The sequence below is a fragment of the Perca flavescens genome, chromosome 16, assembly GCF_004354835.1.
Source record: "Perca flavescens isolate YP-PL-M2 chromosome 16, PFLA_1.0, whole genome shotgun sequence".
NCBI classification, from domain to species: Eukaryota; Metazoa; Chordata; class Actinopteri; order Perciformes; family Percidae; genus Perca; species Perca flavescens.
Window position 1 is genome coordinate 9943274 of NC_041346.1, and position 135355 is coordinate 10078628.

The window sequence follows — 135355 nt, forward strand, 5'->3', positions numbered from 1 at the left end:
ACCTATTTGATTAGTGCCTTGCAGTGGAAGGTGGTAAAATATGTGGACAATTTATTAAAGGGAAAAATCCCACATATTTGAAAGTACATTTGAGAAGCGTGCACAACGAGGCTAACCTAGCTTACCTTAGCAAAGGCCCCTTCCCCCGAAACAGAAGCTAACCCCGGTACAGGGCGTGGATGTATGGGTACAGGGCCAGGCAGCATGACGGAGACAACAGCAGGACAGAGAACACTCCAGGAGGGCTTTCACCTGCGCTTTCAAGTTTTCATAGTTTCTGGTTAGTAAATACACAAGAACACCACAAGCGGGAGGAACCATGGGTTAATACCGGTATGTGTATTGATACTGGGATGTCTACACAACTGTGTGAGTCAACTGACTTCAAAAAGTTCACCACTTTACTGGAACCAAAGTTCAAAACACCTGTTTGTGTATGTCTTCTTTAGTCTATTGGCTATTTAGGTTTTTTCCTGGCACACGACACATTTTGCACTTACTGCGGAGTCTTGTGTAGACTGTTTACATATTTGTAAACTTGTACTTGCAGCATTGTCGGGTGGTTTGCCCGTTCGAAGCATTCTCGAGAATCACTCATCCAATGGTAAATGGTAATCATACTGCATTTATATAGCGCCTCTTTACAATTTGGCTCTCATTCACCCATTCACATACAGTACACCGATGGTAGTGGAGCTGCCATGCTAGGCGTCGGCCCACTACATGACGCGCCTGTAGGCTTGCTGCTGCTCCTCTGTCAGAAGTGACGGAGAGAGAGAGAAAGAGCTCCTGCTCGCCGAACAATACTGCCGTCTCTCTTCTACAGAAAGTCGCTAGATTTGTTGCTAGTCACTTCAAAGTAGCTGCTGGGGTATGAAAAGTCGCTATATCTTTATCTATATCTTAATTCCTTGATTTGTAGTTGGATTAATTATTCAAACTAAAGATATAAAAGCTAACTAAACATGCTTGTCCCTTTGGCCAGAAAACTAAAAACTAGAGGCCCATTAGCGGAAAGATTAAACTGTGTTTATGTTGGATTAATAAGAGCGCTTAGCCAGAGGCCTGTTGTATTTGGATGCATTTAGATTCCCACAGCATGCCTTCACCATCCCTTAGAGACATGTAATTTTGTATGATACGAGTTTTAGGGTGCCATGTTTTATCCCTTCCTATCATGAACATTTAGCCCTGACATTACACAACACATTAAAAGTGGCATCTATTTCTGCAATACTGAGATGCAAATAATACGTCATCAAATAGAGAGACAGTTTCATGAAATAAATGATAGATTCCAACCCTGATCCCTACCTGTCCAATAGAAATCTTTTGACGAGCAGCCTTTTGATTAAAAGGTCAGGGCCGTTTCAGATACGAGGGTGGGTAATTGTAACGCTCTCCTCCTCTTTTAACAACTACCACAAACACCACTGAATGAGGCAGTATTCACTCTGAGCCTGGTCCCTTGTCATTTCACAGCAAATGCACGATTGTGATTAAATGCAGATGCCTTGTGTACAACAACAAAAATCTGGAGTGAAAGGATCACATGAATGGGATGAGTAAATACAGGTTGAATCGGAAAAAAATTGACATTTTTGAATACAGATTAGATGTAATGCACTTTGATTTACACTGAGCCACATATATGTGTCTCCATCAGCCAGATCCCAAATATATTTCATGCAATCCGCCTTGATTTTTCAGGGATACATGCGAACTAGGGTTGGTGGTAATGCACCTGAAACTGTTTGGTTATTACCGAAACTGCATAAAGAATAACATCTGCACTTTAGCAGTTGAGCTAGTGTTGGCAGCTATTTATAGACCAACGTATGAATGAAACCTATTTATAAACTACGTGTGAAACAAAAGATTGATCAGTTTAACCCTTAACTTAAACCAAAGTTTATGATTCCCATAAGCTCAACCCCAACGTAAAAGCAAAATAACGTTTTAGCCTACTTTTGTTTTTACATAACATACAGGGAGGTGGTATGCCAAACTCCTTACCTAATTTTTCTCTTTGGGACAATTTTATGAGTCTGTAGCAAGACTCATACAGCCAGCAAAGCATCCGCAACTATTGCTGAATGACTCCCAAAAAGTTCTCAACATGTTGAAGTGAACAGGAAAGTTTACTTCAAAATGTTGAAGTCACAAAATCTAAACATCTGACACTAAAGAACTAAAAAGGTTGCATGGTTAAAAGTAACTAGCTTTGGCTGACAGGTACAGAACACAGTGGAAGGTACCAACCTTACATTTCAAAATATCATTATGAATAATTATTACAGCTGCAGTAAACATAATGGTATTTGACTTTAGTCAAGTATTAAGTTCACCACAGGTCAATTCACAATTAATTGAACACACAACGCGTGGACAAAATTTTTTACTTTCTAACTTAATAAAAAGTATTTCATTTTAAATGTTGCCCATTCACCCACACTTTATCCATATGTTTTACTTTATCTACAGCCAGCTTTAACAATGCCATTAAAAAGCTATCCGTGTACAGAATGTTCCAATCACCAACAATCAAAATTCATTAATGAAGACACTGAATATAAAATATATAAGCTACACCAGCATTGCATTGTGAATAAACAATGACCTGTTTGAAAGGCTTAAAGGTCCAATATGTAATATTTGTACTGTAATAAATCCAAAAATGACACCAATGCCTCATCAGATATTAAGGAAACATGTTAAACTGAAATACTAGATTTTCTGACAACAATGCTAATGTCAGTATTTTTTTTTTTTTAAATTTACATTCCGTGACGGAATTTCTGTTTATGTTTTGATCTGTGTGTTGTTATCAACGGCCCAGTTTGACAGGCAGGCCGGGTTGCAGATATACCTGTAAAAACATAAACCCAGCGCGCTACAGCTGTAACGGTAGTACAGCCATGAAAGCAGCAGACAAACGAACAGCATCAACGGAGATAGATTCTACATGACATAAAAAAAAGAAAACAGCATTTTTCTAACAGTTGCGTGACCAGAGACGTAACAACTCCCTGGTAAATATTGGAGATGTATTTGAAAGATGGAGACAGCTTAGATCCCAAAAGGACGCAGAGTTGGCTTATTTTCTCCTGAACAGGTAAGCATTAGCTTCAGGCTAATTTATCACAGCTACTAGGGACGGGCATTTTTTGTCATTTCAACATTTGTGTACTCACATTGAATTATATAGCTAGAGTACCCGAGTTGGTTACTCGCAAAAACAATTGAGACAGCCAGTAAAGTGATCCCGACTGGTCCTGGCTAACGCCGCCATGCTAACCCTGCTAACGTTACCGGGAGGACCAGGCATGCAGCCCATGGCTGTTTACAACGTGTAGTTCAGCAGCTGGAGCCGACAACGGTGAGTTATTTTAAGCCACGAGAGGGGGGCTGTAAATCGGAAAGAGAGGACTGTGAGTTTGCAGTGTGTTTAGCGATTGTTGCTTTAATTCTAAGCCAATGAAGTGTGTTCCGTCGGCAAGGTAGTGGTATTTTTAGCGTTTCGTATTGTAATTCTAAGCCGAGGAAGTGTGCCTGACTGGCGTGTGGAGAGGACAGTGAGGTTGTTGTGTTTTTAGCGGTTCATACTGTAATTTTAAGTTGAAAAAGTGTGTCTGTCAGTTGGTTACAGAGCTCCACGTGAGCACGGGCTTTTATGACTGTCAATATAGCCAGCATCTACCGTTAGCTACTCCGCTGTGCTATGGAGTAATGTCTGGTTATGTGAGAAAAGCGTCTAGCAACATTGTTGTGAATTCTGCGGTCTCAGCCTGGCAACCCTCGTGAACTTCGAGTCTGAGCAGGAGGGGGCGGGGGAAACGACGCTCCAGTATTTTGAATTGGTAGTGCAGTAACTATTTTAACTGCTAGCTGCCAGTATTACATACAATATTACATATTGCACCTTTAATTTGAGTTGACTGATTTCCATTTTAGTTTTAATAAAATTGTACCAATATTTGTCCAAACTGAATATTGTTAATCACCTAAAAGCTTTTGATCATGATCATAACAATGGGTCCATACATCTTTTGTTGTACTGATGCTAAAAATGCCCTCCTGTAACCAGTGGTCAAAATACTGTCCATTAGAAATAATGGAATAGTGAAAAATGATTCTATTATACTTATTCATATTCAAATGCATTGTATCACATTAGGTGAGGCCTGAACAGGATTTAATTAAGTGCAGATTTTGATTCCATACAAAGATATTTACGGAGTCAGTGTCAAAAGGAAAGATGCAAATTCCCAAATAAGTGAAATTTCCTCACATCATCATCAACTATTTTGTACCATGGATCACAAACTGAGAAGACTTGCTGCTGCACATTTTGACACTATTCTATATGAAGTCGTGAACTAACAGTGTGCCATTGGTAATAATGAGTTATTAATGCTTATGAAATGTTGAATCATTGATTTTCTGTGGCAACATAAATAATACACATGCACTCTAATGTAGAGTGACTTTTACTTTCCCCGATTAGCTTTTGGGGTTATTTCATACAGCAAGTCATTATGGTCTGTCAAAGACTTATCAGTCCAATGTAAAAATAAAAGTCATTAGAAAATAAAGTTCAGTTTTGTGGCACCTTTGCAGCTAGGAGTAATCACAGTATATTGATGCCTTATTACCTGTTCAGATATAACACATTCTTCCCAAATACAATGGAGATGGCCTTGAGTATGGACTGATTCATGTTTAACAAAACAAGCATAGAAAGCTGGTTTTGAAGCTGAGTGCTAGTTACGGAGAAGAACTCCAGAACGTTGACACGACCAAAAGCAGAACCCTTGTGTTGCTCAGTTTCCAACCAGGCCCCAGAAGACTTGGGTAAAGAAAGATATTTGAATTTCAACATTGACACAGTCTTATATTAGCACAGTGTGCATGGTAGGGTTGGGCAATATGATGATATATGCCAAGAGAAATTTGTCAACTGCCAGAGATTTTTCTAAAACAAAAAAAAATAATTTTTGTAGCCCTAGTCATGTCAAATCCATAGTTCAGTGCCTAAAAAATGTCCTTTTCAAGATAACTGCACATTTTAGAGTAAATTTAAGTGGACACCAGCCCAAGGCACACCTGTGTAATATTCACCATCCTGAAATACTGTAGCACACGTGTGAGATGGAAGGAGAATTTCTCACTAACACAGATTTAAACTAAATTATTAACAAAACTTGAGAAAAATTCAACTATTCAACGGTTTATTTGTCACATACACAAACAATATGTGTAGTGAAGTGCAATGTGGCATACTCTTAAATTCAATTCTACTGTAATTACTTTATATATCCCCTGGGGGCGATATAAAGAACGAGGAGTAGTTCTGACGACTAAATCTGGGGTAGGCAGGTTATTTTTGGCGTCGAGAGAGAGTCTATCTCACGTTTCTATTGGCAGTTCCACAAATGCAGGTACAATTGCAACTCTTGATTCAGTGGTGGAAGAATCCTGCAGAAAAAAATGCAGCATTGGCAACTACACTGCAACACAACCTCAAAAGGAAAGACGGACTTCTCAAAAAGAGAGTCTAAAAGAGAGTCTGACAACACATCCAATAAAACCTTTGTCAATATCAGCAAAACGTTTCAGAGGTATAGAGAAAAGTAGTTTAGCTTTCGGCTCTTTGTAGTCTTGAGCTTTAGCCGCAGTCGCGAGCCCTTGGATGCGGCTAGCAGAAGGCCTAACTATTGGCAACGTTTACTCTCCATTTGGAGACAAAATGGGAGTTCTTTCGGATCCACTAATTCTCTCAGCTGCATTGCCTTGCCTTTCTCGCCAAGATGTTTGTGTATGTGGAGCATGTCAGATTCTTAGTGATGTAAACTCCAATGTACCTGAAGGTGTCCACCCTCTCTACAGATTTTTCCCCAAAATCCACAACTAGCTCCTTGGTAGATGCCGTTTAGGAAGAGGTTGTTGGCCTTTCATCATAGTCCCACACAGGTCCCCCACCTCTTCCAGGTAGAACTTCAGATCATTGTTAATGCCCATCCTGATACTATAGTGTCATCAGCAAACGTGACGATGATGATGAGTTGAACCTGTTCCTGGCCACATATCTTTTTTTTTTTAAGTTTCTGCACGGCATGACTTTGATCCAAAAAGGTAGAGAACGAACAGAAAAGTTTTTAACTTCAAACGTATCTGCCAACACATTTAAATTAAACTGATAAGCAATACAAGGGCCATTGCTCATCTTAACCAAGTAACTTATTTGCATGTCCTTCAAACCTGCAGGAGAGCTATAGGGGAACAGCAAAGGAAAACGCTGAGGCTGACATGTCTTAATAATTAAGAGATGGGGAGAGTTCATAAGTTCGAGTGAGAGAGAGAGAGAAAGTCTGAGCGGGAGAGCTAAAGCGTGTGTCCTTGTGTGTAATAATGGAAGAGAGTTGGAGAACGAGGTAAAAGTTGGAAAGACACTCTTTAACATCCTGTTGTCCGTTACGCAACACTGTTCTGTATTCTTGTCTTGAATTCATGATTTCAGAGCAGATAATTACTGAAGCTTTGTGTGATGAAACCTTTTTCAAAAGTCGTTCAAGACTTTTAAAAAAAAAAAAACTGTAATCCCAGCACAGTGATGTAGTTGGCAAGCTGATATCAGCCCTTTCATGTTTAGCTAGGCTACATGTTGCCTAGCAACACAAGCAGCAGGAATTCTAAAGCACAGCAACTATTGTATTTGTGATATTTATAACAAAAGAGTTAGATAGTTAGCCAACCAACAACAACAAAAATATTATTATTTCAGGAACTGTGTATATGGTATTAGAGGGACAACACATATGATGGATGACACTGTGGCCGCGTCTTCCATTAAACCTGCAGAATGTACCGCTATGGGTTTGATGCCTTAGATGATACATGTATCCTAACAAGGGTAAGAAATGATTTCTTGCTTTATTTTTTTATGTGTTTTCTGAATTTATTGTGCACCACATGCTACATATACAGAGAGAGACTTGAAGGGGCTGCTCCTAATGCGGTCAGCCATCACCTTCATAAATCATAACGCTCAGGCACAGATAAACATGCATGTGCACGCACTTACATAAATATCCGCACACTGAGACCTCTCGGCAGGCATGTGCTCAGTTTGCTCCCAGCCACAACTCACTGGGTCAGATTTCCTCAGGGAGATCTTTGAGCTCTACCTTTACACTACGGTTTGCATCTCTTGCTTAATGCGTACACACACAAAATCACTCTCTGTTAAACTTCCAATGATCCTCTTTTAGAACAGCTTACTCTCGCTAGCCCACTTACATATGGGTCACTACAGCGGGGCTTCTAATGAAATACAGTGTGTGTTGTTCGACACAGGGATAGTGTAGAGGGTGAACACACATAAGCTGAGTTAAGCTTGTTTTTGAGCTTGTTTCTTTTCTTTCAGATACAGTAGTTACTCAACACATAATAGAGACTCAGGCATAATAGCATTATACATTTGAGTTACACAAAAATTACTCATTTTTGAAACAGCCTTTGCTAGAAGTCCATCATGGCTGGTACAACTGTAGATGTTCTTAATTTGAATTAGGTGATGAGGTCATTAAAATAAGGTGTTTAGCTTCCGTTATCTGTACAGCCAGTGATTACATGCAGGTTGTAGTAATGCGTTTGTGCTATTATATCCATACAGTTTGCTTACCATATGTTTTCCTTTATTGGTATCATGTAAATGTCTGAATGCTGTCATTGCAAAGTTTGCATTTTCAGTCTAATAAAAATAAAGTATGGCTGGAGGCAAAATATTGCACTTGCTGACAAGATTTATATATTCATACAATGATGCTCTTAGCAACAATATTAAATCGTGGTACATGTTATTTATGTATTCAAAAATAGATGGGGATGTATTTCAAAATGAGGTACACATATTTTGTGCCCTCTATTAAAGGCAGGATTTGTAACTATTTCCAATATACACTTTTTTTTAAATATATTGTTTGAAATGGTCTTTCCACCCCAACAGCAATAAATAAATTATGGGCTCTGAAAAAGCGAAAATGATCCGTCATCTGTAGCTGCTGTAATTCTGTAAAAACGCCCACCAATCACTGCCTAGCGGTTCGCTTTGAAAAAAAAACAATGAAATGCCTCCTTGGCTTGCTGTGGGTACTCAAGGAATACTTGGAATTGATTGGTGGTGATAAATATTCATGAAAAAGGACAAGTTTGTGAAGGGGCAACACAGATTTTGATAAACACGTTACACACCGGACCTTTAAACATTCGGTATGATAATATTGGGTGTTTGCTTACCGGTGAATGAGACATGGCGTAAAATGCTCTGAAACAGCGACGCAGCGGTGCTTGTGCACATCTGTGTGTGGGTCGGAGCCCCGAGGAGATGCTTCTTTCAAATCTTGCCAGCTTTTCAACATTACCAACCTTTAATGTGCCGTGTTAATAGTCCGGCCCGAATGCTGTGACCCTGATGAGAACACAATTAGAATTGTGTCAAACCATTAACAGGAAATCCATTCATTTACCTTTAATTTCCACTGAACTCTGTCTTGTTATCAAAGAGAGCATCCCAATTACTCCCAACCAACTTCTCCAGACATCTTTGTTCACGGTGGTCCATCTAACAACCAGCAACAACGTACCCATACTGCAACTTCTTCAGACAGAAATATCTTTATCTTGGTTAAATCAGAGGACTGAATATGTGTTTGTGTGTCTGAGAGAGCGAGAGCTTAAGAAAAAGTGTAAGGATCTGTGTTGCTGAGATCAAGAGCTTATACAGGCATCAGCTCCCCAGGAAGAGCATCCTTATCAATTGTTTTTCTCTAAGCAGGAATAAGCTTGGTTGTGATGCTTCGATTCGCCGTCCTTTGTCTGTATCGTATGTGGAGATTACAGCTCATCCATATCTGCCATGATCTCATTTGACAGGAGTGCGTGAATCTAAAACAGACGTGACAAATACCCACAACACATATGCACATACAGTACATGATTACAAATGAGCAGCTTTGTTCATGCATACATGCATAGATACTGGAAATGTTCTCCAGACCAAAGTTGCAGTGCGCACGTATTTCAATTGTCCCATTAACTTTTCACAAAGAATTGATGCATTCGGTCCATATTTCATTGCCTGCCTCTCTCTTTATGGTCTTTATGGAAAAAGAAGGGAGCATGAAACATCACTCAAGCGCACAGGCAACGGGGTGGGGAGATAGAACAGGGTAATTGGAGCCCTGAGTGGGGTAAGAGGCGTGTGATCCCTTTGAGAGTGGCTGGCATATGTCTGTTTCATCCAGATGTCCTAACTGAGAGCGAACTAATTACATCATGTTTTTTAGCCTGCTAATTAGCATCCTAATTAAAAACACATAAAGGCGTCAGAGGGGGTGGAAGAATGTAGGGACAGCTCTAAACATGTAACCTGCGTTCTTGAAAAGACAAGAAGTGGTCCGTTTCCCCTCTGGAATGCCTAGATAGGCAGAGGGAAACAACATTTGTGATTGTGCTCTTTTTAATGATGTTATGTTTGTTGTACATGCTATCATTTCAAAGCAATGTGGACAGACCAACACGACTCAGTTATATGTGTAAGACTCATTATTTTCACAGATATAAATTTTTTGGAGAAGCAGCAACATATAAATGTCCCTGACTATGACTGTACGTATAGTTTTACTGCATATAACTGTACAGGGAAAGTCAGCTCAAAGGATATTGTAACACACTGAAAATGTCCCCATTTAAATAAAATAAACATTTTCATTCAGAGCTTGCTGAGTTTGCTGACATTTTCAATAGAGTCCTCCCCAGAATGTTCCCTGACTATGACCATTTCAAATTTGAAGTTATTTTACTGTACAGGTTGTTTTTTAATTAAAAGGGAAAGTCACCTAAAAATATGTGTAACACATATACAATGTCCTCACATTGAAACTCTCCTAAAATCATTTCAGAGGTTTGCTGACATTTTAATGTTATCCTGTTTAAGGTGACCCTGAGTAAGACAATAGTAATTTCATATCTCACTCCAAACTATAGTGAAAGGTTGGAAGCCTTGCAAAACACAACTGTCCTTCTGAAACTCTCTAAAGTGAAAGAGTAAAATGCTGTAAAGCTCATTAAACAACCTACACCGTTTCTTTATTCTTTCACTTTGCTTTATCTAGTTTTGACATCTTTTGTGTAGTGGCAAAATTAAATCTTGTATTAAATTCACTTCTGTCAGCGGTAGGCACAATTATGGTGTGTTCTTTTTGTCTTTTAATCGCGTCAAGTAGCTTGAGTGTGACGTCACATCCATGTCGGAAAACGAATAACCACGGGTTGTTGCGTTCTTTTTGTCAAAATACTACGAGTCGGAGAAAAGATGGATTCTTGTAACATTTTTAGTAACATTTAAGATTCTATTCACCCAGTTATTGACATATTACACAAATATATTTCACAGTTTGATACATGGAAATTAAGTTTTGATTAACGTTAGGTGCTCTGCTTTCTGCTCAAGACTCGGCTTAAAGCCATGGTTGTCATATAGCAACCGAGCGTCTCTAGCCTGTCAGTCTCAGCTGCACAAGCTACAAAATAACTAATAAGGCGTTATTTAACTCCTAATAAGACTGTAGCGACATGCCTATAGGTAGCAGTATACAGTGCAGTACAGTAAAATTGTAGAAAACCACAATGTTTACTACGTGTGATGCACGACGTAGCCATCTTTGAAAGTGAACTCGGCGTCCAACTTGCTGTTCCAACTTTCCGACCTTGTTACATTACTTATTCGTTACAAACTTTACATTACTTTTTACAGTCAAAAAAACATTTTGCCCCGCAGCTACCGCTGACCCAAAAAAAACTCCTTCTCTAGCAAAACAAAAGGCACCTGCGCCATAGCTCGAACATAGAACTAGAGTAAATTAGATCTGTAACAACGCTCATAGTTGAATACAATGTACGTCAACATCAAATAACTATAATAATATAGAAACTTAAACATTAGTAAATACAAAAACTCAAAATGACCATTAGTTAGCTTTGGCTCTTACATTTTGATTCGAAACATCCTCCAAAGTATATCGAATATTCACACAAACAGAACTTCTAGTTAGGATCCCCAATATGAGTCAGTTTTCGGTTTTTGCGTATGTGTTTTTACAGAACTCTCCCTCACTGCTTTAATGTGTGGGAGAGCCTGGCTAAGATTAGTGGGAGTTTTTACCAATAATATCATCCAAGATGTTCATAGGATGTAAGAGGGCCATATATGTACATTAAAGGTCCCATGACATGGTGCTCTTTGGATGCTTTTCTATAGACCTTAGTGGTCCCCTAATACTATATCTGAAGTCTCTTTCCCGAAATTCAGCCTTGGTGCAGAATTACAGCCACTAGAGCCAGTCCCACAATGAGCTTTCCTCAGAAAGTGCCATTTCTGTGTCTGTAGCTATTGAGGAGGAGAGGGGGGGGGGCAAGGTGGAGGGTGGGAGTGTGGCCTTAACCAACTGCCATTTGAAAGCCATGATGCCTCTCTCTCATGGGTTGGCCAAATTCTCTGGGCGGGCAAAGCAGAGAAAGGGGAGGTAACCTTGCTCCTTATGACCTCATAAGGAGAAGATTCCAGAACGGCCCATCTGAGCTTTCATTTTCTCAAAGACAGAGCAGGATACCCAGGGCTCGGTTTACCCCTATCACCATTTCTAGCCAATTGGGGACCATAGGCAGGCTGGGGGAACTCATATTAATGTTAAAAAACATCATAAAGTGAAATTTTCATGCTATGGGACCTTTAATTAAATCCTTTTATGTGTTTCCATATCAATGCACACTACTCCGGGGGACGGTTCTAGAAACACAGTCCAGTCCCTCCAACACATGGATTTCACGCCCCAGGTTGGACGCTGTGCGTACTGTTTATCCCTTGTGACAATGTCTTCGGGGACTGACCAGCATGGTGGCTAGATCAGCCAAGTAATCTTTGCCTAACAAGGGGAAGTTGTCCCGTCTGAAACCGCTGGAATCCCTGCCAGCTTCTCCTGTCTTGCTTTTCCAACAACTAGAAGCTCATGCGGGGGAAGAAAGGCCTAAAGGTTTTTTTTTGTTGTTGTAGTGTATGTGCAAACACAATACTCCCCAGGGTAGATTGTTAAGGGGTGGCCCGAGAGCCACAAAGGACAGTGGGTGTTTGTCCGTGAGGCAAATAAATGCTCTGTCTCTCTCCAAAGTCAGACTCAAATTTTCAGGATGCATCTTGTCAGCTATATTGGCTTGTTTCTGGAAATCACATGAGGCCCGGCGTTTCATATGCCTGAAATGTCCTCTGAGGCAGTTGAGATGTCTTACGTCCCAGTGCCAGGTTCTGTGAGATCAAGCCAACAGCTACTGCACGCAGTGGTGTCTAGTTTTTTTTAGTAAGTATACTGTGATCTTTCCCTCCCAGCTTCATAATCGCCATTCCCAGAGTGACGCGTCCCAGAACGACAGCCCCATATGTATTTTATAATGTTGTCGCATATAGCATCAGCCTTATCTGGCTCATTTTCTGTAGTTTCTGTAACATTAACGTCTGCTGCAGTGTCACTCGAAGCAGCAGTATAGCTTAATGGGCAGGCTTACCCAAATACCGTGTTGTTTAAAATCACATTCGTTTCAAGTGATTCACATTAATTAATTTCAGATTTGCACAGAGAATGACTGCCAAGCAAATGTGTTGTTGTTCCTACGTGACTCGCAACACAGGCGGGGTGAATTTATGAACGTAAGTGTGAAAGTTCTGTCACAAAAAACAATCGTTATGTATCGTTATCCTTGCGCTTTTGTAAGTGGGTATATGCAAATCCTTGACATTTTCCTAGTGGGTATATGGCGTATACCTGCGTATCACATAGACACCAATGACTGTACGCTTCTAACACGCGCTGCCGTGCTGCTCTCGGGTGCACGCCCCTTTAAAAACAAAAGTTGTCAAAAAATGTTTGCATTTCAGAACCTTAGGAATTGGACAGCGGCCAACACGAACACACACGCCTATTAACTTGATAATAAAGCCGTAAAGGGACAGCGCCACTTCTCACAAATACAGATAGGATTGGAGATAGGATTGGAGATGATAAGTTTAACTGACACGTAACTGCAATCATCTTCGTGGACTGACATCGAGATAACCAATCACACTATGACAGACGCTCCACCTAGCACCAACTGCAAGGTTTAATTTTAAATGAATGTAGCCTACTGGCAGTGTGGCACACGTGGATGCTCAGTAAAATACTGAGGTATTGGCGCCTATTGTGGGAAGGAAGGACCCACCCATGACCATAGTGTTTGCCAAGTTGGGCCCTTGCCAGCTCGTCGTAGCTCCCACTTTGGCTTGAACCAAGGAAGCTACCTTGGCCTTGCTTTTAGAGATGAAGAAACTCCCATAATTTTATGTTGTGTTCATGAGAGTAGAAGCAGCATTTTCAAAGGCTGCCACACACACGTGGAGGAAGACAATGCTCAATCAGATACATTAAGAATGTAGCTCTGTTGTGAAAGGTCACTGATTAAATGTGAAAAAGACCAAGGATATGTGTATGGACTTTAGATGTCATCACTCCAACCCTGTGAAGAAATTGTTGAATCATACAAGTACTTAGGCACTATAATTGATAATAAGCTGAGCTTTGAATGTAACACCAATACATTGCGTAGTAAAAAAGCCAGCAGCGCCTTCTCTGTCTGAGGAATTTAACAGATCCCTGATGACTTTGTTTTATAGATCTTTTATTGAGTCGATTTTTACTTTTTCTTTTATCTGTTGGAATCCCGCTTCACTTATTCTAAAACAGAAAATGCATTAAAGGGGAACTACTGTTTTTTTCAACCTGGACCCTACTTTCCTATGTTTTTGTGTGTAAGTAACTGATAGGAACAACAATCTTTGAAATAGGTCCAGTATTAAGCGTGACCGCTGTAACTGGCTGCAATATAATCCTATGGGGCAAATGTTGAGCGTCAGTTTGGTCCAATGAAACACACACATACACACACAATTAGGCATTCGACAGCTATTGTGTCACTAATTACCGTAAGTCTATATCGACACTATGTCGTTTCCGGGATTGTTCTGGTGCCGCCGGGGCTTAGCGAAGCCCAAGACAATTGTGATTGGTTTATAGAAATGCCAATACACTAGAGCACGTTTTTCTCCCATCCCGGAATGCTTTGTAGACTAGCAAGACCCTCCTCCGCAGCGCTGTGGAGAAAGGTCTGGCAATGCAAGACTACCGTAAGTCTAATCGTCTCGTCACATGATCAAATAGAGACTTGACATTGGACAACATAACCATACATATTACCCAGCAATCATCACTGCATATCTTTACATATCAGATATACTGTACCAAAGGAATGATTCATTTCAAGGGTGCAAAATTGTCACCTTTCAGTGAAAATCCCTTTTGAATCCAAAATTGGTTGTTTGTGTGATTTGTGTCGATCCAATGAGTTTATTTTTTTAAGTGCTCTAAACCGATGTCCCCCCTTACACTAACATTATAATTATAATAATATAATAATAATTAGGCCAACATTAATTCTAGGGTTAGCTTACCCCTTTCTTCATGCTCAATTTGAGTCCATACAAAGCCTTTACAGATTGCTACTGACTACTTAACTAAAAAGAATTAAAACTATGACAGCGCTGAGTTGCCTTTTCGAGGGCATGTACTGTATAGCAAACTGCACCTTTTTAATTTAATGTGAGTTCTTTGAACACAGGTGTATTTTCAGAGGTAGCAATCTGAATCGCTCGCAAGTCACTCTCACTCTGCCCAGCGCATTCATTTACATGCAGTTTAAAAAATTATTATATTCGGGTTAAGGCAATATCCCGCTTTCTAAAACGCCATGTAAACACCTCACCCTTGTTAAAATCGGATCTCTCATAACCCCGGTTAACAGACCTAGAGAACTCCTTCAGTAACCAGGGGATTCCTCCATGTACAGTACGTACACCTTAAACAGGGTATGATCGGGTTAAGTTAAGTTCAACTGCCGTTCCCCACTCCCCTGGAGTGGTTTTTTAACCATAAATAATCCGTCTGCGCTGTGCGTACAACAAAACAGCTATGCATGAATAAGCGGGCCATCTGCAGCAAAGAGCCTACGGTCCATCTGTTTTACTCCCCGCCAAGGCAGAAGCGGACACCGTGATTTGGCTAAACAGATTGTCTATCTCCACCTGACACGTTACTGATATAATGAGCCCAAAGGTTGTGTTTTTTCATTTTTCATTTCATTTTTATTTATATAGCACTAGTAAACACAACAAAAGTTGACCACTGTGCTTCACATAACAAGAGTCAGATAAGAAAATAGAATAAAACATCCTTCAGACAACAAGAAGACATAGATAAAAAATCAAAATGTAAAGAAATGCACGCTCCAAGAGATAAAACTTTAGTTTGAGCTTAAACTCATATAAAGAGGACAGCAATCTCAAGCAGACGGGGAGGCTATTCCACAGCTTAGGACCAACAACAGCGAAAGCACGGTCCCGTCTTGACTTTAGTGGCGAGCGTGGCTGGGACAGATCATAGTTGCTCGTGGACCGTAGACACCTACCAGGTACATTCAGATCTAACAGTTCAGATAAATAAGCTGGTGCAAGACCATTTAAAGATTTAAAGACAAACAGCATTATTTTCATATCAACTCTGTAGCGCACCGGCAGCCATTTAAGAGACACTAAAATGGGAGTGATACAGTATGTTCATGTTTGCGAACCCCAGTCAGGAATCTGGCGGCTGCATTTTGGACCATTTGAAGCCTTGTAATAGAGAACTGGGGCAGTCCTGCATATAAAGAATTACAATAATCCAGACGGGATAGAACGAAAGCGTGGATCACTTTTTCAAGCTCTATTGGTGATAGAAAATGCTTAACTCTGGATAACAGCCTCAAATGATAAAAACTTGATTTTACCACTGTGTTTATGTGTTTATCTAGCTTTAAAGTGGAATCCAAAACCACTCCCAGACTCCTGACAGTAGGTTTAATGTCATAGTACAGGTCTGCAGTATTAAAAGTATTTTTTCCATCTCCCAGAACAGGGCCAAACACAATAGCTTCGGTTTTACTCTCGTTTAAATGTAAAAAATTCAAGGACATCCAGGATTTTACGTTGTTTAAACACGCGGATAGGGTTTCAAGGCCCTTTGTGTCAGTGCGCTTAAAAGGCAGATTGATTTGTGTCATCTGCGCATAAGTGAAAAGACACTACGTGTTTCCTAAAGATTGATCCTAACAGTAGCATATATAAAGAAAACAGAGTAGGAGCCAAAATGGAACCCTGTGGAACGCCATATGTAAGTGGAGCAATCGAAGTGTTTAAAGTGGTGTGAGAGACAGAGTGAATTACAATACTCCTCATTAACTAAGCTCTCGAAGAAAATCATGTCAAAGGAGCACAATGAGTTTTCGCAAATAACCACTCAGCTGCATCCGTGACACAAAACATTTTAGCTTTGCTGAATACAGAAATAAAGCTACAGAAAAAAGAAGAGACAAGGAACTTTTTGCTCTTGTTGTGAAAATGGTGGGCTTTTGCTATCAGATAATGCATATAGAGCCACATAACAGTTGGCGCTGTGACAACTATCTTACAAGAAATGCACTCCTGCACTCTGTCAACAAGGTGAGTGAGGAACATCTCCTGAATTCCGATGTAAGGGATGCCGCTGCAATTACTTTGAAATTGCTGCCATGTCACTGCATTTGGCCGCACCCTGGATTGATTCCGTTTCTACCAAGCACCGCACGAAAATTCTTTGTAACAGGCAGAATGTTGGCTAACATGTAACGTGTCAAGGGATTGTGACCAAATGCTAAAACCGACTATATAAATACATATAAACAGTATATATTGTGATTTGTGCTACTTACATAATCACGGAGTTACTGTATCTTCTCTAAATTCCAGTTATACCAGATAAACAAGGCTGTCAATTCCAGCGCATGCTCCATTACAGTTGCAATGAGGCAAAACTTATATTAAATACTGTGTAATGATAGCATTTAAATGGGTAGATAATCAACTAATTTGATCATTTAGCTAGTCTTTTTCCATCCCCTGATAGGGTGATGTGCTTCTGTGTGTGTGCGTGTGCATGCGTTTGCGTGTGGGGGCGGGCCTGTTCAGAGGGGTGCGTGCGCCTCAGCTTTTGTGTGTGTGTTGCTTGCTTCAGAGTTCACGTTAATGCACATGTGTTCACAGCAGCAGCAGCCTGAGCTTCTGCTGCGAGTTGTTTCTGTTTGTGTTCTCTGGTGAAATTGTCTAAGGGATGACAATTTGTGCAGCTGTCTTCCTTTCACTCATATCCACCTGAGAGGTTGATAAAGAGTTGAGTGAAGGCTTATCAGTCCGTTTGATAACGTTTAAATAAGAGTTGTGCTCAGGGCATTCTCGTCTGAGCCCTGTGTTACAGAGATCTGCTTCACACCGACAACAATCTCAGCTTGAGCAGGAAAAAGTTGAGGCGGGATAATTTTGCGAGCAGATTCTCAAAGCTTTAGAAATTGCTTAGCCTGGCAAAACAGTTGTGTTCTTAAGGCAACCTGGATATACCTGTATTGCAAAAAAGGCTACTTTAAAGGTTAAGTTGTAAAGTGGAGGGGTTTTTTTTAGAGCACAGATGCTCAGTGGCAAACTTAGACATGTGGGCACTGTGTGTGTGTGTGTGTGTGTGTGTGTGTGTGTGTGTGTGTGTGTGTGCGCCTCTGCCTCTTTCAGTGTGAAGATCAATTCAAAGCTTGAGGCTCTTAAATGAGAGTAAAATGTAAAAATCTCACGAATTTCAACATCTCAACAAGCTTGAGTTGGGAGAGCATTGACATTTAAAGGTCCCGAATTATTCACTTGTCAGGATTTAAATTGACCATTTCTAGTGACACAAATATGTTATGTGATAGGAACGGGCCTGTTTATTACAAGTGAACGTATGCTGACTGTAGAGATGTGACCACACGTTGTATTGGGAATACGAGGACATGTTCAGGCAATCTATTTTTGCATTATTGAAAACGTATGAAAACATAACTGTTTTGTTTATCGCTTCACAGTATATACATATGGCCGCATTGTCAGTCAATATAGGGGTTGCTCCCATGGTTTTTTGCATCCTAGCGTGTGAATTAAATACCATTGTTGTAATCACAGAGTATCCTACTATATGTAGATTACCTTTTCTTTTATATATATGTAAACACATTATGTAGAACTTGTATTCATTTTCTAAAGATAACAACTAGGGCTGCTACTATAAATTATTTTCATTGTCAATTAATCTGTCGAATATTTTCTGAATTAATCGATTGATTTGGTCTATAAACTGTCAGAAAAGGGTGAAACATGTCGATCAGTGTTTCCCAAAGACGATGTCCTCAAATGTCTTGTTTTGTTGTCCACAGATCAAAGATATTCAGTTTACTGTCATAACGGGAGGGAAGAAACTAGAAAATATTCACATTTAAGAAGCTGGAATCAGAGAACTTTGACTTCTTTTCTTTTTTTAATTACTCAAGCTAATTTAATACTTAACAGCAAATTGATTAAACAATTAGTCTTTGCAGCTTTAATAACAATACATCGGAAAACCAAATTCTGACAAAAATAGTACCCTCTGTTGCTGGCCCGTGTCATGTTATTAACTTCCATACACGGTTGTGTATAGTTAAATTCCAGCTATTGTTGTGATGTCAATCAATGCTTGACTAGAGGCTAATTGGAATATCTATTGTTGCACACTGACTGGCACAAAGTGACAAAATGTTTAGGTGGGCAGCTTCAATTGAACCGCTATTTCAAATTGAATTACTTCCACTTAAACTGAAATTTCCAACATGAACACTTGTGCGAGTTCTCTGTGTTGAGCTTTCATTTTATCTCCGAAAGACATTAGGGAAGTCGCTCCACCTCAGCCTTCCTCAGCTATCTAAGTACACGGGATTTCATCATCTGCTTAATTGCTTACCCTAATTTGCTTTGCTGGCACTGTCACAGCCCCATTGTACTGTTATCAAATCACTGGACACTGTAATTAACTTTACATTGTAACCACCACCTCTGTAACTGGCACAGACCAGCTGTTAAATGCTTTTTCACTTTATTGTCTTTTTTTTTTTTTTTTCTTCTTCTTCTTCTTTTTCCTTCCCTTGCAGAACGAGTACAGGTGCCCACGCCCCCTACCCGGTGCCTGGCTGGGAGATGTGCCTACCATCCATTAACCCCTAAAAGGAACTGCTTTGGATGGTGCAGCAAACCACGAGCGTACAGGAGAGACAGAGAGAGAGAGAGAGAGATACAGTATACAGTGAATCCATCAAAATCCTACTCCCACATGTCACATTCTAGGATACATTTAAAATGGTCCTCCACGCTAACAAGGGCAACCACTGACCACGACAAAGAGGAGATAATGTTTTTTTTTTCTTCTTCAGATTTTACAATCTCTTATTTTTTTGGCCTGTGGTCTTTGGTCATCGGCTTTGCTGCATTCCGTCATGCTTCATCACGACACGTTCATCATCCAGACACAGATGGTTGTGGAATTGCAGTCCCATGTTGAATAGCAGAGCCTTGGAAGTGCACCAGTGGATGGTTAACACCAACATGGGAGCTTATTGTATAGACTATAATAGCTTATTGTCTCCATGAGGACAGCGTGGCATTGTTTTAAACACAGGGCGCGAGACTGTACACATTCAAGAGGGTTTAAAAAAAAAAAGTGTAAACTGAGCAATGAATCACTGATAATGAAAATGCACTCAACAGGTGGCTCTGGCCGCTCTGCTAACACAGCTGTGTATAATTTAAAGTGGGTTTCCATGTTTTGATGCCATGTGAAGCATCATGTTATCACATTTCAATACTTTTTAAGAAAGACTAATCAAAGGCTAGTATGGTGTTAATGTGCCTCACTGGAGCAGAAACATTCCGAAAGGGGTTTGTGTGCACCTGTCAGTAAGGAATCATCTGCTCTGTCAGGTGGAAATCAAGGCAGCAGCTGGAACATTGTTTGAACGCCGTGAAAAGCAAACTCCGCCAGCCAATGACCTTTGGTGATGTTTTTTTGTTTGTTTGCTTATTAATTTTTTATTTTTTTTTAAGAACACTTTTTCTAAGTTGTTTCTAATTGCAATCAAATCTCGACTCTCTAGTTTGATTTGAAGGACCGTAAGGGCAATCGGAAGCCAAAAGAGGGAAAAAAAGAAAAAGCTCCTATAAGGGGGGAAAATGTAATTTTCTGAAATTATAATGTTGTTAATGTTGTACTTTATGGATATGTGTTTCTGCCATTTTCAACACCAAATACCAAAGAGCCAAATGGAGCATTTTTGGCTCGCCCAACCAGGGGTTGTAACAGATCCAGGATTTGCTCCCCAAAAAAGAAATCCGCGAAAAATCAAAAGAAGCCTCAACTTCCCTCACATCCAGCAGTGCTGCGTTGCCCAATTGGCTTCTTCTTTTTATTATTATTATTATTTTTTTTATTTTATTTTTTTTATGTGTGTAATGTGTACGTCTTTGTGAACAAATGATCTTGCAACGACAGTCTTCATTGGTAAGATCTTGTCTGAAAGACAACTTCGAGCACTGCTCACATGTTAGGACTTCTGTTGAATACGTGCTTCACATTCTCCCCTTGAAGAGACTGCAGATGTTGCTGTGTGCACTCCGCGTGTGCTTGTGTTTCATACGTTATGAGTTCTGAATTATATTTGAGATGCACTGAGTTGTGAATTGTTTGTTTCAACCTTCAGACATAATCTTTCTACACCGGAAAATGATAATTTTCTATTGTAAATTTCTGTCCCCCCTCTCCCACCCCTTGAATTTGTTGATATTTAGTATAAGCAGCTGTATTCTTTATTCACTTTCAACAGTATGTTTTTTAATGAAAATAATGACTTTATTGGTGAGCAATATGGATTCGTCAAATTAAAATATTCATTAATCATTTTTTTGGTGTTCAAGCTCTGTGTGTGTATGAAGCATTTTCTTATTGTGTGTGTGCACACTGTGATTTAAAAGACTTGTACGCTGTTCCATGTCTCCATTCACGCCTGTTGGAAGCTGTCCTATTCTATACAGTTCTCTGGTGACGGGCTGACGACGAGGCTGTCACATCAATATTAGCCTCATTAAAAAAAAAAGGCGGCTTGGTGCAGGGTTATTCTGGATCGGTGACGACTTCGTTGACTGCATAATCGGATGTCCCTTCTTGGAAAACTTGTTCGTTTCGGTAAACGACAACAAACTTCGAGCTAGCACGCTACATGCTGAAAATGGCAAGTTTTGAAGAAAATTTGGATCGTGCCACAAGACAGGCCTGCTTGATTCATTCAGGGAATTATTGTAAAGATTAACAAAGAATATGTTTGACGTTAGGGCATTTACTATCTAACTGAGACGTTTCGGGACCGATTGTGGTAGGATTGCTGTGGACAAAGTGACGGTATACATGGCGATACACTGGTGAGAGCAAATTGCATTTAACCATGTATCCAGCTAATTTAAATAGTTCACGTTTTCTTTTATTGGGGTGCAAATGTTCCACCTTAACAAGTTCCTTCCCGAAACCAGTTTGCAGAGCCAGCGTCGCTGCGTCCGGAGCTTAGCGCCAACCGAGACAATTGTGATTGGTTTTTTTAATGAAAATAATGACTTTTTTTTTGTTCCAGCTATGTGTTAATGAACCATTTTCTCATATTGTGTGTGTGCACGCTCGCTGCCCGCTGTAATTTCCTAGGCTTGTACACTGTTCCATGTCTCCATTCACGCCTGTTGGAATCTGTCCTATTCCCCACAGATCTCCGGTGACGAGGCTGTCACTTCAACATTAGCCTCATTAATTTAGAGAGCAGAGCATTGATCTCTGTTCGACCGTTCTGTTCATGGTGACGCTCACTGCGGGCCCCACCAGCCCTCTAATTACGCTTCTCGTGTAATGTGTTGTATATCTCAAGAGGGGGCCGTGCTTAGTGAATTTGCTCTATGTTCGCTGCACTTGGAACAGTTCAAGCTGTCAGCTCAGAGGCCCAGATGGCCAATCTGCCTGGCACTCCCTGTGGTATTTTCACATCTCTACCTATCTCCCCCCTGCTACCACACTACTCCCTCTCCCATCTTGTCTTCCTCTCTGTCGGGTGCCCCCATCTCCCTCGCTTTTCGATTTCTTCATTGACATTTTTGGTTAGTTTTCTCTGCATCTCTGTCGTTTTTTTTCCTCCTGTTTTTCTGCTTCCTTCTTCTGTCTTAAAGAGTCAGTTCACCCAAATTACAGAAATACATTCGTCCTCATCCCTGGTCTTATATAGCCATGCAGATTGTTTCAGTTTCACAATAGACAGTTGGAACAAAAACTGAACATTGTACCCTTCGTGAAGATGCTGCTTCCAGCCCAATAAAATTGGGGCTGAATAGAATTTAGTTTGTGTTGCTCAAAGCATTTAGTTCCAACGGGAGTGTTGAGAGTGAAGTCTGTGGGTTATCCAGAGTAACTGTGACATTGTTTCTGTAAAAAAATACGTTGCTGTAGAATTTGTCAACTGGGATTTTTCAAAGCACATTTTTAAACTCTTTGTTTTGCCTGACCAACAGTCCAAAAACCCAAAGATATTCCATTTAAAATGATATAAAACAAAGAAAAGCAGAACATATTCATATTTGAGAGGCAGAAGTAATTTATCAAGCAACAATTCCAAGTATTTTCTTGTAAACTGAATGTCTTTGGGTTTTGGACTGTGGTTTGGGAAAGAAAAATACATTTGAGGACTTCACATTGGACTCTGGGTAATTGTGGGAGTCCATTCTATAAAATAAACTAACTTTTTTTTAATTTATTTTTTAATAGTGACAAATCAATCCATAATGGCAACAATCATTAGTTGCAGTGGTGCATGAGAAACGTTTTTGTTTTTAGTTTTAAATTTGAGTGAACTGAGCTTTACCTATCTCTTTCCTTTCACATATGTTGTACATCTCTGTGCTTGGTAGTATCTTCTGTATTTCTCTGTCCCCCCCCCCTTTGTGTGTCTGTCTTATCCACTGCTGCTCTCTATGATCTCTGTTACACAGTCTCCGTCTCTAGCGCTGCATGTGCTGTGGCAGCACAGACAGGGCTGTATGCCTGAGAGCAGACACCATGCATTATTCATGTGGCTTGGGCTCCCTGTTGACCCGAGTCCAAACAGTTGGCTGTCTATAACACTTCCACAGAAAGGCCCCAGGATGAAGATGTTAAACTATAAGCTGATACACTGATATAGCAAGCCACTGCCATGACATTGCAGACATTGTCTCTATCCACCATCTCAGATTAGATGATAGTTTAAAGTGTATGAAACCCTTTGAAGCAAAGACATGCACAAAAAGGTCAAGCAACGCAATGGATTACAATATAGAGACTTGAGAAAAGTTTAAATCCAGACAAAGACTTGAAAAGAAAGATCAGATTATCTAACTTGGTTAGAGTTTATGGAACACTATATTGAAGATCACAACAAATGCAACATAAAAAAAAATATATATCAAACCTGTATCAAAATTGAGACATTTTATAAAATGGCCAGCTTCTGGTTGAAAGGCTATCCAAAAACTAGCAAAGATTTCAACAACCCTTGTGAGCCTTGATTTTTTTTGGATTGGCAAAGGGCGTGTAAGAAAACAGAAAAACAACCCCTTTGTTTCCCATGTTCCTCCACCTCCTCCTCTTCTTCCTTCTCCTCTTCCCGGTCTTCGCTTTAAACAAATGTGCCACTAATATCTTTGCCTAACCTCACGACGGCTGAGTCACTCACCAACAAATCAGTTTTTTTCATGTGAGTCATGATCATTTAATTCAACACTTCATTGGGTTTCATTCAGGAGCAGTTTTTTTTAACAGCAATACACATGCCTCTCTAGGAATGCTTCCCAATCACTCATAACCTCTTATAATCTCCAACTTGGAGTGCAGCTCGCTGGGTGGCTTTCACTTGACTGTAATTATGACTGCCGGTGCAATTAGTCAGCGACTGCATGAGAAAAATGGGTTAGAAACTAAAATGCCAAACTCCATCATCGAACCGATGGCAACCTTTATATAAGCACCAGTTAGTTATTTAAAAAAAAAAAAACAGTCACATCACTGCTTTCGCAACCCACACCACCAGGAGTGGCGTTCAACAAATCATGTTCTTCAGCCATCTGCTCCTGACTGGGGGACTGCAGGGTTCTCATTGAGATCATCTCTGATACCATCATCAGCCAACTGCTGGTCTGCTGCTTTCTCCTGTTTCTGCCTTCTTCCTTCAATCAGGATGAGAAAAACAGTGTCATGGAAACCATGGAAATGTTTGCTTTTTGCCCACATATCATTGATTCTGTGAATGCAGCCTGTAAAAGCACGTCCCAAATTCTCAGCATTTATTAAAGAACACTCACGCAACCTCTCCCAGGGCCCGACAACTGTCAGCCTTCTGAGTTTACCTCTTTCCACAAATGTTTTTGAGAGCTATTCCAAAATCAATATACTAGGAATCTGTGAGGAAAATAATAAAGGCAGTCAAAAAGAGCAGTTTTTCAATCAGCTACCTCATAAGGACTGGATTTATTTAAAGCTGCTGTAGGTAAGATTGTGAAGAGCCAGGACTTTGCCAACAAATTTGAACATCAACAACTTCTCAGTCCCTCCCCCCTTTCTGCTGCAGCCCAAACCGTCTCCTAAGCCCCTCCCACACAAGGGAGTTTGACAGAACTGCCGGCATGTCAGACAATATTTTCAATAACTAAACACCAACACAATGTTAACTTTACTCACCAACAGTAAAACGTTGCTAACTAGCAGGCTAGCGTTAGCCATTTCAGCATCATATCTGACGGACCACTGTGCAAACGTTACTATTTTCCTCACCAACGTAGCTTTGTGGACTTTTGACTACTAATAACCAAGTGAACGATAAATCATTCATGGTAATTATGTTACCTGTCGAGAAGAAATGCGGCTACATCTACATTGTTCTTCAGATCGTAAAACTCCCGGAGCTCACGCCACCTCTGAAAAGCCACTTCACCACCATAGTTTTGGGAAACTTTTCTGCAGCTCGTGCGCAGGTAAGTGGGAGGGGAGAACGCTATATATGCGTGTGTGTGCCTGAGCAGTGATTGACAGGCAGACAGACACCCCCTGTGGCCCTGATTGGAGAAAATCAACCGGGAGTGGTGGAATTTTGCCAATCGCACTACAGGCTGTAGGAGGTGCCAGAGGAGCTGGATTTGTTTTATATTACATAATTAATGTAGTACTACTGGATCATAGGGTCAGTTTCAGCAAATATGATAGAAAGTTACTTTTATAAAACTTACCTACTGCATCTTTAAGTGAGTGTTATATGAAACAATCCGATCATGATTGTTTTGTGGTTTGTGTCCTATCATCTACCGGCTGGACCTCTGTGAGTTGATTCTAAAAGCAGTTACGAGATCTCAGAGAACAAAGTGACGCGAAGCAGGGTTCAGTTTACAACGTTTTAAAGGTTTAATGAGTCGCACAAGGAGATACACATTTTCTATGACATAGAGTAGATAGATAAGAAAGAAGCTCCAGAAGAAAAGGAGCGTTGGTTCAGGGTTAGTCTGGATCAATGATAGTTAATTTACCGGATAATCAGATGTCTCTCACCTTGCAACATTTCAACAAACTTTGAGCTGTCAAGCTAACCACTGAAAATGCCACGTTTTGAAGAAAATTTGGATCGTGCAATCAGGCAGGCCTCGCTTGGTTCTTTCGAGGAATGATTGTAAAGATTTACAAAAAATATGTTTAACGATAACAGCATTTACTATCTAACTGAGACGCTTTGGGACCAATTGTGGCAGGATTGCTGTGGACGAAGTAACGTTACACATAGCAAATTACTTTTAACCATTTATTCAGCTAATTTGAACGTTACTGTATTGTGTAAACAATTAACTTCATTTTATATTGTATGTGGCGTTCCCTTTTGCGGGGTGCAAATGTTCTACCAAAACAAGTTCCTTCCCGAGACCATTTTGCAGAACCAGTGTTGCTGCATCCGGAGTTTAGCACCGCCCAAGACAATTGTGATTGGTTTAAAGAAATGCGAATTAACTAGTTCAAGCTAGGTTCAACCTGATAAATCTTTAGAAAAGAGATACGGTAAGTGTTTTATGATATCAATTAAAACAGATGAGAGAGGCTTTGTTCAGAGTTTTTACAGAATGTAATGGAACATATTCACAACAGTGGGTGTACAGAGATTCATTTTTGGTGACTTTGAGCGTGTCACTCCCTGCAAAAAACACACCAAACTCAGTGCAGCAGCGTGACATAACATACAGCTATATAAAGCTATGCTATGGAATCTACTATCTGTTGGACAGCAGCACCTTTTGCCAAGTGGCCATTTCCCAACAAAGCATCTCCAGCCATTGAAGGGAATATCTACACCATCATGATAATAATCCACTTGATATGCAGCAGCAGGCAAAGACATGTCAGCGACCAGATGATTATCAATTTGAGGATATTAAAATCATAAATTCAAGCCATTCAGCAGATTGGTACGAACCTAAGATAGGCCTGAATGCAGCTGAGTAGTAAACCATCAAATCGAAGTTGAAATATGTTTCCAATGTACGGCTGAATATAAAGTGTGAGAAGAAAATGTGAATGTGTGTATACGTCTCTGATATGAGACAGCTGGATTTTCCCATTGAGCCAATAATCGGAAATAATTGTGTAAATGGGCTGTGAGCAAGACTGCTGTCATGTTACACAGCCAATGTACATGTTCTCTATATGGATCAGAGTTTGCATTGAGCCAATAGAAAACAACAAGCGGCCCATAACACTCAAACACGAGTACTTAAAAATGTAAACCAGCATACATATGAGCTCAGTCTTAACAAGGAATGAGCTCACAATCAATACCAATACAAAAGCAGCATCTGAGATTACAGAGAGGTAACCCCCCATCCAGTGGACCAACATGGGACATATTTCAGAAAAAAATATGTACAGTAGTTAACAAGAGACAAATAGTTATTTGAATGAGCCACGAATTAGACATATGATGTTTGTCAATTAAAAAGATAATGTCACAGCCCTTTCTGTGACCTCTAGACTTCCCCAGTGTTTCCTATCTGTCTTTCCCTATGTCTCTGCCTCTTTGTGTGTGTGTGTGTGTGTGTGTGTGTGTGTGTGTGTGTGTGTGTGTGTGCTTCTGGCATGGTTCAGCAGTCACAACCTGGCACACCTGTTTCTTATCAATCATCAAAACCTGTATAAGAACCCCGGCTCTCCTCTCGCTCGTTTCTAGATTGTTCTGCGCTCTACGTGGTAACTCTCCAGACCCTCGTGCTCTAGTGAATGAAACTTGAATTGATCTCTTGTTGTTACTTTGCTGGAAAAATTCTCACATATGTCTCTTCCACCTCCAGAGTGTTTGCCAGAACCTGAGTTGAATTGGCATCTGCTGATCACTTGCCATTACCTGCCGCCATACGCAGCCTGCAAGTGCTTTGCAAGTACCAAGTTCGGCTTTTGCCTACTGTACACTAGAAGTACACACTATACTTCCTGTTTGGTGCTGATGGGAAGGCATCCATTGGTTGTTGACAATGTTCACATGATTTAACTTAACTACAAAGACTTATCAATATCAAACGTGTTTGATTTTGTCGGAACGTCAAGACGGGAAAAATACAGACTCAGACTCAGGTTTATGACAACCTTACACCAAACGATTGAGACTACGGGAGCATGCCCCAACCCTAACAAGACTCTCATGACTTCATTCCGATATTGGAAATTAGTCTGCGACAGTGGAATCACTTGAAAAGTCGTTTGGTGTCGGCATTAGGCCAAATAAAGAACTTTCAATACTTAATCCTGTGTATAGCTGCCCTGGGGTCTAAACAAAGCTCAAACCAAATCGTAACAGATCATTTTGAAAGTCAAGACATTCTCAGTTGTCACAGTCTCATCGCTGCTTTTTGCAGATGATGTAGTGCTGATGACTCACTGGATCAGTTTGCGGCTGGGATAAGGATTAGCACCTCTAAATCTGAGGCCATTGTTCTCAGCAGGAAATCAAGTGTTTATTCTGGGTAGGGAATAAGTCCTTACCCCAAGTGAAGGTGTTGAAGTACCTTGTTCGCGAGTGAGGGGACAATGGAGCGGGAGATTGGCTGGAGAATCAGAGCAGCCGGGGGCGGCACTGCATTCACTTTACCGCAACGTTGTGGGGAAAAGAGAGCTGAGCCTGAAGGCAAAGCTCTCCATCTACCGGTCAATTTTTGATCCTTCCCTCACCTGTGTTCATGAAGGCAGGCTCATGACCGAAAGAACTAGATCCCGAGTAGAGCCGCTGCTTCTTTTGCGTTAAAAGGAGCCAGTTGAGATGGTCCGGGCATCTGGTAAGGACGCCCCCTGGGGGAAACCCCCTAGGGAGATGTTCCAGGCACGTCCAGCTGGAAGGAGGCCTCGGGGAAGACCCAGCACTAAGGTGGAGAGATTATATCTCCATCCTGGCCTGGGAACACCTTGGGATCACCCAGTCAGAGGTGATCCCAAGAGCATGAGAGTTGGCAGCCCTGCTGTTCTCTAACACCATCACATTAGTTTTTTTGTATCGGGTATAATACCCCGTTTACACATACATGGCTATTTTGAAAAAAGGAGACATTTCCCTTCGTTTGTGCCCTTCGTTTACACGCAAACGGAAAATTTGCCTCTGAAAATGATTCTTTTTAAAACCTCCGGCCAGAGTGGAGATTTTGGAAAACTTCGTTTGCACGTTTGCATGTAAACTGAGACAAACGGAGGTTTAGGCAGCCGAGAGAGAAAAAGAGGAAGTGATCCGTTGCTGTTGTTACTATTTTTGGGATTCTGATTGGCTAATGTGGGCTTGAGATTCTCGTTTCACTGCCACCTACAGGTTTGGCGTGCTCTTGACGGCATTGACGGCACATATACACGGGTACAACACTTTTCTGAAAACTGACAGCTGTGCACGATGATATTTTTGAAAACGGAGAGGTTGAAATGTCCGTTTACTTTGTAAAGATTTTGTCCAAGTGTATGTTTTTGCATATCGATCTATCGCCTTACAGTTTAAGTGAATCATTAAAGGCAAAATTAATTCAAGCTAGTTCAAAGAAATAATGAAATTCATTATTTTCATCTTAATTAATTGTTGAAATACTGAATATACTTAAATCATTTTACTGAGACATAGAGTAACATCACCTCATGACCTTGACCTTGGCATGATTTTTAATGGCAATATTCTGTTATAAGCAGATGCCTGGAATGTTTGCTGAGTTACCTTGTACATGTGCTCTTGAGATTAGCATGCACAATGGAAGTACATGTTGTTAATCTGTGTGTGTGTGTGTGTGTGTGTGTGTGTGTGTGTGTGTGTGTGTGTGTGTGTGTCTTGTGACATTCTTACTGCTCTCCAGAGTAATGGCTGTCTTGAGGATTTTTTTCCATAACAAAGTGATTTAAATGTTGACTCAATTAACCTCAGGACTGAATCTTTAGGGAGACTGGGATGTTTGAAATGGGGCTAGAATTATTAAAATATGCATGAAAAACACACAGAAACTTTTCATAAAAAAACACATAGATGAAAACAAAAGAATAGCTCTGGTAGCTAAGTTCAAATGAAGTCAAGTTAACCAAGGTTGAAAACAACCATGGGCAATCAAAATCCTGTAAAAACAATAAACCAATTACAAATGATTCTCCAGAGTTGCAATACAATGGATCACACATGCACAACACAAACATTAATAAGTTCACAGCCATGCCAACTTGAATAAGAATACTTAAGAATTAAATTGGGTTTCTGCAAATTTAATTCAAAGAGGGCTCTTCCACAGTCTAGGGCTTGAGACCTCAAAAGCCTGAGCTCTACGCGGAATTACTTTGAGATTTATATGGACTAATGTAAAAAGGTCTAGGCCATCTAGCACATTTAAAGCCTTCAAAACAAGTGGCAGAAACCCTTCAGTCAACACGGGGTCTAACTGGGAGCCAGTGAGAGGAATAAAGTACCATGAGGAGGTCATGTCATCTCCCTGAGTAGCAAGAGCTGAGAAACACTGTTCTATGGTAGCTGTAGGCAAGACACAGACAGGAACCAATAATGTTGAACGGGTTAGTTACTTAAAAGATGGGAGAAGATTTAGGTGTTGTCACTGTTATCCAGATTATGAATAAGAAAAATATAGCGAGTAAAATAATGTCCAACCCTAAGTATTTCACTTTTCCATCACTCTTGACATTTATGAAAGACAATTTTATTTAAGACACAAAGATTACCTTGTGGCTAACTTGCAGCAGGCTGTACTGTTTTCCTCATGTGATTTGACTATACGTCACACATTTGTCCTAGCTCGTCTTCAAGGTTTTACAATTTGCCATGTAAACACGTTTGCCCCCCAAAATGGTCTTTATCTCAAAAATACAAAATTCAAAACTGCATCAATATAATGCTGAAATTAGAGACACTGAGTGAAGCAATGACTGAACACCCAGAACAAACTGTGGCTCATTTCTATAACAGGGTGGAAACAACATGCACAAAATATACCACTGCCTACAAGGTACAATCTCTGCAGAATAAATTACCATTGTTAAATTCTGTAATTATGCAATTACTAAAACAGAAGATACTCTCTCAAAAAAATATAAATCCTCAAAAACATTGAAGAGTAAAACTAATTTCATAGAAATCAGAAAAAAATGTACTCATGAACTACACAAAGCAAAGGCTGTCTATTTACACAATTAAATTATTTTAGCTGCTTCTAAACCTAAAATATTATGGCAGACACAATTCATCACTGGTCTTTATGAGAAAACAATATTCAAATTTCTTTACAAGACAAGCCCATAAACATTTCAAGCACTTTAAATGATGATGTTGTTACATCTGTAACTTGCATCTATATATACCTCATGATCCCCACCTGTTTTCTCTTCTACATCCCACCAGTTATCTTGCTCTGAGATCAGACAGAATGAACAGCAAGTTATTTTGAAATTCTCATGCTTGTGATAAGTACGGTTTACATTTTTTTATGTCTCATACTGACAGCCGTATGCCTCTTCTCCACTATCTGACCAATCTCTGTATCAGGCTTTCCATTTCCCACCGGCTGGAAAACTGCTCAAATCACCCTCATTTTTTCAATCTGAGGATCCAACTCCTAATTCTGACTACAGGCCAATATCCATATTTCTTTGCAAAAAATCCTTTCTAACCAATTAAACATTCATCTTTAAAGCAATAACCCTTTGTGACTTTAAATGTATGCATTATTATTATTATCATTTACTGAACAAATAAGTACCTCACTAAACAAAGGTCATGTAACTGGAGCAATTTATATTGATTTTTGCAAAGCTTTTGATCCGATTCTGCTGAACAAACCTATTTTAATTTTCCTCTTCTGTGATAATGAGGTTCTCCTCATATCTATCAAACAGGTCTCAGGTGATTAAAATTGGTCATATAACATCTACCCCTATACCTTATGGGACTTCTACAAGGCAGCATTTAGGATCCTTTATTATTTCTCCTGTATATCAATGGCCTTCCCAATGTGTGTAAATACTCACATTGTCTACTATATGCTGATGACACTGCAATGTTTCTCTCTGACTCAAAACCTGATGTAATAAATTCAAAACTCTCCTCTGATCACAGTATTTACATGACTGGTTGAAATCTAATTATCTACTGAATGTATGTATTTTCAATCACCTAATTAATGTGTATCATGTCTGAATCATCAAACAAATCATCAACTAACAATTGCAGACCCCTCTGGAGTGTCCATCTTGGAGTGTCCCTGGATTCACATCTCACTTATGGAAACCACATTCATACAAGGTCAAACCATAGCTCACCCATACTGTCTCAGACACATACAGTACCTACATGCAATCACTATTTAAACAATACCCTACTGTCTTCCAATTTGGTCCCTCGCCACAAAGAAAACCACTGAACCAATAGCAGAGCTCTACAATAGAGCTTACAGGATCCATGGCAACCTTCCCCTTTGGACTTAAAGCATAACTCTCCCCAAAATGCAACCTGGGTCTTTTAGTGAATGTACCTGGGTCAAGCTTTCGTTTAAAAGCATAATTAGGATGGAAGTGCCACTTTTAAGATTGATATTTTCATTTTCGGTCAAATGGCCTTTTGAATGGGAGTGCTAAAGTGAGTTGTTAAAAACCTTTCTTTTTAGTAAACTCTGTGTACACAAACAATGTTCTCAATGCTCAATTTCATGTGTAGAGCCCCTGGTGATACTTCAAGCAAAGTTTCATGTTGTGTCGAGCCTTCTTAGTGTTTAAAATAGTAGCTTTAGCCTTAAAATAGTGATTTTGATGCTATCATAGTAGTGCCCCTAGCACTGCCATTCAAAAGGCCATTTGACCGAAAACGAAAATACGGTCAATCTTAAAAGTGGCGCTTCCGTCCTAGTTATGCTTTTAAATGAAAGTTTAACTCGGGTACATTCACAAAAATACCCTAGGTTGCATTTTGGCGAAAGCTACGCTTTAACACTGAACTGCACTTTCACCCAACGCCCTGACTTTCAGAACTACACAAATAATCTAGCCATTACATTTTAATTTCAGATCCAGAACAATAACTCCTCTGCAACACTTACTGACCTACTTCAACAACACAAGACAGGAACATTTCACTATTTTGCATGTGCTCATTACAGAAACAATTATGGTCAGGGATTTTTTCACATATTAGAGACAAAAGTTCTATTACACATTCAAACAGACATATAAACACTATTTCATGGAGGGACATACCTGCATCCAGTGATTAATATCTCATATACCATCTTGCTCAGTCCACCTAAATCCACTAATCTGTAATTTCTGTGTGTACATTAAATGAAATGTAAATACCTACATGACACCGGTCATATTCCACAGTGAAAATCTATTTTATCTGACCATTACTGCATGATATATTGTGCCATCCATTGTGTAATGTTAACCAGGGGATTTTATACAATTGATTATTTGCTAAAATATGAAAGTTTTAAGGAGACAGAGCTAGGCATTTTACACATGGCAATGATAACTTACCAAACACATTGAAATCGATGGATTGTGTCTCCTAAAGGAGTTATATTACAGATAAATTAGACCTAGAATTGAATGATTATAGCCTGTAATAGTCCTATTGTAATCATATATAAAGCTGAGAGTCTGATGTGTGTGACACAAATGTTATGACAGTTTACAAATAGTTGTATTTAGCTATTAAGGACCCTATAGGCAAACAAATGAATGAACACTGGAAGTAGACAACATCAGCTGTCTGTGACCACCAGACCAAAAAAGGCCACAGCATCGACTGGAAAAGGGGTCAAAGTCATCGACCAAGCATCAACGGACGGCCGGAGAAAGGTCAAGGCATTCCATCCAATAACAAAGAACATTCCTGACAGGGGTTACAATCTCCATTTCATCCCTATATATAACCACTTATCTTGTAACTGAAGTTTCTTTCTTAGGTCACAAGAACCAACTCCATTTCCTGATGAAGATTGTTTGACGTGGTTGACAGCTCTGACAAAGCTAAGTGGACCTTAAAGTTGAGATTATTTTGACAATCATAGTGTTGAACTTCAAAGCTCAAAAGTACAAAGGGTTTTCAGGAATTAGATCTAATTGTAGGTTACATATAAGCTTCAATATGGCTTTTTTTTAGTGGGAATTAACTGTGTTTTAAACACTTTAGTTTGGCAAAATAACTTTTAAATTGCACTGATTTGAAAAAAAAAACCACTAAATGCATTAAATATTTTAAACATAATTATCTTGATTCACTCTTGTCATCTCCAGGACAGGTTGTGCATTTTAGAAAAAATAAGATTAAATGTTTAACTTTTTCTCTCTGCCTCTCTCTTGGGCTCATATTCTTTGCAATTCTGCTTTAAAAATCCATATTTTCGATCCAAATGACCTTAGTTGTTATTGAAGCAGTTTTTACTGTTGCCTTAAAATATTATGTATATTATAAATGTTAAAATGAGTTATACTGAAAATAAATAGATAAATAAATGAACTGGTTTGGTTATTGCATTCTGTTTTTTTCCCTCCAGCATTTTTTCATTATAAAAAAGTTGATAAATAATGGTTAATGTGGCTCGGGAGAGGGAAGTTTGGGGTTCCCTGCTGGAGCTGGAGGACAGTCATACTGGTTTTGAGTGACCGCCGATGCCAATGACACATTGACAGAGCAGCTTGAGGTCATCTCCCCGCTGAGCTTCCAGCACCTCCTATAGCATATACAGATGGGTGACAATTTAGTTCACTTTCATGCTCATCAAACCATTCAATGACTCCTTGCTTTATTAACCCTTTTTCAAAATCACTCATGTTTTTGGAGTTACACCAGAACCTGCTCAGTGCTGTATGTCACAGATGGGATGTTAGTTGTGTCATGCAACTGAAGCATTTGTTATGTTTCTCCAGTAATATAAATATCCTACAGCTGTACAGACTGTACCGTAGAGCTAAAAAAATCCTATGGTTTTCATTTTTGAGACTTAGGTTTTGAAAGAATGTCAAGGCCATTTGAGGCTGCCAATTTCTTTGTGTTTTTTCAAGAAAAATAATCCCTTTTTGTGTCCTTCAGGTTGTTTTATAAGTTTGCACTTGTGATCACTGCTCCTTTGTGCCAATTTTCTTTTTTTATGATCAATTTTTTATTGTTTTTATATTTTTTAACATACAGAACAAACACAATTGAACAAGAACAATTGACACAACGATTGTGTCATAACCAAGTGACTTACTGTCGCATAGTAGAGGAATTACCGTATAGTACAGGAGAAGCTTGCAGGCAGTTTCGACTTACATGAGCTGTTTAGGTTTAATTACTAATGTTAACTAGCATGTTAGTTAGCAATAATTAGCCTGTGCCCATGTTATCTCCTTACATCCACCTACACTCTCCGTATCTGTAAGATTGGGAATGATTGAGATTTCTCTTGGCACAGCTACCAGAAGACTTCCAACTTTCAGACACGTTGCTCACGTCACATTCTCTCAGTTGGAGGCTGCGCAGTAAAGCTGGCCATCACCGGAAAAGTGCTTCTAATAGCCTTCACGGGTCTCCGTCCAGAGCAAGGGGGTAAGCTTCGCTTCAGAACTCGAGCCATCATGGCGCCATTTTGTTGCTAACTGGCCATCACCTCCTGTTAGCATTCCGCTGACCGCCATTTTTTTTTTACGTCACTTGACTGTGAATAACTTTACATCTGAAGCGTTTAAAGACTCTATTTGTCCGTTGTTTAGTTCCAAAGAAACACGACAATGTATAAAAGGCTCCATTACCTTGTACCTCACGTTATGGCTCCGTAGCAGACGCTTTTGTAAAAATAGGCTAACGATTGTGTCATAACCAAGTGACTTACTGTCGCATAGTAGAGGAATTACCGTATAGTACAGGAGAAGCTCGCAGGCAGTTTCGACTTACATGAGATGTTTAGGTTTAATTACTAATGTTAACTAGCATGTTAGTGATCAATAATTAGCCTGTGCCCATGTTATCTCCTTACATCCACCTACACTCTCCGTATCTGTAAGATTGGGAATGATTGAGATTTCTCTTGGCACAGCTACCAGAAGACTTCCAACTTTCAGACACGTTGCTCACGTCACATTCTCTCAGTTGGAGGCTGCGCAGTAAAGCTGGCCATCACCGGAAAAGTGCTTCTAATAGCCTTCACTGGTCTCCGTCCAGACCAACGGGGTCTATTGGTCCATTATATACTGTCTATGAGAGCATCCTGTTTGTGCAGCTGGTCGGGGGCGGGACTCCAAAGCGGAACGTGACCGTCTGATTTTTTTTGTCCAGGTGATCATTAATGTGACAGGAAGTGTATAACGCGCCTAAATTAAGCGTTTATGTACTGTCTATGAAATTAAGGTTGCTAGCTGGGCAGCGTTGAAAGAAAACCACTTTGCTAAGTGGTTTTCTTCCCAGAGTATTCACCAGCTAAAAGGCCAGACGGGACGGTTGGGACGCAGGCTAGTGCAAAACGTGACTATTTTTGCGATAACTGCTACACAAAAGTTCCAGCGGGGCTAAACACCTCAGCGGCTAACATTACAGTAGCGGTGGACAGGTGCAGCTCATTAACTCTCCTCCTCCACTTCCCCCGGTAGCTTTTACCTCGACTGTTGTCACCGCTTCATTTAGGATTTACAAGGGCAGGGGATTCTTAAGCCTACTACATTAAAACTTTTCTTGACTGCCACATGAGAAAACTAGTTTTCCATTCTCGCTGAACACCATGGAGCCATGTTTACCTCACGGAAGGCCCAGTTAGTGCAGCTGGCCTTCGAGAGAGAAAGAGAGAGCGAGAGAGAACTTCAAGAAGAGCACTAATGACTGGAAAAATGTTATCTCAGCGCAGAGTCTCGCCGCCTTCAGCTATTTTAAAGGTGAGTGAAGCTTATTTTTAACCCTCGGCTTCACTTTGCTTTTGTTCTGCTGTAGATTAATCTGTACTAAGCTCACGTCTGCGTCTGTCTTCTGTAACTTAGTAAACTTGTCGCTGTCCTTGGTTCTGAATCGCGGATGTTATAAAATAGGTGTGTGTTGTAAATGCACAGGCAGTGTTTTTTTTTTTTTTTCTTTCTGTGGCGTGTGGGTGTTTTGTATTCATGAACGTTAGTTCTGGTTTGGTTCTGAATGCCATTGAACGCCTGGAGGCTTGGTCATTTCTTCTTGTTCAACAGCCTCTGAGACGATCTATCTGTACATCTTGTTGCTCATGCAGTTGTTTTATGCGTGCCCCCCCCACAGACACACACACACACCCACCACCCCACCCCAATGTGGAAATCTGAATGGAAATCAGATTTGTTCTGGTGCCGACACTGCACTGTATACACAGAGATGTTGAGTTGTTGGCTTTGATTCAGCCTGGACTGGCTTAAATGAAACCAGGGAGAACAGGCAGTTGATCTAGTGCAAGCTAGTGATAACAGAGACAAATAGTAAGCCATGGCGCCACACTACTGTTCAATGATCAGTGGGTGTTGGAGATGCTCTCTAGGAGAGAAATGCGGGCTGACAAAAATCCTTTCAATCAACTGTGCAATCAAGTGATAACGATTAAATCACTTTTTCTTGGGTGTTTTATTGTGTGAGTGGTTCATGCAGTTATCAGGCTACAATCCAGACTACTTTATCTTGTTGTTCCCCTGTGAGTTGTCTTAATGTCCTCTTCAAAACAATATGATCTAAAAAAAATGAATTGAAATGAATTTGAAAAACCCCAGGATATGTAGAATGAGTCCAACAATGTTATAAGGGTACAATGCTAAATTAAACTTTTACTTTTTTTGCCTCACTAGATAAAGAACACTGTTGAATGTTCCGTCATTGAAAACTGTTTGGAAAAGGGCGGGCACTTTCAAAAAATACTTGTCAGGTGATTGGATGAATTATCTGTAGGCCTGTAACTAGGGTTGGGCATCGAGAACTGATTACTACTTGGAATCGTTTCAAAAATTACGATTCCGTCAGAATTGTATCTTTATTGGGATCGTTTGGAATCGTTTGGAGGATTTGGATTCAAATCCGATCACGGGTTCCAAATTTAACATGCGCAAGTTTTGGTTTCCATAGCGGCCAGGCGCTTGTTGTGTGGCAGCCATGGAGCACAGTAAGCGGTGCTCTAGTGTGGCTTTATTTTACATTGAAAAAGCCCCGTCAAACTGCAACCCCCCTTTGAATCAAAATAAAACTTTCCTCTTATTTGTGAAATAAGCATGTGACACGTTTCAACTCCACCCCTCAAAGAATCAAAATCGAGAATCGATAAGAACCGGAAACAAAAGGAAGAATCGGAATTGGAATCAGAATCGTTAATATCCAAACGATGCCCGACCCTACCTGTAACTTAAATTATAATTCTATAATTATAATATATGTATATAGGGCTGTCAAAATTGCTCAAAAATGACGTTTGAATATTCCCTCTAAAATAACAAAGAATATTCGAACTATTCGAACATCTGGTTGCGCATGCATCCAAGGTGGCGCGCGACATCGTGACATCAAAATGATGCAATATCCGGCCGAGCCGAGGTCGCGCACGGCTCTTTTTCTTCAGCGCCGCACAACAAAGCGGAAACAGGAGGCCTGAATGAGTTCAATAGTTCAATAGTCACGGCGATCTCATGATGTCACATTTGTATGCGCCAGCTGGGCTGCATCCAGTATGTAACGGCTTGCAGGCGCGCTAGCAAAGCAGACAGCCAGACAGCCTCTGCTACCGCAAGTTTTTTTTTTTTTTTTTTATTCGAATATTAATTTTCACCTTCGAAATTCGTTTTTTTTAAACTATTCAAATATATATTCGAATTTAGAATATTCGTTGACAGCCCCAGTATATATGTAATTATAATATAATTGTCTAGTTGCAATTTTATTTTTTCACATTATTGCAGTTTCTCTTTTAAACCGCAATTAATTGCTAACATTACCTAAGGTCCGGAAATCAACACAGTACTAGTGCCAATGTTATGTTAACTTAAAGTGCCCATATTATGAAAAAAATCACCTTTTCTGGGATTTGGGGTGTTATTTGGTGTCTCTGGTGCTTCCACAGGCAAACAAACTTTGAATTTGTTTGCAAAATTAATCCATAAAATAAAACTTTTAATTTGTTTGCAAAAGTAATCCATAAATAAATATTTTTAAACTTGACTGAAAGAGACAATTACATTGTTAATTGCAATTATTTTTGAGACACCTAATTGTACGGTAAAATTTGGAATTGTTACAGCTCTAACCATCTGCGATTCTTGCGTGATCTTGTGATATGGCGAGAATAGCTGCCGTGCAAGGTAAGCAAAATCATGCAGTATGGACATGATTAAACAACTATTTTCCTTTTTTTAAACCGTCAAGTAAGTATGAGCTGCAAATGCTGCTGCACAAATGACTCATTAAGTCATTAAAACGGCTTTAAAAATCATGATGTATACAGGAACACTGCTTTGGCCAAGAGGAGCAGAGACCATAAGTAAACCATTGCCAACATTAACTGAAAGGCACTTGAGCAGAGATTTGCATAAAAATGCTACAAAAAGCAATCTAAACACAATTGCCAGAATTGAATCATCCCCCTGCTGTAACATCTTTGTTGGCAGTCGCACATGCGCAGTAGCTAGGTAAGGATCTTATCAGCTAGATAGCTGTTTAAACAACTTCGGTCAGTTACAAGGCAGGATTAGCCGGGAGACTTCTTCTAAACGAGGGCGCACTTCCAACTTTTCCAGGTGTGGAATGCCTGCAGAACAGGGACATGTAAGTAGTTCTTTTGTAGATTATGGTGAACTAGTGTGTGTTGTAGCAGTGTTTTGCCATTGAGAATGAGCTAGCATGCTAGCGGTAGCATGCTACGGTTAGCCCCTTCATTTCGGCTAGTTACGTAGAAAGCCCTGCAGATTTTGAGCAGCTCACCCGGAGACTGAAGGCAGGTTACATTCAGAAACCCGTATCTCACTCAAAACGGCACAAATGGGTTTTTTTCTCCAAGTTTGTATGCGTGTGGAAGCACCAGAGACTCAAAATAACTCCCCAAATCCCAGAAAAAGTGATTTTTTTATTTATATATATTTTTTTCATAATATGGGCACTTCAAACACATAGGAGGTTTGCACTACCAATCAAGATCAAGATGCCCTGGATTTATTTCCGTTACCCGGCTTCACCAAACCTTAATTCTAGTCGATTTTTTTGCTGTGTTAATTTCATCAGGTGGAAAGCACTAATTGCTAATGGGGGTGTTTTCAGAGCACCCCTGTTTCACAGGTAACAGTCTGTCTTCAGAACCAACCCACTGGAGACAGATTGAAGAAAGTACTAGAAGGCCGTGGTTTGCTGAATATTTATTTAATTTTGAGCTTTTAATTTACAGTCAGTCATCCTCTACCATGTCGAAGACATCGGCAGTGTGGCAGCATTTTACAAAAATAGATAACGGGAAAAAAGTTTAATGCAAAGTTTGCAAGCAACAGTTTGCCTATCACAGCTCGACTACAAACATGGCATATCACTTAAAAATGGTAAGCTAACTTGTCTGTGTTAGGTTGCCACGTCTGTTTTGAGCAGGCTATATGAACACATCAGAATTGGCATATTTCAATGTTTTAGTCTAATAATCGTTATATAACTGCAGGCGCACCCGCCCGCAATGACGGTAGCATTCCCCAGACACACCCAGACCACGCTGGATCTTAAGCCTCCTCTATCATCCAAACGCAAAAATAATATCACGGAAGGAATTGTCGACTTTATTGCTCAGGATATGAGGCCCATTGCTGTTGTGGAGGGCCAAGGTTTAAAGAACTTGTTGAAAGTTTTGGAACCTGGATATACAGTGCCAGCACGCCACAAAATCATGCATGCACTAACCGCAAAATTTGAGGGACTCAAAGAAAAAGTTTCAGAGTTGATACAACACAGCGAGGCACTGAGCTTGACCACAGATATGTGGACATCTCTTAGAATGGAGTCCTATATGACCGTGACTGCCCATTTCATTGATGGAGACTGGAAAGCACAGAGTCTTGTGCTTGAGATGAAACAAATAGACTATATGAAGTTGCTGATACCTTTGGAATTCCAGAAGCAAAGAGAGTTTCTGTTGTATGTGACAACGCGGCTAATATGACGCTCTGTGTGGAAACACTAAAGGAATCCCATGAATGGCCAGAGATGCAGGGCGTCAGGTGCGCCGGGCACACTTTGCAGCTCTGCATTAACGCTGCACTCAAGAGCCAATATGTCGTGCCGTGGCTGCATCACGTAGAGTAGTTCAAAAAGGGGCACAAAGCAAAAACTGGGCTAAAACAGAAGCAGCAAAATGTCCCTCAGCATGAACTAATTCAGGATGTGTCTACACGTTTGAACTCTACATTTTTAATGTTGGAGTGACTGCTGGAGCAACGCTGGCCCATTACCGCAATGCTGTCTGACCCAAACTTTACGAAGAAGAGCGACCGCAGAACACTGGACCTTACCACAGCACACTGGAATGCGGTAGAGGACATTAAAAATGTGCTGAAACCGATGACAACCCTGACCGAGCTGCTGTCTGAAGAGGACAACACGTCCCTGTCTGCAACAGTACAGACCGACTAAGTGCACTCAGCGCAGCCAAAGGCACAGGTGAACCTGGAGGTGAGGGGCAACATGTGTCAAAAAAAACAGAAAACCGACAAAGAGAATGAAATTGCTATGATTTTGTGCGGAGATGAGGAAGATCTGGTTTCTACAAAATAAGGTGGGAGAAGCACAGAAGGAATGAAAAACTATCTTCAGGACAGATCCAAAATTGACTCTGAACCGTTGGGGTGGTGGAAATAAAACCAAGACAGATACCCGAGCCTGGCCCGAGTTGCAAAGCGACTGCTCTGTATCCCTGCAACATCCACGCCTTCTGAACACATTTTCTCCAAGGCAGGATTTATTGTCAATAAAGCAAGAAGCTGTCTCCTTCCAAAGAACGTGGATATGCTGGTGTTTCTCGCACACAACACAAAAAAAGTGTGGATGGTTTGTGGACAGTGGACACTGATTGTACTCTCTGTGAGTGAGTAGCCATTTGTTTATTTCATTGTTTTTACATGATTTCGTTTTGGACATTAATAACATTTTATAATTTTGCACATTTAATAGTGAAATACTTGTGGATTTGAGCATTTGATTTATTTATTTTTGTATTTGTTCTGAGTGAGCCTACCTTGTTGTTTTTATGCACTTTCGGTTTAAAATTTGTGCACATTTATTTCTAGTAATAGTTATTGGATTTGGGCGCATTATTATTATTTATTATTATTATTATTATTATTATTATTATTATTATTATTTTTGGAGCCTGATGCGCAATTGCGCTGTGCCCACTGTTTGTATTTGTTTTGAGCCTATGCTTTATTTTTCAGTTATGCACTTAATTTCGCTTCTGTTCTCGTCTCGTTTGTTTAATAAATATTCTACCACGGCGATTTAACCCGGTAACAAGTGATCCACCGTCGTGATACACAAAACTCTGGTTTGAACCTGAAGTTGCCGCGTTAACGCCAAATCTTGCTTCGTAGTTCAGGCCCATGGGTCTGGTTCTAACTGAGGAAAGAGTTGTTTGTGGCTACAAAAATTGATTGCACTGCACTGCAATGTATGAATTTTTAAAGTAGATGCTATTGCCCGAAGGCAAACACTAAGGCAATTGCTTGACAGGTGTTTACAGAGGCTACAGTAATTACAGCAACATTACTTATGTAAGACACATGCACACAAAAACACACAGTCCACTATGCATGGTAGATGGTTGTTTTTAATTTATGTATTTCAGGCTTTAAAAATATCAGGGGCTGAAATTCATGATCGCATTTCACCCTTATCTTGAGAGCATCAAAATGTCGAGCATACTGTCTTCCTTCCTGATTTGTTATGAAACACAACATTCCCTCTGTGATGTCTGTGCTCTTGATTTGCTTTTTTGTTTTTACAATAAAATTGGTGAGCTTTGAAAGTTAAAATTAAACATGGTAAACATTCAGACTTCTTCAGGTTGTGTGTGTGTGTGTGTGTGTGTGTATAGCACATTTTTCTATTAAAACATACAACCGATTAGGACACACACATAAAAATAGTAGCTTCTTATTGCATAAGTGGTGCAGGGGTGGAGAAGATGAATTGAAAGTTGTTTGGAGCTCGTGTTTCACTCAAGCAGTCAGCAGCTGGCATGCACCCTCGGTGACGAAAAGCGGAGCACACAGAGCAAAAGTCTGTCCTGCTGCGCGGGCCCTCGACTACTTTTACTTCTGTGCTCCTGTATCGGGCGGTGGCACACAACTTGCATCTTACTTTGCATCATCTTTTACTATTTCAGAGTGCACCCACACTTAAGATTTTCTTTTCCCAGACATTTTCAGTTAAATATTTAAATCCCTGCCGCCAAGATGCTCCTCCATCGGTCACAGATCAGGGTTAGACTAGACTCTAGACTCAGCCTGTATTGGCTTAAATGAAACTGGGGAGAACAGGCAGTATATCCAGTGCAACAAAGCCAAATAACAAGCCATGGCGCCAATGGAGTCACAGACTACCATCCAATGATCAGTGGGCGTTTGAGATACTCCAGGAGAGACATGGGGACTGACAAAAATCCTTTCAATCGATTGTGCAATCAAGTGATAGCGATTAAATCACTTTCTGTGGGACGTTGTCATTGTGTGACTGGTTCATCCATCTTATGCTCATTCGAATGTCTGTTGGTGGTTTTGTGGGTGCACAAACGCATGTGTGGCTGTGCTCCAAGCCTCTCAGGCAGGTTTTATGGCTCTCTGGGAAACAATGTAAGGCATGCTGTATGAAAGCTCCATTTTCTCACTGCAAAGTGGTTTCAACATGGTTGCTGTGAAGCCCTAAGCTTAAAAGCACATCCTAAATTTTATGGACACAATTGTCAATGTTGAAAAGGCAAATGACATGAGGTGCAAATATCTCTAGTGGATTTCTGTAGATATTGCTACAGAAAAGAATTATTATAATCTTTTATGAGCAAATGATAAAAGAAAAATGAAAGTGAGGGTCTCTAATAAAAATAATTGTTTTAAAACGAAAAATAAATGTTGATGTAATGTAAATCAACAACTCATAATGTAAATTATGTTATACCCCAATAAAATTGTACCGTAAGAAACAACATGGCAGAGAACATGCCTCAAAATGCTTAAAGAGAACTTTGTCATTTATCTGCACACTCTAAGTCAATATAGAGTAATTTTGATATAACCTATTGACCAATGCCACAATTTACCAATAGTATAATATGATTTAATATGATACAATATAGGCCTAATGAAAATAGTGTAATTGACTTTAACTTTCAAACTTTGCTGTGAAATATGCAGTATGTGAAAACCAAAACAAAAAAGGTCCGGTATCAGTAGGCAGAACGTTGTTTTTTTGGTGCCCTAGCAAAACCTTTCTGTCTAAATCAAAACCAAAACGGGTGAATTGCACACCTGTTTTCCAGGTCTGTTACAGTAGGAAAATATTGTGTCTGGTTGTTTAAAATACCTTCGTCAAGTAAGTTTTGACCTTTAGCAATGCATTTTGATTCTGAGCCAGCAAGAGAGCTGCACCTATTGCCAGTGTTGCTATGACCATAGTCTTTTTTGTGAACTGGTACACAAGTTTGGATGATGCTGTTTGCTTGGCAGCACCCATGATAGTTTGACTGTGCTGCATTGCTTCCTGCTCCTCCTGGGTCAGGGCCATGGGGCAGAGTTCAGCCAGTACTTCCAGAGCTGCTCGCTGACCAGCTTGTACAGCACCACTCATGTACCCACACCACAGGGTGGCTGTCTCTGTGCCTGCCCAGTGGATCCTGTAAATCAAAGAAAATCTGTTAGCTATATACTAAACACTAAGCCTTATGTTGCTGTTTGAAAATATATTCATTTTATCCTCTTATTGGAGTAATTACATCCCTTTTAGCACATGTATATAGTGTCTTAAGCCAATAACACTCAGTTATCAGTTTACACATGTGAAGCTGTTGACTGATAGGATTTCTATTTTGACAAACTGATACAGTTTTGCCCTCTGTTGGCTTTGACGCTCCATGTCTCTGTTGACTGAAATTTGCAAATACATACTCAGCAAATGAGGTTGAGCCTGCTCAACCCTTTAGGGGTTGCTTTCTAGAAAAGCACAATAACGATGCTACTTCTGCTCCATGTAATAAACACAACGTCAAGGATTTCTTATAAACCTGTTACATTTCTGCCCATGGTGCCCACGTTTGTTGTCAACATCAGTCTATATCATGTGCCTTGGAGTTGGAACATACAGTTAAACTTGACTTGGCTTTGTTATTGGCAAGATAGTCTGGGATTGATTGTGTAACAGACCTTCTCTAGTGCGACATGAAAAATAAGATGGATTGGAGTCGACATTTGGGAGGCGAAATGTGGCAGTGGATGCTGCTGCTGCCAACTGCCAGCACCCCAAGAGGTCGAAGAAAATGGCTGCTGGACTGAAGATGATGCATTACAGTATCTTTTTACCTGTGGCACTGTGAAAACATATATTTGTAACCAATATGCATTTACAGTGAAAATGCAATATTTAATAAATTTTAATCCTTCAACATAATACACAGTAAAAGAGTCAGATAGCATTGTGGGCAGGACATAAAGTCAGACTATGTGGTGAGTGAATCCGAAGCGGAGGGACAGACGCAGAGCTGTAACAGAGTCAAAGTAGCGTACTTTTTAATTAATTAATTGTATCGGTTATCAGGCAAATAAAACGGCGATACAGATAATCTGCAAACTGCAAAAAAAACGGCCCGATAATTGGCCAGCGTCAATAATCGGTCAACTACCCACCCAACCCCAGAGGGGAGCTTAGCTACTTTTCTCAGACCTCCAGTCCATTGGTCATGAAGCCAAGAGTAAGGGGAGTGGTAAAGAGATCATTCCTTGGTCCGAGAAACCACTTCACAGCACTATAAACAATGTGGTGAAGAAAGGAGAAAACTCTATTGCTAGTTCAGCGAAAAGTAAAGGCTTCTGTTCTGGGATACAGATGGAGAGGCTGGTCTTTTGGCTAGTTTCTATGGCCCCACTGATTGGTGAGGTGGGGCCGAGCCAAAGCCCAACATGAATAATGCGCCCTTTTAATTTTAGTCCTCCATGGGCCACTCTTCCTGTTGAGGACAGAGAAGCAGCGGTCAGAAATCAGGTCAACAAAAGTAGAATATGAATGATTCCTAGCTTCTGTCCACATCTGGCTACCCTGGAGCCTCCAATAGATATGATCAAATGTGATGGCATGTTCTGAAGGAGTGGATGGACACTTTGGGTGATGTTAACTGTACAGACAGTACCAATTTCTTCAAGTCAGTTATTCAGTAACTAGTGCTATTGTATTCTGGGACCAACAAAAACAGAACAGTAGAATGATCTGTGCTCTTTGAATGCTTCTGATTCTGTTTGCCTTAAGGCAGGAGCATGCTAACAATGTGGAGAGCATATGGAGAGAGAGAGAGAGAGAGAGAAAAAAAGAGGTGTGTAGGGGACTATAAAGTTAGCAGCAACGTTATAGCTGTGAACGTGCCTAAGCACTCTGAAAGCTCTAAGACACAAGATGTTACACTAATTCACCCTTCGAAGGATAGTGTTCACTTATAGCAGATTTCTGCTCTTTTATTTACCAGCCCATCATACTTTCTTCAAGGCTCTTCTACTGTACCAGCCCCAAACCCTGTACATCAATCAGAGGAATGGAGAAGGGCTCCCTTTTATCACCTTTAATCTGGCCAGCATCCTTGATGATTAATTTAGGTTATCTGAACAGCAGAGTTAGGCCCCGATCAGATAGAGCGTGTTTTATCAGCCTGGGGTGGCTTTTTGTAATTATTTTCAATGAGAATGAAGCATTTTGCTCGCTGCTTTTGAGTTGCTGATCTTTTGCCTTGCTAAGCTTTTGCAGGAGCGCCCTAAACGCCTCAAGTTGAAAAAACTTCAGAGTGGAAAACCAGCTGATATTATTGACTTGACTGAGGACGGGTGATTCGGTGGTTGCCTAGCAAGAAGTATGCTTCTCGTTTAGAAATCTGCACTCCGTCTGCGGGGCATTGGAGGCCTCAGCAGCAAACGAGCTTCGTCTGGACTCAATATACCCTCTTCTCTGATGCTGTAAAGCTCGCCATGACAATGGACTTCACAAAGGGATGTTACTATTCAGTACGTGTGCTAACAAGAAATTGGGTAAGAGTCAGGAGTGAAGAGAGGATCAGCGTGTGCCAAAGCTGCAGTGAGAAATGTTCAGGAACATTTTGAGTGTTCAGTCCAGCCTAATAGATGCTACTTTAGACTTTCATCAGCAGAATATCCAGAAAGAAGCCCTCAGACTAAAAGGCCTTTTGGCAACATGTCAACAAGCTTGGAGTTGGTAATGCACACCACCTGCCACTGAGAGGTCATGGGGTCTGCTGGGTCTCCTCAAACTGATCCTGAAAAATGTAGTTTGTTGAAGTTGCCTGACGTCACCCCAAGTGTAAGACCTTATACACTTTTGTTTGAGGGGCTTTCTAATATAGTCGAACAGCAGTGACTCAACTAGGAGTGCGACAAAGCCAATGATCACTGAGATAAACAATATACAAATGATAATGAAAAAGGAAAGCAATGTATTCACCAAGTATGGTAATAAAAAAAATAAAACAGGGTTGTAGGGAGAAATCAATCAACACAACCATTACAGCGACATGCATAGCAGGTGGCAGTAAACGGTATAATGATCAGCAGCATTATACTGAGAAGAGCTTGTCAGATTTAAAATGGCTCCTTTGTGGTCTTGATTGAACTCGATTGTTGTCTTGTTTAAATAGGTGGTTATAAGATGAGTTAAAGCTTTAGTGCATAGTTTTTGTCTCCCCCATGAGGAATTTTAAGTAATGACAACAACACTGTCAGCGCGTCCACATGATACAAGCTTTCCGTGATCGCGCACGCGCACCCACCCCTCCTCCACGCACTTGCTAGTAGTCAAGGAGGACACGGAGGATTAAACAAACATGGACTCTTCAGAAGAGGTAATTATCTAAACTCAAATTTCTGCGCGGGAAAGTCACCGGGTGACAAAATCTTCTGAACTAAGCCATACTGAGAAATACAGAGAGAGTTACGCACTAAAGCTTTAAAGGCACCCATGAAATTTATGCAATGCTTTTGTTTTTATAAAATTGTCGAGAAAGGTAAAACGTGAACGTGGGGGACTACCATTTAAAGTCTCAAACATGGTGGATTTTCTGAAATGCACATGTGTAGGATTAATCCCATCTATAAAACTGGGAATAAAGATAAAAGAATCCCTCTGAGCTAGTGGGATATCATTTTGACCTCCACTGTATACAAACTGTTCTGCTGTGTTTAATTTAATCACATTTCCCAGTGGGCTGAGTCAGATACTATAACAGCAGATGAACAAAATGGATTTAGAAAGGAGCCGGTCCACATTGTCACCTTAAGCACAAATACAGACTGTAGGAAGATTAAAGCTTTCTTTCTATTCTGTCATGTACCTTTCTCGAGCATTTGATGAAATAAACTGGTATTACTTGTTCTTATATATAATGATATGCCTGCCCTGTATATAGAAATATGAAGCAGTGTTTCCTTTTAGGATTTTTTTTTTAGCAGTGGGGGCAGGTCCCATGAAACGGAACTGAGACTTTGCTGCAACACAAACTAATATATTTATTCACCTCTATTCACACACACAATTAGGCATATTTTCAGTTGTGATTGAACTGTATTTTTTGAATTACTATATAGGCCAACTTTGATCTTGACATATAGGCTAAGCATTCTGTATCAAATAACCGTAAACCCACTATTAATTACATTATCTTAATGCAGTTTAACTACTTCAGCATGTAAATAATACACCTAAAATACAAACGTGGGCGAGGGTGTTCAGCTATTGAATCAACAGCCATGTGCAATTTAGCTCGCAGGTGAAGAACACAAACAACGAAAATCACCAGTTAATTTAATTTAAATTTGCAAGACCAGGCTTAAATGAACTGACAACAGAAGTTATACGACTTACAGTTCTCAAGGACGTACACACGCAATCTCAGCTGGCTAGTTATCCTTGTGTGTCCGCGCTATTCTCCAACATGCACTCTAACAATGCAGCCCCTATTTCTGATACCGTGGGGGGCAGAAATGTTGCCGTGGGGGGCCGCCATGGTCAAATCAACATAGAGGAAACACTGTGAAGTGTTGCATATACTGTTTGACAGACTAAGGGCTGTCCTCGACTAAAGAAATTCTTAGTCGACTAACACTTATACGATTTTGTTGACTAATCGATTAGTTGATTTAATTGACAGAGCTGTGCACTTTGAGAGGTGGTTAAGACTAAAAAAGCACAATATAAATGTAGTTAATTAACCATCTGTAAAACTGAGTTTCTCCACAATTAATCCTGCAAAAGCACCACTTTAAATCTTGTGTTTACCATAATTGTGCCCAGAAGTTTCTTGGAAATAAGCATGAATAAGCATAAAAAAATGACTAATCGTCTAAAGAAATCTTAGTCGACTAAGACCAAAACGACCGATTAGTCGACTAATCGACTAAGAGGTGGCAGCCCTACTAAATTGTAGTTGATACTTGACACAAGGCTTCATTTTAGCCCTCTCACTTCTATGTTTTTACATTCAGTAATGAACTGTGTCTGTAATTAATGCCCAAAAAACTAAAGGTGTGTATAGCCGTCCTTATGGTGACCTAATCGACAAAAACGGTCGTGCAGGTGGTGCAGCCTGTTTTTTGCCAACAGAATGCACCTCTGTGTTTTGATTACATAGCCTTTTAAACACACATTTAACAAATGTTTGGAATTGTGATGTTCAATGTGAAGATATTCTAGTTACTGAAGAAACTAGAATGTATTCACGTTTTTAAAAAGCTGGTATCAGAAAAATGTTTACTTTTTCTTTTTATAAAAAATGACTCAAACCCATTAATAGATTATCTACTTTGGCTAATTATCTATTAGTTGACAACTAAGCAATTTAATCAATAATTCTTTGCAGCTCTAGACGTGCGATACCATTGTTCAATATTGACGTGTGCATATTAGCTATACATTTCCTATATCAGCCTGGTTGTCTTTAAAGCTATAGTGCTTAGTTTCTGTCTCCCCCATGAGGAATTCTAAGTAATAACAACACTGTTGGCGCGTCCACATGATTCAAGCCTTACGTGATCGCGCATGCGCCCCCACCCCTCCTCAATGCAGTTGCTAGCAGCCAAGGAGGACACGGAGGGATAAAAAAAAAAAAAATTGACTGTTCAGAAGAGGTTCATTATCTTCACTCGTGTTTCTGGATGGGAAAGTTACCAGACAAAACAATCTTCTAAACATAGCGATAATGAGAAATACAGAGCGAGCTGTTTGGAGCTGATAGTCTTAATTAGCTTTGTATCAACTCATTTGGCAATGGCTTGAATGCAACGGACGTTTGTTAATATCAAAAAGTTACCCACTAAAGCTTTAAATTCCGAACCCGATTAGTAGTTAAATATAACCTAAATAATTAAATATAACTCTATAACATGAAGGTCATTCATCCTGTCCTCTTTTCCTCTCCCTCTGCTCAGATCTGATGATGTCTCATCTCTTTTATTGGGAAGGAGAGAAATAAACCTATGGGTGACGTCACCGAGATTACTCCATATTTTATACAGTCTACGTGAGGAGCCTTGCCTGCCGCATAGCTCCTCACGCTCCATTTATAAAATTAGCCTTTTAAATGCTACATTGTCAGCAACTGGTCTTATAGTAACTTTAGAGTCACCGCTGCCTTTTGTTCTCAAATAAATCTTTCATGCAGTTAACGCACCAGACATAATTTGGTTTGAATGAAAACTCAACTCTTGGCATTTGCTTCTGGTGCTGTTCGCCACTGTTTTTGGAAGAAGGAAATTATGGGAGTGACAGGCGAACCAGCTTTAAAAGTGATTGAAGTGAAGTTTTTTTTTTTAATAGGTGCTGTGAGGTGGATCTAATTTATTCCGATGTGAAGAGTGGTTTACAAGGATTTTGAAAAGTGTTAAATTTAAGAATGGTATTTAGTGTGGTATTTTCTTTTTTACCTTGTAGGGCTATATAAAAAAAAAGGGAAATTAGTTTGTTTTTTCTTTTAGTAACTTGCAAAATAGTATATCTAAATACCGTGATAAGATCGTGATGCTGCATGGAAAAAAGTAATATATATATATATATATATATATATATATATATATCATGTTTTTAGTAAGGAGTATTGTGATGTTATGCTTAGCATACTGTATGTATTTGTGACGATCATTTCTTGTTGAGCTGTTGTATGTTAGTTTACAATCAGGCTTTCGATGTACAGTACATATGGGGGTGTAAACATCAGACATTGCCCTTTTTTAAAAGATGTGAAAAAGAATATGAACATATTGTGCTGACATTTTTTTTTTATTATCACAAGTGGGGCTCCCTGGGGAATCATTCTGGTGTTTCAGGATGAGGAGCAGAGTTGCTGCTGCCCAGCGAAGGACTAATCCTGAAATAGCTGAATGGATGCAAACTTCACTGTGTGGACACACCGAGATGAACTGCTAAGCCTGTAGACCTCTGATGGAGAGCTCCACTTGTAATTATCAGAGTTAGGTGCCATAACTAGACTTATGGCACATCATTTTTATTCTCTACGCGGAATTCTGAAATAGTAAAGAAACCTGATACTGTTACACAAAACAAAGTTCCCTTCATATAAAACTAACACCCCAGTTTTAAAACCTTGTAAATGTATTCTGTTTCACTCTGTATCATGGGTTGGATTAACTAATCCTTCTCTGTTGGTAGTAATAATCTAAACAATGTGAGGAGCGCAACACACAAAAGTTTCAGTATCCTACAAAGCAACTCTTGAGTCATTGCAGTTTATTCAGCATGCATTTGGGAGCTGTTAACTTAGTAAAGCATGAACCCACTGGGGTCAATATATTTAGAATTCTTGGCAGCTTTTCTTTCTTCTTACTCATTCTTGTCTCTACTCTGTTATCACACCAGTAGTCAATGGCCTCCTATAAAAAAAAAAAAAAAAAATACTGAGCACTCAGGCATAGTACATCCACTAGACCTGGGATGATATGCTTTTGTCCCGATTCGATTCTTTCACGATACATGGGTGCCGATTCACGTTGTATTGCGATTTTCATTTATTGCTTATCTAGAAGTATTGCAAATCGATAGTATTGAGTATTGCAATTTTCTTTTCCTTATTTAACAAAAACAAAAGTTGAATAATACCCTTCTAAAGACAATACATCATGAGACATTTCTAATAACTAATTGTTTTCTAAAAAAGAATGCACATCACAGGCAGTCTGATATTTATTTCATTTGTATAGAAGTACATAACATGGATTTTCTGCTTTCGGTCTGTTTTAGCTGGAAACGGATTTTATGTAGTCGATGGTACCGTATAAACTGTAAATATTTAGGTGAATCATTGGTAAAAAAATAAATAAGTAATATCTATTCTGGGAAAGGAATCGATGTTAAACGTCGCAAAAGAATGGGCTTGTCTTCATTACACGTGCTGGATTTGTGTCACGGTCACAACATGTCCTTGAGGATCCATTTTCTATATGGGGTAGGAATGCAGATGAGGGCTACCGCCCCATGCCGCTGTTTGAGTCATGTTATGTAATGAGCTTTCTCCGCTCCCCACGGACTTAATGTCATTATGAAAATGCATTACCTGCATCCTCCTCCCCCCCTCCCGCTCACATTCGTTCAGCTGTGTTCATCCCCGAACAGGCCATAAGAAATGGATTATAGGACGTTTTCCTATGAGAACACCACTGCTGCTGACCTCCTGCAATTTCTTTAGAACTGGACTAATGCGTATCAGCGAAGGGATAATCACTCCTACGACTCATGTCAATGATCAGTGGGCATTGGTTGCTAGTGAGTAATACCTGGTTGGTGAAGTGAAGTGCAGACATTTTTTTTCTATGGTATAAAAATAGCAGGATCATCCAGCAACCTCAGTCAATATATCTCATACTGTCATCTAGTGTACAATGATACAATTTACTGAACTAAAAACTCAAAACTTTAGCTCTTAAAAAGATTTATATCAAAGATTTAGGAACTGTCCCACCGGTTGGCTGAACTACATTCCTTTAAGCCACCATTTGTTCTGGTGAGAACCCGGAGGAAAGGTGACTCCTCTAAGTCTAGGGAGAAGGAAAGGTGTGACACTGTGGTGTATTTGTCATCAGTGGGGTGATTACCTGCCACAGGGCTTCCTCAGGCTGGGGTGGTAATATGTTAGCAGACCTGGTGCCATGACATTAACAGGGCAGCCTCCGCTGTAGTCCTCCTTTGCCCAGTCCTGTAAAGCAGAAAAGTTAAATGACATCAACATTGTAGTATTTCATGGCATAGGCCAAAAGCATGGCAAACAAAAGCTAATATTATCACATACTATACCCATTATAAATTGTATGTATCTATCACATGGCTTTATTCTAAAATGTACGTAAAAGTAAATGCAAGTAAAAGTTGACTCGCCAACATTTCTCCTAAAATGGAGATGCAGATGAGTGGAATGAAACCCTTTTAGCTCGTCATGTGGAAAGAACAATAATAGGATCACACAACAGAAATGAAAATGATTATTTGGAACTTACTCCAAATTAATTGGTAATTGGTTCATTAATATTTCCTGTTTTATAAAAAACAAGTACAGAAATAATTAGTATAACATATCAAGGAACTTACTGATACCCATTTGCCTACCATAATGAGGCCTAATGTGTCCCTCAGCACTTTACCATCAATTTATCAGCTTTTTTGTCTTCATTCAGCTCTGAGTTGTTGTTATTGTATGCTATAAAATTATGTTTCTATTGAGTCTCAACAAAGTGAAATCGTAATGTCTCCCTTAACAGCCCTACCTCCAGTTTCTTCGGGGCAATTTTTCTTTTTAATCTTGCCTTTCACCAGTGAAGTGAGTAGTCCGGGGACTCTCTGCATGACTAATGTGCTGTTTCACAGTCGTCCTGTCTATGCTGTGCATCATTTAATGGAGCTAAGTAGCTATTTTGTATATGTGTGACGCATTAGGCATGTAAATGGTAAATAGACTGCATTTATTTTATTTTTTTTACCTTACTGGACTTTACAATTTGCCTCTCATATACAGTAGATATGTTTACATGGTGGCTCTTTTTTTGGTATGGATCATGTTATAAACATGTGGTCCACATAGCACGGTTAATGTGGATTAACAATTTCTATTGCTGGAATACAAATTTGAGGTAATAAAAATGTAATAATCGCAACCCATGTTGGGCCCCCCGTTGGTATTATTTAGTTTTTTTTAAAGATGATTTGTTGGGCATTTTAGGCCTTTATTGATAGGACAGCTGAAGACATGAAAGGGGTGAGAGACGGGGGCAATGACATGCAGCAAAGGGCCACTGGTTGGAGTCAAACCCGCAGCCGCTGCGTCGAGGAGTAAACCTCTGTATATGGGTACGCGCTCTATCAGGTGACCTACCAAGGCACCTCCCCCCGTTTGTATTGTTTTGTGTTGTAATGTTAGACTAGTAAGGCTGTAAGTAACTATTATCGAGCTAAAGCTAACTAGCAAGTGCTTTAGCACCTGGTTCACTACACTGAGACTGTTCTCGCCCAAAAAACCCTGCATAGGTCATTTGTACATGCAGCCTATTGCGGCCTACACTTAACGTTAATCGAAAGGCAGCGACCTCTAGTGGCCGTATTAATTACAACGGGAGCAAAAGAGAAAGTCAGGTGACATAGTATAAAGAGCAGAAAAGTCCCCAAAAGGAGGATGTCTGGGTGGATGGATGGGTCGAACAAACACAGAACTTTGACACAGGAGACCGCTGTTAGTGTCCCGTGTGAGACCAAAAGTCAACGTTGGCTTCTTTGAACGTATGTCATTTAACTTATAAGTTAATTATATAACGGAAGTTACGTAACAAACTTATTTTACTTATTTTAACCCAAACCATGATCTTTTCCTACACCTAACAAAGTGGTTTTGTTGCGTAAAACCTAACCAAACTGCGGTTGTTTCATAATGTTAATCATGTATTTAAACCTTTAATTTAGGTATGATGACGTGTTAATCTCCTGCCACTAGTAAGGGACACTCACTTAGGAAATGCTCCTGTGGGTTGTATTAGAGGGTAGGAACAAATGACCTATGTGATTGTATGGGTTGGAAGACTTGTTGCCTACACTATAACTATGAATAAATCAATTGGGTTCCATTTTACTGACCGATATGAAAGCTTTTGCAACACAAAATCGCTTTCCTCTCTGGAATCCAGGGTAAAAAGGAGACCATGAATTTTGGCACTAAAGATTCTGCCCTGAAACCAAATTATTGTTTTATTACATTAGACATCTGCCACTGAGCTACTTACTTTCTCTTCATAGTGGAGGAAAGATGCAGCTTCAGGACCTAGGTATTTGACCAGACTGGAAAACACAGCATTTCTTCTCTCCTCACCCTGCAAACAAAAGAAAAGGCTTGTGCCAACATGGTACTTTACACTCGCTCATCACTCAAAAATATAACAGCAGGCTGCAAAAATATGAATGCGTATTCAGGAAAGCAATCCAAGCTGGACAAAGGAAGCAGCAGTCAATTTGAATAACTCGAGCGTGGTCAGCACATGCTCCTGCTTGGATTAGTTCACATGGTGAGTTATGTACAGAGCAAGCTAGGCCTAAGGACCAAAAGGACAGATCATCATAAAACATGCTGACAGATGTTGCAAAACTGTCTAAGATTCCTTATGTGCATGTCACTTTACCTTTGCTCTTGTGCAATAATTTGAACCTGAAACTCAGTCATTTAATACACTCTTACAGAATAACAAAGTGTGAATTAAAGCATGGTGCCAGATTGCTTTCAATGAGGAATTTGTAAAAACAAAACAAAAACCTGTTAATTTGCTACAGGACTGTTAATAGCTGGAGATTCTATGAAATAATGAATGGAAAATAATCCCACCGGTGCAAACCAAAACAATCAACAAGCCAAAAGTCGAACTCAGTAAATCCAACCAAGTACACTATATAAGAGCCAAATATAAAAATTAAAACATTCCTAAGATTATTTAAGATTATTTTTTGGGGCACATTGGGCCTTCATTTTTAACAGGACAGCTGAAGACATGAAAGGGGAGAGAGAGGGGGAATGACATGCAGCAAAGGGTCGCCGGTCGTAGTCAACTCGGCCCGCTGCGTTGTGGAGTAAATCTCTGTATATAGGCGCCCGCCCCAGCAACTGAGCTATCTGGGTGCCCTAAAACATTCCAAAAGTCTTAGGCAGGTGTGAAAAAATGCTGTAATCTAAGAATGCTTTCAAAAATATAAATAATGATTGTTTATTTTTATCAATTTACAAAATGCAAAGTGAGCGAACAAAAGAACAATATAAATCACATCAATATTTGGTGTTACTACGCTTTGCCTTCAAACCAGCATCAATTCTTATAGGTACACTTGCAAAAAGTCAGGGATTTTGTAGGATGTCAGGTGTATGATCAACCAGTTATACCAAACAGGTGCTAATGCTCATCATGTAGGTTGAAACATTAACTGAAACAGAAACGGCTTATAACTGGATGAGGAACAGCCAAACTCTGCTACCAAGGTGAGGTTGTGGAAGACGGTTTCATGTCACAGGTCATACACTATGGCAAGACTGAGCACAGCAACCTCTCCCAGACAAATATTTCAAAGCAGCTCGGTGTTTCAAGATGTGCTGTTCAAGCTCAAAAGAAAGAGGCAACATTGAGGATTGTAGACGCAGCGGTCGGCCAAGGAAACTTGGTGCAGCAGATGAAAATCACATAAATTTATTTCCCTTCGAAATCGGAAAAGATGTCCAGCAGCGCCATCAGCTCAGAACTAGCAGAAACCAGTGGGACCCAGGTACACCCATCTACTGTCCAGAGAAATCTGGCCAGAAGTGGTTTTCATGGAAGAGTTGCAGCAAAAAAAAAGCCATACCTCCGACATAGAAACAAGACCAAGCGTCTCAACTATGCACAAAAACATAGGAACTGGGGTGCAGAAAAATGGCAGCAGGTGCTCTGGACTGATGAGTCAAAATTTGAAATATTTGGCTGTAGCAGAAGGCATTTTGTTCACCAAAGGGCTGGAGAGCGGTACAATAATGAATGAAGCTTGGTTGAGGTTCCTTGCAAGTTTGGGGCTGCATTTTCCTCAATGCTGAGAAATACAGGCAGCAGGGCTCCAGACTAACTTTTTGCCTTGGTTGCACTGGTGCGACTAACTTTTTTTATTTAGGTGCACCAGCACAAAATTTAGGTGCACACAAATCTTTCCTATATAATATAATATACGATATATAGCTCTGTATTTTTTTACAAAGTGGGCTAAATGTTCAGTTTTAAGTCAAAGCCACTTTTCACAAGCTCTTTTATTAAAACAGATTGTGATTAAAATAAAATGCAAAGACAGGGTTTCCTTTACCAGTTTGAAAATATACAGCTGCAACACATGTAAATGAAAGTTATCTGAAATAAATAGCCTAGGATATATTAAAAAAATATATATTTCTGAGAAAGCTCCTTCACTTGTTTTCAACATCAATAACAGACTGATTAAAAGAGAGAGGATGCCCGGATAGCTCAGTTGGTATATATAGAGGTTCGACTCTGATCTGCGGCCCTTTCCTGCATGTCATTCCCCCCGCTCTCCCATTTCATGTCTTCACCTTTCCTATCAAAATAAAGGCCGAAATCTTAAAAAAAAAAAAATAGACAGAAAGACATAGGGAGAGATGAGGGAGTGCGATGGACTGAAGCGTATGCTACTCACAGAGTGACTGCTGACTCATTATGAATGGGTCCAGCGCGGGTCGAATGTGCTTTGGCGGGTCAGAGGCGTTACACACGTCTTATGTAGGCTATTAAATGTCTGTATCGTCACTGTGCTGCATTTTTATGAACCATGATATTCTGGCCATCTCTCGCCCAGGTCCAGCAGGCTCCGTCTTACACACTATTACTCAACGAACAGAAGTTAGTTGCATTTAATAACTTCTAGGGCCCTATTTTAACGATCTGAAACGCAAGTATGAAACGCAAAACGCAGGTAGCTTTGTGGGCGGATCTCGGCCGCTGTTGCTATTATACCGGCGGGATAAATGAGTCTTGCGCCCGACGCAAATCTAAAATGGGTTGGTCTGAAGTAGCTAGGTGTGGTTTGGGCGTAACATGAAAATAACCAATTAGAGCGTCATCTCCCATTCCCTTTAAGAGCAGGCACGCTTGTTCCATGGCGGATTGCTATTATAACGGAGGATTTGCCTGGCGCACGCCAGCGGGAGTTGTCCGGGATGTGGCAATAAAGTAATAAATGCCCGTCTTGACCGGGTGGCGATGTTGCTGCGGCTTCTCGGGCGCATCTCCTCAAGTCTGGAGAGGATTGCTGCAGCCATGGAGCGTGGGCCTCCAAACGCACCACCTGCACCTGTTGTGCCCCTTCCTCCTCCCCTCCCCCCACTCCATCTCCGTCCACCCGCTCCACCAGGAGCGCATCGCGCATTACTCCCGGACCAGATCCAGCCGGAGTGTCCAATCCCGCTGTAGTTCAACATCACGTCTCCTTAAGTCCTCTAATATTTCCTCATTTATGTCATCAACACATTCATGATTCATGGAAATGTTGTGTAAAACACAACAAGCCACAAAGAATGCTGGGACTTTTTGAGGACTGTAGCCTACTGTAAAGTGCCTCCTGATCTATCCAAACACCTGAAGCGCATTTTCAGTAATATTTGTCCTTGCAATTATGTATGGTTTGCAAAAATGGGAACTGCGGCGTCCGTTTAGATGAGAGAAGCAAAGTGTATGCGCGTTGTGCACACGCTACATTATGGCCAAGCATGCACCCCTAAAATAGCATCTGAATAACGCGCTACTGACTTTAGACTAGCGCCACTGACTTTTTCCTGGTGTGGCGGAATTGTTTTCGCAGATACTTATGATTGGCCCCAATTTTATTATGCAGCAGGACAACGAACCCAAACATACAGCCAAGGTCATTAAGAACTATCTTCAGTGTAAAGAAGAACAAGAAGTCCTGGAGGTGATGGCATGGCCCCCACAGAGCAGAGATGGGGACTCGAGTTTGAGACTCGGACTCGAGTGTGACTTAAGTCGCACACACAGTGACTTCAGACTCGACTTGAGACTCGTCCTCGAAAGACTTCAGACTCGACTCGGACTCGAGCTGCGGGACTCGTGAACAATGTTTATTTTTAGGAAACGTCTGATCGGCTCGCTAGACCCCTCCCTCCGTTACCTATAACCTGCCTACAACACACAGCCTACTACGTATTGCTGGCTGCGAGAGCGCGGCCACACATGAGAGGACAACAAACAAACATGTCAAATGCACCGGCCGCGGTTGTGCCATTCATCGTAAGTTTGGGTTCAAAAACTTCAAACAAGAAAGCCCAAACAAAAGAAGCGCTCAATGCCAAATATGCGGTATCACGATAAAAGATTCTGGCTCAACCACATCTAATTTTATCAGGCATCTGAAAACGCACCCTGATAGGTGAGTAAACATGTTTAGCTCAGCATTGACCATCTACCGTTAGCTTGCTTCTTGCTTTAGCTACGACCTAACGTTACGGGAGGTTAACTACGACTGTCTTCCTTATCAAATATAAATGAGCGTTTGTTTAATTGCCAAACTTCGATTAACGTTACGTTAATCATTTAACGTTAATCTGGCTGCCATCACGTTAATTATTAATGTTGTCTGCAAACAGGTTACAGGATTATTGTTGATCATATAAGGTTACAGTTTCATTTTGTTATAACGTTACACTGGTTTGAGAGTCTGGGATGTGTTGACTTACAGTAGTTTATAAGGTATAAGAGCCAAGGCCTTTCATTATAATTCATCGACAGACAAGGGAGTCCTTTTTCTTCCGAACTATGCAGTGTTCTAAGCAGCCTGGATGGGTCGCTGTACGTGATGCAACACTTATTATAACCACAAGAGACTTGAGACTTGACTTGGACTCTAGCTTAGAGACTTGAGACTTGACTTGGACTCTAGCTCAGAGACTTGAGACTTGACTTGGACTCTAGCTCAGAGACTTGTGAGCATCTCTGCCACAGAGCCCTGATCTCAGCATCATCGAGTCTGTCTGGGATAACATGCAGAGACAGAAGGATTTGAGGAAGCCTACATCCACAGAAGATCTGTGGTTAGTTCTCCAAGATGTTTGGAACAACCTACCAGCCGAGTTCCTTCAAAAATATTGTGCAAGTGTACCTAGAAGAATTGATGCTGTCTTGAAGGCAAAGGGTGGTCACACCAAATATTGATTTGATTTAGATTCCTCTTCTGTTCATTCACTGCATTTTGTTAATTGATGAAAATAAACCATAACACTTCCATTTTTGAAAGCATTCTTAGTTTACATAATTTTCATACCTGCCTAAAACTTTTGCACAGTAGTGTGTGTATATGTGTGTGTACACACCGCCAAATTGTACTTACACAGCACAAAAGAGTGTTTAATTGTAACCTTGATGTAACTTGCCTCACACACAGCAACACTATTTTCCTCTCTTAAGCAGTGAAGTAGCAAGTGGAGGTTAATTATTTAGCATCTATCTTTGTGCGGCATTGTACAGCAGGGAGACAGTTACGCTTGAGCTCTGTAGAAAGTCAGGCTAATGACTAACATGCCAAAACAACACTAGACACCAGGCTGAATTTTATTTATTTTTTCAGGTAAAGGGAAAGCACTGGAACTAAATAAAAATGATGCAAAGAGGATGTAGGCTTAGTGTGCGGAGAGTGTTTGGGAGAGTAAGAGGATCATAGCTGTCATTGGCAACATTCAGTTACTGAAGTGTTAGTCACGTTTTGCCTGACCTTCCTCCTCAGCGGACAATCTGGCTACTCCACAATAGGGCTTTGACTTTTGCCCAAAAAATCATATTCAAAGTTTGTTTGTTTATTAATGTTAATATTCGAATATATTCGAATATATTCAAATATTTATTAATAATATTTTGACCATTAAATGCCTTCAGTAAGACCTAGATGTTCTGTCCACAAGAGGGATTGTATCAGTCAATGGCAGGGAATGATGTTTTCAGAAGAAAAACGACAGTTTTTAAAAAAATTAAAAGTCAGACCCTGGATTAAACACAAACCGTATGCTTTTGACAGGAAGTTCGGAGCTTTCACCGTAGCCTACGTAAGTGGTCTAATGTTTATACTTGTGCGCTGGTGTCTGCGTCGAGCCTGTGTGTGTAGTGTGAGAGAGTGACCGTAATTACCGGTAGCTTCAAAGTGAGTAGCGACTCTAGAGTCATAGTGAGAGGACTAAAGTGTTTCCCCTGTTCTTTCTGACCACGGTGAGACATCTGTAGCAGGAAAAGTTAACCCTCTCCTTGATTTCATGTTGTTTATGGAGAAGGAGAACCAGGAAATGAGTCGGGGGGGCGGGGGGGGTGAATACAAGCCACGGCCGAGCGAGGTGCGTCGCAGCGACGTGTAGTAACATTTTGAAATGCGTGAAAAAGCCTCGGAATCTGAATTGAAAACATTTACAAGCAAACACGTTTACAAAAAATAATGCCCATAACAGGTTTAAATATTAAGGGCTGCCTAATATTTTTTCAAATATCATTATTTTTTAAAATATTCAAATTATATTTGAATAACGAAGTTCGGAGTCAAAGCCCTACTCCACACAGCATTCCGGGATAAGAGAAAAACATACACTGGTTTATTGACATTTCTTTAAACCAATCACCATTGTCATGGGCGGCACTAAGCTCCACACAGAGCTGCTGCAATATAGCCTTAAGAAGGAACTTGTTTTGGTCGAGTGTGTACGTTCAAAAGTGGTTTTAGTCATGCGAGAGAAAACTCAGATTAGACAGATAGTCTAGCTAGCTGTCTCAATTTTTACGATGCAGAGATCTGAGGAGCAGTTAACCATAGCCCTCATAAATCCACGGGGGTTTAAAATTCCAACACAAAGAAAGTGGAAGGAAACGGTCATCGGTGAAAAGACTTGCATCCGGCGGGATCTCCTTCAATCCCGGAAGTGGAACATCGTGGATATAGACTGTGTGTAGAAATGTAATCTCATTCAATTGGCAACCTGGGCATTAAGGGATATTAGGCCTGCATGAATCCCTTACCAAATAAGTTACACACTTGATATTGTATTATACGATAATACAATAACTCAGTCAATTTGAGTACCTCAGTGCTTCAGCAAATGGTACCGCAAAAAATAAAATTGAAAGACCGCAGCATTGAGTTGATTTTTTATTAACCAAAGTAATAGTTATTAAAATCTGGCAGGAGCACCCCACTGTTCTCCTCAGTCTATATGCTGTGCTGTTCTCGCATACAACATTGATTAGGGCTGTGCTCGATTGAAGAAATATTTAGTCGACTAACACTCATTCAATTGTATCGAATAATCGATTAGTTGATTTAATCGATAGATCTGTAAATCTGAGTTTCTCCACAAATGGTCATGCAAAAGCACCACTTTAATTCTTGTGTTTACCAGAGATGTGCTCGTACGTTTCTTGGAAATAAGTCATTCAGCATGAAAAAAGCATAAAACATGACTAATCGACTAAAGAAATCTAAGTTGACTAAGACCAAAACGACAGATTAGTCGACTAAAGCCCTAATATTGATCATGCTGCCACTGAGCATTTTTTGACACAATAACATAATTTTGGCAATGCACGCTATGTTGCATTTATGTCTACACAAATTGTTAAGCAGATGTAACCCTAAACATGCATGATAAAGGGTTAAAGTTAAAATCCAGTACAGTAGTACTGTATACCCAGGAGGAGGCATAGTTTAATGTACACGTACTGCATATTGGAATTTGAACAGATAACAAGACCTGTGTCTAATGAAATTACCAGACTTCAGAGTTAAGCTATTGAAAACCATGACATCTCACTTGATAATAGAATATTTCATACCCGTCCACAATTTGGCATATATCCTAGCTGAATCCATTATTAACATCTATCTATCTATCTATCTATCTATCTATCTATCTCATACTGATGATTGAAAAAATATGCATTAATTACACTTTTAGACATTGCTGTGTTACAAGCATAGATTATAACATGTTTAAATAATAGATAAATTCTTTCATTGTACTGTATTTACATTGATAAACCATTACCTCCTCGGAGCTCCATCGAGAAGCCTGCTGGGCGGCAATGAAGCCTACCAAAGCAGCATTACCGCTGGGGCTGGTGGCATCAAATGTAACGCAGAATGGACACTCACTGGAGGATCCTGCCACTATTTCTCCAGAGAAGCCCTTCTCCTTCCAAAAAGCCTGTAGACAAAAGAGACAGTTCACAGCTTCAGAGAGTGCAAGCAAGCACACTCCCAAGTATTGCTTTAAAAACAACATTCTTGCAGAGATTTAGGACTGTTTGCTATGATGACGCACCATCCTGTTTTTATTTTATTCAAATATTTTCTTCCAGGCCAGACCCATCTATTTTATGTACATGACATCTGTTCTAAGATAACTGAGGCTAATTTGAGTAATCAACAAGTATTATGGCACTTAGGGGCCACTCTCATAAGAAGAGGCACTTCCTGGCAATACACAAGACAAGGTTGTAGTTCTGCAAACACAGTGTTCTAGTCTCAACTGTCCCAGCTGGTCATAATTTGGATATTGTTTGTCATAAATGGATCTTTTTACCTCATGCCAGGACACCTGCTGCTGTCTTTAACCTGACCTGTCACCCCATAAAAAAGTCCACTCGTGAGTTTGGACGCCATGCACAAATGGGCTCCTTCAGGCTTTAGGATTTGCTGATTTTCACTCTTTTACATCCAGTCTTCAGACTTACTTCCAGATTCAGCTGCTGTAGACGTGCCCTGACAAATTACACAGCATTGGGGATCGTTTCCAGAGGTAAGCGAAGGGACAGATGTGATGCCCAGCCTGAGGCTGCCTCTTAGGACTTGGATCATGAGAGGGACAAGCTGGTGCTTCTAGGATTGTTCCCCCAATGTGGAGAAGATAATCCAAGGCAGCAGACTCAACTATTTATGCTGAAAATGTAGAGTCCATGGTCTTGCACAAGTGATGTGACAGGAGTGTTGCAGTGAACTGCTCAGTCAGCTCAGTATTCTCTTTCATTATATATTCTACTAGAGAGGTGTCTGCTGCCATCTGCTATCAAAGTGATTTTCATCAGTGTCCAGTAATAAACTCACTTTTGCTCTCCCTGCATTTGGCATTACTGTCAGTTCTTGATGTACTTTAAATAAAGCTGTGCTATGCACTGCCGTTTTTATTCTATACAGGAATAATTTCCATTCATCTAAACTAAGTGGGCCTGAGTGATGTTACACTCAGAGCTTTATTGCACAGTTACCTTTTACATGATGTCAGTTGTTTTTATAGATGTCCTTTAAATCTAGATTGACCCAATTCAGTGGCATTTTAAAACACCACGTAACCCAGAATATTGTTATGAAAAGTACTTTTGAAAAGTGATGCAAAGATCTGTCCTATAAGGGTAACGGGATATTATTTCTGCGAAAAGTAGATTCTAGAATCTTAGATCTTATAGCCCTAGATGGCCACTGGATGTTGTTTTGTTAGAGGACATCTCACGTCACCTTGTGTAATTCATACCAGAGTGATGGTTGAACAAATTTGTTCAACCATTCACACTAGATCAGCAACTGCATTATTAAACAAGGGAAAGCAGTTTAACAGGGGCAGTGATGTCACCCTGCCAACTCTCAGATTGTGACTCTAACTCAGCTGTCTTCATAAAGTGGCTTAGACTCGGATGCATCTTCATCTCAAAGCTTTTGCAGGTGCAAAAAAAATTACCAAATTTCTCTCCGAACATAACATTGGGAAATATGGAGTATTTTGATATGAGGTAAAAGACCCTGAGTGAATAGTTTTTTAAATAAATAAAATTATTACTTAAAGCAGCACATCACAATAATTTAACATTCAATGCCATTGTGATAAAACATTATTGCCCCTTAGGCTCAATAAATGTCAATAAGTACAACGGGATGTTTCCTGTCGAAACTGATCAGTCTCTCACCACATTGGAGGTATTTGGCCCACTCTTTTCATGCGAGACCTGCTTCCAGTCAATTACATTTGTGGGTTTTCAAGCATGAACAGCTTTTCTCAAGTCCTGATAGTACACACAAGGGACCTTGACCCTGGTGAAGAGCCTCCAGATCAGTGGACTTTGTTCTGCTCAATAACCTTTTTACAAGTTGCTTTTGACCATGGCCAATGTGCTTCTTCACCCAGTTGCTGACACTTGACACTTTTCAAGGCAATTGCCGAGGTTTGTGAGATATGTTAGGAAGGACTGGCTGTAATCAGATCTGATTGTTAGTCAATGTATTGAAACAGCCCTAAACAGCCTTTATCTTTAACTTGTAGGGGTGCAATATAAGTATATAAGTATGATAGCAGTCAGTCAAGTGTGAGTCTACAACTTTGGAAAAGTCCAGATATTTGAATTCAGCCTAAGTCAATGTTGAACACTTAAGCGTATAGCGTATCCCTGCCATAGACACTACATCTTTTCTTTAATTGTGGAAATCTTTGAGGAAAATATATTGCATACATTTACACATTCAGAATTTGGACACTAAAATAAAATGGTGGAAAGTAAATGTAACTCATATTATATAGTAAATATGGAGTGATTTCAGACAGTCTGTGTGACTTTGCCTTCTGTCTCTTTCCCGTGTGCATAATTACATCTGATAGTCTGTACCTGTTTGGATTAGTATTTCAGCTCTTTGTTGTCAGTCTTGGCTCAGGCTTAATTTCACTTCACCTTTATCAGTGTTTAGTGTCGGGATCCACCGATCTTATACTGATATTGAATATTGGGCCAATACTGACTCAAATAGCTGGATCTGGTATCGGTGACAATTAGGCCTGCAACAATTACTCTATAATTGCATATCCACAATTATTTTACATAATCACGGTTATTCTGTATAACCACAATTAAAGCATTAGAGCATTTTTTTTATGAGATTGATCACACTTCTTTGGATCCATTAAACACGTTTATAATACCGGCGAAGCATCACCCAACAGTAACGTTAGCTAGCCTATGATACTATGGATTCCTACCAGAGGATGCCCCACATGCAGTTGCAAGTCCAGTCGGCTTTCAAATGTTAAAAATCCACTGAAATAATAATATAATGTAGTTAGTCTGTCTGTGGTGTTTAATCTACTGTGGCGCTTTGTTTATTTAGTAACGTTAGCGTAAAATACGACGCTGTAGCAGGAAATGGTCGTGATTCATAAGCGTTAACATTATGCTAACGTAGCTAGTTCCACTAGTTTCATGCTTTTATTTTTATTTTTCTGAAACTTGTTTACTAACTTTTGCTAAGGTCCTAAGGGGTATGACTGTTGATGACAATTGTTGATTTTGCTTAGATGTTCCAAATTGTAAATATATAAATGATTATTGGTTGGACGGTTTAGCTAATGCTATGCTAGCAGCAGCTGTAGCTTGTTGCCATAGCAACTCCAAACATCTTGGGCTGTAGCCGTCTTTTTTTTGGTATATACCATATACCTGTGAGTAGCATACGCTTCAGTCCATCGCACTCCCCCGTCTCTCCCTATGTCTGTCTGTCTGTTTTTTAAATTTTTTTTTTTTTTTTTTTTTTTTTTGGCCTTTATTTTGATAGGAAAGCTGAAGACATGAAAGGGGAGAGAGGGGGGAATGACATGCAGGAAAGGGCTGCAGGTTGGAGTTGAACCCATAGACAGTATATAATGGACCAATAGACCCTGTTGCTCTGGACGGAGACCAGTGAAGGCTATTAGAAGCACTTTTCCGGTGATGGCCAGCTTTACTGCGCAGCCTCCAACTGAGAGAATGTGACGTGAGCAACGTGTCTGAAAGTTGGAAGTCTTCTGGTAGCTGTGCCAAGAGAAATCTCAATCATTCCCAATCTTACAGATACGGAGACTGTAGGTGTATGTAAGGAGATAACATGGGCACAGGCTAATTATTGATCACTAACATGCTAGTTAACATTAGTAATTAAACCTAAACAGCTAATGTAAGTCGAAACTGCCTGCGAGCTTCTCCTGTACTATACGGTAATTCCTCTACTATGCGACAGTAAGTCACTTGGTTATGACACAATCGTTAGCCTATTTTTACAAAAACGTCTGCTACGGAGCCATAACGTGAGGTACAAGGTAATGGAGCCTTTTATACATTGTCGTGTTTCTTTGGAACTTAACAACGGACAAATAGAGTCTTTAAACGCTTCAGATGTAAAGTTATTCGCAGTCAAGTGACGTAAAAAAAAAATGGCGGTCAGCGGAATGCTAACAGGAGGTGATGGCCAGTTAGCAACAAAATGGCGCCATGATGGCTCGAGTTCTGAAGCGAAGCTTACCCCCTTGGTTGAACCTCTATATATATATACCAACTGAGCTATCCGGGCGTCCTCTTTCTTTTAATCAGTCTGTTATTGTTGTTGAAAACAAATGAAGGAGCTTTCTCAGAGATATATATATATATATTTTAATATATCCTAGGCTATTTATTTCAGATATCTTTCATTTACATGTCTTGCAGCTGTATATTTTCAAACTGGTAAAGGAAACCCTGTCTTTGCATTTTATTTTAATCACAATCTGTTTTAATAAAAGAGCATGCGAAAAGTGGCTTTGACTTAAAACTGAAAATTTAGCCCACTTTGTAAAACAATACAGAGCTATATATCGTGTATCGCCATTCAGTGTTAATGGCGACGTGAGGAAAAATTTGTGTGCACCTAAATTTTGTGCTGGTGCACCTAAATAAAAAAGTTAGGCACATGCATAGCCCTGCATAGAGCTTATTAATTCAGGTATGGGATCGGAGTTCGGTACCAGCTGATACACAAAGCCCAGGCATCAAAAGTAGGCTTGGTGAATCCCTACTTTAGTGCACTGGTCTGTAGTATCTTTGTGTTGTGTTGTGTTGTGACCCTGCTCTTCTCAGAAAAGTCTGCTTTATCTATATTTTCTGTTTTTCTTTCCATCCTTGCCTCCCATATGACAGGGGAATGTTTACACTCATCCACACTGCTAAACTTCCTCCCCTAAAATGTTAACTTTGCTATTTTAATGTGAAGGTACTGCATGTTTCAGTCACGTAAGCCCCACTTCCTGTTACACTTTGCATAAACATGTCATATTCATAACTCTAAGTAAGCTTTCAAATCATGTAAAATACTGAGAAATGGAGTATCAAATAAACCATATGATAGATCAGTGACCAATATTTTTCTTATTTATCAGAATCCAAATGCATTTTGGCAAGACACCAAGGCATAGACCCAAGCACTAATGACTTTATGTTCATTACAGTAGACACATTTAATCTACTAACAAGGTGCACAAGCATTTTGTTAATTAATTGTGTGGGCGTAAAGTGCAAAATGGAAGATATTAAACAAATCAAATTTCATGTGCTAGGGGCTTTTTCACACAAAGTGTTGAGATCTATAAAGACCTTGTTCCACATGAGTTGACTGCTGTCTTCTGCGGGCTTTCTTTTTTTATAGGTAAACAAATACCTATTTGAAAACCATTTTTCCTCACTCCTCCTGATGCCACTGCTGGGACGCAGTCTTGCATTTTACATAAAAAAAACGGTTGCACGCAGACAATATGATTTTTAAATGTATTTTGGGTCCTAAATGGCTGAAAACTAAAACTTGATAGTGTGGTAGTGCAGTTGCAATCCATGCATGAGCATACAATAACCCTGTAGGACTTAGAAATGTAACTGCAATTTGCATGCAACAATCAATGTTGTCAATCAATGCAATGTGACGCAGCAGCCATTGCGTGTAAGCCATGCTCTGAATGTGCTTTTGTAAAGTGAGTGGTGCCCCAATGCTGCAACTGTAAAATATCAAATCTGACAAGCATTTAGTGTAATTAATTGTATTTAGTTTGCAATTCAGCCCCTTACAAATGCTGTTTACCATCTCCCATGAATTGAAATAACTTCACATAACACCCCTTTGTAAGTATGGCTAATTTAATAATCCACTATAGTCAACCTTCTTCATAAACTAAATCACTTCTATACTTTATGGAGTTGACATCTACAAAATGATTTAGAGATAAACCCTTTAGGGAAGAAAAATATGTAAACGCTGCAACAACTGTTTAGAAGACAAAGAATGATTGTTTAAAACAAATGTTTCTAAATTTGTATCTTTAACATTCAAGCAAACGTGGGTTCAGTTGTGTCTTATCTTCCGTTACTCACCGTCTGGTAGGTAATAATGAATTTTATCATGTGGCCCACAGGCATGTTCTGGGTAAGAAATTCTCTCTGGCTGGGCAGGGCTGGCTGGTAGTGGATCTTTGCTGTGGGGGAAACAAGAGTACAACATGAGTCCCAAAAATGACTTGCTCTTTTTTTAGTTCCATTTAATCCACCTCCCCTGGTCTTACCTGGTGTACTTTACGTATAAATGTTGAAAAAAAGCTATGCTTTATTTAAAGACTGAGTAAAAAAGCGAAATAAAAAAAAAAGCAAAGACTGATAACACACTTGAGCTAATCCCTCTATTGATCAGGATGAATTTATCTTGAGTCATTGACATTAATGGCCTCGCAAAGAAATCCCCATGACTTGAATAGTACTCTGGCTGTTGCTGTGCTGCAGAGTACTAATCGCAGCACTTACATCTGTAAAAGCTCCATCTCACTGATATGAGAGCAGTCAAGTAACTTCATCAGTACCGTTAGAGGTACTGTATGCCACGCATGCAGAGAAGCCAGACTCTTTCTGTGCTTGCTCTGGCAAGTGAAGTGACATCTGGCCTAAAGCCAGGCTTTTAACGAATGAACCAGTGGAAGATGTGAGACATCATTTAGAAACTGTCAAGAGCCTGTCAGCAACCTCAAAATAATGCCCTTAATGCTAAACAAAATTGATGAGCCCAAAGCAGTAAAATTGAAAAACAGTGACATGATAAGTGGCTCCAAACTAATTTGACATGGTCACTTAGACGTTCAAATGACAGCAAATGTACACATAACATAAGACCTGTCAAGTGGTGTCATATCTATAAAGCTGCTTGTTTTGAAACCAAAGCCATCTATACGTTGATGGCAGGAAATGCCTTCTACCTCATTATTTGTTAAAGGTACTCTAAGCGATATCACGCGTTTTTTAGGCTACAACATTTTTTGTCACATACGGCAAACCTCTCCTCACTATCCGTGAGCTGCCGGTCCCCTAAACACACTGTCAAAAAACGCAGTCTCTGTAGACAGCCCAGGGTCCACACATGCCAACAAAAACAAAGTGGTCCAACCTGGACCATGCAAACACACACCAACCATGTTCCAGTGTTCAGCCAATAATTGACAAGAAGGATTTTTTGGGGGGGGGGGGGCGTTAGTGCGCTGAAGCACAGAAGGGAGGGAACGGGATGAGGAGGAGGGAGGAGCGAGGTAGTCTTTGTTTTGTTTGAAAATACTTTGAACGTCAACAAGAAGTAACGTCACCCAACATCGCTTGGAGCACCTTTAAATTCTTGATGGCTAAATTTGACGTATTCTGGCATATTTTTCTTTTAAACACTAAAATGCTCTATAGTGACAACACAGTCATCCACTCTAACACGCACAAATCTGCTGTGACACTTCCGTGATACTTCATCACAACTCAGCATCACCGTTAAATCAAGATGATGTGAATAAACAGATTCAACAGGATGGCAGTTCATATAAACTATGTAAATAAGATTAAGCACACCAATCTGATACTGTGTGCCCAAAACGTGGCTAGCTGAAGTTAGGGACAGAGTACTGCTTGTAAACGGACATCAATGACAAAAAAATTATTGTCATGCATTCTTTCTGTCATCCAGCAATTTCCAGGCTCTTACTTTACTTTTGAAGGCACCACAGGTTAAATACTGAGGATTTCCTTTCAGACAGAAAGAGGCGCTTAAAGACATGACAAAATGTCCTCAACTTCAATACAATTGCTGTTGAGTTGGCATACCTTCAATCTGCACACACAAACATACAAAAAAAGAGGCACACATGACTTTGTCTGAAGAAAATAGCAGACTTCTCCAAAAGTCAAGACAACTTATTTATATAGCACATTTTATAAAATGTAAGCTCAATGTGCTTCACACAACACTTCTGAACAAAGAAAAATAGAACATATTTAAGCATATCTGTAAAAATGTGTCATCCCCTGCCCACCCGCCAACATAAACCTACTCACCCACACATACCCAAAGAGAGTGAGCGAGAGGAATGGATTGTGGGAAAGAGACAAACAGAGATATAGAGGCAAGCTAGCTATAGGCCTGAGAGAACAGGCAGGTCTTAAGCTTGCTTTTAAAAGACAACACAGTTGTGGTACATCTTATATCATGAGGCAGTTTGTCCCAGAGAGTGGGCCAATAATGACTGAATGCACCTTCTCCAGACTTACTACTGATCATGGGTACAGGTAGGAGACCAGCGTCTGATGATCTAAGAGTTCTGGAGGGTTTGTTAGCAGTGAGCAGGTCAGAGATCTAATTAGTAGCTAGGCCATTAAATGATTTAGAGAGTAGCATATTCACCATTTTAGCCATGCTAATGGCTTGGAAGGCAGTGTAAGTCGGACAAAATATGGATTCCTCCAGACTTTGGCAATCCCCTGACCTTTCATCTAGTCCTACCAGCAGATCAACATTTTTGACATTTCGTGAATTAGCTTCACAAATATTGTATGGATTGTTAGGAAATTTGGTACAGATATCAATGGTGCCAAGATGACTTTTCCACAAGTGGCACCATGACGTGGACATTTATGTGAAATGTCTCAACAAACTGTTGGACGGATTTACATGAAATTTAGTATGCACAATCATGCCCCACCTCAGGATGAATTGTAATGAATTGGGTGTTCCGCTGACTTTTCCTCCAACGCCATCAGCTCAAAATTAGATTTTGTCCAATTCTTTATACTTTATATAGGCCTATTAATGGTATTTTACCAAATACATGCAAAACTACTAACATTCCCATCATCCTCATCTTTACTTGATAACAAGCAAATGTTAGCACGCTAATATGCTAAAGTAAGATGGGGAACACGGTCAATATTATACATACTCAGCATCAGCCTGTTAGCATTTTCCTCAGCCAACGTTAAACAGCTCAAAGGACTGCTTGGCATGGCATGGTTATTTCTAAAGAGTTTGACAACTTGTTGTATATTTGTCTTAATCTATCAAAATGTAAACAATAGAATCCCCCAGTACCTTCATTCTGGTCTTTTGATATACAGACTAATGCTACAGCAACTTCTCAATTATTTATCATGTATTTATATTTTATCATATTACATGTGTATTATTTATATGGTCCTACCCAGTGTTGGTCATCTTACTTTAAAAAAGTAATTAGTTACAGTTACAAATTACTTCTCCCAAAAAGTAATTGAGTTAGTAACTCAGTTACCACATTGTAAAAGTAATTAGTTACTCAGCAAAGTAACTGTGACGTTATTTTTTATGTTCTAGAACGCTATTACATTCTCGATCTTTAACATCAAAGAAAGAAAAATCGAGCGTTGCTTGTTTTAACAGAGTGGCTCCGTCTCCTTCCTGGAGCTCACGCTCGCTGCATTTGGGCTTGGTGTGTTGGGTTAGCAGCAGCAACAAGTGTCGTGTTAGCATGTGTTGATGTGAGGTGCTTCATAAGATTGAAGTTGCTTGAGGCAGATGTGGATAAAGTCTTTTTTTCCTGGGCATAGGGTGCATGTTACATAAACATTCTTGCCTTTAATTTCAATGAGCGAACTGAAAAAGTAACGCTGTTAGTAACGCCGTTATACTTAAACACTGTTATACTTAAACGCTGTTACTCCCAAAACTGGTCCTACCATTTGGACCTTTTTAATATGCAGAGCTACGCAACCTTTGACTCACTTACAACCTGTTCATTAATTTATGTATTTTCATAGCCAGCTTTGGCTTTTTTTTTTTTTTTTTTTTTAGAATTACATGAACAATCTCTACGATGGCAATCTGTATCCTGAATTATTTGAGGCAAAGAATTTGCAAAGAATTTGCTTTATAATTTGCCCAGAGGGGATGAAATGTACAAGTCAAAGGACAGGGTTTATCCTTGGATCAGACATGGAGGAGTACAAAGTTCCCCCTGATGACACTATCCCCATCTGTGCCATTCTCTGAACTGAAGTGCTCTCATTTGACATTTCATCAGACTGCTTTTTGCATTCTGTCATCTTTGGAAAACAGCTGCAAGTTCAAGGGTGTCTTATGGCTCCGGAGCAATCTGCACAATTGCTGGTTCCTGACCCTTAACACTCTGACTAAGAACATGGCTTCCCCCAGAGTTCCTTTTCAGTCTTTTTAACGCCTTTCTGTCTCTCTTAATCTCTTTTTACTTTCTCCTTTCAGAATACTGTGGCATTTAAATCCTCTCTCACTCCATTGTGTGAATGCTCTCCTGGACAATGTTGACCTTCCTTTCTCAATTTCCTCTGTCACTGACCTGTGAGTTACATCTGTGGCAGCCTTCGGCTTCAAAATTTCCATTACTTTCTCACTCTGAACTTTCACCATAGCTTTCAGTGCCTGTGACTGTCAGGATGAGAAAAGTAAAACATGAAAACCACTCAAATCAAGACATAACATCAAAGGGACAATGATTCAAAGATGCAGCTTCCAAATGGCAACTTATAAAGAGCGGTGCAAAGAAACTTTAAAAGGTATGAAAAAAGCTAAAGCTAGCTAGAGCGGAAGTTTAGTTCATGGCTGTGCCTGCATATGCTGTGAAAATGGATCGTCTCTTTCATCCTAAAAAAACGATAGAGCAGTGCACAGCATATGATGTAACAGCCTGTTGAGGAGGAGAAGAAGAAGTAATTGCACGCACAGCCTCTTGCTAGGTGTGCGGCTGAGATAATGGTCATGTGAAAAGAGAAAAAGCCTTTGCATTAGACTTGAATGTCAACGTTTTAATAAAAGAAAAAGATATAAGAACCTCTTATAGCATAACTGTGGACAGGTATCCATATAGAGGGTCAATTCAAAAGGTTGATGCAGTAATGACAGATGGATACCAAAGAAAAAAAGAAAAAAAAGAAATGGCCCTCACTGTAAGAAATCTGTAGGGCCATCAGAAATAGGCAGCACTATTCACTAACCACTTAATCCAAATGTTAAAGATGGATTCCTGTATCTATGGGCACGTTATATCACAGATCTTTTATTGAATTACGTACGTAGCCCCTTGACACTTGGAATTGAAGGGCTCGGTAGGAGCAGCAGACACCCTCCCCCATCCCATCTCTCCCCACACTGCAGTTCCGACATTACTTAATAATTTCTCCTGTTGGTCTGGACGAAAATAGACTCGAGGAGGATGACCCTTTTGGCTAAATTCCCCTCATTAGTTTTAGAATTCATTTAACTGAGGTTTAATATTGGATGGCTTTTAATCTCATAAATAAATGGCCAACTAAATGTAGCTGGTGGACCACAAACAAAAGATGCATTTAATTTTGACAACTCAAGGCCCTGTTTCTTATTAAAAGTGATGGGATCTTACATGCACTTACTATTATGCTGCCAAAGAGTCAAATTGGAATTGGAAGCAGATTAATTGCAGTTATTCATTCATTATAGGGGCTTATTTTATTATTATTATTATTATTAATTGTTGCAGTTTAGACACACTTCTTTAATAATACCAGTAGTTTTATTGAGAAAAATGTGTTTGTCATGGTGACACTGTTTCTAAATTCTCAAAAGTCTGGCCACCAGATAGTAGTATAGTAGCCAACAGGTAATATTCACAGAGTTGCCTACATATTTTGTTCACAACTCTTTTATTTTAAAGTATCCTAGACAACAGTTTTTATTAATGTTATGTGTTGACATTAAAAAAAACAAGAAGCTGACAATACATCTTTATCAAATTCTTAGAAAACTCAAATATCAGTATCAGCATTGGCCTCAAAATTCCATTATTATCAGGCTCCACACAGAAATGACGAGCACTTTATAAGAGAGTATTGAGCATGGTATGTCCTTTTTTAAGGTTTTAACATTTTCCATTGTTGAACGAAACATTGCAAAGGCACATTTGCTATATTTGCCTGCTCATCAACACACACATAATACACACAGATAGCTCAATTCATTTCCACAGAGTTCATTCAGCAAGATAGAAATCACACTGCGTTAGTTATCTTCACAATCACTTCAGCTCCCACTTCATGTTTAATCCTTAAATGAGGCTCCATTAGCTTCATTCACAGCACAGCAGATACTGGTCTAGAATCCTGGCTCACAGTGTCACTTGGCAAATCAATGCAAATGCACTGCTTACTTGTTTTGTACTATTGTAAACAAACCTCTGCACTAAACCGTGAGTGGCAGATGTAATAGTTTCCTCACCACTGCCCAAGCCTGCTGTCATTACAGCAGCTCCTCCTCCATGAGAAGATAAATGGCAACATCAGTTATAGCGTTGCTTAGCTGCCTGTCGGGTTCCCTTGCAATCAGATGAAATCCCCCTTTAGTCAGGTACCACTTTTGCAAGTGACGTCAAGAACTTTAGCATCACCCACTTAACCATAAATATACTTGCACATGCCCACATAGACACACATGTGCACACACAGCCAGACACTTAGCATGCTCTGCCAGGAACTTTCTACTTGATGCAGAGAGACAGAAAAACACATTGAAACAAAATGTTAATTTAGTAACTGCAGTAGCTGTCTCTGTAACTACTGCTGAATGTTAGACGGTACGCCTAATTGCATTATACTCCACCTGCATGCTGTGCAAACTTAATTAGTTTTTTTTTGACTATGCTGTTTCAAAATGAATATACACAGGGGCCTATTTACCAACTCATATGTGCACGTACTTCAACCACATCTTCAAAATTCAGCACATGGTCAAAATTCCCATTTCCAAGCTCATCCTTTTTTATGCATAGCGATATCATATGCAGTGAAACCAAACAGTCCATAAATCATTGAGGTGAGTGAGAGAAGTGGTAACAAAAAAAGGAGGGGGAAAAAATGACAGAACTCATTATAAAAGATGGATGGATGAATGGGGAGATAAATCCAGGAGCCAGGAATAGGACGTGATATATTGGGGAACACACTGCTCCTATCCAGCATTTGCTTTTGTGTGTGTGTGTCAATGCAGTGCTTGGTGTCTTTTGATGCCAAGCACCTCTTGGACACCACAGAATATTAATCTCTTTGTTAATTCAGCCATCTACCCATTCATTAATTCAAAAAGAAATTGTCTTGAGAATGACTCAGGAATGTCAGAAACAAACATCAGTAAAAGAAGAAACAAGATATGAGAGGTTATGGATACTGTAAACAACGCTTTACACTTCAACTGTCCAAAGGAGGAATCATCAGGAGTCACTATCAAAATTCACAACACAACCCCCACAACCACCCCCACTAACTCAAAAGCTGCTCCACTTTACCCACTTCTGGAACATTAAAATGAAACATGTCACACAGATGAGTTGAAGCAGCAATCCTTCCTTTCATTTGTCTCCTGACTCTTTTTGGGAGAGGTGACGTCTCAATCACTGGCCTGACTTTGGCTTTGGAAAGTCCCTGTCAGTCTCCCCACACTGATTTAAGGCCAAAGCGTGGCACTGTGGCATCCGAGCCAGAGCAATCCATGGTGCATAATTCAACGCTGCTCCCAAACTTGTCTCATTAAGGATCCTGGCCGTGGTCCATGGCTCTAAGTATGAGGCTTTGAGTGACAGATCTGTTGCCAGCTTAGTACAAACAGGCACAGATCCAGTGTAAGCCCCCAGCTTCAGATTCAGCTTTGGCCCCTTCAACCTGGCAAAAACTAGCCCCGGCACCAGCCTCGGCATCAACCAGCATGTCTTGGTATGTGTCCTATATGTGACAAGCACCAGCCAAACAGTCACCCACTTTTTTACCCTGCAGTTGATAGTAAGTTGTAATGCAGGATTTCTATTTTCTGACCAGAAAAAAGTGGATTCTACTCGAGGGTTGGATATGTTTTTCTCAAACTCACTGGCACAACATGATGTCAAATGGACATTGCTGGCCACACAACAGAGTAAACACATTATATTTCCAGTAATGTATGCTGTTAAATAAATAAAAACTTTTCGAAGTAGGGCTGTGCAGTTAATCAAATTTTTTTATCGCGATTACGATTTTGTCTCCTATGGATCTCAAAAACAGACTTATCGAGAAAAACGATAATTCTGCACAACTTTTTTCACGGGAAAAGTATTAAGGGAAATTTCACAGCTTAAGGTGTTTTTGCTGTTGATTTGTTTAACTGGTTCACTGTTTTTTTAACTTCAATAATTGCAGTATCTTTCCAAAAATCAATAAGTAATCGTGATTTCAATATTGACCAAAATAATTGTGAAAAATCAAGCAAACCTACTTTGAAGTTTGATTTTGAACATGGCATGCTTTAAATGCTACGTTATTTGGTTCATTTAAAACGTTGTGCTTCTTGAGAAAAGCAACACTTACTGCAGGGGGTCCATATTTTTCCCTCCTCGGTAGCTTGATTGCAGAGAGGTCGGTAATGACGTATTTGTCACTTTCAACTTCCCACAGCCAACCATAACGAATGTCACATTAACCCCCAGTTAAAGTTTTCGCCCTAACTCTTTCTCTGGTTCAAAATCCAATCCTGCCAATTCCTCAGCCCATAGCCCAACCTCAGACGGAATTTACTTCAACCGAAGTGACTGCCACACCCCAGAGCCAAAAAGATTTAGGAAAATCAAAGATTTATCTGCGTGGATGCACAGTTTGCCACATTTGACTGACATGGTGACTGGGGAGGATATTTGCCTTCTGCATCAGTGAGAATTTCATTTGGCGAGTCGACAGAGGTGGAAGACGCACACTGACCTGCCAAGTGAGGGGGGCTGGTGACAATCACAGCTCTGCACAAGAAGGTGTTGGTGGTGGTTGTCACCTTGGCCCACTCAGCATCCTGTTGAAACACATACACAGAAATACAGCTTTATTTAATAAGCAAGCACATCCTCTCTGGTGGTGTTGAGCTATTTATAAGTGTGATTGGCTGACAGATTTTGGACACAATTTATTTCAAATACGGTACGAAGAAACTGTATTTAAGTTAATTACTTTACATTACTTCTTTCCAGTAGCTGTCCCCATATTTTCATAAGTATCATATTGTGCCTATTTGAAATTATATTGGCTAAATGATTACCTCTTCGGAGCCAAATTGTGCAATTCTACATACAATTAATGCAGATGAGCCTTTGATGAATTAATTCACGAGGAGCATCATTAAATACCATACAGTACATATCCAGACACGCTGCTGTGTTCATTAATCTTGTATTGAACAGTGAAGGAAACAGCTTTTTAGGAGATATTTATACATGAGACCTAGTTTTATAATTTAATCTATTAGATTGTGTTTTGTATTTCCATGGATGTCAATTCTGACAATATGCTATAAAAGAAGGGGATATTGTAGTAATTAATGCAAATAATTTGGTAAAATAAACTTTAAAAGGTGCTTCAATGACATTGTGATGGAAAGATGTTCTACTGTGTATTACTGGCTTTCTAAATCACTGCAGAGCTCTTGTTTGCCAGCTCCCTTGGTCTCACATGCACTAAACTTAAGCCGCTGGTGATAATTAAAACTCACCCACCACAGAACATCACTGTGCAACATACAAAAGCTCCTATCCTCTGAGACTGTAAGACAGCTAGATATTTTTGGATGCTGAAAATTAGAAATTAAATTTATAGTATTTTTAGCTCTCTTGACTGGATCCCTAGTTACTTTAGGATTGTTTAAAAAATAGATCTTTATTCACAAGGCATTAAAACAGTGAAGCCCATCTGTAATTTGGAGTTCATAGCGTCCAGCACTAGTGAGCAAGAGACAGTTGGCTTTTTGAAATTAAAATGTTTCCCAGCTTCTTGAATTTGGACCAGCTTTCCCCAAAGTCTCAAAGAAGCTAAAATACTGTTTTTATATTTTTGATTTGTATGTGCATAAAGGCACTATAGCCTTGTTGCACAAAGGACCTGGGTGTAAAGCCCACCAAGTCGGCTGTGTGAAGTTTGCATGTGCTCCCTGTGCCTGTGTGGGTTTCCTTTTTGGTGCCCCAGTTCAGCTAAGGCAAACTGGGAACTCTAAATTGCCTGAAACTGTGAATGTGAGTGTGTTTGTCTGTCAACATGTGTTAGCCCTGTGATAGACTGGCAAAATGTCAAGGGTGTGCCCTGCCTTTCACCCTATGCATGCTGGGACAGGCTCGCCTCCTGTGACCCTGCACATCATACTCTTCTTTTTCGTCCCTTTCTCCTTCCTATTCTTAATATGACTGCAGTGTACTTGGGAGTAGAGCGAAAATGACTTAACTTTTAAATATTAATTCATTTGATTTAAAAAAAAAAAAAATTCTCAATTGTTTAATCAATTATTTAGTGCATACAATCTAGGGCTGCAACTAACAGTTGTTTTCATAATTAATTACTTTGCCAATTATTTTCTTGACTAACTGATTAAAAGTTTGGTCTATAAAACATTATGAAAAATGCCCATCTCAATTTCCCACAACACAAGGTGCCCTCTTGAAAATTGCTTGTTTGTTCAAGCAACCAACTATCACATTCACCAAAATGTTTTTTTAAAACTAATTAATTGATCGATTATTAAGATAGCTGACTGTTCTCTTTCTGTTGATTCACTAGTTCACCAATCAACTAGTTGTTTTAGCTCTAATAAAATGTAACAACTTTAATCTGCTTATTTTGTCCCACCAAATGTCCAAAACCCAAAATTACTTAGAAATAAACAATTTATCGAGGTAGAGCTCTACACGTAAGGGATGCATGGAGCCTTCATGGTCTCTCAGCTGTGGATAAGGAAGACAGTCAGGCAGAACAGACAGTGCCTTCACAGGAGACGGCCTGTTTCCTCACTGAGGAAGCTGTTATCTCGGTGTCGCGCTTCATCAATCCCTGAGTGAGCTGTTACTGTACTCTACCTGCCATATGGCCGTCACAGCAGAACCCAGCCGGACATTCTTCCACCCAACACGGTCTGCCAGACACTGTGAAAGCTGTTGGGTGCCTCCCTGTGGAGAGACAGATACTACACTTCAAATCAATTGATACCCTGGTTGGGCAGAGTGCTTAAAGTTAAAGGCTTTCTTCACCCAACTCCTAAAACCACAAACCCCTGGAGGTGTCTAGCCAGCCATGCAGATAATTCCATTGTATTTTCCAAGGATTTAAATGCATTTGCCTCTGGGACTTTACTGACACCCCAGTGCAATACAACATTTTGTTTGTGGTGCTCAAGCAATTAGAAATGTACATGTAAAAAAGAATCTCATGGAAACGATATCCTGGTTATTGAATACTGGTTACTGCATAAGCCACAGAACTGGCTTTAAAATATAATTGTAAAATATAAATTGTAATAATAAATTGTAATAAATATAAAATAACAGTTTGGCTTTTTGTTCATTGTTAATGTGAGAAACCATATGTAAAAATCATGAAAACAAAATAAAAGCTGTATGTAAGTGTGTGTGTATAGCATGAAGGAGAAATACATAGAGTACTGACTTTAATCTAACATTTCAGATATATATTCAAAATTTGGTTATGGAAGAACAAAACTAAATAAAACAAAATTGCAGAGGTGAGTTGTACCAGATAAGATTCTGCACATTTAATTGCTGCTTTTTCCGCATCTGTGGTGTTGCCATGCTCACATTGCTACACATAATAATTCCTTCAGGATATATAGCTTAAACGCCGTAACAAGAAAATAGCGGCAGATGAAAAAAAGTGGAGGAAATTTGCAAATACACAAGTTTGGATTGGATAGTTTTCATCTTTTTTCAGCTCCTTTACTCCACTACTCTAAGGAGACAGAAGGTTCAGAAGCTATAACTCAAATAGAAAGGTATGGAACCATAACTTTGGTGCTGAGGGAACTCATAGAAAAAATCCAAAACAAGACCACAGCTCCAAGTGTTTTAAACTGTCCAATCGATGAAGGGTCTAGGACAAAAAAGCAATGCGTTTGCTGGGACAGGGCTTGAACGAGATGTGCAGACTGTGTTGAGGTTGCTAAGTCTAGAGAAAACATCCAATGGGGTCTCCGGTTTTGAAAAAACACTCAAGTCAGCAATATGCAGTCTGGGAAGGAGATGAGCTGTGTACCTTTATCTTGAGCTCTTGAGCTGAACCTGGAGCACTCTCCAGCAGTTGCAGTACCCCTCCAGCTGCCGCAGCATACATGAGGAAGAATAGGAAGGACATCTGGGATGGCTCCATGCCAAAGACAGACCTGCTACACAGTCCCAGCTCCTCTTTTAGTTCTGGAATGAATGAATGAATGAATGAATATACTGTAGCTCTCTCTCTCACACACAGTAATTATATTCATTCCTGTACAATGATAGTGTCCTGCCTAGTTTTATACCATTACCACTATACAGTGCATTGTCTAAAAACTGCAATTTATCCTGCATACCATTGTACCATTGATCAGTGTATAGTTAACAGAGACACCTGGTAGGATGATTGTTCTGTAATTGTCTCATGTAATGTAGATGCTTTTGTAGTCTGCAGTCAATAAATCTGATGCTGCAATGTATTTGGTTTGGCATTAAAATCTATGCATGAGGAACAATCTATACTTAGAAATTCGATGCACTGACAACAAACTCCATCAATGGCAAAACCACTTTGATCCACACTGAAATATCTCAACAAATATTGGATCAAAATTTGTAGTGTCATGATATTTGGTATAATTCTTTCAAGCTTGTGGTGGTGATGGTGCAATGGATATGACACATGCCTTTGGTGTGGGAGATCTGGGTTTGATTCCCACTGCGATACATCAACCAATGTGTTCCTGAGCAAGATACTTAACCACTAGTTGCTCCAGAGGCGTACAACTTCTGATACATAGAAATTGTAAGTCGCTTTGGATAAAAGCGTCAGCTAAATGACATGTAGTGTCATGTATGTAAAAAGATTCTCAGAAAATGAATGCCAATGACTTTGTATCCATAACAGTGTAACCAATACTTTAGTTTATTACCAAATACCAGCAAAAGTAATGACATTCTCATCGGCTTCAGTTGTACTTTGTGTTTCAGTTCATTTGCACAGTAGCAAATGTTAGCATGCTAATAAGCTAAGATGGTGACCAACACTACACCTGCTGCATTGTGAGCTTGTAGGCATTGCAACTGCTACTAGGTTATGTGTACTACTACCATTTACTTTGCCATGACTGTTATGGATCAGAGCCAAACTTTGGACCTCAACTAATATTCAACATCACATTTCTGACCTGCAGTCCAAGCGTGTTGCTCGATGTACGAGTGCAGGGTCATGCTGTCCAGTTCAACCGCATTGGGAGTCCTCGAAGGATCCTCGACGCACACTGTGGCACACAATCTGCCAATCTGAGAGCAAAGTACAGTCACCACAACACACCCACGCATGATGCTTTACCACTGTGAAGCAAAAGCATCCCATTGATACAGATAAAAACAAAAGATTGTTTAGAGGCTGCCAAACATGACTCTGACAGGGCTTTCCCCTTCAAGTTCTACTTCCCATTGCTACTCTAAGCACTTCTCCTGGGCAGATAAATTTGTGGTACTTTGATGGGTAATAAATATACTCTTGTCCTATCAATTCAAAAGCACACTGCATTAATATAAAATACCATTACCACATCTATTTGGAACTTTTTATTGATCCCTGCATGGTAAGGATATTGGACAACAAAGCAGATTATAAAAATGTCTGTGAAGACATTATCTATCTATCTATCTATCTATCTATCTATCTATCTATGTATTTATCTATATATATATCTCTGCTGATATACAGTATATGCTGTATATCATGTTTTTCTTTGTACACATGCAACAGGAAATTCAACCACTCCAAAGCTTTGTATCATATTTGACCACTGGGAGTTGGGGTTATTTAGCTGATCCCTATCGAAAATTTTTAAGCTTTTGGGAAGACAGCGCTGATTGAACATAGTCGGAAGTTCAGGATATTGCTGTGTAAGTCTGCTGTCTCACCTTCCACAGAATCTGGGTGAGGTCCATTAGCACCACTGGGGATAGAGCAGGGATACTCGTTCTGTAGGTGCGAACTTTGGCACCTGGTCCTCCCATGTGGTGCACCTTCTTGCCAACATTGAATTGGGGGAAGGTCTCTAAGCCCAGCTCCTTTATGAGCTCCAAGATATGTGTTTGGGTGCTGAAAGGGAAAATAAGCCATTGTAATGATGCATATGTTTACAGTGATTCAGGATTGACTGACTGTAATGTTATAACACTTTCAGTTGTTACAAAATAAAAAAATGCACGTATTCTGAGTTTAGAGAAGCAGGCTGCAACATTGCTTGAGTGAGTCCTTAAAACGGGTGGTGATGGTGCAGTGGATATGATACATGCCTTTGGTGTGGGAGATCTGGGTTCAATTCCCACTATGATACATCAACCAATGTGTCCCTGAGCAAGACACTTAATCCTTGTGTTGACTTTGGGTCAGATTGACCTGTTTTCAATCACAAAATATGGGATGTAGAAATAGGCACTGAAAATGTGTAGAAGAAAAATGTAACAATTTAAAACGTTGGAAAAAGCAAAAACAGACAGGCTCTACCTCGATAAAACAGAAAAAGTGTTGTTTTTTTTTCAAGGTTGACGGGAAGACAACACAAGGGTTAACCCATAGTTGCTCCAGAGGCATGCAACCTCTGATCTATGTAGCAATTGTAAGTTGCTTTGGATAAAAGCGTCCGCTAAATGACATGCAATGTAATGTAACTGGAATATCTGCTAAAATATAGACATGAAGCAGATGAGAGATGCTCTCTCCTCTTTCACATGTTCTCTTTTTCAGCTGTTCTGTTGCCAACAGTTGGCTGCAGGATGTAGCAGACCACCTAGACAGCTCCTATACAAATATGTGAGAGCTTTTTACTTTGGTCAGAACAGTCTGTGCCATGAAGTGGTCTGAATCATGACTGACATTTCTCATAAACATGCTTTATCAAACAGGACTTCAGCTGAGTTACTGAACAACCATTCCTCCAAAACCTATGATAAATTTAACAGTTTTGAAGTGGGCTGGTATTTGGGCTATAAGATTGAAGGGTTACTTCAGGTTGGAAGGTTGGAGCACCAAGGAGACAATGCACATAACAAGGAGTGATAAAGGGGCCATCCACACGGAAACGTTTTTTTGTGCAAACGCACATGTTTTGCATCGTTTGGGCCAACCGTCCAGACGAATCCTGCAAACGCACTGCCTGAAAACGCACTTTTTTGAAACCTGGTCTCAGGGTGAAAAAATCCGAAAACGGCTTCGTATGGATGGTAAATACGGATCCGTATTGATGATGTCATCGCCACACCCCTCTTTTACACCCTCTCCCACGGCCGCTGACGCACACAACTGCGGTGAAGCTAAGCGAGCATGTCCCATCTCCATGGTCAAACCAGCTCACTTCATCTAAATACTGTGTCTCTGCTTCCTGACCCTTCCCTCTAGATTCTACACAAGATATATTGCTAACGTTATGTAGCCAACGTTAAACATCGCTAAAGTAGCTGACCGTTTATAAAGTGGAAGTAGACAACTTATCAACTAGCTAGCTAATCTGTCTGCTTATAAACTCCTTAAACGGATTATAGTAACTTTTACCACGGCTTATTGTAGAAAGGCTACTGCAAGAAAAACTTATAGATTATTAAAAAGACATCATTCATGGATCATTGATGTTTGTTTGACTGCTGATGTTAGAGCTAGCTAACGTTAGCTCGCTACTAGCGCGCTGCAATCATGCAAAATAAAAAGCAATCCAACAGCACATTATACAATGTAAACAAAGACATGTTTTCTTGTGGCGGCAGTGGTGAAAGGTATTATAGTCCACGGATGTATTAAGAGAACGTTATAATCTAGCTAGTCATGTTATGATGGGAAGTGGAAGTGACTATGCTCTTCTTCTCCGTTTTTGGTGAATTTCTGTAGAAGAAACAGCGCCGGCTATAGGCCTGGACTATGAAGTAGCGTATTGAGTCATTTACAAGTGGATTCGTTTGGACGCAACTATTCTTGAAACGAATCCAGGGAAGACAGGAAAAAAAAGATCGTTTTGGTATGTGTGGACGGGGCCAAAGAGAAGTACTTTGAAAAGAGAAGTGAGCGTGAACTTAACAAGTGTTCAACACTTGTTAAGTTCTGAAAAGAAACAAAAATGCCATGTTACTTTCTACATGCCTGACATACTCTGTAGTGTTTATTTGCTTATTGCTTTGGATCTCCAGCTACTTACCAGCTACTATGGCTAGTGTCCACAGGAAAAACACATTATTTCACATTATGTACATCAAACAAAAGGGAAAAAAGTATTTCATACAGTGCATATGCACACATCCATAAGACAATACTTACAAACAGATCGAATAAAAACGTTCCACTACTAGTTTGTAATATAATCAGCAGTACTGTGGCATACATTACAATCAAAGGCCTTGGGACCACAGTATCAGCCTACATTGAACAATACACATCCCCATTCTATGCTTTTCACAATAATGGATATAAAACCTCTATTAGTCCGTATATCCTTGAATCTATTTATGACTCTTTAGAAATCTTTTCAGCCATTGTCATGTGATAATGCTAACCACTGCACAACAACGCCGCCTGTCAAGAAGTACATTTGCTACAATTATGTGGATGAAACTTGCCTGTCTAAGGTCAACGTTTTCTGCCCTATAGCTAGTGATTTCCTCTTGTTCTTCTGCACTGTTGACTACATAATGAAAACGGTGACATGTCTGACTGACTTTCAATTGTTGACTAGCAGCTTAGACTGATCTCATGAAGTGGCGTATGTATGACACGCCAATTCGTATGCCATTATTGGCTTGTTATCAAGACTACTCACTTTGTAGCGTGTTTATCAACGCGTTTGTCCTCCATTGACTTACGTTACCTTGCAATTGCGTGTGGAAAAAAAAAAAAAAACAACAACACAGGACTTTCACCCAGGAGAGCGGGGATCGTGTCCCGCGTGTGATGTTTCCTTTCCACGTATGTTCTTTTCCTAAACCCAACCCACGTGGCGTGTCACATTTCCTAAACCCAACTCCGTTCTTCTTTGCCTAATCCTAACCGGTTCTTCTTTTCCTAAACCCAACCCGTGTGTAACGTTTCCTAAACCCAACTGTAGTCTCGCGATAACACGTAGCCTCGCGATAACACACCACGTGGCTTTAGAAAGTGGCGTGTATGTTTAAGCTGTGATGTTGCAGACTGCCGTCCGCTGTATACAGCGTGGACATACACGCATGTTTACGCAAAGTCATGATATCCCGTTGAGCAGCTTGATCCAGAATCACTGATTTTAATTTGTCTTATATTTAGTGCAACTCTGCTGCATTTCAATTGCTAATAAATTGTTTTCAGTATCACAAACTAAGCGCCCTGTAAGACATAATTATACAATCAAATAATAAATGTCCTTGTGATCTCAACTGGAGTGACTCTTAAAAGGTTACATTAGCGTGACATGTCTTGGTTTCTCCTCTTTGTTGTTCTGGTAGTTTTTGATCAACCTTACCTTCCTACCCACTGCCCTCCCATGTCCCAGCGATCAACACCACTGGCTGCTGGTATTTCAGCGGACACTGTGCGACCTCCCACCCGATCTGCATGGCACATCAGACATGATTTAGTTAGAGCAATACCTCTTTTCAACAATTTAATAACCGAAGCCTGTATAAAATGACTCACATTTCAGTGTACCAATTGCTTTCGTTTTTACAAACCTTTTCCTTCCAGTATCAGTATTTTCAACTTGGCATTCCTTTTCCTGAGCAAATGAGCTGCACTCAGTCCAGATAGTCCAGCGCCAACAATAATAACGTCCCAAATTTCTGCAGTCATAGTTGTGCCAACTTAACGTGTGCTTTCAAACCGTGAAGTCAGAAACAGAAATCCAACTCGTTTTCCCTTCTCTTCTCAGTATCAATTAGGTTATCTTGCAAAGCGTTGGCTGCTTTCATAATAGTGCTCTTTGGAACTGCGAACAACAGAGCTTCTGACCTACTTGGCAGAGAATCAGCAGTCTGAACTCCAGCAGTAAAAGTAAGGAGAAGGCTTTTGATGGCTTTTTTAACAGTAAAGGGCAGGCCTTGTCAGATGCAAAGTCTTGTGCATTTGCAACCAATACCAGTATGGGTGGTAATTCTTAGACAGGGTTTATATTTTATATTCTTATGCTGTGACAGGTTTGAAGGGCATTAATGTGAGTTGATCTAAACTGATGCTATGCTGGGCTACACTTTCTTTTTAAAATCTTTAGCTTCAAGACAAGTCTAAAGGAAATAAGATCCGCCAAACCAAAACAGAGTAAAAGTCAGATTTCTTTCAGTATCTACAATTAAGGCATTTTATTTTATTGAGACATACTGAACAAACAACCATGACAATTAAATTTGATACACAGATTGCAGTGATTAATAGTACATCACTAGCAAAATGATTGCAAGCTGTTGCCAGTATGGCACAAGACAGTACTGTACAAATAAAAAATAAATGGGAGTCTGAGCTTGGAGAACATATTTAGAATGAAACATGGAAAAAAAACCTAATCCAATAGTAAATTAATTAATAGACATTTTATTACCCCAAAAAGAACAGTAAAAATAAATCCAGAACTAACAGGAGCCTGCTGGAGGAAGTTTTTGGAGAAGAATCTGCAAGATACTTGTATGTTATTTGTGGCCTAAGTTGTTGAACTTCTAGTCCATCTTTATAAATGATGTTCTGGAGAAATCCCTGCAAATGAATGCTACGACTGCAGTAGTGGGAGTAATGCATGAAGATTATAGACATTCAAATGTTTTTCTTGTTACAGCAGTGAAACATTGTGTCTGTGGTGAAGGTGAATGGTCTGTGGTCAGTCCAGACACCACGCAGAAAGATCAGATGGTAAGACGCAGAACGAGAATGGTGCAAATCATACAAAAAATCTATATGTAGGGCCTGATATATGGAGGTTGTAAAGCAGCATTCACTTGGACTTTATGCTAAGATACGTGTGTGTGTGTGTGTGTGTGTGTGTGTGTGTGTGTGTGTGTGTGTGTGTGTGTGTTAAATAAACTCAAACTCAACTTCACTAAGGGCCACACTTGGAAATAAGAATCACATCAGGGGCCAGACACGTAGAGTTTGACATGCTTTTATTTAATCTAAGTCAAACATATTTGACTGTATTACTGCATGTCTCATATAGCTATCTCACTTAACAGTTATATCGACATAAAGACCTAAAAAAAGGTTCCTTAGCCATCATAGAGTTTCGCAAATCAAGCAAAATAATGATTACATTTTTTTTACAGCAACCTGTTTCACAGCTTAATATGAAAACTCTCTGCTTCTGGAGGAATTCCTGAATCTCAAAGTCAGCAAATCTGCCAAATTCTGCTTTGAGTATTGCATAATTACAGTTTGAAAAGAGTTTCCCGTCTTTTTGGTTTCTGCGCACAACTAGGCGGGCCAAAATCTATTGTGAACCTAAATTTATATGCGGGCCGGATCAAAACTTGTGAGGGGCCGGATTTGGCCCGCGGGCCTTGAGTTTGACACATGTGGCCTATATGTAGGCTATTTGTCGGCTTCTTCAGCTGTGTGTTGCCAATACGCACATCTGTTAGAAATATATTTTGATATTTTTTTATTTTCTCTCACAATCGCAATCAATCAAAGGATTGCAACTGAAATAAAAGGCTAAAGCAACGACAGCTCATGGAAAGCAAAAGTGTAATTATGGTCAGATCTTGTGCCTGACTGATTGGGAAGTCACCAGTGTAGTCAAATGTAGACTATTATAGTGGGTGTACTGTATATTGGCCAGAATCTGCCTTTGGGGAAAGAGGGGGGCATATCATAGTGAGGGGGCCTGGGTGTCCTCCCCCAGGGAAGTTTTAAGCATCAACAACTTCATTCCCTGCATTCCGATGCACTTTTATGCACCAATTTACAGTAAAAAAAATCCCTTTATTCAGCCTATAGATGTTAAGAAAAAAAGCACGGATGACAATTCAAAATGTATCAAAAATATAATGGAAAGTATATTGTTACGTGTCATTGGGCATTTTTAAGTGAGTATATAGAAATCCTGGAGCTTACTATCATGTAGACTACACCACCGGAAGTGATATTGATAGGCGTTGTGATTTACGCAAAACAGTGTCGGCTTTTTTTGCCAGCTCTCCTTCCTGCATTTTGCCTATAAAACCGTGTTTGTGTTCTTCATATTTATGTAGAATTATAGTTTGCTCTTCTTATGTAAAATATGCAGCTCTGGTAGATCGTGGTGCGCAAACACCGTCTATTTTATGTGAACGAGCGCGCTGCTGGATTGGGAAACCCTGGGTTGATTGAACTAGTTGTTAACCACCTTTGTGACACAGCGTATGCAGGACCGCAGTTGTTCGGTTTGGTGAAGCCGGGTAACTGAAAGAAATCCAGGGCATGTTGATCTTGATTCGTAGTACTGGCCTCTGGTATCATTTTTGTGGAAGAGAGCAGGACAGTAAAATTAGGTGAGGCTGGCAGAGAATACTAATACGAATACGGCATTGCCGTCCAAAGGGAAAATATTTTAACTTTTTGCAGCCCTTTGCGATGGAATTTTCAACTGGATGTTACTTAGTTCCCTCACACAAAGAGAACACATGGGCATTCTGGACAACAAGAGCTAACAATTTTGGTGCGACAACACCCAGAGTTATATGATCAGAGCTTGAAAACCTACCAAGATATTACAAAAAGCTTCATGCATTACTAGAATACTTACATAAAAAGATAGACAGGAAATCATTTTGTAAACATATTGTTATGCGTGTTTCATTTTACCATCTACCATCTGCCTGAATCCATGTGAATGCAGGATTAGACCCATTCAACAAAAGGAAATGCTAATGTGTCAAAATGCAACTTGTTTTTATAGCAAATATCTACTTGCTCTTATTTTCTCACCTTTTATTTGCTTTTGGTCTTTTAACAATTTTTGCCTTAGTTTTGTTCTTCTTTAGCCCTTCTTTGTCACAGCATCTCCGTAAAATGTCAGAACTGTAGGCATACAGGATAGTAATGGCGTGAAGTGCAAATTGTAGTTTGACATAAATCATCTGTGTTGAAACCAAAGTGGTACAGTACAATACATGACAAAAGAACTGTCAAATGTAATGTCAATCAGGTCAGCGGCACAACAGCGTCTTCTGTTCTTCTAGAATTAATTATTAATCATTCAATAATTACCGCCCCTGTGTCTTTTGGTTCATTTTCTCTCACTTGCTTACAAAATGCCAAGGACATACAGCTCATTGTCCAAAGTAGAGCTGGGTAATATATCGATATTATATCGATATCGTGATATGAGACTAGATATCGTCTTAGATTTTGGATATTGTAATATCGTAATATGGCATAAGTGTAGTCTTTTCCTGGTTTTAAAGGCTGCATTACAGTAAAGTTGTCATTTTATAAACTTACCAGACTGTTGTTACCGTTCTATTATTTGCCTTTACCCACTTAGTCATTATAGCCACATGACTGATGATTATTTATCAAAAATCTCATTGTGTAAACATTTTGGGAAAGCACCAATAGTCAATACTACAATATCGTTGCGGTATCGATATCGAGGTATTTGGTCAAAAATATCGTGATATTTGATTTTCTCCATATCGCCCAGCCTTAGTCCAAAGAACTGATTTAATTTCTTTAAAAAAAAGGTGGAAAAAGTTAGACTTATGTTTTTTCTAGGACTTGTGTATTAATCAATGCAGCTCTTTAATCAAACAACTCTGGTTTGCCTGTTTTCTTGTGTCGCTGCTTATTTTTCTCCACTAAATCTGTTTTCTAGCTCAAACATTAATCCCAGAGATGCCAAACTTGGCATGTTGGTGTATATAGTATGTATATACTGTGTCCAACTACTAGGCCAAAAACATGTTGCACAAAAGTTGCACATATTTGTGTTTTTATATATTTTTTAAATGATAATAGCATAAACTGTTTCCAGGCGATCATTACATAGGTTTGAGTGGAGGGTGTAACTGTTTGCTCTTGTGTGTTTTTATTTTTAATTTGCAACTACTGAGCTTTCTAGCTCATTAGCAAGTCATTACCCTCTGAATCTCACAGTGGTTCTTCACTTAAGTTCAACCGTTTCAGCTGTCAGAAGAAGGAGTTCCAATGGCTTGTTTTGTTTGGGATTCTAATCCAAGTTGGTAAAATACCTTGAACAATTGCTTATTTGTACATTCAGCAGGGAAATATCTGGCTGCAAAAATGCTCCGCTGTGTTCACCAGCTAGTTGAAGTTGCTAGCTATCATGAAGAATTTGAAGAAGCTGGTGTTGGCGGCACATCTAAAAACCACCCTACCCTCCATATTGAACACCACCAAATAGGTCAACAGAGGACGCCATATCCACAACACTTCACACCGCCCTGTCTCACTTTGAAAGCAACACCTACATTGTAATGTTGTTTATTGATTTTAGACCCTCCAAACTGGTCACCAATTAGATGACCTTTGCACCAACCGACCCCAATCTGTGAGGTTAGACAACCACACCTTTTCCACTCTGGAGTTTTGGCAGTCACTAAAAGCACATGTATTGCCCTTTGAGAGAGTCATTGGGTACCTGTGTTGTAGCTGGCTTAGCAGCTTGTGCGTGTGTGTGTGTGTGTGTGTGTGTGTGTGTGTGTGTCCTCAGAAAAGCACCGTAACACTTACTATTACTTATTATTATTATTATTATTATTATTATTATTATTACAATTATTACCATATGGTAAGTGGTTATAATTGGCAAGAAACATATTTTAAAATGTCCTTCAAATTATTCCTGCTATTTCTCAGCAAGCAGATAATAAAACGCCGTTAGGAAAGTAATTGACAGGCATGGTTACAAATGCCGCCGTTTCCTTGTAAGTACGTAATAATTAGCAAGCAACTTCTTTGAAATTTCTTGGAAATTATAACTAAAAACTTTTATAATTATATTTGATTTCTCAATAAGCAGTTAATAATTAGCTGGTGATTTATTTTATGTAGATCTACCAAGTCCATTGATAGGCATAGTACAGGGTGGCATTAAATGTGTTTTGGATTAGGATTTCTTGCCATGCTGAATTATATTTTTGTTTACGAGTTCTTTCAGCTGAAAACTAATGTATATGGGTAATATTACTACTATTTAGTAATATTGATGGATTCAGGTACTGGCACCTACTGTGTGCATCGACAGTAAAGTTGAATCTAATCTACCTGCTGTTTTGTGCTTGGCAGGTAGCGTACAGTACAAAAGAACGCCCAGAACAGTTTAACATGTTTATTTCCCCCATCATATTTAAGGAATTAGGAAAAAACTGGAGAAGTACCAGTTCAATGCTTTGTTTAAGCACTTGCATATCATTTCTTCCAGCCAAGTCCATCCCATTCCTAGACAAAGGAATGGGATGGACTTGCTCTCCATAATACCTTTTTTAAAGCAGTTACTCAGAATAGTGTAATTAAACAGAGCCGTGGGTGTGTGGGATCAGAGAGGAGTTTAGCTGGTGTTTAAATAGATCTGGCTCTGTCTCTGACAACTCTACTTTATCAGCGGGTGGCTATAAAGAAAGATGTTTTTCAAAACAATTGCCCAAAGCTTGTGAAATAAATGCAGCGACTACAAGAGAAAATTCACATGAAGATTTAAAAGAAGTGTATGATAGTTTTATACAACTGCAGATAAAGCTTTTTATCCTTTTTTATCACTAATCCATTTTATGCATGTGTCTATTGAAGGACACCCCACCGTTTTCATTTATTCAAGGCTGTTTCCCTGTAGATCTGGCTCAGAGATAAGCACTGTACTTTCTTCATACATCCTTTAGGAATGTACAGTATACAAACCTTGCTGGCTCGTGTTCATGGCTGAACAACCAGTTTCATGTCATTTGAGACCTCATGCGCTCTCTTTGTCTTCCTTAATATTCGAAACCACAGACATCTGAAAAATAAGAGGTGCTTAAATTGGTGTGTGACATAAGACAGAAAGAAAGAAAAAAGTCTGAAAAAGTGGGGTCGTTTTATAATCGGGGTCTAGACTTTCAGCTGTTCAAGTTACAGAACGTAAGGGACGTCACCTGTTTCAACAGCAAGAGAAAAGTCGGCTTTAAACTATAGAAATTAAATGATCCATAATCAATATTTATTTTATAAAGTATATATATTTTTTAAATGTATTTAAAAATGGGGGGGGGGGGGTCGTCTTATAATCAGGTCATCTTATATTCGGACCAATGCTGTAATTCATTAATTTCATTTTTTGTCTTAATCCAAATAATGAGAAATGGAGTTAGTGACTGATGGGAATATGCTTAACAGGCATACAGACAGACAACTAAATAAACAAATATGCAAGTAAATATTATTGACTGTAGACAAAGCAGCTTTGTATGGCAGATGTTTTGCTTTCACTTCAGTTCTCATCAAATTGGCACCCTGAGGTTCCATCATGAAAAACCCATCTAATTGTATCATCCCTCCTCCAGTTTCAGTTGTTTACCAATGGATTGCTTTGTATTGTTGTTCAGCTGCCAGGGTGCTGATTTCCTTAAGCAGTTTTCTTTTTTTTAATCTCATTTGATTAAAATCTTATTTACATAATTTTTTATTCAGTTGTGGCGGTTGTGTAAGTATAATTTTCAAACGGTTCTCACATTCAGTATTTGGGAAAGTTAGAGGGTGTTAAAGACAATTTAAACAGCTATTCAGCTAGTAATACCAAGGAAACTTCTTGTAAACAGGTTAAACGGGTAAAGCAGCCATCCAATCAGGAGGCTTTAAGGTAATGAGGAGGAAGTAAAGGAGGAGCTGTCTGTAAAGCGAGAGCAGCAGGCAGAACACTGCTGCTTGATCCTTTGTGTTCCATTGCCAGGCGTTTGGATGTACTATCTGCATTCAGGTAGTATCTATAGAAACTTCATCAACACTTCACAGGTTTACATCAATGCTTTATTGTTTTATTTCTTCTGCTATGAAAAAAATCTGTTTCATATCTTATACTTGTGAAGACACTGTGTGTCATAATCTTGCCATTTTAACCACCTGTTACTAATGATTTTTATCTCAAACAGGACCATTATGTTCAGAAAAAGCTGCAGTCACTTGAGATCCGCTTTCTTCCCGCCCTGGTTGTCTGTCTGCTTGGCATGCACTGCCAGTCTCTTGAGCACGGGTAAGAATACAGACACACAAGGCACAATAATACAAGCACACACATACAGTACAGATCCGTTGACTGAGCCCTGTGTTATCTACTCCACTTCATGACATGGCATTTAATGAAGCTTCCTTCTAGAAATGCTCATTGAGATCTTCATGTCTCGTCTCTGTTGAACGCTGCTGAGCCATAGGCCTCACTGGTGTAAGCTTCCCTAGGTGTTACCATGGCACTCAGTGTCTGTCCAATCAGGCTGTGAGATTATGCCTCCAGATGACTGTTGACTCCCTAATGTTCCAGGGATTTGAGCTCATTTTCTTTTCCAGGGTGGGGCTCTTTAATAGACTGAGCTCCAAAGCTTAAAGAAACACCCAGTATGAAAAAAAAAATTGACGTTTTCTTTATGTATTTAAAGAGTATTACCTACTTATACATTAATACGAACTTGTAACCTTTAAGACCGAATAAGACCACTGGAGTGAAACTAAAAGCTTGAATCACTGGACACCATAATTATTAAGTACTTTTCTTAGGCCACATAAAAGTCATTTTGAATCTAATTCGAGCTTTCTCATTGTGTGTGCCCTTACAGTATGTGTATTATTAAGATAACAAAAGGAAACCTCAATGTAAAATTATCTCAAGGCTTTTAATGTTTCTCTATGGTCCAAACTGAGACAGGCAAATAGGTAATTCACTGTATTCCCTTCTCATGGAAGTACTTTAGAAATGACAGAAGCTAGCTTCTCTTGTGGAACTTTAACATAATGGTGAAAAACCTTGTGGAAGAACCACTAAAAAGAGTTATGTCTAGTTCATTCTTGACCTCTGCTTATTTTATTTTTCTGGTGTGCTGCTTGTTGAGCTCATTTTATTGTAACTACAATATGCAGTCTGTCCTAAATAGCTCTGAAAGTAATTCCGAAAAAAGTCCCTTTTTATATTCCTGTGTGGCGTCTGGCTGCAACTACTGTATTTGTTTGTGATTTTGTTGCTTTCTTAGCCAGACCTCCTCTGAATCAATATTACAACTTGTCCATAAAACTGTGTGCAAAGTAACTAAAATGTGGCTCAGTGAATGTGGAAAAAGGCTTGCTGGGTGACAATACATAATATGCAGGGACATGCACAGACATTTGATATGTTGCCTTCAAAGATGGAGATGTCTCCAAAAGAAACATTAGAATTCTGAATAAGTTTTATAATGTACCTTTAAATTAAGAATACTATTGGCCGCAGCATCTATCTTTTTCCTTATCGCGCTTTTACTGACATGGCCCTTTTATAGGAACGCTCACCACACTCATTATGTAGCCGTCTGATTTGTTGAGTGATGTTCTGCATGCTCTCCCTCACTCTCTGGTCTGTAGCCTTGTTATAGGCCTCATCTTGAATAGAATTATTAGAATCTGAATAAAGTAACTTATACAGTATACTGTACTCTCTATCACTGCTTAAAAACTGCACACTAACACTAGTGCTGCCAGTTGACCTTAGACTGTGGCTGCACCCACTGGTTCTAGTTGAGATAACTAATGTTATGATGTGGCACCATAAATAATATGTATGTATGTTTACAAAATGACTGCAGCTAGTAAAAGTATTTTATTGATTCCTATGTTCTCAAATGCTCTGTAAACTGGAGCTTTTGATATACATCAAATAATAATTACGTAATTCATGATGCTATACACAGCACAGACAATTTACTGTGCCTACTTGTTTTTGAAGAGTTATTAGCCTACTCCAACTTAAAGAAAATGCTTCTGATAAAATGGGCCTACTTCACATTAAATGAATAATGAAGGATGGTTGCTTGAGATTATCAGATGCTTCTCTCACAGCTGGCCTGCTGGCAGTTTTAATCCAGCTCTGCAAAGTTGCAGATCTTTTAGCTGCTTCTTTGAGCTCTTTCTCTCTCTTCAGTCATATTTGTTGTGAAGGCCTACTTAAGCACACAAAACTAACATTATAACTTTCATATGCAGGGCTCCGTGTGTGAAAATATAAACAAAGTCACGTGACTGGGGGCAGAGGGCATCGCTGAGGGTAAGATTGGATGACATAGCAATTTAATTTGATTTAACTCAGTAATGATGAGCGTATTATCGTATCGATGCAGCCCACAACAGCACAAAAAAAACAAACAGAGGGGCAGCTAAGCCAATCAGGGCAAACGGGCTGTTGCCCAGGCAACAATAGCCCGTAGCTGTGCATGTCCCTGATAATATGTATCCTTCAGGATTACCATGAAGGATTAAGTAACAGTTAATACTGTATGTGTCTGTGATTAATTGTAATTTCTTAAGAATTGAAATACGTGCGAGGGATGCAGGTGACGTCAGCCGATCCACAGACCATCCACAAGGCTGAGGGAGAGAGCGTGACTTTGGGCTGCAGTTACACACTGAGCCCTTTTGACACCGGCAAAATTGACATTGAATGGTCTGTGGTCAGTCCAGACACCACGCAGAAAGATCAGATGGTAAGACGCAGAATGACAATGCCAATCATACTACAAATGTATATGTAGGGCCTGATATATGGGGGTTGTAAAGCAGCATTCTCTCTGTGTGTGTGTGTGTGTGGGGGTGTGTGTGTGTGTGTGTGTGTGTGTGTGGGTGTGTTAAAGAAAACTGCATCAGTGATGCATTATGCTGGGTCCAAGAACATGTTATTTGGTAGAAATTGGAGTGAAAATGGAAAATAAAGGTCCATGTATTCTTGCCTGTATTTTTGACCTGCTGCAATGACTAAAAAGACTATGTAGGTTATACAAGCAATTGGAATTGGTTAATTAGAAGTGCACTAATTGAATGCGGTCTCCATCTTTCCCTAAAATTAGTACCAAATTACAAAGTTCTTTCCAGGAAATGAAAATTATGGACCAGTAAATTGAAAGTGTTCTCCACCATATTTAATTAGGATTCAGAACACAGTTAGAATAATACAAAGGTTAGAAACCAGTACACATGCCTGGTCTCATGACCAGTGCCATAATGACCATGACCATACAACTAAACTAATCTATTGAGATTTTCCACTTCATTTCAAATTCTTGAAATTGTAATCTTAAAGGAACACACCGACTTATTGGGAATTTAGCTTTTTCACCATAACCCCCAGAGTAAGACAAGTCCATACCCTTCTCATCTCCGTGCGTGCTGTAACGCTGTCTGACGGCTCCAGCATTAGCTTAGCCCAGCACAGATCCTGCAGGTAACTGGTTCCAACTAGCCTACAGCACGCACGGACATGAGAAGGGTATGTATTGACTTGTCGGTGAATAAGCTAAATTCCCCGGCGTGTTCCTTTAAGTCTAAATCACAATTCAGTCCAGGAGGCAGGAGTGTGGTGGAACTCCTACCACCTTTTTTATTTACACAGGAATTGGTAGTTTATCCAATTGCCTTTTTAATTTAAAGGAGTCATTAGTGTTGGAGACTGGAGAGGATGTTTTTCCCCTCATCCCTGCCCTTAGGCAGCAGAGATTTTATCACAGTCAATACACAATTGACTAGGTCCAGTATGTGCTGCTTTAGACAAGTGACCAGTGCAGATTATTGGTTCTTGTGCAAATTGAATGCTTTGTGCAGTTAAACACTTAAATAGTACAGCTCTTACCAGCTCTTTATTCTAAATTGATCAAAATAGTTTTTCACTGAAACTTAAAGCTGCTTTAATCAATATTTGGCCACAAGGGGGTAGAGAAACTCAAAAACAAGCTGACAAGCACAAAGCACTGGCATAAGCCACATTTGGACCCAAGATTCCAGGGACTTTTTAGGAACAAGTTTTAAGGAACTCAAAGGTTCCTTTAGCCCATTGTTAACTGCGTTTCCACCACAGCCTAAAGACCCGTGAAGATTGGGCAAATCAGACCGCTGACATATGAAAAAGCAACATGATGAGATGACGGCTGCTGGTTGTTGCAGGAGTGACACACTTTGAAGAAAGAAAAACCAGCAACATACAGTAGATTTTGTCTCACTTTGCTTTAGAACGTAACCCCTGTAAAACAATGGGAAAATAATGTTTTATTTCTCTCATTCACAGCACATGCAGTTCATTGTGGTGGCTGGCTTGCCCAAATCTCTCTCCTTCACTTTGTCTTTTTTTAAATGAGTCGGGAAGTCCACAGTGAAGTTAATGCTATCAAACAAAGAGACTTTTTCTCTCTTTGTCCTCAAATGGTTATAAATGGATCCTAGACTACTTCCGTGTTTTATGCATGAAGCGGTCGGTGAGTTAAAGCAGCCGTGCTGTGTGTGTGTTTGATTAATCATCGGTCTTCTTGCAAACTCCACCCTAAGGTTCCTGTACATTTAGAAAGTACTAACCTCTGATCAGGGACTTTTTTGCGGGAGAATTAAACCCCGCAGAACTTAAAGGTGATGTAGGTAGGATTGTGAAGATCCAGGACTTAGCCAAAAAATTTGAACATCGACAACTTCTCATTCCGTCCCCTCTTTCCGCTAAAGCCCAAAACGGTCTCCTAAGCCCCTGCCCCCACAAGGGAAAATGAATGCGTGTGATTGACACACAGTTAGACACCCCCCGGCCCTGATTGGTGCATCTGAACAGCGGTGGATTTTTGCAAATTGCACTACAGGCTGTAGGTGGAGCCAGAGGAGCCAGATTTTTTTTTCTCAATTACCTGCTTCATGTAGTTCTACTCAAACATAGGGTCAGTTTCAGCAAATTTGACAGAAAGTTAGTTTTATAAATTTTAGCTACTGCACCTTTTAATTTGGACACTGGTCCTGCGGTCGAAACGCAACGAGTTCCTCTGAAGATTTCTAGTTCTGTGGGGAAAACGAAAAGTGCCTATATTATCACACTACAAAATTGTATGCTAATGTCTTAGCAAACGATTGCCTGTTTACATGTCCAGCAGACAGGAAACAAGGGTCCCTAAATGTTAACCAAAGCATTGAGAACTTTGTAAATGTACAGACAGTTTATTGAAAAGATAGATTATAAAGACACTCGCTTTCAAGCTACAAACACATTCGATTAGCATGGAAACATGTCCCAGAGAGCGATGGAGTGGGTACACATCTGTTATTAACCCCTAGGTTTGTTTTGTGCCGGAATTGTCCTTTAACTGCTATTTTCCTTTTCACCAGCTAGCCAAGCAGGTGGTGTAAAGTTTGTTAATGACAGCTTGTTTGCTGAAACCAGCTGCATGCTATTGCTGTTGAGAGTGTGAAAACTGAACTATATAGTAAATGTTAAGCAAAACAATGAGCTACAAGAGGCTAAATACATCTCTAGAGCTCCAAGGTTGGTGGTAATTTTCGGTGGGTGTGTCTTTACAAGGTACACCCATTTTATTCAATATTAATGGGAAAAAATTGTTAAATGCACATTTAATTGGTTAACATCAATTAAAAGTGTCATTCAGAGGAGTTTGTTGACTCTGTTGAATCTTTCTTTTTATTTTGTTCTCCATCAGCTCTTATCCTATACCAGTGGCACTACATATGTCCATGGCAACCACGCTCTTGCAAAAGGGCTCAGCTTTGCTGCGCCTGATCCCTCATTGGGTGACGCTTCAATCACAATCGCTCTGCTGTCATCTGCTGACAGTGCTACCTACCAGTGTAAAGTGAAGAAATCCCCTGGAGTGGACATGCACAAGGTGTCACTGGTGGTATTGGGTAAGACTCTGCATTGGGTTGCAAACAAGGTTTTGCACATGTCACCTGACTTCATTATTTATGTCCATCACCTTTGACAACTAAGTAATGTTGGGTTTAAAGGAGAAGGCAGCTGCACACATTTACTTTTAACATTTTGGGTTGCATATTTGGTTACATTTCAAGGTTACATGTTTCCTTGTCAGATGCCAGTATGCATTACATTCACAATTTGCCACAAAGCTAATTTCAAGGTATCTGCTATCAGGTATGCTTTCATCTTTTGAGACTACTGCTACCACAATGATGTGTATCCATTAGTGGTTTGTGGAGGTCAGTTTTTTTTTTTTCAAGGCCATTGATGTCAGTGAGAAGTACTGTAAGACAATGGCTCTCTCAGTCTATGTTTTTTTTTTTAAAGGTTTTTACCAGTCAGGTTGTGTCTATATAAAAGAAAAATCCTTTGAATAGACATTGCTCCCTAAATTTAAGGTCGAATTTCACCAATTATCTCGAGTGCCTACTAAAGAAAATGTCCCTGCTATTTGAGAACATGGATTTTACTCCTCCATCACAAAAACACATCACCCAAAGCTAAAACTTAACTTGTCTGTTTATTTGTATTTACTGTTTAATGGTCAACATGTGTACAGTTTGACCATATAATCTTAACTCAAGGAGCACTCTTAACTCAAGGATGCTTTTCTGGAGCATCCACACATGAAGTTTGCTTCACCTGCTGATGGAGCAAACAAAGATATGTGTCCCAATAGAGATGGCTGTTGTCACCGTTTTGACCATTGTGATTAAATGAATGATTGTTCCTCAGAATATATATTATTTAAAGGAGCATCTTCTTTAGAGCAACTAATTTTTTTCAGGTAACCAATCAGAGATACAGGTTGAGGGATTTCATTTTTATTTCTTAGTTCAACTTTAAAAGATTCAGTACTTTTATTCTGATAGGCTTAAAAACATTTTTTTCTTCTTAATGTTCATCTACTACAGTAATGGCTAAAACAATTTGAGTATTTTTACAGAGCCTTAATCCGAGAGGAAATAAAAGGAAGAAATGATCAACAAAATGGCAAACGGCACAATTGTTTCACAGTAATTTCCCATTACATCTGATACATTGTTTTTCTGTTGGAGGAAATGACGTGGACACAATTGATTACCTATTTAATGTGCCTTGTAATGTACAATTCACTTTAATACAATATATTTTTGCTTTAAAATCTTGGCCTGGGTTATTTCACCATTGTCTACAAGCAACAATCAAAAGTCCAAGTGGGTCCGGGGCTTTTTTAAACAATTTCTTTTTTTATGGATGCATTTATTCAGCATAGTGATTTTCTAGATCAGGTTTTTTGTATGACCCTGAGCAGGATAAGTGGTTCAGGGAATGCATAACTAGATGGCAGGATAGTATTCCTTGTTTTATTATGTAAATGGGGAAGAAGACCGTTAAATGTGTGACATGTTGTGATTTGAAAGACCTTCAGGTCTTTTCTCCACGAGTATCGTGTAATCAATCTAGGGCTGGGCGATATGGTTGAAAACTGTATCACAATATAAGTTTTTCATATCGGTCGATATCGATAATTATTGATATTTTTTATGACCTATTTAAAATAAGGACCAGGAGAAAAATACATTAAATTTAAACATTTTTATTTTAAACTTAACCCTGCTCTGATTATAATCCCCTCAGTTATAAAAGCAGAAATGTCAACACAACCATGGAAAACACTCAAATAATTAAAATGTAAACAGGTCTAAAATCACAATGAACACTTAACAATTATCTCTTAACATTAAGGTGCAAAATTAAAGAATAAGTAAGAAGTGCTTAATAAAGTGTCATAAAATAGTGCAAAGTGTTAGCTAAATATAAAAAACCTGAGAAGAAACTATTTTCTGCAGGTTTAGTGCTAGGTTGGTAACCTGGCTTCTGGACAGTGCTCAGCATGTCTGCCTTCGTTATTTCTTTGTAGCGTTTAGTAAGGCGCTGATGCAGAGTACCTCTCCATGGCGGTCTCCTGCTTGTAGTGTTTTTAGTACCTCTCCATGGTGGTCTGCTGCTTGTAGTGTTTAGTAAGATGCTGATGCAGAGTACCTCTCCATGGTGGTCTGCTGCTTGTAGTGTTTAGTAAGGTAGTGTTTAGTAAGGCGCTGATGCAGAGTACCTGCTCCATGGTGGTCTGGTGCTTGCTTAGTGTTTGTTTAGTACCTCTCCATGGTGGTCTGCTGATGCAGAGTGATGCAGAGTACCTCCATGGTGGTCTGCTGCTTGTAGTGTTTAGTAAGGCGCTGATGCAGAGTACCTCTCCATGGTGGTCTGCTGCTTGTAGCGTTTAGTAAGGCGCTGATGCAGAGTACCTCTCCATGGCGGTCTGCTGCTTGTGCCGTGTTGCAGCTGCAGATGTTGTTGGACGTTGATGGCGAATACGGCTGTGCTCCAAAGTGTGAGCGCGGCTAAAGTGGTTACACAAGTTTATGGTATTACCAGTGTTGGTGGGGACGACGGTCTGACGACATTGGTCTGACTTCGGTCAGACTTATAAAATCCCCAAAACTGCCAAACTGACTTTTCCTGTTTTATCAACGATTTCCTCGCACGCTGCGGCACTAACTTTCCACTCCACGCCGGTTCTGTTATTGAAGAACACAAGACAGCAATGTGGCGCAACCAAACATGATACTGTTACATGATTGGCTGTTAGAGTGTCACTCCCCACGTTGCTAGGTTGCCAGAGTGTGAGGGCCTTTGTTCATGCAACCAAACTTGATTCTCAACCTCTGGTTTCTTCTGATGAAGAAAAACAAGTTATCGAACGTTTTATCGACCGCATTTTCTATTGATATAGTGTCTATCGCAATACAAATCGTTATCGTTTTATTGCCCAGCCCTAAATCAATCTCACCCTAATTGCTACCAATTTATTTTTTTCTCTGTTTTTGAGTAATACAATGCATCACATTGTTGGTATCACCCATCTATATCGTGTGAATCTGTGTAATTAAAGCCAGAATCAAAATGGTTCTTCCAACTTCATCCTCAAAGCTAGAAAGCTGTATTGTTTGTTTTTCTTTTTCAAGAAAATGGAAATGGCAGCGCGAAATTATCCATTTGTTGTATGATTTCAGTGAAGCCGTCAGTGCCTAAGTGCTGGGTGGAGGGAGGGGAGCTGGTTGGCGAGGCTGTGTCTCTGCACTGCAAGTCTGCAAAAGGCTCCACTCCCTTAAAATACACATGGAGGAGAGAAAGTGCTGGCCCCATCCCTGCTACAGCCACACAGAGTAAGTGTGACCTCTACTGACGTCATGATGCTACTGCAGATCAAAGTGTGTGCGTGTGTGTGTGAGTGAGAGACTGTGTGAAAACCCTTCTCTTGTTGAATGTACAGTCTGTGCTTATTTATTTTTCAAGGTGAAGGAATCTAGGTATGTATCAGCATTCAGATTTTTTAAATCATGGAAAATCCAGGTGAAAGAATAATAAAGAGATACTGATTTGCACTCTGGTGCATAATCAGCATTTGATTTTATTTTCTCCCTATTTTTTTTCGCTTTTTAAAAATCGTCATATTTTTAAGTGATTATTTTTTTTAAACTATAAACCACAAGTATATACACATACCCACACATTGCTTTATCTATTCTATTTGTAGAGAAACATTGCAACCCTATCTGATGTATCTTAATTTTATCCTCTTGTGTTTACAGCACAGGTAAATGTGTGTGTGTGTGTGTGTGTGTGTGTGTGTGTGTGTGTGTGTGTGTGTGTGTGTTCGTGTGTGTTTTCTCAGACAGCGTGACTGGGGAGCTAAGAATCAGCAACCACTCGCAGAGCTTTGCAGGATTCTACCTTTGTGAGGTGAAAAATGCTGTTGGAGCCGAACACTGCAGGATCAACCTGAAAGCAAACAAACGTAAGGAAACACACCCCCACAGCGAATGTTCCTGTTCACGTACATCCCACATGATGCACACATGCGATCATGAAAGACCTAGATTTCACCCTTTAAGTCTTTCCAAAATCTCCCCATTGCTCCACTTCTCACACGGGGTTCAAACCATGGTGCTCCGTAACATGAGTGTATCTTCATCATTATGTTGTCTAATGATGACAGGATAAGGCCACAGTCAATGGCAAAAAAATTGCTTTATGCCCAGAAGATAAAATGTTTTTTTGCCACCCGCTTTCATCACTGACTTCCTGCTGCTGAGTCACAAAGTCAAACATAAGTAATTCTAAAATAACTCCACAGCCCTCTATGTTGACAGTTCCCTTTAGCTTGAGACAGGAAAAAAATAAACAAGAAAAAGGCAGCAATAGAAAACAAGTGGACTCATTAAAAGCAGCTGATCAGCTATGTTTAGTTGGCAAATTCTAAAAGGAAATCCAGAAATTCTCTTACGAGGGCAGTCCATGCGCAGTAACTCTGAACAGCTCTGAACATGACAGACACCAGAAAAATACCAGAGCTGTCTCACAGTGAAATGAATCTGGTGACTGTAAGTGCACCAGGAGGGAGTACCGTCAGTGATTCAGTACATCTTATGGAATAAATCATCTCCGGGTCTAGACTCAAACAAGCAGCCCTCTGCATGGAGGGATCCATAATGTTTATGTGGATCCATAAAATGAATTTGTCTTTGTGTGCCTTGTGATCTGTGGAGCAGACCCCCATATTACATCTTGCTCAGTCCATAACTTCCAGCCTTAGTGCTCAGATTTTTGGCTTCAGGCAGACAATCATTCATTTTCATTTCAAGTGAAATAAAATTACCAGGAGATTAAAAATGTTCACAAGTCTGACTTTCTAAGAGCCAGGCCTTGAGACTTTGTGTGAAGTTATGGTAGGTGGTTCAGTTTGGTAGAGTGTTCCACTTATTAGAGGCTCTAACAGAAAAGCATGATTGACTAAAGGAGCTGGACTTGTAAGGGGTTACACAGTCCCTTTTCAGAACAGACCTTGTGGATCTATTGTTAGAATTGTTTTTGCTTAATAAAAGTATTGAGTGGTGGAGGAGCTTTGTTATTGTTTGTGCGATAGACTACAGACTCTGTACTACATTTAACAAGTATTTATTAAACACTAAATATTAAATTTAAATAATAATATATAATTCATAAATTATATCTGTCTATATCTATGTGGCTATCTGCCACATGGCAAGTAAATGTTTATACCAAAATAGTTCTGTTTTTCATTCTTCATTTTGGCAAAGGTGCAGCTACTTTCTTCTGTTGCTCTGCTGTCTGCATGTTGGAGCTTCGCGGGGTGCGGGCCGACACACACACACACACACACACACACACACACACACTTGTAAACACTGGCGCACACACCAGACGCCAGCCACCACGTCACTTCTGTTTACGAATAGTTATCGTATACCTCAGGCTAATTAATTAGCTAGTAAAGGGCGATTTTTGGCAGCCAGCCTTCCAAAAGATAGAACAATGAAATGAATGTTAAACGATCATTAACCATTGACCGACAAGCAGGAAACGGAGTCTCAGTTCACCTGTCCAGGAGGCTCTGACACATTTTCCGCACTCTGTGTCCGCGGACAGCTGTAGGCTTGTACCGGTTAATGTTCTGTGCATTGTCGAACACATGCAGCCACTATCCTGAAACCGTTTGCGAGACTGACAAGTCCACAGCAGCCCGTGGTGTTTATGTCCGAGCCTGTCTCCACTGCCTCCACCTGCAGGTTGTCAACTGTGTGGTTTGAATGAAAAGGAGAAAACAGGACAGAGTAGTTAAGGCAGCAGGCGTGTGTTGCTTTGGTGGCCGCCTTAGCTGCAAAGTGCTGCGGGAAATACTGCATGAGAGACAACTTGAATATTCTCACCAGACATGATACTTTGTGATCACAGTCAGATGCAGAGGGTGTCTTTTTAAAAAACATGCAGACAGTTTCATTTACATTTAGACACAGGTGAGAATGAAAAAAAGCTGCTTCTTTTTTGGGTTTTTGTATGGACGTATATCATCTGCATACATCTGAATTTCACACCCTGTACAAATTGATGGCAAGTCATTTACGTATAAGCTAAACAAGAGAGGTTCTAAGATGGAACCCTGGGGCACACTCGTCTCATTGATCATAAAGGGTGATGTTTCACTACCCACGCTTACACATTGAACCCTGTCTACAAGATAGGACTTCCTCCAATTCAGCATGTTAGAGGAAAAATTCAAATTGGCTAATCTAGAAATGAGTATTTAATGTTTAACAGTATCAAATGCCTTTTTTAAATCCAGGAATATAGCCCCAACGACACTTCCTTTATCCAGTTTAAATTTGATGTTCTCCAATTTGCCGTCTCAGTGGAATGGTTTTACTATAAAACCAAATTGCATTGGATGCAGTTTGTAAGGGCTAGTGTTGAGATGGGTGGTCATTTGTTCAACAACACATTTCTTTGCGATTTTTGATACAACTGGTAAAATGCTAATAGGCCTGTAATTGCTCACATCAGTTGGGTCCCCTCATTTATAGACTGGAACAACTATGGCTGACTTCCAATCTTTCGGAAACTTCCCTTCTCTTATTGAAGCATTTATTAACTTTGTTATTGGCTCAATTAAGGTATCTGCATGGCATTTTAAAAGCGTCCTGTCCAAAAAAAAAAAATTTTTAAGAGAGTCCAGAGTTGTTTTGTTATGTCATTAGGCAGTTTTCAGTTAGTTTTTTTTAAATTGTCCCAGATTTGTTTGGGATTTCCCTTAACTTCCTCTATCGGACTAACAAAGAAATTAGCTTTAGCCGCTCAGATGTCCTATGTTACCTTATTTCTGTGAGGTGAGGTGAAGATGTGTCTGTCATTCAATAGATTTGTCTTAAGTGAGGTTTGCAGGGCAAGGTCTCTCTTCTTCATTAGTTTCCGTATATCACCATTTATCCAGGGCAGAGTATATTTACTGTCACCTTTAACTTCAACCTTTTACTTTTCTTTAGAAATTGTTCTGTTGTATTTGGAATTGTGGCTAAAAACACATGGGTGTCAGCATCCACATTTGTGGCAGATAGTAGTTCATTCCAATGCACGTTCTTTTGTGAGTTTTCTAGCTAAAAGGATTAGATTATGATCTGACAGACCTGTGATCATGTTGAAGGATTTTAATTAGTCTGTCTGGTTTGTTGCTGAAAATTAAATCAATTTGTGTTCTGGATGATGGACTTGTCCTTGTTGGTCCCTTCACTAACTGATCAAATTTATTTGTGATTTGTTTCAGTGCCTTTTTAGCTGACTTATCATCCCAGTTTATATTAAAATCACCCATTATAATTACTACGGTCTCTGAGCTGCATTCTCTTAGTATAGCATTTAATTTTTCAAAGAATACAGATTTTGCTGAGGGTGGTAGATACACTAATGAGAATAAAACACATTTGCGGTGACAGTGTTACGTTTAAACAAATACGTTCTACGTTTACGTACATTCAGTTTGAAAAACTGAGTTTGAATCTGAGAAGAGAACATCACTCTTTGTCTTAAGCTGGTTCTTCACACCGCTGCGCGGCAACCGCCCTGACAAAAAAAAGCTACGTGTTTTTGAAAGTGCTTCCTACATTTAAAAAGCTATGCGCATTCACGTGGGCGGTAACTGTTTCATAACTCTACTGCCGTGATCAAACCTGTTTCCCCTCTGCCACCTTCCCCTCACTGGAATCACTGTGCTGTGAAATCTCCTTAAGGCTTATAAACATACTGAGTTTTCAAACAATTCATATATATATCTTGGGCATAAGAAAACCCTAGACTAGTTATGGAATTAGATGAAGACACAAAGATACACTCTCATGAAGCCTTAAAGGAACAGTGAAATTTTGAAAAATACATTGACTTTCTTACCAAGAGTTCGATAATAGGGTCAATACTGCGCCCGACCAAGAAATAGTCCAGTTATGTGTCTGAAGTCCTGTCATCACTTTGAGGTTGCCAGGCAACCAGTAGAGACTCAGAGAAGTTAATGTGCCTGGCCAGAAAATAGTTTGGCACACAACACTGATGTAAAACCACAACTTTGTACGGATTAAACAAACAAGGTATAATTAAAGCTGCACGCAGCGATGAACGGGCCCTTGCGCAGATATAATGAGGGCCTAGGAGGTTTTAGCCTTGTTACTAGATGAGGTATTTTCTCTGTTTCCAGTCTTTGTAACAAACTAAACTACCTGGTTGCTAGTAGTAGCCTCATGACAAGATGACAGTGGCATTTATCATCTTATCTAACTCTCGGCAAGAAAACAAATGAGCATATTTCCTAAAATGTTGAACAGTAAAGGAACCATTGTGCGTGAATGTTTAATTATTTCAGAAAGGGACAATGCACATTAATTAACATGGGCACAGTCCAACATGTAAATGTGCCAGATTTAGCCATACATCTGTAGTCCCTGGCAGGTTGATGGGATTAAAAGAAAAGAAAAAAGCACATGAACACAGACAAAAGCATATAAGCACAATAGCACTGACAAAACTCATAACCGCAAATAAAAGTCATAAGCAGTAAGCACACAACCCATAAGCGCAAACAAAGCTTTAAAGCACATAAACATATTTATATAAGCACATCAAGATACAACTATTGGGGCTGTTTTTCGTTGAAATTAATTAAATAAAAAGCCACGAGCCAGGTTCTGTCCGAGGTTTCCCCACCACTGTGTGCAATTGCTCTTAGGGGAATTGTTGGGTTCTCTGTGAATTACAGAGTGTGGTCAAGACCTACTCTATCTGTAAATTGTCTTGCGATAATGTCTGTTATGATTTGACTCTATAAAATTGAATTAAATTGAACTCACACTTTGTTCTTTTCTGCCACAGAGCAGCTGAAAGAATAATTCCTTGTGCTGATTTTACAGCTCCGAACAGAGCAGGGGTCATAGTCGGCACCATTGTGGGTTCTCTCCTCCTCATCTTCATCCTGCTGGTCTTCACTGGGCTTCTATACTGGAAGTTGAGCATCAGACATCGCTATGAGAAGGAGTTCTCCAATGACATCAGGTACAGTACAGCACTGCAGAGACAGCAGTGCAGAGGTAAAGGTGTTGGCAGGTTAGATAACTAAGCTGCTGCAAGGAGGGAACACACACTGTCTGGCAAGTTTGTGCTAGTGTTCATTTATCACCAAAAAGTCCCATGAGTAAGAAACTTCTGCCTCTATTAGTGTTGAGTATTTTTGTCAGCTTGCCAGTTTCTATTAAACAGTATGCACATATGGATAAAACATTAGTGTATGCACTTGCATAGTTTTTTTTACATTTGCATGAATTTAGGATAATATGTTTTGGCTTCATGGTGCAAGTGAGAACAGCTGCAGTTATAAATGTGTATTAGACAACACACATCAAAGCCTTTCAGATAAGAATAGAAACAAAATCCCAGACAAAAATTAAAACGAAAAGAAAAACCTGTAAATATAACAAGAATCCAGATGACTCTTTGAGATAGCACAACTCTAGGCTACTAAGGGTTGTTCCACTGTTAGGATTTGATTTGATTTATCCATGTTATAAACATATGCACTTGATTATGCATATGAAGCCTCACATTGTGCAGAACATGTTTATGAAATCCGAGGTTTTATGTGACAAGTACAGAAACAAAGGTATAAGGCATATTGATGCAAATATATGTAATTGCCGGCATTATAAATAACATCAGCTCAGCTTTATGCTTCATCTGAAAGTCTAAGTAGGATTCATTAAAACTTAACAACTCTTTGTTCTTGTTGCTCTTCCCCGTCTTTCTTTAGAGTTGGAAACATGAGAGGCTCTCGTAGTGTCAACAGACGCTCTTGGGTCTTTTTGTCTTAGATTTGCATCATTACATACGGTTTATTAAATCTCGGAACAACAATGGAAAGTGACATTTCAGAATGTTGTTAAAAATACTTTCCTGGGTTCAACTACTGTATGTCTATTAAATTTAATTTAATATTCATTCTGCACATTAGAGTTAAATAAAAAGATTGGTACCATTCTCGTATCTGTTGATTAATTATGAAGCTACAGACAAAAGACGGTTAGCTTAGCTTAGCATAAATACTAGAAACAGAAAAAGGTCACACACTCACAAATCAAGATGTTACATCTTGTTTGTGTAATCCACACAAAAAAACAGATGCAACAACAACTTGAGCTTTTACTGGGGTTATGTGCTGGACAACCTTTTGGCTTTGCGCTGTTGCCAGGCAACCTGCAGAGACTCCAGAAGTTGCTATCCCTGGCAAAGTAATAGACTGACACTTAATACCTGTGAACCAGGTTCATTTTTTGTATGAAATTAACAAATGAGATATTACTTTTTCATTAGTGAGCTTAAGAGATGCTGGTAGGTGCATTTTTAGATGTTTCGCCCCATTTCCAGTCTTTGTGCTAAGCTGCTGGCTATAGCCTTATATTTGCCGGAAAGAGTTGCATCAACGTTGAGCTATTTCTTTGAGAGGTGATCTTGTTGCAACAGAAAAAAACATGACAAGAAACAACTATGCACTTTTCTTCAATGACTGCATAAGTTTCCTCTCTGTGCCATGCCTGTTCTCGTATATATTTCGTAAATATTTCAACATATCAAACTTTCTTTCCTTTAGCTGAATGTGAAGGTTTTGCCTTAGATGCTAGTGCAGTATCTTCATGATACATGTTGAGTGATTGTCACCCAGAAACAATAATATTTTAAAAAACCAAACCCAAGAAGGAATCACGGAGACAGGCTGCAGAGACACCCATGTGGCTTCAGTGTCAGTGGAGGTGACTCTTTGACTACTACTTTGAAAGTAGGCCTATGTGTTGAAACTTACCAAATGCACACAGCCGCACATGAAATTACATTGCATACACGTATACATAAATAAATAGTCTAACATTAATAAAAAAAGCCTTGGAATTTAAACCCTAGAAAAAGTAACGGCCATAGAATCTTTAAGAATTTTGTTATGGTTATGTTATCACCTCCAACATGAAGGTAATGTTTTTGATTCTGTTTGTTTGTCTGTTTACTGGCCCAACTTTCTTATTCAAATGTAATGTTTACATCCCTAATTAGTAGAGGCTAAACACCACTGCTCTGCAACCATGCATACAGTATATTTATGAGGCAAGAGAAAAATCTAGCACAGTAATTATTATTTTCATTGGAGGCAGGCAACACAGTTTGCCCTCTGCCCTGTGAATTTATACAGGCTTTTATTTAATAAAAACCAATGGATATGAATGTCAGCCAGGGCCACCTCCAAATGTAAAAAACACTTAGAACAAAATAGTAGAGATCAACACATCTCATGCCTGTATATTCCACAATTTCTTGTCGCTTTAGAGAAAGGTTGGTTAAGGTCGAGAAACACTTATCTGTTAAACTCACCTTTAGGGCAAATCAATGCATGTTTAGTCTTAAAGCACACAGACTATTCAACATGCTTCACGTAAGGCAAAGCAATGCATTAGGACAACATTTAAAAAAAACATTTACATAATGAAATACAATACATTAGCCAAAATAAGGTGCATAATATAGTTTTAATTCAGTGATACGTTGCTGCTTAGACTTCTCAATAGATTTATGGTTTGAAGGTCTGGCAAAATCACTTAAAGACTACAGCTATGTTAGTGTTGTGTTGTGTAGAATACATGCAACAAACAGCAGTCTCAGATGGTTGACCTTGAAGGATAGAGCCATATAACTTCAATTCAGTGCGGTACATAATAATAACCACAGCGCCTTGAGTAGCAGGCCCTACCACTTTCAGTTCAGCCCCCCTTAGCTACAGTAAGGGTAGTCTATACCCTCAAGGTTGCACTTCCAGGATTGCCCTAATTCTGCCAGACATTCCGCCGAATGTCTCTCTTTTCAGATGTCCTGTTACCTTACACTTTCTTTGTGTTGTAATTCTAAACTCTGGTCGATTCATGAGGACTATGGTTAACTGCTCCTCAGATCTCTGCAGGGTCTACTGGTCCACACAGCCTTCCCGGGATGGGAGAAAAGCGTGCTCTGGTTTATTGGCCATAAACCTATCCAATCTGAGTTTTCTGTTGCACGACTAAAACAACTTTTGAACGTACTGTATACATGTTCCACCAAAATAAGTTCCTTCCTGAAGCTATTTTTGCAGCGGCACCGTGGCTCCGCTCGGCGCTTAGCACCGCCCAAGACGATTGTGATTGGTTTAAAGAAATGCCAATAAACCAGAGCGTTTTTCTCCCATCCCGGATTGCTGTGTGGACTAGCCAGACCCTCCTCTGCAGCGCTGTGGAGGAAGGTCTGGCAATGCGAGACTACAGTAAGGGTTCAAGATGCTGATCAACAACAACCACAACATTCCCCGGCCAGTTCCAGTCTGATCAGAGACTGCTGTTGCATCTCTCTCTCTATTTCCTGTCGTCTCTGTTGCCTAGTCTCCTTAACTCCTGCATCTCTGCTATCTTTACATCAAGGACCATAACGGAAATAAGTCTTACATTGTATTGCGTCTTGATATTTTTGTAGTTATTATGATTTAATATCTTCCCCATCATAATGGCAGATGAAAGGACATTAGAGAAAATTAATCAATCAAAGGAACAGAAAAACAACTTTTTAGACACTGGCTGGATGGCAATCTCAGTAATTCAGTCATTTTACCACTTTGGTCCAGACCTTACACCTTATTATCATTGCAAGCTGATGTTAGCATTCAGCTCAAAGCACTGTTGTACCTATATACAGCCTCACAGACTCTTGATAATTTTTTATTTAAAAGAAGCTAACGTTTTGGCTCAGATAAGATCATCAGTCCATCTGGTTCCATCTGTGTGCAGCATCGTAGCTAAATATTTCATTAGCTTTACCAGTGGTAAATTATATTTTTTTGTTGTTGCCTCAAATCATTTTGTAATAATATTCTCATTGTTTTCAAATGGACATCTAATTTTGGGACAAAACTCCACCATCCTCATGTGCAAGTATCCACTTGTAGTTTTTTGAGTTGATATTATTTTGGTCGTGATCTCTCTCCTGCGCAAGAACAATGCAAACTGTGTAACTAGTTGAAAAGGGCAGAGTGGGACACTCTCAAAAAGAAGTTCCTGGTTCAGGCTCTTTTTTTGTCCTCTAATGGCATAAATCAGTGAGCAGTATGCAGAATGCGGAGCTGCTCCGGGGCCAATGTTCTGCAGCCGAACTCCCGTCCTGACACCTCTGACAGGATTTCTTCTTTTGCATATAAACAGTGTCTGCCCAAAAACTTTAGAGTTATGGTTCGTATGCAGTTGAAAACAGCCCACATGCTTTCAAAGTAGACGTTGATGTGGGAGCAGTGTCCGCGTGGGAGGACAGTGTTGTGTACAAGAGACAGAGAGGCACTTTAAGCCACAATCCCTTTCCATATCTGTGACATACAGGAGTTCAACTCTTTTCACACAAACATAGCATTGTATTGAAAAGCTCATAGAAGAGGGACATCAAAGACGTAATCATTTGAGCCATGACAATAATAGTTTATTTTTTCCATCTGTTAGTGTTCAAGGTAAAAAATAAAAACCTTGCAGATTAAGTGGGGGGAAATATCTTCAGAGATGAGTCATGAAGAGTATCAAATCAGTTCAAGTGGCTCAAAAACTGCAGTGAGAAACATTTGACTCTGCATCAGGTAATTTCAATATGACATATAAAAACAAACCTGTACACTGCAAGGCAGACATATGGACAAACAATTCAGTATCATTATCAACAGCTTCTAGTTATACAAATGTCTCAATACACACACCAACTCTGACCACAGACTAACATATTAACAGTTAAAATGGTGAGCTTCTCAACAAAAAATTACACGACACCAAAACATACTCAAACCAAAATACAAAAAAAGTATTAAACTGAGGCAAAATAACAGCAAACAAACAAAACGGCAACCTCATAGCTAGCTGCCAAATCTCTTCTTTCTTCTCCTGAAGCCTCTTGTGTCATTCATTCTCTTGTTTGACATCACTGAGTCAGGAGGTAAGCACTGCTAAGCTTGCCGGCCCCATGGCTACTTCCACACCTGTTGAGTCCCGACTTCCTCGCAGGATTTCCACGTTATTTAAGGACACAAACAAAGAAATTGCTGACCTCAGGGAAGATGTTCGTCGTCTTTACGAGGATTTGAAAACTAAAGATGCTTTGTTGGCCGCTTGCTTGGATGTAGCTCACAACCAGTCGCTCCGGATTTCGACCCTCTCGGCAGCCCTCCACGACACGGAGCCGTGGGACCATGCCCGGCGCCCAGCTTCCTGCTCGAAGCAGACCATCAAAGCGTCCTGGACTGAGGTGGTTTGCGTCTGAAGGAAAGCTCCAGATAGGGCTCCATCGCCTCCTACATCACCTCCCACCATCACCCTCTCCAATCGCTTCATCGTCTTGTCGGAGCTGGATGTCAACAAGGCTGACTGTCCTGGCTCGCTCCCGGGGACCAGGGTTTTCCAGGTTGTCCTCTATGTCGGCGGCTGGTGGATTGACTGTGGCGACCGGTGGCAAATGCTGTGGTTCCTCACGGACGTGGATCAACCCTCCTGTCTCCTCCTCAGGGTGTCTGGTAGTCCTCGGGCTCCAGAACTGGCTGGCCAGCTTTCGTCATGTAAGAGGGCCGCTGCGTCACGTTGAAAGCTTCTAAAGGAAGCGGTGATCAGTTGTTCTGGTGCCCTCCGCTGCCTGGATCGATTGATCGAAGCAATCTTCTTTTCCTTGTCCATCTGAAACTGATACTGACTGTTTTCTTCCTGACACTGGCCATCCACAATCCCCCACTCCTCGTCCGCTCTTCCCCCCAACCACAATAATTATCGGTGACTCCATCACCCATCGTATATGTTTCTTCAATGCTATCACACACTGCTTTCCTGGAGCCAAAGTTGCTGACATCTTGGATAAAGTTGTGGCCCTGATACCCTCATTCCCAATGTCCATCAAACGTATCGTGGTCCATTGTGGACACAATGACTTGTCCTACCATGAAAATGAACGCACAAAGCGAGATTTTAACATTCTTATAGATGCTTTAAAGAACACTGGGAAATAGATTTTTATTTCAGTCCCACTTCCCTCTCTAGGTCACGGAAAAGACCTTTTTAGCAGACTTCTCAGCATCAACACCTGGCTTCAGATTGCCTGCAACCTTCACAACATAGGTTTCATTGACAATTTTAATTTGTTATGTGGGCTATGTGGGAATATGCGGCATGCCCTGCAGACACAGAGCTATGATTGACGGTTTGCATCTCAAAAACATGCACAAACACACTTCCCAGACGCACTCTCCCATAACATCCTTCTCCTCTACAAATAACTCTGCTAGTCCACAGAACAGCTACATAATTTCAGTTATTATTAATAATAGACCACACAAAGTGGTAAGTTGGCAAAGTGGTAAGAAGCACTCAACTGCAAACCGTCAATTTGACATCCATCCCCCATCAGCTACAGCCTGCCCCAAAAAATTAGGCAGATAATTCCCTTAACACACTAAAAATAGCTCTATTAAATGTCAGATCTTTAGCAGGAAAATCATTTTAAATCAGTGATTTTATTTAGGGCTTGGACGATTCATTGACGTGGTCGACGTCATCGATTACGTAAATGCGTCGACAAATAATTTGCGTCAAAGCGTCACTAAATAAAATAAATAAATAAAACTTGCATGCAAATTAATTAATGTAATGCAGATATAATGTATTGCGGAACCACTGTTAAATAAGCCAGTTCTAGGGACACCTAATCTGTAGCCCCGCCTTAGCTCTGAAGCTAGCCGAGCTCTCCGCATACATGTAATGTTTTGTCAGTTTTTTGTAGTGTCATGCCCTCCCGCCTGGTGCCGTCCCTGCCTCGAAAACTTTGGTCTTTGGGTCAGTTCCAGTAGTAGGCTACAGGCAAGAGTGTGGTGGATAAGACGAGGACTGTGTGTCGGCGTTGTTCCGCAGTTGTTGGGTATGCGAGTGGAAATACATCTAACATGCTAATGCATATCTGACCCCATCACCCAGATGGTGCCAATCACTGGAACGAGACAAAAAAAACTGTCCAACTTCTCTTCCCTACAGTGCTTAACCAGCCTTTAGATACAAATAATTAAAGTTAAATTAAAGGAAGAAGAGCTTGGATGTTAAAAAAGAGCTTATTCATTATTTTACCTAATGTTAAAAAAGCAGATTAAGGCTACTCTTTTTGCACTTGCTCTGTTTACTTTTTAATTTTAATTTTTTTATTCCTCCTGAATGTGACTTTATTTTGTGGTTGGTTGATAGCCTACATCTGGCTTCAGGTTGCACTAAAAATAATATGAGTGCAGTGTTAAACATTTTTAATAAATAGAGATTTGAGCCTTATTGAAATTTGTTTTGTGTAAATTGTTAATAATTGAGCAATGGGAAATTAATCGTTAAGTGAAAAATTTATTGTTGGATTAATCAAAAAATTAATCGTTAGATTAGTTGACTAATCGAAAAAATAATCGCTAGATTAATTGTTTAAAAAATAATCGTTTGGGACAGCCCTAATTTTATTATTAAACACAATCTTGATTTTATATTTTTAACTGAAAACTTAGATCAGAATAATAGTGCTGCTGTTCTAATTGAGTCAGCTCCCCCTGGCTTCAGTTTTATGAGTGAGAATAGAGTTAACAAGAGAGGAGGTGGAGTCGCTATTTTGTTCAAAGACTTATTCCAATGTACGCAGATATCTTATGGAAATGTTGCTTCTTTTGAATATGTGGCTCTTCAGCTAAGGTCCTCCTCCCGAGCTATATTTCTAAACATCTACAGGCCACCTAAGTACTGTGCAGCCTTTTTCGATGACTTTACTGAACTGCTGTCTATGATCTGTGTTGACTTTGACCGTGTAATTGTTGCTGGTAATTTCAACACTCATATTGACAACCCCCAGGATAGAGGAACCAAGGAATTGTGTTGTATTTTTGATAATTATGGGCTGACTCAACATGTGACGGAGCCAACGCACAATAAGGGACACATTCTGGACATAGTTATCTCTAAAGGTCTGAACATTTCCAAGATTGTGGTGACTGATGTTGCTCTCTCTGATCATTCCTGTGTGTTTTAATCTCCAGGTCCACTATCACACCTATAAAGAGAGACTTTGCATTTATAATTTCGAACTGAGGAATGCAAGGCGGTCCTCCTTCTCTGAAATTATTGCTAAAAACAATAATAATTCACATGCTTTATTTGCAACTGTCAATAGGTTAACAAACCCTGCAGTACCAGTAGCATCTGAACTTTTATCCAACAAGGCCTGCAATGACTTCACCATCTTCTTCAGAGAAAAAGTTCAGAAAATTAGGCAAACAGTCAGTGCCTCCATACCAAGTACAGGATATGGGTTGTCACAGTGTCCAGGCTAAACAAATCCCAATATGATACAATTTCAAATGATTAACTATAAAAACCTGGAGGACATTATACAACATCTAAAAACCTCCTCTTGATATTCTACCAACGGGCTTCTTCAAAAGTGTTTCAAATTGTTTTGCTTCGGCTCTCCTGCAGATTGTAAACACGTCTCTTCTATCAGGTATCTTCCCACAGGCCCTGAAAACTGCAGTCATCAAGCCACTCTTAAAAAAGAACAATCTAGACACTAATGGACAACTATAGGGCGATATCTAACCTTTCATTTTTATGTAAAATCATTGAAAAAGCACTTTTCCAACAACTCAACCTTTTTTTTGTCCCTAAACAATATTTTTGATGCATTCCAGTCTGGATTTTGTCCATACCACAGCACTGAAACTGCTCTTGTAAAAGTGTTTAATGACATCCACTTGAACACAGATAGTGGCAAAACCACAGTCTTAGTATTACTCAACCTCAGTGCTGCATTTGATACGGTCGACCACGACATACCGATTAGAAAACTGGGTTGGCCTTTCTGGCTCAGTACTAAAGTGGTTTGAATCCTATTTAAAGAATAGGAACTACTATGTGTCCATAGATAATTATGCATTTGAGTACACAGATATGACGTGTGGAGTTCCCCAAGGCTCTGTCCTGGGACCTCTCCTGTTTAATATCTTCATACTTCCACTGGCTCAGATTATGAAAAATAATAACATAAGTTATCATAGTTATGCAGACGATACAGAAACCTACATAACCATGTCGCCTGGAGACTACAGTCCAAAAAAACTGGCTAGGTCTATTAAAGAAACTAACAACTGGATGTGCCAGAACTTCCTTAAATTAAATTTAAATAAAAAACTGAGGTGATTATTTTTGGAGCAAAAGAGGAACGATCAAAAACCAGCGCTTAGCTTCAAACGATCATGTTAAAGACAACAGACAAAGGCAGAAATCTTGGTGTAATTATGGACTCTGACCTGAATTTTAACAGCCACGTTAAAACAATAACAAAGTCTGCCTTTTATCATCATAAAAAAATATCGAGGGTTAAAGAACTTATGTGTCAACAGGATCTGGAAAAACTTTTACTTCAGTAGACTTGGCTACTGTAACGGTGTCTTTACAGGTCTCCCTAAAAAATCAGACAGCTGCAGCTGATTCAAAACGCTGCTGCTTGAGTCCTCAAATAAACAATAAAGTGGATCACATCACTCCAGTTCTGATGTCTCTACACTGGCTTCCAGTGCCTCAAAGAATAGATTACAAAATACTTCTGCTGGTTTATAAATCACTAAATGGTATAGGTCCAAAATACTTTTCGGATATGCTTGTGAACTATGAACCACCCAGAGCTCTCAGATCATCTGGGGTAGGTTTGCTTGCCAAAAAGGGGGAGCAGCGTTTAGTTTCTATGCTCCACATATCTGGAACAAACTCCCAGAAAACTGTAGGTCGGCACCTACTCTCATCTCTTTTAAATCAAGGCTGAAGACCTATTTTTTTGACATTGCCTTTTTTTTATTCATTGTAATGCATTGTGAATTTTATTCGGTTTTTAATATTGTATTAATTGTTTTTAATTCTGTTTTAATTATTTTTAGGTTCTAACTGTTTTAATTGTTTTATGTAAAGCACTTTGAATTGCAATGCTGCTGAAATGTGCTATATAAATGAAATTGCCTTGCCTTGCCTTTTAACATTAACACTTAGTTTCTCAAAACATCATTACAATTAGATAGATCAGTTACTGTTGACATTACTATTTATACATATATGTGCACCCACAACAATAGGCACCCAAAGTATTATAAAAATGCAATTTACTGCACAACTATCGTACCTATTGCTCTACACTTTAGGATTGCCCAGCCCCTCCCTACAGAAATGACCTAATGAGGCAAACCTGCATGCACTCTCACATCACAGGCAGAACCATAGCAAAACGCTATGAACCCATACAACCTGCTTAACGGGCCTATGTCAAATTGTACAAATAAACTAAGACAATAACCTACAACATTACACTGAAATTAAAGATTAAGCAGACACCAAACAGTATTCATTTTGGGAACAGGGCCCAGTGAAAAGGGAGAAAGGCAGCCTTTTCACAAACTGTAAAAAGAAAAGACACATAACTTCACTAGCAGAGCAAAACAACCATGGAAATACCTTAAAATGAGATACCTAATTGGTGTTTTTATTTCGTTTATTGTATTTGGTTTTTACACATTCTTGTTCACAGCAGTCCTGTCTTGTTGCATGGCAACAAATACACACCCAAGAATCACAGCCCCAAAGATTTGGAACAATATTATTTCCCATTTCAACTTAACAAAAGCAAATGTATTCCCTTTACCAGCAGAAATCTAAGTTGTTGGCCTCCACAAGAGACGAAAATCCCTGAGTCCATCAGTTGTGTTTTTTTTTTTCTCCCTTTGACAGAGAAGCAGATCCCAGCTGGTACTGCAAAGTTACATAAATGCTGAATGCAAAGTAGCTCCTAAGCTTGAATGTTGGCAGCGCTGTTGACGGGGAAAGATTGTACTTTATGCTTATTGTCAGTGGTTGCCGGTTGAAACCAGCACCAGAGTGAATTAAAAAGTAGAAGAGCATCGGTGAAATAAGTGTTTCAGTCAGAGAAGCCACACTTGAGAATAACCTCTTAATAGACAAAGATAACAAATTTATAACAAGATGTATGCTCTTTGCCTACAGGGCCGCATTGTTTCACTTAATAAATACTGTACATCCACTGTGGTGTGGGATATGGACACAAGCACCCTGAAGGCACCTGGTTATCAGAAATAACCGCACCATTAGTGTACATTAAGTTGTGAAGTTGTGAAAGGATTAGTCAATTTATCAGTTAATCATTCTTCTTAGACTTACCCTTGTAAATCTCACTTTTGTGACATTTTACAGTTTTGACAATTAAATAAAAAGAAAAATGTACCCTACCCTATTAATTAGCATTGAACCAATTCCAATGAACATCCTGTGTACTTGACGGTCAATGCAGCTCTACACCAAAGCTCCATAAATGAGCTTTACAGTTCTGATTTCATGCTATGAAACTCGGCTTCTACAGTTTCCTTCTCAGCCATTTTACCGTGAAACAAGTCAAGCAGTGATTCTCTGAATTCAAGTGACTGAACTGAAATAATGCCCTCTGTAGTGAAATTCTTTAACTTTGTTTATTCTCTCCCTCTGTTCTGCTCTGATATTAAACAGGGAGGACGCTCCGCCTCCTGAGAGCTGCCCAGTCAGTTGCGTTACGAGCCGGAGCGCCAGTCAGCACCCACAGGTTACTTACTGCCAGGTGGGCAGGACCGACATAAGCTCTTTGAATGATGGACGCACACTCACTCCCTCCAGCAACAGCCACGGACACACACCGGCCAAATACACAGCAGTCGAATATGACAGCAAGTACGGATACGCAGTGTGACAATCAACAACAGAGCTGAACTGAGAACGATTTTGCTTTCATTGTAATGTTTCAAAAGACGCTTCAGGGCAGTTCAGACACTTGAAACTTAAAATCTGGAGCAGCAGGAGTCTTGGATAGAGTCTAATGAATTCATAGCTGTGCCATGTGATGATTTTGTAAAGCATTTTTCATGTTAACGTCTTTTAAACCAGATAATGTAGCATTAGCATGTCATTCAACATGCAGGTGAATGTTACTGTCTTTAAAGAATCTTAAAAATGTAGATAAATATATAATAATAACTTATTTTCTGTTTTAACTACACACAAAGAAGATCTAAGATTTTCAGTGTTTCTTTTATCATTTGCTATCAGGGCTGTATCACCTATTTGACATTGGGGTGGACCATTTTCAGTGTATGCCTTCTGCGACCCAACCCTTAAGGGGGGTCTGAGGAATATACACCCGAGGAGAAATATTTAGAAACTTTACAGCTAAACTGTAAACCATCATCTTGAACCAAAAATCAGTGGTTTTCAAAATGTTTATGACTGAGTGCTATTTTAGGTAGCCATCATATGATTGAGGGCTGCACAGCAAAGGTGCACACACTGACTTTTTTATGACATTTATTCAATTCAATTCAATTTCAGTTCAATTTTATTTATAGTATCAAATCATAACAAGAGTTATATCGAGACACTTTACAGATAGAGTAGGTCTAGACCACACTATAAATTCCAAAACCCCAACAATTACAGTAATTCCCTCAGTTCCCTCAAGAGCAAGCATTAGCAGTGGCTATTGCGACAGTGGCAAGGAAAAACTCCCTTTAGGAAGAAACCTTGGCAGACCCAGACTCTTGGTAGGCGGTGTCTGACGGGGCCGGTTGGGGGTGTGATGAACAGTGGCAAATAGTCACTTTAAAGATAATGGAACAGTGACTTCGAAGGTCATCGTGGAAGTTCATGTCATAGCAGGGCACATCGTGTCATACTGAGTAGTGCAGTCTCCTATACCGGATCCTGACTACTCTGTGCCTATGAACATCACAGCAGGGCGTTGCAGGATGTAACGTGGCGCTGCAGAGCACGGGTGAATGCGGCGGACACAGCAGGACATGGCACACTGGCTGCGTGACGTGAGCGTGTCAGCTGCGTGGCGTGTCCGTTTTTATTTCGGCTCCCATGTTAACAAGTTAGAGCTTACACACTGCCTGCGTGACACGCACGTCTCACACGTGCATGCTTGAAATAGAAGCAACGCCTATTTTTCGTTCGGTGTTGAGAAAAGGAAACCAGAATACACTAAAGGCTTCTCAATTTTCAAAAGAAACATTGTTGTAAAAGTAATCTGTGCAAAATCATTTTGCAATGTTAGCAGAAGCAAGGAAATAAAATACTTTTACGGGTCAAATGTTTTATGGGTGAAAGCCTTCCCAACACCAAAATGGTTGCTATTGCTGTAGCAAAGGTGTTGACAAGATAATAATTTCCAGAATTGGAATTCCACAAAACATGGTAGTGATAAGAGCATACATTTTATTTCAAACAAAGCATTCATTTTTGAATATTACACAACCACACACACCTACAGAGTGGAAGGGCAGTAGAGAGAGAAAATGGCTCTCTCAAAAACAAACTGACCAAATGTGCTGATACAGGACTGATCTGGACAAAGACTCTCCCCCAGGTGTTTGCACAAAACCGAGCACACATCAGATCCAGAAATAATCTAATGGCTTTTTGAAATTCTATTGGGCAGACCTATGAACACAGGTGTTGTTGTTGGACCAGCTAAAAGACAGCTCCCTGGCCTCAGAGGAATGTACTGATGAAATGTTGAGATATTGTGCAACTTAATGCAGTCCACACACAGATAAAAGCAGCCCTTCCTCAGGAGAGGCCAGGCAACCTCCAACCAGGGGACTGAGTGGTGATAAAGGACTTCAGGAGAAAGCATTGGAACCAGACAAGGTGGCAAGGACCTAGAGCTGGGCGATATGGAGAAAATCAAATATCAAAATATTTTTGACCAAATACATCTATGTCGATATTGCGCGACATTGCTTTCACAAAATATTAACACAATGAGTTTTGATAAATAATTACCAATAATGTCGATACAATGACTAAGTCAGTAAAGGCAAATAATAAACCAGCTAGTAAGTCTGGTAAGTTTAGAAAATTACATCACTTTACTGGAATGCAGCCTTTATAACCAGGAAAATATATATATCACAATATCCAAAAATTAAGAGGGAGAGTCACAGAGGGAGCCATGTGGATGCACGCCAGCCACTGCAAAAATGCAATGCCACTTGAGACGGAGATCCAGAGAGAGTCCCACACAAGACAGCGTTCTGTGAGGTTAAGGACACCTATCAGAGCCAACAGAGGCCAAATGTCAGAGAAATGACAACTTCTCACCTAAAAAAGAGCCTGCATTGTCTCCTACTAGAATTGATTGTCTCAGATAAGTAGGACAGGAGAAATCCTATCTTTTGGGACAGTTTTCACAGGAACGATTTGAGAAAGATTTCAGAAGCCTATTTTTATAAGACTTGAATGCGACACGCTCAAAAGACGGTATGCAATCTCTGATAAAGGACTGTGTTCCATTTCCTTGTGAAACTGGTGATTTGAGAACTCTGTGACAGGGAACAAGGAAAATTTAGATTCTGTATTTAAAAAAACCACTAATTCTGCTAAGAGGGTTACTTTTAGCAGAAATACTATTCTACATTACTGTGTTTCAAGTGAATGGAAATGAATTCAGATATTGTGATTTATAACACTGATTGTAAATACAAATTTGTTATGGATCAATTTTATTATTTGTAACCATGTTTGTAACATACAATATTGGTCACCTTTCTTTGTTTATTCATGCTTTACACAGAAGTCAGAGTATCTCAGGAGATTTTTCCCCATCTCCAGCCTTTGAGGGTTTTTCTCTTGTGGCACTGATAGAGTAGTTAGACTCTGTGGTCTTTTACCCTCTTGTCAATTGGGAGAAGGGAGCTTTGGCCCATGAGCCTGTGACGTCTGTCAGGACTTTGTCAGGATACTTTCCCTCTTCCGAGGATCCTTTAAACTTGACCAATTGTAGGGTTGGACAGAGCCCACAGGACAGGTAGAAAATCGATGGTCCCAAAACTAGCTTGAAATGCTGGTAAGTGGGTAGTGTATTGGCAGGTTTTACCTTACCTTAACTGCTGCTTTCCAGCAAGTGTTATTTGAAGCAAGGTTCTGGTATTCAGCCTTCAACTCCTGATTCTCAGGTGACAGGCAAAGAGAGATTCTTGAGACATGAGGTTGTGAAAGTGCAGACAAAACACTGTTTATTAAAAGATACCTGCTAAAGGTGAGAATAAGGGATGAGTTATGACCCATGTAACTTCATGTACAAATAAAAATGGAATACTGGTGCAGTCATCTCTTTCCAGCCTTACAAGCTGGGGGATCTGCATTTGCAAATCTAGGTGATCTATTGCAATAAATCTCAAAAAGACATGCTGTTTGTGAATTCATGTTTTGTCTATTAAGAAGAAGGTTTACACAACACATACTATATTATGAGTTTTTGATGTATTTTGTGCATATTTTGTATGACATTATTATTACTATTATTACTGTTTTGACTTTTATAATGTCACATTGGGATGTATTTTATATATGACTATTTTATGATATTTTTATAACAAAATATACTATATCATTTTTATGACATTCTATACTATGATAACTTTAATGCATACTTTAACTTTTGTATAAATTATGACATTTTTATGACCTACTATAAAATGTATTTTTGTGATACTTTTTATAACATACTATAAAAAGTCATAGTATAGCATGTCGATGAAGTCATGGTATATTCTGTCAAAGAAGACATAGTGCAGTATGTTGAAAAAAGAGTCATAGTATTGCATGTCGAAAAAGTGATAAAAAGTCATAGAATAGTATGTCGAAACACTTGATAAAAGAATCATAGTATAGTATGTCGAAAAATTTATAAAAAAGGCATGATATAGTATGTCGAAAAAAGTAATATTATGGTATGTTGAAAAAGAGTCATAGTATACCATGTCAACAGAGTCATAATATAGCATGTCTAAAAAAGATGAAAAAGTAATAGTATAGTATGTTGAAAAAAGAGTCATAGTATAGCATGTTGAAAAAAGTAATAAAAAAGTCATAGTATAGTATGTCGAAAAAAAATTCATGGTATAGCATGTCGAAAAAAGTGATAAAAAAGTCATAGAATACTAAGTCGAAACACTAATAGTAATATAGTATGTTGAAAAAGAGTCATAGTAAAGCACGTCAACAGAGTCATAGTATAGCATGTCAGAAAAGTGATAAAAAGTCATAGTATAGTATGTCGAAAACAGTCATAGTATAGTATGTCAAACAGTCATAGTATAGCATGTCAAAAAAAGTGATAAAACAGTCATAGTATAGCATGTCGAAAAAAGTGATAAAAAAGTCATAGTATAGTATGTCGAAAACAGTCATAGTATAGTATGTCAAACAGTCATAGTATAGCATGTCAAACAGTCATAGTATAGCATGTCGAAAAAATAATAAAACAGTCATAGTATAGTATGTCAAAAACAGTCATAGTATAGTATGTATGAAAAAAAGTCATAAATAGTATGTCAAACAGTCATAGTATAGCATGTCAAACAGTCATAGTATAGCACGTCGAAAAGAGTGATAAAACAATCATAGTATAGTATGTCGAAAGAAGTGATAAAAAGTCATAGAATAGTATGGCCAAAACAGTCATAATATAGAATGTCAAACAGTCATAGTATAGCATGTCGAAAAATGTGACAAAACACTCATAGTATAGTATGTCGAAAACAGTCATAGCAGGGTATGTCAAACAGTCATAGTATAGTATGTAAAAAACAGTCATAGTATGGTATGTCAAACACTCATAGTATAGTATGTCAAACAGTCATAGTATAGCATGTCGAAAAAAGTGATAAAAAAGTCATAGTATAGTATGGCGAAAACAGTCATAGTATAGCATGTCGAAAAAGTGATAAAAAGTCATAGTATAGTATGTCGAAAACAGTCATAGTATAGTATGTCGAAAACAGTCATAGTATAGTATGTCAAACAGTCATAGTATAGCATGTCGAAAAACAGTCAAAGTATAGCATGTCAAAAAAAGTGATAAAACAGTCATAGTATAGTATGTCGAAAAAATTGACAAAAAGTCATAGTATAGTATTTCGAAAAAATTATAAAAAGTCATAGTATAGTATGTCAAACAGTCACAGTATATTATGTCGAAAACAGTCATAGTATAGAAAAAAGTAGATAAAACAGTCATAGTATAGCATGTCGAAAAAAGTGATAAAAAGTCATAGTATAGTATGTCAAAAAAATTGATAAAAAGTCATAGTATAGTATGTCGAAAACAGTCATAGTATAGCATGTCGAAAAAAGTGATAAAACAGTCATAGTGTAGGATGTCGAAAAAAGTGATAAAAGTCATAAAACAGTATAGTATAGTATACAAAAAATAGTCATAGTATAGCATGTCGAAAAAAGTGATAAAAAGTCATAGTATAGTATGGCAATACAGTCATAGTATAGCATGTCGAAAAAAGTGATAAAAAGTCATAGTATAGTATGTGAAAAAAAAACATAAAACAGTCATAGTCATAGTATAGTATGTCGAAAACAGTGATAAAACAGTATAGTATAGTATGTCAAAAAGTCATAGTATAGCATGTCATAAAAAAATGTGATAAAAAAATAGTATAGTATGGCAAAAACAGTCATAGTATAGTATGGCGAAAACAGTCATAGTATAGTATGTAGAAAACAGTCATAGTATAGTATGTCGAAAAAATTGATAAAATGTCATAGTATAGTATGTTGAAAACAGTCATAGCATAGTATGTCAAATAGTCATAATATAGTATGTCAAAANGTCACAGTCATAGTATAGTATGTCGAAAACAGTCATAGTATGGCATGTCGAAAAAAGTAATAAAAAAGTCATAGTATAGTATGTAAAAAAAAAGTCATAGTATAGTATATAGTATGTCGAAAAACAGTCATAGTATAGTATGTCAAACAGTCATAGTATAGTATGTCAAACAGTCATAGTATAGTATGTCGAAAAACAGTAAAATAGTATAGTATAGTATGTCAAAAAAGTGAAAAACAGTCATAGTATAGTATGATAAAACAGTCATAGTATAGCATGTCAAAAAAAAAGTGAAAAACAGTAAATAGTATAGTATGTCAAACAGTCATAGTATAGTATGTCGAAAACAGTCATAGTATAGTATGTCAAACAGTCATAGTATAGTATGTCAAACAGTCATAGTATAGTATGTCGAAAACAGTCATAGTATAGTATGTCGAAAAAGTGATAAAACAGTCATAGTATAGTATGTCGAAAAAAAAACAGTCATAGTATAGTATGTCAAACAGTCATAGTATAGCATGTCAAACAGTCATAGTATAAACAGTCATAGATAAAATAGTCAGCATGGTTGAAAACAGTCATAGTATAGTATGTCAAAAACAGTCATAGTATATTATGTCAAACAGTCATAGTATAGCATGTCGAAAAAAGTGATAAAACAGTCATAGTATAGCATGTCAAAAAAAGTGAAAAAACAGTCATAGTATAGTATGTCGAAAACAGTCATAGTATAGTATGTCAAACAGTCATAGTATAGCATGTCAAACAGTCATAGTATAGCATGTCAAACAGTCATAGTATAGCATGGCGAAAAAAGTGACAATCATGGTATATTATGTCGAAAACAGTCATAGTATAGTATGTCAAACAGTCATAGTATAGCATGTCAAACAGTCATAGTATAGCATGGCGAAAAAAGTGACAAAACAGTCATAGTCTAGTATGTCGAAATAATTTATAAAAAGTCATAGTATAGTATGTCGAAAACAGTCATAGTATAGTATGTCAAACAGTCATAGTATATTATGTCAAACAGTCATAGTATAGCATGTCAAACAGTCATAGTATAGCATGTCGAAAAAAGTGATAAAACAGTCATAGTATAGTATGTCGAAATAATTTATAAAATCTCATAGTATAGTATGTTGAAAACAGTCATAGTATAGTATGTCAAACAGTCATAGAATAGCATGTCGAAAAAAGTGATAAAACAGTCATAGTATAGCATGTCGAAAAAAGTGACAAAACAGTCATAGTATAGTATGGCAAAAACAGTCATAGTATAGTATAGTAGTATAGTATAGTGTGATAAAACAGTCATAGTATATAGTATAGTATGTCGAAAACAGTCATAGTATAGTATGGTAAAAAACAGTCATAGTATAGTATGTCAAACAGTCATAGTATAGCATGTCGAAAAAAGTGATAAAACAGTCATAGTATAGTATGTCGAAATAATTTATAAAAACTCATAGTATAGTATGTCGAAAACAGTCATAGTATAGCATGTCAAAAAAAGTGATAAAACAGTCATAGTATAGCATGTCGAAAAAAGTGATAAAACAGTCATAGTATAGCATGTCGAAAAAAGTGACAAAACAGTCATAGTATAGTATGGCAAAAACAGTCATAGTATAGTATGTTGAAAACAGTCATAGTATAGTATAGCGAAAAAAGTGACAATCATGGTATATTATGTCGAAAACAGTCATAGTATAGTATGTCAAACAGTCATAGTATAGCATGTCAAACAGTCATAGTATAGCATGTCAAACAGTCATAAATAGTATAGCATAGCGAAAAAAAAAACAGTCATAGTATAGTATGTCGAAAACAGTCATAGTATAGCATGTCGAAAAAAGTGATAAAACAGTCATAGTATAGTATGGCGAAAACAGTCATAGTATAGCATGTATAAAAAAGTGAGAAAAAGTCATAGTATAGTATGGCGAAAACAGTCATGGTATAGTATGTCGAAAACAGTCATAGTATAGTATGTCGAAAACAGTCATAGTATAGTATGTCAAACAGTCATAGTATAGCATGTTGAAATAATTTATAAAAAGTCATAGTATAGTATGTCGAAAACAGTCATAGTATAGTATGTCAAACAGTCATAGTATAGCATGTCGAAAAAAGTGATAGAACAGTCATACTATAGCATGTCAAAAAAAAGTGATAGAACAGTCATAGTATAGTATGTCAAAAAAAGTGATAAAAAGTCATAGTATAGTATGTCGAAAACAGTCATAGTATAGTATGTCGAAAACAGTCATAGTATAGTATGTCAAACAGTCATAGTATAGCATAGTAAAAAGTCATAAAATAGCATGTCAAAAAGTATGGTAGTATAGTATAGTATGATAAAACAGTCATAGTATATATGCAAAAAAAAAAAAAAATAGTATAGTATAAAACAGTCATAGTATAGCATGCATAAAAAGTCATAGTATGATAAAACAGTCATAGTATAGTATGTCGAAAAAAACAGTAATATAGCATGTCAAAAAAGTGATAAAACAGTCATAGTATAGTATGTCAAAAACAGTCATAGTATAGTATGTCAAACAGTCATAGTATAGCATGTCGAAAAAAGTGATAAAACAGTCATAGTATAGTATGTCGAAAAAAGTGATAAAACAGTCATAGTATAGTATGTCAAACAGTCATAGTATAGTATGTCAAACAGTCATAGTATAGTATGTCGAAAAAAACAAAACAGTATAGCATGTCGAAAAAGTAAAAAGTCATAGTATAGTATGTCGAAAACAGTCATAGTATAGTATAAAACAGTCATAGTATAGCATGTGAAAAAAGTCATAGTATAGTATGAAAAAAAAAAAAGTCATAGTATAGTATGTTGCAAAAACAGTCATAGTATATTATGTCAAAAACAGTCATAGTATAGTATGTCAAACAGTCATAGTATAGCATGTCGAAAAAAGTGATAAAACAGTCATAGTATAGTATGTCGAAAAAAGTTATAAAAAGTCATAGTATAGTATGTCGAAAACAGTCATAGTATAGTATGTTGAAAACAGTCATAGTATAGTATGTCAAAAAACAGTCATAGAATAGCATGTCAAACAAAAAGTGATAAAACAGTCATAGTATAGTATGTCGAAAAAAAAAAAAGTGACAAAACAGTCATAGTATAGTATAGAAAAAGTGATAAAACAGTCATAAACAGTCATAGTATAAATGTGAAAAACAGTCATAGTATAGTATGGCAAAAACAGTCATAGTATAGTATGTGAAAACAGTCATAGTATAGTATGTCGAAAAAGTCATAAAAACAGTCATAAGTAGTCATAGTATAGTCGAAAAAAAGTTATAAAAACATCATATAGTATAGTGAAAAACAGTCATAGTATAGTATGTGAAAAACAGTCATAGTATAGCATGTAAAACATAAAACAGTCATAGTATAGCATGTTGAAAAAATAGTATAGACAAAACAGTCATAGTATAGTATGTCGAAAAACAGTCATATGTATAGTATGTTGAAAAAGTCATAGTATAGTATGTCAAACAGTCATAGTATAGCATGAAAAAGTGATAAAACAGTCATAGTATAGTATGTCAAACAGTCATAGTATAGCATGTCGAAATAATTTATAAAAAGTAATAGTATAGTATGTCGAAAACAGTCATAGTATAGTATGTCAAACAGTCATAGTATAGCATGTCGAAAAAAGTGATAGAACAGTCATAGTATAGTAAACAGTCATAGTATAGTATGGAAAACAGTCATAGTATAGCATGTCAAAAAAAGTGATAAAACAGTCATAGTATAGTATGTCGAAAAAGTCATAGTATAGTATGTCAAACAGTCATAGTATAGCATGTCGAAAAAAGTGATAAAAAAGTCATAGTATAGTATGTCGAAAACAGTCATAGTATAGTATGTCAAAAAAAACAGTCATAGTATAGTATGTCAAAAACAGTCATAGTATAGTATGAAAAAAAATTTATAGTAAAAAGTCATAGTATAGTATGTGAAAAACAGTCATAGTATAGTATGTCAAAAAAAAAAACAGTCATAGTATAGCATGTCGAAAACAGTCATAGTATAGTATAAAACAGTCATACATAGTAGTATGTCGAAAAAATAGTATAGTATAAAACAGTCATAGTATAGCATGAAAAAAAAGTGATAAAAAGTCATAGTATAGTATGTCGAAAACAGTCATAGTATAGTATGTCGAAAACAGTCATAGTAGTATAGCATGTAGAAAAAAAAAACAATAAAAACAGTCATAGTATGTAAAAACAGTCATAGTAAAACAGTAAATAGTATAGTATAGTCAAAAACAGTCATAGTATAGTATGTCGAAAAAAATGATAAAACAGTCATAGTATAGTATGTCGAAAAAAGTCATATAAAAAGTCATAGTATAGTATGTAGTAAAGTATGAAAACAGTCATAGTATAGTATGAAAACAGTCATAGTATAGCATGTCGAAATGTGATAAAACAGTCATAGTATAGCATGTAAAAAAAGTGATAAAAAGTCATAGTATAGTAAAAGTGGTCAAAAACAGTCATAGTATAGTATGTCAAACAGTCATAGTATATAGCATGTATAAAACAGTCATAAATAGTATAGTTGAAAAAACAGTCATAGTATAGTATGTGTAAAAAATTGATAAAAAGTCATAGTATAGTATGTCGAAAAACAGTCATAGTATAGTATATAAAACAGTCATAGTATAGTATGTCTAAAACAGTCATAGTATAGTATGTCAAACAGTCATAGTATAGCATGTCGAAAAAAGTGATAAAACAGTCATAGTATAGTATGTCAAAAAAATTTAAAACAGTCATAGTATAGTATGTTGAAAACAGTCATAGTATAGTATGTCGTCATAAAACAGTCATAAAATAGTATAGAAAAATAGTCAAAAAGTGATAAAAAGTCATAGTATAGCATGTCGAAAAAACAGTAAAACAGTCATAGTATAGTATAGTATGGCTAAAACAGTCATAGTATAGTATGAAAAAAACAGTCATAGTATAGTATGTCGAAAACAGTCATAGTATAGTATGTGAAAAAAAGTGATAAAACAGTCATAGTATAGTATGTGAAACAGTCATAGTATAGTATGTGAAACAGTCATATAATAGCATGTTGAAAAAAGTGATAAAACAGTCATAGTATAGTATGTCAAAAAAAGTGATAAAACAGTCATAGTATATATGTAAACAGTCATAAACAGTCATAGTATAGTATGTCGAAAAAAAAATAGATAAAACAGTCATAGTATAGCATGTCGAAAAAAGTGATAAAACAGTCATAGTATAGTATGTCAAAAAAGTGATAAAACAGTCATAGTATAGTATGTCAAAAAAAGTGAAAAAAGTCATAGTATAGTATGTCGAAAACAGTCATAGTATAGCATGTCGAAAAAAGTGATAAAACAGTCATAGTATAGTATGTGGAAAACAGTCATAGTATAGCATGTAAAAAAGTCATAGTCATAGTATATATGCGAAAAAACAAATAGTATAGTATGTTGAAAACAGTCATAGTATAGTATGTCGAAAACAGTCATAGTATAGCATGTCAAACAGTCATAGTCAGCATAGTCAAAAAAAAAGTGATAAAACAGTCATAGTATAGCATGTCGAAATAATTTATAAAAAGTCATAGTATAGTATGTCGAAAACAGTCATAGTATAGTATGTCAAACAGTCATAGTATAGTATGTCAAACAGTCATAGTATAGCATGTCGAAAAAAGTGATAAAACAGTCATAGTATAGTATGTCGAAAAAAGTGATAAAACAGTCATAGTATAGTATGTCGAAAAAAGTCATAGTAAAAAATGTGTCAAACAGTATAGTATGTTGAAAAAGTCATAGTATAGTATAGTATGTAAAACAGTCATAGTATAGTCATGTATAAAATGTGATAAAACAGTCATAGTATAGTATGTCGAAAACAGTCATAGTAGTATAGTATGTAAAACAGTCATAGTATAGTATGAAAAAAAAAAAACAGTCATAGTATAGTATAAAAAGTCAAATAATGTCAAACAGTCATAGTATAGTAAAAAAAACAGTCATAGTATAGTATGTCAAAAAAAGTGTAAAACAGTCATAGTATATGTCGAAAACAGTCATAGTATAGCATGTATAAAACAGTCATAAAATAGTCATAGTATAGTAAAAAAGTGATAAAACAGTCATAGTATAGTATAAAAAAAAGTAATAGTAAAAAGTCATAGTATAGTATGTTGAAAACAGTCATAGTATAGTATGTGAAAACAGTCATAGTATAGCATGTGAAAAAAGTGATAAAACAGTCATAGTATGTCGAAAAAAGTGATAAAAAAGTCATAGTATAGTATGTTGAAAAAGTGATAAAAAAGTCATAGTATAGTATGTGTAAAAAACAGTCATAGTATAGTATGTGAAAAAACAGTCAAGTGAAAACAGTCATAGTATAGTATAAAACAGTCATAGTATAGTATAGTCGAAAAAGTGATAAAACAGTCATAGTATAGTATAAAAAAAGTCATAGTATAGTATAAAACAGTCATAGTATAGTATGTTGAAAAAGTCAAACAGTCATAGTATAGTATGCATGAAAAAGTGATAAAACAGTCATAGTATAGTATGTGAAAAACAGTCATAAATAGTCATGTCGAAAATAGTATGTGAAAACAGTCATAGTATAGTATGTCAAAAAAAAGTGATAAAACAGTCATAGTATAGTATATGTTGAAAAAATAGTATAAAAAACAGTCATAGTATAGTATGTCGAAAAAAACAGTCATAGTATAGTATGTCGAAAACAGTGATAAAACATAGTATGTCAAACAGTCATAGTATAGCATGTAAAAAAAGTCATAGTATAGTATATTGAAAAAAAAACAGTCATAGTATAGTATGTCGAAAACAGTCATAAAATGTCATAGTATAGTATGTCGAAAAATGTGATAAAATAGTCATAGTATAGTATGTCGAAACAAGTCATAGTATAGCATGTCGAAAAAAGTCATAGTATAGTATGTCGAAAAAAGTGATAAAAGAGTCATAGTATAGTATGTCGAAAAAAGTGATAAAAAAGTCATAGTATAGTATGTCGAAAAAAAGTCATAGTATAGTATGTCAAACAGTGATAAAAATAGTATAGTATGTCAAAAACAGTCATAGTATAGCATGTCGAAAAAAAGTCATAAAAAGTCATAGTATAAATGTGAAAAAACAGTCATAGTATAGTATGTCAAAAACAGTCATCATAGTATAGTATGTTGAAAACAGTCATAGTATAGTATGTCGAAAAAGTCATAGTATAGCATGTCGAAATAGTCATAGTAAAAGTGATAAAACAGTCATAGTATAGTATGTCGAAAACAGTCATAGTATAGCATGTCAAACAAAAAATAGATAAAACAGTCATAGTATAGTATGTCAAAAAAGTCATAGTATAATGTCAAAACAGTCATAGTATAGTATGTCAAAAGTCAAAGTATAGTATGAAAACAGTCATAGTATAGTATGTCGAAAAAAAAAAAAAAAAAACAGTCATAGTATATGTCAAAAAAAGTGAAAAAAGTCATAGTATAGTATGTCGAAAAAACAGTAAAATAGTATAGTATAGTATGTCGAAAAACAGTGAAAAATAGTATAGTATAGTATGTGAAAAAAGTCATAGTATAGTATGTTGAAAAAAGTCAGTTATAAAAAGTATAGTATAGTATGTCGAAAACAGTCATAGTATAGTATGTAAAACAGTCATAGTATAGCATGTCGAAAAAAGTGCTAAAACAGTCATAGTATAGTATGTCAAAAACATTTATAAAACAGTCATAGTATAGTATGTCGAAAACAGTCATAGTATAGTATGTCGAAAACAGTCATAGTATAGCATGTCGAAAAAGTATGATAAAACAGTCATAGTATAGTAAAAAAAAACAGTCATAGTATATGTCAAAAAAGTGATAAAACAGTCATAGTATAGTATGTCGAAAAAAAGTCATAAAATAGTCATAGTATAGTAAGTGAAAACAGTCATAGTATAGTATGTAAAACAGTCATAGTATAGTCATGTATAAAAAGTCATAAAATAGTCATAGTATAGTATGATAAAACAGTCATAGTATAGTATGTCGAAAAAGTGATAAAAAGTCATAGTATAGTATGTCAAAAAAAACAGTCATAGTATAGTATGTCAAAAACAGTCATAGTATAGCATGTCGAAAAAAGTGATAAAACAGTCATAGTATAGTATGTCAAAAACATAGTATAAAAAACAGTCATAGTATAGTATGTCGAAAACAGTCATAGTATAGCATGTCGAAAAAAGTGATAAAACAGTCATAGTATAGTATGTTTAAAAAAATGATAAAAAAGTCATAGTATAGTATGTCGAAAACAGTCATAGTATAGTATGTATGAAAACAGTCATAGTAAGCATGTCGAAAAAAAAAAGTCATAGTGATAAAACAGTCATAGTATAGTATGTATAAAAAAGTCATAGTATAGTATGATAAAACAGTCATAGTATAGTATGTAGAAAAAAAATGTGATAAAACAGTCATAGTATAGTATGTCGAAAAACAGTCATAGTAAAGTAGTCAAACAGTCATAGTATAGTATGTCGAAAAAAAGTTATAAACAGTCATAGTATAGTATGTTGAAAACAGTCCAGTCATAGTATAGTATGTCAAACA

The 135355-nt window shown here is 38.7% G+C and overlaps 3 protein-coding genes across 4 annotated transcripts in view; 2 read left to right on the top strand and 1 right to left on the bottom strand.

The window, feature by feature from the left end:
- lrrtm4l1 (leucine rich repeat transmembrane neuronal 4 like 1) overlaps positions 1-21004 on the top strand; it is a 62189-nt gene extending 41185 nt beyond the window's left edge. Inside the window, exon 3 of the mRNA XM_028601920.1 lies at positions 19204-21004. Coding sequence (XP_028457721.1) covers positions 19204-19269 — 66 coding nt within the window. The 3' untranslated portion in view covers positions 19270-21004. The remainder of the gene's footprint in view (positions 1-19203) is intronic.
- Positions 21005-36035: 15031 nt separating this feature from the next.
- Positions 36036-120920, top strand: vsig8a (V-set and immunoglobulin domain containing 8a). Of its 2 annotated transcripts, none has more exons than XM_028601922.1 (8): positions 36036-36554; positions 94163-94263; positions 96558-96733; positions 99707-99911; positions 103041-103193; positions 103703-103825; positions 108777-108918; positions 120519-120920. In XM_028601922.1, the coding sequence occupies exons 2-8, from the start codon at positions 94170-94172 to the stop codon at positions 120733-120735; spliced, it is 1110 nt and encodes a 369-aa protein (XP_028457723.1). In that variant the 5' UTR covers positions 36036-36554; positions 94163-94169; the 3' UTR covers positions 120736-120920. The 2 variants fall into 2 exon arrangements, with proteins under 2 accessions (XP_028457723.1, XP_028457724.1); XM_028601923.1 differs by lacking the exon at positions 36036-36554 and adding an exon at positions 93951-93990.
- On the bottom strand, positions 43821-81242 carry si:ch211-127i16.2 (probable flavin-containing monoamine oxidase A). The gene is made up of 8 exons (XM_028602192.1): positions 81129-81242; positions 79940-80029; positions 77811-77895; positions 69129-69229; positions 62990-63148; positions 55167-55253; positions 52998-53098; positions 43821-44524 (listed from the first exon to the last, which is right to left on the bottom strand). The coding sequence occupies exons 1-8, from the start codon at positions 81240-81242 to the stop codon at positions 44206-44208; spliced, it is 1056 nt and encodes a 351-aa protein (XP_028457993.1). The 3' UTR covers positions 43821-44205.
- Positions 120921-135355: the final 14435 nt, after the last annotated feature.

What these genes read in the sequence shown, in the direction of transcription:
- si:ch211-127i16.2 (XM_028602192.1), bottom strand. Translation starts at nt 81,242, where the DNA reads ATGGAGCCATCCCAGATGTCCTTCCTATTCTTCCTCATGTATGCTGCG. An exon ending in CTCAAGAGCTCAAGATAAAG is followed by an intron (nt 80,030 to 81,128) that starts GTACACAGCTCA and finishes GTCTCTCCACAG; the next exon opens with GGAGGCACCCAACAGCTTTC. An exon ending in CAGCCCCCCTCACTTGGCAG is followed by an intron (nt 69,230 to 77,810) that starts GTCAGTGTGCGT and finishes TTTCCCCCACAG; the next exon opens with CAAAGATCCACTACCAGCCA.
- vsig8a (XM_028601922.1), top strand. Translation starts at nt 94,170, where the DNA reads ATGTTCAGAAAAAGCTGCAGTCACTTGAGATCCGCTTTCTTCCCGCCC. An exon ending in CCACGCAGAAAGATCAGATG is followed by an intron (nt 96,734 to 99,706) that starts GTAAGACGCAGA and finishes GTTCTCCATCAG; the next exon opens with CTCTTATCCTATACCAGTGG. An exon ending in GAGTTCTCCAATGACATCAG is followed by an intron (nt 108,919 to 120,518) that starts GTACAGTACAGC and finishes GATATTAAACAG; the next exon opens with GGAGGACGCTCCGCCTCCTG.